Here is a 127,436-nt window from a genome sequence, read left to right on the forward strand (position 1 = left end):
GTCCTCTCCTCAGCAGAGGCAGAAGGGGTGCACCCACTTCTATCTCCCCACAGAAAGGACAGCAGCTGGGGCTCCCCAGTACTTCATCCCAACAGCCAGGGCATATTTATTAAGGGGTTGTCCTCTGCAGGGGTGGTGGTGGGACAGTCCCCCAAAGTAGGCTCTTGGCTTTAATGCCCCATTGGAACACAAGGGGCAGTTCATACCTCTTGTAGCTACTGCTTAGGGTTCTCAACTAACTCAGGCAAACATAAGAATGGCCATACTGGGTCAGACCAAAGGTCCATCTAGCCCAGTATCCTGTCTTCTGACAGTGGCCAATGCCAGGTGCCCCAGAGGGAATGAACAGAACAGGTAATCATCAAGTGATCCATCCCCTGTCACGCATTTCCCAGCTTCTGGCAAACAGAAGCTAGGGACACTATCCCTGCCCATCCTGGCTAATAGCTATTGATGGACCTATCCTCCATGAATTTATCTAGTTCTTTTTTGAAACTCTGTTATAGTCTTGGCCTTCACAACATCCTCTGGCAAAGAGTTCCACAGATTGACTGTACATTGTGTGAAGAGCATCACTGCATTAGTTACTCTGTTCATGTTTTCAAGGGCTATTTTGCAACCCTAAGGGCTAGAAACTTTTTCTTTTTTTATTTTAAAATGAGAGTTCTGATGCTAACAATTGCCTGACTTCTGAGGTGGGGGTCACAGGCACATGCTTATGCTTTAATCAAACCCTGCGCAGTCCTTGAGCAGTGATTTCTTTAGCCAGTTTCACCACCATTCTAAACAAAGGCTAAATTGCATATCTGTTTGGGCTAACTTGGGTATGCAGCAAATGAGTCGTTTTTGCATATTGAGCATTGTCCACTGAGCATGCTTGGTAGAAAATGTTAAATTGACATTATATGCTCAGAGATGAGTTCACTGCAGAGCCAAGTGCTCGTGTTTCAAAACTGGTAAAGGCAGCCGTTGGGTTTCGCCTCCCTGCTACGTTATAACTTGAATTTTCGCACTCACTGCCAAATGCTCCAGCCCACTTCTTCTCTGCTCCACCTTTGAGTTAAGGTAGCTCAGGCTTTTTTCCTTGGCTTCAGTTGCTTAGATCCCTTGAACTTTATGGATGCTTAGACCCTAGTGAGCTTAGGAAGCTTATAGGGGTGGAGCCATCTTAAAATTTATGCAGGAGCAAAGCTTCAGTTATACGGAGCTCCTAACCTTTGCAGAACTGGAGCGCAGACCTTGTGGGATCTGTTAAGGAGCTGGGCAGCAGGGATGCAATTTTTTTTCTTTATATAATCCCTCTCCTCCCTACAAAAAAAAAACCCTAGAAAATTAAGTGCCAAAACCAACAATGTTATAGTTGCTCATAAAAGCATTACACTCAAGAAATGCAAAAGGTTGAACACACAAACCTAATTCTTCCTCTTGTATTATGACTGAAAGCTCTCATATACTCATACGGTTTGTCAGTATAACGTTTCAACAGCAACTCTTCCGGTAGTTATATTTCACATATGTAGAACTTGGTGTTTTTGGTTAAATACAGTATGTAGTTTTAATTGCTGTTAAGTAAAAATGGTGAAACTTATGTAATGCGCAATGCCACCGAGTAAACATTACTGTGAAACCTTAACTTTTTTATGCATTTCATATTGTATTGAGAAAACATGTAACTAATGCATGGACGCAAGGGGGCAGCAGGTGGCTGCATGTTCATCCTGTACTTTGCACGTAATGTTGTAGCTATATCAGTCTTAGGATATTAGACAAAGTGGATGAGGTAATTTCTTTTATTGGACCAACTTCTGTTGTTGAGAGAGAAGCTTCCGAGCTACACAGAGCACTTCTTGGCTTGAAGAAGAGCTCTGTGTAAACTCAAAAGCTTGTGTCTTTCACCAACAGACGCTGGTCCAATAAAAGAGATTACCTCACCTGTCCTTTGTCATATGCTGACTTGCATGTTTCACTGTGCAACTTGAACAGTGCATTTATTGTTTTCTTTGATTTCCTATATGGCTGTAATTTTCAAACTGTGTGTATGGCAGGGGGTGGGGTAGGCTCTTGCAATGGAACAGCAATAGAGACAGTGTTGGTGGTAGAAAACACAATATGTGAGCGGTGTACAACCAGTACTGACCGGACTAGCAGCAAAAGAAAGGTGATAACTTATTTTATTCTGCCTTCTTCCTGGGTGAGGGAGGGGGAATCTCTGCATCTTGCTAGAATTGAGAGGTTCCCTTTCCTTAACTGCTCTACCTTACAGCCCTCACATCCTAACCACAAGCTCTCTGACAATCCCCAGAAAGGCTGCAGCCATCACTATTGAGTCTTCCCTCTTCCAACACCTGTTTCTTCCCCACCCACCTTTTGCTAGCCTGTGGAGCCAGGGAGTGGGGCATCAAACCTAGGTCTCCTACAGAACACTATGCCGATGCTGTGATTACCCCGTCTTTATGTTTGAGTCCAGCCACCATCTCCCGCCAAGGTGTTCCCACCAGAGCTTGTTGCTTAATAATATTAATAACTGTGGAAGGCTCACAAGGAATGTGAGGTACTTCCCTTTCCCGAGGGGCTAAGTTTGCTGCCTCCACAGCATTTCTCAGTCCCTTGCTAGCCTGAATATGCAGTTTCATGTACTTTATATGTGGCTGCAGGCTTAGTACACCCTACAGTATAAACCACTTCTCTTCTTAAGGAACTGTACGGTTCCTGCACACACAAGACTTCTTGCATGCACTATGACTTCTGTAGAGCCCAAAGGTGTTAAGAACATAAGCGTGGCCATACTGTGTCATCTAGCGCAGTATTCTGTCTTCTGATAGTGGCCAATACCAGGTGCTTCAGAGGGAATGAATAGAACATGTAATCAAATGATCCATCCCCTGTCATCTATTCCCAGCTTCTGGCAATCAGGTCACCTACTTTCATAGTATTACAATTACTATTGTACCCTGCCTATTTCAATAATTTATTTGAGAAATTCTGGAGAGTAGGAAACCATCCAAAAGTCTTAGCCATAGACTGAGCTAAATAACATGTTTGAATACACTTCACAAATGTTCAATGCAAACCATACAAAAATACACAGCTGACTGGAGGATTCATTCCCTGCCTTGGAAGTTAATAAGCGTTCTAAACCAGGAAATGAATAATTGTGTGATGAAGATGAATTTCCTCATTTTTCCCTGTCATTAAATCAGCAGGTTCTTCTGCTAACTTTCCGAAATTGTTGGTTGCATTGTACAAGTGCAACTTGAACTTTATAACAGCCATTTATCAGTAATAGTAAACCAGGCACCATCAATGAATTTGTTGGCAGCGTATTAAGAATTTATTTAAAAACTGTAAAACAGCATAAACTCATACGTCACGTTTTCCAAAAAGGATCTTAATACAGTCAGACTTAGACCAAAAGACAAAAAAAGTTTTGTTTCCAGTTCAAAAAATACAAACTTTTGCTACAGGTACAAAATTATAAAAAGTTTATTTTTTTCTCTTGATCTGGTGATGTACATATACAGAAGTGATGTATATTCCACCAGCTCCAATTGATGGAAACTATGGGAAATTATAAAAGTAAAAATGTCACGGCTAGGAAGAAAACAGGAAACAAGTTTTGTCTTTTATTTAACCAGATGTGAACACTGTTATTTTGTTCCTTTGTACTTTTTTTTGCCAACATTTAAATTAATGTCTTTCATGCTTCATATCACAATTGGAGAAAAAACAGCAGTCCTACCTCATGCATTAATTCTAACATTTCATCACATTGTGTCTCCTGGCTGTGCTTCATTTATTAGTTAGAAAGCTTTATATTTTTATTGACAGCATTTATGCAATGGTGTATTGGGTTAACATCATGATTGCTGTATTGAGAGAGTGCAGTCTGGACCCATAAATGTTTACATACAGATCCACTATATAAAATTGGAGATTCTCCAAGTGGCATGGAATTTAGTTTTGCATCTTGTTTTACTTGGATTTGCTTGCAGTAGCATAGCTGTCAGATGAGCTCATTTGACCCAGAAATGCTACTGAACACCTGTTTCAGTAAAAAACACATCCATTTTCTATATTGTGCAAGGATGCAGAAGCCCTGGGACATCTATTCTCTGTGGTTTGCATGGGCTTCTGCACCTAAGAAGTCTGTATGTATTTTAAACAGATTTGTGCTTGAAGTTCCCCTTCTGTTTCATGTGGATAACCAGCATTACTGGCAGAGGAATTCCAAACAAGTGCTGTCAATAAAAATGAGAAACAGCTCATTTCCTTTAAAACAAAACAAAAAGACAGAGAATCTTATTTTCAGTGACCAGTGAGGTCTTTTACATGTGAACATACCATTTTGTAATGCTTGATATATTACTTTAACCTGCTGAAGGACTCACTGAGTTTGTAATCTCTCTTCCATCAATGAGCTGGCCAAGATGTTTTATCACTACTCTACAGCAAGGTTAATGCTTTGCTTTGCTATTAAAAAGGACACTGCAAAGGTGGCAAAGCCTGAGATTAGGCCTAACAGTTTTGCTTTATTAACTATCTGTTTTGGAATGCAGAATTCCAGTACTTTTCAGCATCTTACCTTCTCATGGGACCAGGTAGGCATAGCAGAGCTGTAGTCTAGTAAACACCCCTAGATCATAATCTCAGACACAGTGCCTTGCATTTGTTTGTGGTGGATTAGCCTTGATCTTATCTCTTTAACCTTGTTTATTCAATATTATCCTTATTAAAGTAAGAAGGCAAAAAAACTGTATATCACATTTCTTCTTGCTCTATAACATCTAAGAAACTAGGGTATCCGGTGCTCTTTTCTATCTTTTTTAATTACACTTAAAAAAAAAAAACCCCCACCAAACAAACCCCACAACACCTACAGTACTACAACAGATTACCAGCCAAAAACCAACTACAGCAATACATTACAATGTTCTTATTTACAATATGATGGAATATTATGTATATGATAAATTACATTAATACTTTTCCTCTTAAACTCTGATATACGTAATCATGAATTTTTTCCTTCATTCCAATATAAGTACATTTGTCCTCTATAGCTCTCTCTAATTATATAGGCTATAATGGGAGACGACACTGGTTTCACCTGTCTTTTCTAAATTTAAGAAGCCAAATTGCACTACGAATTCTGGATAAATCACAGCTCTCTTCACTAACATTTACATTTTAAAGATATATATTATGTGCTTTCTATGTACCTTTTATAATGAGAAATAACAAGGGATTGTCTGACAGGCCCACATCCAAACTCATCAGGTTGTAGTAACACTTTTGTGTGAGCTTCTTTTGAACTGATCTGATTAAAAGAAGCCAATAGTGGGTGCATAGGTCTACAACAGTGACAATGGTGTGTGGCCCTGTAGAGCTGGAACCCAAAGAGGTTCTGGGAGTAGTGGAGGGGAAAAGAGTATGGTCCTGAGGTGAAATTCCCCTTTCTCCTCTCCCTCCACTTTCTACAGCCGTACAAGTTTTCTAATCTGTTTTACTGAACATACTGGGGAAATCTGTAGAGAAAAGAACTGAGAAGAAGGTTTACAAGGGGTAATGTTCTGGATCACACAGCAGTGTGATGGAAATCAAGGAAGCCTCATCATTCTCCAAACAGTAGTGTTTTTCTTTCACAGTGGTAGAGACAATCCAGGTGTGTGGATTCAGGAGTCAATGCCTTAATTTTTTTAATTTAAACAGAATTTAAACTCTGAGAGGTCAAGATTTTTTTTTTAACTCTGTAAATCAGTTTACCCCTGTCTTGTGGGATCTCCACCCAGGCAGGCAAACTGTAATAGGTAAGATTTATTCCAATGCCTAAGGCCTTGCTCACCCTCACCTGGGATAATCTGTCCCAGGGGAGTAGAGGAAACTCCATGAGAGAACTTTTATGCTTGTCCAGCTGGCCAGGAGGCAGAGTTTCACATACACACAAGAAGCTGGAAGCTCGATCTCCAGAGATCTACACAGCTCTCAAGGAAGCAAGGGGCATCCCAAATGGACTCCCTTGTCCCTGCTCTACCATCCAGCCCCATTGGTCCTTCCTGGCCCATCAACAGCCCAACTTCTGCGAGAACCATACTCCCATGGGCTTCCTGCTAAAGAAGGGGTTGGGGGTAGTGGCAATATGAGTTAATTCAGCGAAAGACTGTTTTACTTTTCAATTGTAGGCCCCACAGCTTGTGTGAGGAGAAGCTGGAGGAGCCCCTGAAGGCCTGCAGAGCTGCAGCCCCAAGGAGGTGCTTGGGGGAAGTGGAAGGGAAAGGAATATGCACCTGAGGTGAGACTGCTCTTCCTCCCCCGACTTTCTACAGACACAGGCTCCCCTCTGTGCACAGATGTTGAGTAGAGGAACACGGAGCCAGCAGGCCTTTGTGGATGGAAGGGCCTTGTGTTAGTGATCTACAGTGGAGTGAATTACTTCTAGCCTAAACAGAGGAGTGAATTGCTTTCATTCCTCATGCAGTGCTGGTATTAAAGGGACAAATTTTGCCCTCACATACACACATGAGATTCCCACTAAAGCCATGGGAGCTCTACATGTGTATTCAAATGCAGAACTAGTCTCATAGTCTGTTTCTAATTATTTTTTCATTACCCCGTTAGACAAGCTACCAAAATGCATGCAGCTTAAGTCATTAAAATTTTCTTCATAAGGGCAACTTGGTCTAGTTTCAAATATAAGTCCTTAAAATAAACACATACGCAACCAAAAATAGACTCATCCTCTATAGACTTAGTCTAATTCAAATTGACAATGTTAATACAGGATATATATTTCTAACTGCTCCATTCTGCAGTTTCTCTAGGTTGGAAGGGGACTACAGTTTAAACTAGTCTGCATCACACTTTTACCAGTGCTGGAATGTGCAGAGAACAGCAATGGAGAGATCCATGTGTTTCTGCACAAATTTGGAGCCTGTCCCACCACATTTCATTAGCTCTTTGAAACCTGTAACAGTCTGTATTTTTCATTAATAAAAAGAAAAATAAACTTCAACTGCACCCTGAGGAGTGACACACAAGGAATGATACAGAAGCACTTATGAAAAACAAAAACAACATAGATATCAAAAGCAATTCCAAAACCCTTTCAGAATTCACTTTAAACATCTGGCAGTGGTTGTGGATTGGAAGGATTTAAATTCATGTGAATTTTACTTCACAGATATTCGGAGTAAAGATAAAAGTTCAGTCCTTATGTCCTATACAAGCAGTGCTCTTGTTTTTAATAAGAAAAGTAAAAGTGGAGTGCTTTCTCGTATCAAAAATTGTCACCGGATGTTACGTAGTATAAAAATCCATATGCAACTTAAAACACAACATTCCCATGTGCTGCTCTGTAAAGCTGTACTCAAAGCCAAGGCTATTGTTACAACTTCTGTGTTAGCAGAAGACAACTTTACAGCGAGCACACACAAGAGGAAATTCAGGGTCCTGTAGCATTCTAGCTGAGGTAGGCTTAAAACAGACCCACTGAATTAAAAAATCCTGCACAGGATCAGATGGTATTTAAAAGCAACAGACAAAAAAAAAAACACAGTTGGTCTCTGCTAAACGTTTAACAAACTGAAATTAGCACACCACAGTTATTTCTGTGTCTGAAAATGCACTAATAGAACATATCGCTGTCTTGGAGGAAAGTATATCTGCTCTTCCACTTAACAGTTTGAGGGGTGGGTTTTTTTTTCTGTTATGCTTTCTAGTTCAGTTGTGATATAAAAGAAGCTACATTTCTGTTCTGTAAGGGGAAGCTGGGTAAAGCGAATGGGTGGCAATAAGCATCCTGCACAGATGGTTATAGATTACTTTTAACTTACTACTTCATTCTGGCTTGCTCTAATACCCCATTTTTCATCCCTCCCCAATGGCTGTTCATTATGATGGCGTCTTTCCTGTAACCAGAAGTGCAAGACCCTCTGTCACATTGGAATCTGCCATCACTTGGTATTACCTGTAGTGGGGAATGCACTTAAGCTGGAGATCATACATGCGCCTGCAGCAATGTGCCTTATTTCCAGCATCCCATCCATGAAGAGCTCCTTGGATAGACCTGTGCCTAAAGTTTTACACAAGGCAGTGAGCTGGTTTAAAAATTACTTTTCAGGTTTACTGACCACACAACATATTAAAATCTGTGTGCCATTATATATATATAAAGGGCATGGTCATACACATGTGTATGTGTACAGATATGTGTGTGTAGGAAGCATGATTACAAAGGAAATAGTATAACAATAGTATGCAGCAGACTCTGGTGTTTCTGTCTATTAGCACCATGTTTAGGCTGTATCATGAGGGCAGAGTTCTAGGTGCAGTGTCATGATGCAATCTGTTGGGGCTGGCTACTATAAATTAGCTCAGTTAACCACTCTTCCCTCAGCAAAATACACACATGCACACATTATTTTGTTGAGAGAGACAAAGAAATTGAAAATCAAAATATTTACTGCTGACTGCATGCTGGCAAAGGTGCTGCCTAGTTTTGCCATGGATTGAAACTGTCAGTAGCCAATCAGTCACTTACTTTTGTGGACGCCATTTGACAAGGCATCTCATTTTCATATGTTTCAGGTGACCACAAAATTCCTGAGGTGCAAGACAAAGTCAAAACCTACCAGATTCTTAGGCCCCAGTTCAGCAAAGCATTTGAGCATGTGCTTAAGTGCTTTGCTGGATCAGGGCCTTAATTCGTTCATCCCAGCTGAGTAGAAAATTAAGACCTTTGATCCCAAGAGATGTTGCCCATCCACAACTCCCAGTGAAATCTATGGGCACTGCAGGTGCTCAGCACCTATCAGGATCAAGGCTATAAAGTATCACTCCTCTTCCCAACACAGTCTATTTTGTGTATACCATTTTCAAAGAAACATCTGTGATTTCACTGGACTCTCCTCTGCTCCCTTTTCAGAAGACGATTGTTGCAGGTAACTGAAATGAGTTCTCCCATTTGTGAGACCAAAAGCCACTGCAGTCACACTGAAATGAGAAGCACTAAGGTTTACTGAGCAGTTTTAACCCTCACTAGGTATATATCCTAGTGCTAAACTAAAATGAGCACTAATTTTGTATAAAAGTACCTAGGGCCTAATCTTGTTGCCACTGAAGTCAGTGGGAGCATAATTCATAAATGCATTTGAGGTCAGAAGGGACCATTATGATCACATAGTCTGACCTCCTGCATAACACAGGGCAATGAACCTCCCCCAATAATTTCTGCTTCAAGCCCTTACCTTCTGTTTGAACTATAGCATAGCTATTAAAAGATAACCAGTCTTGATTTAAAGAACTCAAGTGATGGAGAATCCATCACCTCCCTAGATAAATTGTTCTAATGGTTAATTGCCCTCACTGTTAATCATCCATTCACAATAATCATGTGAAGCGCAGATCCAATTATGAAAGGGAAAATGTGCTCATTTTAGCTGTCACTATGTGTCTGTAGTGTGCTGTATATATGTGCTTTTGTACTAAAATGCAGGAATGCACACCCATTGTAATAAAACACCCCATTCTAGAAGCATTCTTGTTACCAGTGTAAAACTAAAAATGGATGTGGATTAATATTAATTATCAGATCACACAGTGCTAATTAGCAATGTTCTGCATAAGTGTTAGTCTAATTTGGGGATGACACTGCTTTTCTACTGACAGCGAATAATGACAAATTGTATTTAGAAAGATTACAAAATCCAGCATAGGGTTAGGCAGCAGGAGCTCAGTTAGTTACTGGGCAGCTTTGGCTGTCTTACGCTCTGTGGTACTTCCAGTCCTGTGTGCAGAGTCACCTGTTCAGAAAAGAAATAACTGCTTAGTTAAAATACAAAGTGGGACATCCTTAGTACAGAGAGTTTGTGAAGGCCAAGAATATGTGGTTAATGGTGAAAAGCTAATGTCACCAGGGGAGGGCCAACGTACAAATGATTCTTCCCCTGAGGTCAGGTCTACACTACAAACTTACATTGGTATAACTACGTCGCTCGGGGGGTGAACAATCCACGAAGTAAACAGAGCGTCTCCCACCAACATAGCTACTGCCTCTCGCAGAGGTGGATTAACTACGCTGAGAGGAGAAGCTCTCCCGTCAGTGTAGTAGCGTGGTATCTTCACTAAAGCAATACAGTGGCGCAGCTGCACTGGTAAGCGTAGAGCTGCCCTGAGTCTAGCTGCCAGGTGTTTGTGACTCTTCCCAAGGCTAGCAACCGTTTATCAGCCACCGCTGAGCCAGCTGCTTCTTGTCAGCAGGAAGGTGACCCCAGATGGAATGGGTGCCCAAGGGGTTATGAGGCAGGTGGAAAGTGGACTGGGGAGAGGGTCTGCTCAAGTATACAAAGCAGAGTCTTGTAGACCTTTCCCTGCGACCCTGTCAGTGTAGGACACAGGAGGTTTTACAGGTCTCACCATAGCCTGACACCGCTGTCATCTACCAGGGTTCTGACAATGGCATCCATCACTGTAGGATCTGAGCACCTCCCAGGAGCTCTCACAAGCTTAAACTCACAAAAGGGTTCTCCTCCACCCCCTCGTCTGCATCTAGTTCCCTGGGGAGGGCAGAGGGGATGGAGGGCATGTTGTGACAGCAGGGGTGTAGCAGACTGGCTGGGGCACCTGGGCAATGGGGGGAATTGGACTGCAGCCCTAGAACTACCAGAAAGGCCCTAACAAGCCATGTAACGTCAGTGTCATTTTCCTAGTACCCTGTGTCTGTCTGGTCTATTTAGTTTGTATCATCTGTGGGGGAAGAACTATGGGTTAGATTTTTAAAGGAATTTAGATGCCTAAAGACACAGATAGGTGCCTAGTGGGATTTTCATGTGGAAAATGGGAGTTAGGCACTTTTGAAAATACCAATAGGTGCCTATCTGCATCTTGAGGTGTCTAAGAACCTTTGAAAATCTGACCTGTGTCTTTCTGTGTTTTAGTATACCACCTAGTACACAGATTCATAGATTCCAAGGCCAGAAGGGACCATTGTGATCATTTAGCCCGATCTCCTGTATAACACAGGCCACAGAAGTTCCCCGCAATAATTCCTGCTTGAACTAGATCATATCTTTAAAAAAAAATCCAGTGGAACCTCGATCTTGACTGGCATATTTGGGCACCATTAATAACAAATTATTAAAATGTTATTAATATAATAAGCAGCACATGCAGAGTCATTGTGATAGTTTGGAGTATTTTGAATTATTATTAATAAAGTCTGGGTGTCTAATCTCTTTGTTAACTTGGTGTGACTGGCTGTAAATACCTACCTACTCTGCAACATGCCATACGGAGTCCCTTGCAGTTATTTCTGAAAGGCTGTGTAATTCTTAGAATTTTGTATTACCTTTATTACAGTCGTGCCTGGAGCCCCTAATCAGGGATCAGGGCCCCACTGTACTGGGTGCTCTACTCCACTCCACTCACAGAACACCTGCTGGGTGCCTGAGTCCATATTTAGGCACTTAGAAAGTGACCCAATTTTCAAAAAAGCTGAGCACCTGCAGCTCCGAATGGGAAATTCAACCCAGGCCCAGGGTGTAAAGCTGCTGCACAGACTCCAGAAGTTACTACTACCCCATCTATGGGCTGGACTAGCAGCCACAGCCCCTCCATGCCAGTTGCGCAGGGTATTGGGGCCAATGGATTCACATCACCTGGATCTGCAGCCTCACCCCAGCCCCGCTCCAATGTAATCTTCCAAGCCTACATATAGCCTGTTCAGAGACCTTTCCTGTGGCACGTAGGGCATGCACAAGAACTTCTGTACAGCCAGTGGACTCACAGAGTAGCTCCTCTGAAGGGAGTAAGTGATGTGGAGGGTCTTGCACTAGCTCTTCCCACCACAGGTGAATTTCACCCTGTCTGAACAAACTGCAGTGCAGTCCAGGGCCCTCCAGCTCACTACCAGTGGGAGGTCCAGTACACGGGGATCCTAGTGCACCCCATAGGAGGTGGCCACTGGGAAGAAGAAAAGGCTATTGCTCCTTTGTACAAGGGCCTTTGTGGAAGGGGGAGACACAAGGACTTCAGAGGGAACAGCCAAGAGAGGCTACCAGCTTCAAGGAACAACGATGAACTGAGACACTGCTAATAAACAGATTATAAGAATACAGCTACCAGTCATTGACCTTTTTAACTTCAATTCCCAGACCACTATTAGTGCAACTTCTAAGTCCTTCCTTCCTTCCTCCCTCCCTTCCTTCAGTGAACAGTACCTAGTATAAATGTAGCTGTAATTGGGCCTGGACAGTGGGAGTTTATTGCTGTCATGCGACATCCCTTGAATGAAGGATTCTCTACCCTTGCAGAAAAAGAGGAACAAACTGGGGTTAAGCCAACATGCAGGCAACTCAAGTCAGAGGAAAGAGACTTATGGGGTGCAGCAGTCTCTACCCACACAGGTACCACACTTGGTTATTGTGGATTCAGGCTGGTGTAATATGAACCCTCCAGCCTTTCAGGTGATAGGGCACATATAGGATCTAATTCTCAGTTACATTAAAGCCCCATTCTAGTAGTACAAAGGAGCCTTAACTTGGGTTATCATAAATTACATTTACACCATTAATCCCAGAGAATATATAAGTGTTTCCAAATGTCATGAATTAAAGAGTGTGAATGAATTGCTTACTGGGTCTTCTCTTTCGAACTAGACATTCTTTGACCTACATTTTCTTAGCTTTATTTACCATCATGCTGCTGAAATTGTACTTACTCAGCAGTTAATTATCTCCAAACATAAGAGGTCTAAGAGTATTTAGATATCAATACTTTTACTAGAGGCTGGCCTTAGAACATTGCTGCTTCCTGGATGGTGGAGCAGCAACAAAGCAACCCTAGGGTTGTGTGTGCGCGTGTGTGCGCATGTACCTATTTATTATTTCTAAAGCATCATTTCCCTATATCTGGGATGTGATACAAAAAAGTTAAATCCAACTATTTTCTTTTAAAAAGTGGCACTAGCCCAGATACAATCAGCAAACAAAACTAGACAAAGTGGGGAAAAAAATCCATATTTACACCTAAGAACTGCATCTCAATCTCTTCTCTCTGGCAATCATGCAATAACTTTTGACAGGCAGTAGAATTTCTCTTTTGGTTGACATGCAGAACGAGTTAGACGGAACTGAAAAGGATTTACCTGTACATTTCGGTTGAGGCTTAATGCAGGCATGAAGACACCCTCCACATTTTCAAATGCTGGAGGTCCTTGCTGCTGCCCATTTATGTAAAAGGCCAGGCTGTGCTTGTTTAGGTCCAGGAGAACGCCCACAGTGGCACCTTTAGAAACACCCCCTTCTGTCCTAAGAAACAAAGTGACCATATTGTCCATCTTAGAGGAGGCAGATTGTTACATTCCAGCCTCTCTCTATTTCAGCCAGTCTTACTAAAGTGAAAGGAAAGTGGAGCAGCATGGTAAAATCAGTATTAGTTGGAGGACATCTGCTAAAGGCCTTTTCTCCATGTGTAGTTCCCATTTTCCACTAAATGCAGGCAGCCCTGAGAAATGAGGCCCCATAAGGTCATATCCACCCAGTGGGTACATTTTGGCACAGCTGTAAAAGCTCAAAGGGCTTGACAGAGAAAGGGGGAGTTCAATTAACAGGATAGAGCAGAGACGTTGGGGACGGAAAAGTTATGGTTTGAAACCAGTACTCTTCATACCTCACATTCTGGAGGGAATATGTTAATATTAATAAAGAACTGATCCTAAGAGCTTTCTATCAGCTTCATTGAAATCCACAGGATTGTTCACATAAGTAAAGGCTGCAGGAGCTAGCCTAAATGTTAATGTGCATTTAAGGTCTCAGATAGGGCGGCACATTAAACTCTTTATAAGATAGACTGTAAGAACAGACAGTCGCTTATAACTGATGAAATCCCTTTTGCCTGAACCAAATAGACAACATTCATTCTATTTTAATTTGGTTATCACAGCTAGCAATTGGGATCTACTCTGCTCTAGTCAGAGGCGCCGAGTTTCTGATTTCTCCAGGGGTGCTGGACACCCACTTCACCCCAGGCCGCACCCGCACTCCACTCCTTCCCCCAAGGGCCCACCTGCACCCTACCTCTTCCCACCCCCGCTCTGCCCCTGAGTGTGCCCCATCCTCGCTCCTCCCCCTACTTCCTCCCCCCCCGGCGCCTCCTGCATGCCACTGAACAGCTGATCACCGGTGGGCCGGAGGCACTGGGGAGAAGTGGGAGGAGCTGATCAGCGGGGCTGCTGGCGGGTGAGCACCCACTATTTTTTTCCCCATAGGTGCCTATGGCTCTAATTGCAGGGAAGGACGCAAAAATTATGTCCAAAAATAGCAAGACACCTTAGGCTGCCCCCAGATTGGGGTGGGGGGGTTGTTTTGGTGGTGGTGGTGATAGTCAGTTGTGTCAGGAGTAGCTGTTGAGAGCTACTGTAGCATCAGAGTCCTACCATGATGACAGATTCAGCCAACTCTTATACGCAAGAATAATCTGACATTCATGCACTTGTCCTTTAAGGACTAGGCTAGCTCAATACCATACTACTTGAAAGAGCACTGAGCTAGAAAACCACTAGATACGTGGATTGGCCCTAGGCACTGATGCTTTTAATGTCACTGGAATTCTGCAAGGGAATTATAGCCTGACGTGCGTGGATTCAGTGTTTATAATATTTTTTAAAATTTACAACAGAAGAGAAAACAACCCCCCCACAATTCACAGTATAAACACAATTTTAATGTAATATTCATCAGAATGTCTAGTGATCAACAATAACATGCATGCCAACCAGAAAAACACGATTAAGGCCAAATATGTGGAGCAGGGAATTTGATATTATTGGTAATGGCTGGTTTAGTTTTAAGAAAAGAAGTACTTGTGGCACCTTAGAGACTAACAAATTTATTTGAGCAAAGCTTTTGTGAGCTACAGCTCACTTCATCAGATGCATTCAGTGGAAAATACAGTGGGGAGATTTATATACATAGAGAACATGAAACAATGGGTGTTACCATACACACTGTAACCACAGTGATCACTTAAGGTGAGCTATTACCAGCAGGAGAGCTGGGGGGAAGGGTACCTTTTGTAGTGATAATCAAGGTGGGCCATTTCCAGCAGTTGACAAGAACGTCTGAGGAACAGTGGGGGGGAGGGGATAGTTTTACTTTGTGTAATGTCCCATCCACTCCCAGTCTCTATTCAAGCCTAAGTTAATTGTATCCAGTTTGTAAATTAATTCCAATTCAGCAGTCTCTTGTTGGAGTCTGTTTTTGAAGTTTTTTTGTTGAATTATTGCCACTTTTAGGCCCGTAATCGAGTGACCAGAGAGATTGAAGTATTCTCCAACTGGTTTTTGGAATGTTATAATTCTTGACGTCTGATTTGTGTCCATTTATTCTTTTACGTAGAGACTGTCCAGTTTGACCAATGTACATGGTAGAGGGGCATTGCTGGCACATGGTGGCATATATCACATTGGTAGATGTGCAGGTGAATGCGCCTCTGATATTGTGGCTGATGTGATTAGGCCCTATGACTGGGAGTGGATGGGTCATTACACAAAGTAAAACTATTTCCCCATAAAAAGAAAAGGAGTACTTGTGGCACCTTAGAGACTAACCAATTTATTTGAGCATAAGCTTTCGTGAGCTACAGCTCACTTCATCGGAACTGTAGCTCACGAAAGCTTATGCTCAAATAAATTGGTTAGTCTCTAAGGTGCCACAAGTACTCCTTTTCTTTTTGCGAATACAGACTAACACAGCTGCTACTCTGAAACCTGTTTTAGTTTTGTCCACTAGGTGGCACAAGATGGTTTTCTTTAGATTAGACCAGTGGTTTAAAACCTTTTTTCATTTGCGGACCCCTACAAAATTTCAACTGGAGGTGCAGAACCCTTTGGAAATCTTAGATATATTCTGTGGCCCCTCCTCGGTCCACGGACCACAGGCTGAAAACCATGGTTCTGTGGCAATGACAACCTTTCATGGACCCACTTAAGCACAGTGTGTGGACCCCCAGGAGTTCTCAGACCACAGGTTGAAAACCACATGATTAGACCATTGCGTGGCTCAGCCCAGCTCCCCATGAACTCAAAAAGAGTTTTCCTACTGACTTCAGTTGAAATAGGATTGTATCCTTTACTGGGCTGATAATGAGAACATGGCAGATTCTTTCCCCAATGAAATCTCTTCAGACAATACCAGTATTCCACTCAAAACTTATGAGTTGGGTCCCCCACCTAATCATGAGATCTGTTTTAAAAAACCCCACAAGATAATAACTATGGGATTCTTTTTTTTGCCTCCCAGTGTAACAGTCACTCGGGATCGTGTTTTCAAGATTTGCTCTATAACCGTGAGGGTAGGAACCTAAATTTTTTTAAAATGAAAGATGAAATTCTCATAACCTAATTACATGAATCCAGGATCTGGGGCTTAAAAAAAAAAACAACACACACACACGCCAAATATCACAAGATTCATAATAAAAATTGCAAGAACTGGCAACACTGAGATAAGAGATATTTTTCTGATGGACTTTATTTTTTCCCCTCTTAGTACCTGATTTGATTACAAATTTTGTCCTGCTTTACATGCTGCAGCATACGGCTGAGTTTTTAAATATACTTTTTCATCTTTTAAAATGTCACTTAGCAGAAACATTGATCCTCTCCAAAAGCAGAAATTTAAGCTTCACCCTTTTTTATGGTATTATGCTCCTACCTATCTAAGAAGTTAGTTAATTCTCTGAAGCTAATGAATTGTGTGGTAAACCAGTGGTTCTCAACCAGGGGTCTGGGGTCCTCTGGGGCTCCACGAGCAGGTTTCAGGGGGGCTGCCAACAAGGGCCAGCATTAGACTTGCTGGGGCCCAGGCCAGAAAGCTGAAGCCCCACCGCATGGGGCTGAAGCCCAGGGCCCTGTGCCCCACTACCTTGGGCTGAAGCCTGAGCAACTTAGCTTCACAGGGCCCCCTATAGTGTGGGGCCCTGGGCAGTTGCCCGGCTTGCTACCCACTAACGCTAGTCCTGGCTTTTATATGCAGAAAAACAGTTGTTGGGGCACTGGTGGACCGTGGCGTTTTTAAAGCATGCTGGGGTGGTCTTAGAAAGAAAAAGGCTAAGAACCCTTGTGCTAACCAATGGCACAGAGCCATAGGTCCCTGCCCCTCCACAGGCTGAGGGTATGAGAGCCCAGCAAAGCCCTGCTTGCCGGCTGGAAACGAGGAGTGCTGCCTCTGCAGTAGTGTTCCCCCAGCCCATACCTGAACGGAAACCCCTCCCTGAGATCTATCATATGGAAAGGGGCAGAGTTGGAGGTATACCCACTTTCCAGCATCATCCTCCCACCAAACCCACAGGTCTTGAGCAGGTAAGTTACTAATACTCTGTCAGCATTAACCACTTCCAAATTACAGTGGGGAACAATTTCTCTAGGGGTGTTACAGGGGCAAAGGCAGAGAGGGGATTCTCTAACACCGTGGCTGAGGGCTGCAGGAAAGAGGGAGCCACTGCAAAGGCAAAGGGTCTCAGTGCAGATTGCCCTGTGTTTCTGATGGTTCCCACAAAAGCTACACACCTCTTGGTGGTCCACTGCTTTTGGGACCAATCTCCCAGTCACTCTAATGATGGGGAACAGTGGGAAAGTGAAAGCTGCATGGACAAACTTTACCAAGGCATTTCCTGACTTCTGAGTGCTTTATTTTGCAGCTTTAACATTTAGCTTTTTTCTGATTGAATGCTTTGGATATAACTTAGAAACCAATTGGCTGAACAGACTTTGCACTCATGTAATTATGGTCTTAAATAATACACACCACAGAACTACCATGCCTTTTCATTAATCAGATCACCATGCCACATCCAAAATATTTCTTGTTAAGCAGCATCCACATACAAAACACAGTTACATAGGTTCTCCCGTCGGCATAGTTAATCCACTTCCCCAAGAGGTGGTAGCTAGTTCAACTACACCAGGGGTTAGGTCGTCTTAAGTACATCGCTCAGTGGTGTGGCTTTTTCACATCCCTGAGTGACATAGCTGGGTTGATCTAATTTTCAAGAAGACCAGCTAATAATTCTAGTGTAATTCCTTTTTATAACTCCATACTTGTTTTAAATATTATATATAAGATAATGCATGTTACATTTTATGTGAAGCCACTTAGTGTCTTAACAATCTGCATGACCACTTAAATGGAAACAGCAGCAATTTGTTATAATACTTTAGGCAGTTAAATAAATATTTACTTGATGAGAATCTTTCTTTGTAGAGATATCCACCAATTTTTCAGTATTTCCATATAAGTCCCAATTCCGCCACCCTTACTCACATTGACTCTGGTCCTGTTGGATTATTTCATCACATGTGTAAAGTTAAGTATCTGTATGAGTGTTTGCAGATTTAGGACCACTGAGTAGTACCTTACTCCATGAGAAACCCCAGAAGGTACTACTGCTTGTGAGTAAAGATGGAGGAATCTGGCCCTCCATGAATAATGCTGTTGTCTCTCAATACAGCCTGCCACTTTAGAATATTTCCCAGCAGGGGATTGACCAAATTGATGATGCAAAATAGGTCTGAAAGAATTGGCTATATCATTAGAAAATGGCAGAAAGTTTCAAAGTTCCTGTAACACAGGTCCTAAATTTTAAAAACACCTTTTAGTTAATGTAAAAATTGGTTTAACAGTTAAGTTGATATTTGTCTTATAAACCTACCCTACAATAATTTGAATACTTTCTGATTTCTAATGGCAAGGCTGATTCCTTTCACTCCTACTTTGCTTCTTCAACAGCCTGATAAAAGCCCATTGAAATCAATGAAGAGACTCCTACTGATTTCTGTCCCAAGTTCTCAAGATGCGGCTTTTCCCATCTGATGGTTAATTATTCATTTTTAGGATGCTCCAGACACAAACTCTTCTTAGTGGTTTTTTTCTTCTTCTTTGCGATTTGTTGCAGTGGTTGGAATTTTATATACATTGCAATGTATACATTCCTCGCCAGAGAACAGCTCCACTACCATGAACTCCAGTGGCTCTAGACAAGGGACACATTGCACACCTGGTGTGTCTGTGCACCTATTCCCAGCAGTTAACAAATGTGAATTGATACTTGCTAGCCTAAGTTTTTTGTGCCTCTTTTTCTGCACTTCTTTTGCTTCATGAAAGACTGATTCCCTGCTCTGCTACGGCTACTAACATTAATCAGCCATCTTCTGTTGTTTTTTTAAAAAATGTTTTAGGGCCCAGTTATGCAAGATGCTGAATCAATGAGAGCTGAGGGTGCTGCCAACTTGCAAAAGGAATTTAGCAATTTCCATGATTAGGACTTTTGACTATGTTTATTTTCAGACTCACACATTCCTATAAAATGTGTGAAAGCTGAAACAATTGGTCTCTAGATATCTATAATTATAATGGCCCCCATTACCATAGCATCTGCAACCCTCATAGGCTTTAATAGATTTGTTAAATATATGATCACTCAGAGGTATATTTCTATTTCCACTAGGGAGTGATAGTTAAGCAGATTCTACTGTTTTTAAAAGACTAATGAAACTAGTGGGTTAACCAAGTGACCTAACTGGTTGCCGTGGTTAAAAATATAATGCCTAGCACTAATACCATTAAAGCGCATGTACATTAAAAAAAGTGTGCACTCCACAGTTACGCTTCACTCTAGTGAATACTCCATCAGTCTGTCCCTTTTTAAGCTATCCCTGTAACAGCTGGCAATTCACCATCCATGGAAGCGGTTTTGTTCTCCCGTTTAGGCAGAGTGATCAGAAAGCCAAAATGTGTCTATTGTTTGCTGTCCATGGAAAAAAAGCTTTTGCTAAGCTCTTGAGCGGCCAAGCAATACAGAGTGCTTGCCCGTAACAACACTCCAAGGCTTGAATCCATTAAATAGGTTTCTAGGACAGTGTCACACAGACTATTTGCCAGCATTTTTTTCAGAAAGCATCAGCTATTTCATGGACCACTAATTTATTTACTGCTTAAAATTACTTCTGCCCTAAATCCAAAGGCACTAAAGGGACAGAGACAAATATCTTTTCATATAATTTATCACATTTTGTTATTTTATTCTATGTTGGTTTAGGCCCTGAGCCAAAACCCACTGAAGTCAATGGAAAAATTTCTACTGACTTCAGTACACTTTGGCTCAGCCCTTAAATTCTTTTGCCAATCTATAATGGCCCAGAAGCCAAGATGGCTTTTTAAAAAATACTTCTTTGTTGTTGTCATGCATGTCGTTTGTGATGCTGCCTATAACATGGTGATGGCTGCATTATAAATTAGAACAGAGACAAATATACAGATTTCAGAGTAGCAGCCGTGTTAGTCTGTATTCACAAAAAGAAAAGGAGTACTTGTGGCACCTTAGAGACTAACAAATTTATTTGAGCATAAGCTTTCATGAGCTACAGCTCACTTCACTGAATGCATCCGATGAAGTGAGCTGTAACTCATGAAAGCTTATGCTCAAATAAATTTGTTAGTCTCTAAGGTGCCACAAGTACTCCTTTTCTTTTTGTAAATATACAGATGATATTCACAACAGAAATGGTCAAGAATTTTTTGACAAATCACTTTGTTGGAAAATGATGATTCATCAAAACTGAAACTTTTTGCAGGAACATATCTGTTTCAACAAAACTTTCTCAGGTCGTGGATAGAACACCTGGGATGTGAGAGACCCAGGCTCAAGTCCCTGCTTCACCTGATTTGTCTCAGGAATTGAATCTACGTCTTCCACATCCCGGGTGAGCACCCTAACCACTGGGCCACTGGCTATTTTTGGAGGAGGAGGGGGTCCTCTTACCCCCAATTCTTTTTTTAAATGTCCAGTATTCATTCCAATGGGTAACAAAACCAAATGTTGAAAATTCAAAAATTTTCACAGAAAAATAAAAATAAAAATCTAACTCTTGTTTTCTGGCCAGCCCTAATCCACAGTTTTCAGAACAGGGTTTGCTGGATAACTTTGCAGCAGTTTTGCTAGGTCATGTTCTGGCAGTGGCCTTCGCTTTAAAAAATTTTCAGCAACTGTGGTATATTTTAAAACACAAATACATATTAGAATATACAGTACGTGCTACAGGAGATATAGAAACCAACTTTAAGGTAATGTGACTATGAGGTAAATATCCCTTTAATATCTAAAAAAAAGGGAACATTATAAACAAGCCTTTTCAAGATCACTGCAAGACTCTCTTCATTATTGGTTTTAAGGAACAAATATTCAAGATAGTGGGGTAAGGAGGGGCAGTGTGGTCCAGAAAATAGGATACCGAACCAGATTCTATTCCTGGTTCTGCCATAGACCTGCTATGTGACCTTGGGCAAGTCACATAATCTCTCTGTGTGTCCATTTCCCATACCTGTAAAATAGGGTTAATAATACTTAGGTAAGCTTTTCAAAAGCAACAAAGTGCCGTAGGCACCGCCTACATCCCATTGACACCTTTTGGCACCCCCGATTGACTTTCATGACCCCCATATGGGTCATGACCCACTCGTTGAGAAACACTGGTATAGACAGAATGGCCCAAATTCACTCCACTACATGCTGTTGTAATATTGTGGGAATAATATGTCAGTTTAGAGAAGAAGGTCCTGGCTGTGTAGTTAGAATATAACGTTATAAATCAAAGATGTGGGCAACCAAATAAAAATCATCAAAAGACTCAAAATAACATATGATGATGAAGATGAAGAAGAAGAAAATTACTTTTCTTAGTCTTACAAATGTTATAACTAAATAAAATTCTCGATAATACTTAGTCCTGCCTTGAATGCAGGGGACTGGACTAGAAGACCTCTCGAGGTACCTTCCAGTCCTTCAATTCTATGGTTCTACGAAAAACAGCATTATCCAGTGATTCAATCAAGTCAAACATCATGACATGAATGGCGAACCCTAATCATGCCACTTGGTTAGAAATATTTCTTGTGACCCATGACTGAGCAGTCGTGTCTGCAATTTACCCTAACAACACTTACATGAACCATCATAGCATTCCTGAGAGTTACCTGATACTCCTAGACCCAAATTCAACTCTCATGTAAAACTCTACTGACTGCAATTGTAAATCTTTTAATTATTATTATTTGGTTGCTCACACTTTTGATTACTAACTCAATTCCAACTACACAACATTCTTCCCAGCCATGCCTCCATTTCTGAAGGCACATATTATTTCCAGAAATTACAGTATTGTGATATTGGCTGTTACACGCTGGCTGATGCTGGGAAAATCTTCCTGATAAAACCAGGGTGCAGAATACATAAATGCCGACCTCCACAGTGATAGGAAAGGGAGTTAAGTATTTCAGCCTTAGCCTGTCTCCAGCCCCCAACTGCCCAATTCCCAGATAAGGACCCCCAAATTTTCTCCACTTTGTGCCTTCAATCCTAGCAAGCTTCCATTACAACCACTAGTCTTCCTGCTGAAGAAGACTGACAGGCTTTGCAAAGAATCCCATTCAATACCTCTGTTTAATACGGCAGATTGGTCACTGTTCATCAGTGTAAGGCATTCCCTCCTCTGTCCTTGTCCTCAAATCACCCCTGGCCGTAGCCTATCACTAGGTTTAATCAGCTTTCAGTACTGACAGTAAATATCTTCGTTTTGAACAAATTGCTGTTGGTGCTAGCGTTTGCCTAATTGCTATACTGCCCTGGGACCACAAAGAATCCTAGGGAATGGAATGAAATCACCTTTCCCACTGATTCAATGAAAAGGAATGCATAATATTTAAAATGTGTCGTACTTAAAGGGGGGGGAAAAAATCAAGCCACGAGAAAAGTCCATGATCAGAGCTTACCGACTTGTATGAGAATTGCAATGCATGAACCAGCTGCGGTTGTTGTCAACATACATGGCCCATGCCTTGTCGTCCTTTCCTAGCATCATGTCCTTGATCACATTAATTCTGGCAATTCCAAAAGCCGGATCTGGATGGTTATCATAACGATCCACATGTAGTTCCCAGTAATGTACACCCTTGGAGAAGGCTGCCGTGCCCAGAACGACACGATCGTCGTAACTACTACAAGTGGCAGTCTGGTTGTCATTCGATAGGACTATGTCCCGATGGGCTGAAGAGGGGTCGAAGGTAAACCAGGCCACTGTGCAGGAAGAATAAAGGCAGCTTAACAGCAGGAAAGGATGCAATAAAATTTAATTGTGCTTTATTTTAAGTAAGTTTTTTCCCTCCTAAATTCCCACCATACTTTCGAGTGGAGAAGATATTCTTTCCTTGTTATGCTAGACTACAGCACTATGCACTGTTTCACCTCAGAGATGATTGCATTTCAGTCAGGGGAGAAAATAAGAATGCTTTATGTCATTTACATCATCAGTAAAATTTGCAATGCATTTTTCAATCTATTTGGATTAAAGGTGCTATATAACTGTAAACCAGGCAATGTGTTTTGTCCTATTTGGGCCTGCCTTTCAGGATGTAAGCTCCCTGGAGAAGTGAGTATCTCTGCTTGGGTCAGGTACATTCTTGTGCAAATTACTGCTGCACAAATAAGAGAAAAATAATTTGGCTCTGGACTTCCCCAAAGTCTGGGGCTGTTCAGATATGGGATTTGGTTCAGGCCTGTGTCTACTGGAATTACTGTTTCATTGTGTGTCCAAGTTCATCACAACTGGGTTTCACTCGCTTATTTTAAAAAATTCTTTACACCTAAATATTTTATTCTGCCATATTTTGAAAACACTATATAAATACGGAGCACGATTATGATATTTGCTTCAGGATTAATTTACAGTATTTTTAATCAAGATGAACTTCTTGTGGTGCCCATATGGATGTCAAGTGTAATTACACGGGAACACAGCATGAATTACCACCCAGGTCTTATCAAACACTCTTGTGAAATTAGTATCAGTAGTGAAGAAAACACTGAAACACCAAAGACACAGAGAGAGAGGTGGAGACAAGGAGTAGCATATAGATATTCACAGTGTGTGGTGTAAGTGACTACGTACTCTAGAGCAAACACCATTTTAATTAAACCCAAAGCCTCGACAGGCAAATGCGCTTGTATCATTTGAAACCTGGAGAGCTGCCAATAACTAAAACATGCCAAAAGTCTAAAGAGCTGGATTTTATTTTTCTTTTATCATTTTTGAGTATTTGGGGCAGGGGAAAGTGCTGGATTGACAACCTCAGAGACTGCAGGCTTGATTTTCAATGAGGGCACAACATAGTTGCACAATTACTTTCCCAGCACTAAATCCTGTGCATGTACCCAACTGATCCTAACGCTGTGTGCAAGTGTTAGACTCCACAAATGTGCACACACATACTACTGCTGGAAAGTATGCACATGGAAATCACATGTACACTCACCAAGGCCAAGGTCTGCTAAAGGGGATCTTATATCTTCTATTTAGCCACAGAAGGAGCAGCAGGAGTGTGGGCATCCCCATCCTGCCCCACTAACCTACATCAGTCCTGACCTGGAGTCACAGCATAGAGGGCTGAGAGCAAAGCTCAGTCTATAGGCACGTTCAGTCCTGGGGCCCCTTTCTGAAGGTTATCAAAACTCATAATGCCAAGTATATTGGTGGATGTGATGGAACGTCAATACCTGGCCGCTAGAAACTGGGGCTCTTTATTTTTTAATGATCTAAAACAAACTCACCATCAGATGTCTGTAAAACAACTGTCTTGCTATAAGGGCCAACTCCTGATGAATTAAAAGCTTTGACTCTTGCATTGTAGGTACTGTTGAAATGAAGGCCATCAATTGTGCATAGGGTCTCCTTGCCAACATACACTTCCTGAGCATTCAAAAAGACAGGAACACAGCTCACCACCTTCTTCCCAACGGAGGGTCTCACAGTCAGACTTTTAAACATAAGCTACAAGTAAATATTGTTCAATGTTTAGGTGAATTTAGAATTTACATTATTATAGTAGGGATACTTACGTCCAGTGAGGCTCAACGTGGAGAAGAGAAGTCAAGAAAGAAAGGTGAAGGCAGCAAGAGTGAGACAAAGATTAAAAAGGGAAGTCTAAAATGTATAGTTTTGTTATTTCAAGAGGGCTGTCTCAATCCTCCTATGGGTACTGTTAATATACAGCAATGTAGTTTTGGAACCTAGATCCAAACCATGAATACAGAGTCTGAAGAGGCTTATTTCTGAAGATAAAAAGAACTTTGTATGTATCATTTGGGTATACAACAACTAAGGGGGTGGAAGGAATGTGATAAATGGCTGCAAGGATCTGACTGGTGCAAACACCAAGCAGGATGAGTCGTCATTTGGGCACAAAGGGGATGGCTAGGAGTAATGGCATGAAATTATGAAAGAGAAAAATCTAAGCAAAATATAAGTGAGATCTGTCAGGCAATGGAAGAGTCTACAGGGATGAGGAAGAAACCACATTTTTAATTGGAGACTAGAAAAAGCATTAGATAATCTCCAATAGGTGAAATTCTTTAATTTTTTGTTTTATTTTTTGGAAATTTTGCATTATTTCATGTCATCCAGCCCCAGGAAAAGTGGAAGCCCTGGGGTGGGATGGGGTCCGGCTTAGAGGGCAGTAATGGAGAATGAGCCTGCCCCACACTCACCCCTCAGTGGTAATTCTTGTCCCATAAGGCTGGGCCCGGCTCCAGGTGTTGTGACCTGTCCCATGGGATTGCAGCACTGCTCAGCCTTGACCCAGCAGCACCCCCATCATCATGATGGAAGGGTGGCTGGGCCAAACATGAGCAGTACTGCAACCCTGTAGGTCAGGTCGCAATGCCTGGAGTAGGGAGCCAGGCCCAGACCTGTGGGACAGGCAATCCCACTTTTCCTTTTATAACTTTTTATACCATCTTTTTTGTTTTATTTCGTGTTATTTCACATTTGCAAAAAACGCAGGGCTCTAGAAATAATCCCGCATTGGCAGGACGATGGAATACATGACTTCTGGAACATTCCACATCCAATGTCTATGATACTGTGAACTACTTAGATTTATAGTAGCTAATGCCCTAACACAGAGCGTATGGCCCAGATTCAGCGCAGCACTTGTGCCCCAATTCTGTGAAGCACTTAAGAACCTGAGTAGTCCCACTGAAGTCAGCGAGCCTTAAGTATACATTTAAGTCCACTGCTGAATAGAGAAGGGATTACTTGTGCTTTCAGTAACACAATAAAGAGTCTAAGGCCTTGACTTCTCCTCCAGTCTTTTGATCAGAGACGCAAAGGTTATTGTGAAGTGGTTTAATTTAGCCCCATATTATAAAATACATTTTGTGCGAGCTAGATTGTGATTTTTGGACAATTCTTGCTTTCTTGTATGTTTTCACCATTGTTCACTGACTGTTTGTGCTCATTCAGAGTATGGCACTTTGCAGTGAGATGAACTAAAGCTTCTTGTTAAATCCACAGGCCAGATGCGGATAAAGTCTTGGAGGAAATCCAGTTGGTATTATTGATTTAGACATCAAATATCCCATACAAAATGTAGGCATATTTTTATTGGAATGGCCTTTCCTGAGAAGCAGGCACTTTGTTTTAAAACAGCTAAAGCAGATGGTATTTATATCACAGCAGTGCAGGCAATATTATCCTTTTAGAGGCATGTCAAAAATTGGGATCTTGCTTGTTATATTCTAAATCCACAACTTTGAAATTTTGGGATTCACAAAATCAATCAGAAAGATAGATCTGAATGTGTCCCTGCTTTGGGTATAAGTAAAGGCTGTACTGAACTGAGATCTTATAAATTTTTTATACTGGGGATGACATTTGTTTTTAGTTATTTAGATTTAAATGCTAATTTTAAACATGTCTATCAAAGACTCTAGGAGCCCTAACACATCATTAATACTACAATAAACTCCAAGAATCATTAAAGTATTAGATAAGTTAAAAAAAGAACTAGGTAAGTTCATGGAGAATAGGTCCATCAATGGCTATTAGCCAGGATGGGCAGGGATGGTGTCCTTAGCCTCTGTTCGCCAGAAGCTGGGAATGGGTGACAGGGGATGGATCACTTGCTGATTACCTGTTCTGTTCATTCCCTCTGGGGCATCTGGTATTGGCCACAGTCAGAAGACTGGATACTGAGCTAGATGGACCTTTGGTCTGACCCAGTATGGCTGTTCTTAAAGTAATCATTTCAACAGGCACTCAGCCATACACCTTCCTTCCACCCTTTCTTTGTTGTGGAAGCACACCCTCAGCCCTCTCCAAAACCCTAGCAAACAGATGGCTTTTACAGCATGCCCAGAAGGCCACCTATTTTGGGATATTTCAGATCAAGGAGGTGGGGGAGCAAGTTCCCAAAGTCCTGTAGCCTGCACAGAGAACCACCCTGCCAGCCACTCTCTCTATTTTATAATCAGCGGGTTCCTACTCAAGTTCCTATCCTTGCTGGCCACAGCTGCGGCAGTACGGCACAGGGAAAGAGAATATCCCTCAGGTAGGCCAGTCTCAGGTCAGAGCCATCACCTAAACTCCACCCAGTGACCAATGGCCAGTCAGTGCAGATCCCAGAGCACTGGTGTCATGCGCTCCCAGCATGATGACCTGCTCAGTAAGCGATTTGATGTGTTCTGCACAAGCATTAAGTCACTGAATGGTTTTAAGGTGCAGCCCCAGGTAGAGCACATTGCAACTGTCTAATCTTGAGATAACAAAAGCCTAGATAACGGTGGCACAGTCCACACCTGAGAGGAAACACTTCAGCCTCCACACCAGATCCAGATGATAAAAAGCTGGTCGGGTCACTCCTATAATATGACTGTCAAGCAGAAGCAGGGGTTCTAGATCACCTCTACACTGCAAAAATTTGTAACTAATGGCAGACATACTCCTTCAAAGGGACTCACATAACCTCTGCCATCTACTGCTGCTTCCCCCAGCCCACCACCACCACTTCAGTCTTGTCCGAGTTGAGCTTCAGCCACTCACCCTCTTCCATGACCATAGAAAGGATTTTGAGAACCTCAGATAAAGGCCAAAATTTACCCACAAAACCAGGCATAATAGAATTGTTCCATGACTGCATTTCTTGACCTGGGTCATTGTTTGCTGGGTGCAGCTGACAGTGAAATCTTCAAAGGAACCTCCCCAATTCCTGGGCCATTTATACAATGGCTTCAACCCCAGCATACATTAGAGCAACCTTGGGGCGTCTCTATTCCACTCCAGTTGACTATATCCTGCAACGGGTTATCATCCAGCTGTGTACTGCTGTAGTGCCCTTAAATCCCACCTTCCACCCTCACAAGCCCAGAGAGAACCCAAATAAATACTGAATGAAGTCCTCACTCGGAATTGGCCACCATCTCCATCATCAAGTTCCAAGATATACCCTTCCACTGGATTGTGGGTAAAGGGTGGCATCCTCCAGGCCAATGTCACACTGTTGTTTCGGGTACAACACTTCTCCAGCTGCAGTAACGGGACTGGTGGCACTGTAATGGGAACTGAGTACAGATTAGTGTAATTCTGTCCTTACCCATCAGACTCTGTTGTCAGCAATATGATGAGCCATCACTTCCCTCACCTCGCTTTTAATCTCCCCCATCCTGCAAAGTAGCCAAAGTTACTTGGGGATAGAGCTGGTCAGAAAATGTGTTTTCCCCACGGAAAATTTCAATTTTTCACCAAAAATTCTGTACCAAAAATTTTATCTGAAAACTGAAAAAAAATCAGCTGATACCAAAATATTTAGGCCAAAAAATAAAATTTTGATTTAGAAAATGCTGCCACAGTGCCTCATGGAAATTGCAGTTCAGGTATCACAGACTTCCATTCTCCTCAATAGGCCAGACTCCCTGCCAGACTACATCTCCCATGATGCATAACGGTCTCCCCCCCTTACAGAGGGGAAGTGGTGCCTGGGATTGGGTGCGGGGGGGTGAGGGTGTCTCATGCCATTATGCATCATGGGACTTGTAGTGTGGCCAGGGAGCTCAGCCCATAGAGAAGACTGGAGACATGAAACAACCCTACTTCAACACCCATGAGGCACTGTGGCAGCCTATCCAAACTGAAATATTTCTGTATGGGGTTATTTTGTTTTTCAATGAAAAATTGAAATTTCTCACAGAAAGCAAATTTCACAACATTTTCTGTGTAGTCAAAAACCCCATTTTTTGTTTAAAAAAAGTTTCAGGAGAAACGTAGGGATACTATTAAAGAAAAAAAATTTCATTTGAATCTTATCTGAATCACTGTGTTCAGGTAGAAAAAAAAGGTCATTTTTAGGTTACAGGAGTCTGATGTTGGCTTCATCCATTTGGAAACTATAACAATGAGGGTGAGGCTGTGGATGAGGGTATTGTCTGTACTGACTGGGCCAGGAAAATGTTACTGTGCCATTGACCGGGCTGATATTTCAATAATAAAAATAAGCAAAGTGGAACATTCAGCCATGCTTCTGTGAGGAGGGATCATGTATGTTATCTGTCTATGCCACTAAACCCAACTTACCTCTCTTGTCTAGCATCACAGCATCTTTCCGTTCTCCCTTCACTAGAATTAGTCAGCAAGAATCCTAATTTAGAGTGAATTTCACCCTTGTACAGAAGACTAGTACAAGGTTTATGCACCACTTAAATCCCAGGGCTTTAGTGGGGTATAGTGGCATGGAGGCCTTGGACTGGCCTTCTGCATGGTTCTGAATTTTACTATTAGGGCTCAGTTCTGCAAAGTGCTGGGTGCTTCCTGCAAGATGCTGAGCACTTTCAGCAGGGGTGGATGTAGCCTCCCAGTTCAACGGGTTCACTATACTAAACTGCTGAGGGGGTAGCGACTGCTAGCAGTTGTACTCTCCTCCCTAGCACTGCAACCCTAATCCTGGCCTGGAGAGGAGGAGAGGCCCAGGGAGGGGGGGTGCTGAAGAGCAAGCCTGCCCCACACTCATATCACAGTGGCAGCTCTGGTCCTGTGGGTGTGGGTCCAGCTCCATACTCAGGGTGTTGTGACCTGGAGCATGGAATCACAGAACCACTCAGATTTGGCCCAGCCGCTCCTCTGCCATGATGGCTGGGCCAAACCTGAGTGGTGGTGCAACCCTGCAAGCCAGGTTGCAAGGCCACTCAATGAAATTTGGCACAGCCACCCTCCAACCCTGAGTGGCGCTGAGACCCCATGTGATAGGTCACTACACTGAGAGTGGGGATCTAGGACAGGAGCTGCTAGTGCGGGGTGATTTCTGTGGGTGCAAATGACCCCATAAGCTCATGCTAAAGCCACCCCTGGCTCTCAGCTCCCATGGACTTAGCTGTTAAAAATGTCAATTTGCTCTTCTTTTGTAGTTTGTTTTCCTCATTTGCCTGTGTGAGAGCCAGCCCTTTGTACTGTTCTTTCTATTCTCTCTCTCGCTGGTATACTGTGCAAAGAACACTGTGTAAAAATTACTGGGATTGTGTTACGTAGCCACGCACGAGCTGACAAAATATCAATATTGCACTTGCAATAAACAATACAAAAGTTATAGTGGCCTTCTGATGGCATCAGCAAGTGTTGAGGTGAATGCTGGTACTACGGAGCCTGGAAGAATGTGTGGCTGACAGCTTTTAAAACAAACTATTAAAGGTGACCCCTCCCCCAAGTTGTGACCTTTTTTGCTTCTTTATGATATTCAGTGAAGACTTTAATGATAATAAATAAAAATCTGCTTTTTTTTTTTTTTTTTTTACATTCGAGCTTGGATCTGGTCTTCCCTAGAAGATGATATGGTAACTGGAGTACTAGTGAAATTGTGATATCACAACAGTCAAGAAACTAAGTGCTTTGTAACTAGGAGGTGAAGGGAGTTTTAGTTGGACTGTTTAAAACTTCTGGGGTTTTTTTGTTTGTTCTTGTTAACACAGATGTAATGTCAGTAACTAATGAACGCGTTGGAGAAAAGATGTTTTTGTTAAAAAGTCACACTCCTACCACTATAGTTAAAATGTAAAGTTCACAATACACATCCAATGAGACCCTCTCCAAGATCCCCTTCACAAAACAAGGGGAAGATCAGATTCCTGACATTTCTAAGGTTTAAATCTAAGCAAAAAAATCCCAAAACTTTAAAAGAAAGTTTTCAGATTTTGTCCATCATAAAGAAGTGAAAAAAGCCACAAGCCCAATTTAAAAAAAATCCTTTGAAGATCACCTTTAAGAAGCAGTAATGTCATGTAGTTTTGCTATGTACTTGTAAATATGTGAGACAATTCTCACTCCTTCCCCTCATCCCCCAACACTTTTCGCCCAGGACACCTAGACTTCAATGTATGTAACTCATATCTTTTGAGGCAAAGAATTGGGGATCTGCTGTGTTACATCCCAGAAGTGGATGCACTTCAGAATTTGTGAAGTGATCCTTGTGCACCTCCGACCTACAACACATGGATATTGTGAAACTTAGGGCCACAGTGTTCTGGAGGACTGCATGGTCACACAGTACTGCAAGGGGGAGTAAGACCCACAACCTACCTCTCTACCCCTAACTAGGCCCCTGCACAGCCTCCCTGGATTTTGGGTCCACGCATATAAGAGTAAGCAGTTGCTGCATGCCTGCTGCTAATCTCCTCCTCCCACTACATGTAGGTAGGTGGGGAGTAAGTAGGAATGGGCAGAGCTTTGGCTCCACCCCCAACCCTAGCTGGCCTGGGTGGAGGGGGCAATCTGCTACTGATAAGAGCCAGTAGCAGACTGCCAGTCTCCTGGGGCAAAGGGAGGGGGGAAGGAATTGTGCCTCTCAGTCTACAAATACATGAAAGGGAGATGAATTGTTTAGGGCAGTACACTGGGCTGTACCTAGGAGCAATAACACACACTTCAAAAAAAGGTAAATGTAGGCTAAGTATCAGGTGGGGGGGAGAGGATGGAATAGAACACTTAGCTGGTAAATTACAGAACTATCCCATTGTTCGTGCCCTTTAAAACTATACTGTAGAAAGCACTAAAAAAATGCTATACGGAACAATGCTGCGTTGGCAGGGAGATGGAGCTGATAACCAAACCCGTTTTTTCCATCTGTAAATGCTGTGCTGTGCTTCTACAAATGATGCAGGCAGGACATCCTTTGGGTACTAGATCAACACTGTGTCACTGATGTCTCATGTCAAGTTAGAAGCTTAATCACACACAATTCAACTCATCCCATTGCCCCTCCCTCTGTAGGGACAGAGCTGGATGTTCAAAGGTTCTGTTCTGTCGTTTGTCAACCTGACCGGCGAGTTGTACAATGACTTTTCCCCTAGGCTAGACAGTCGGGGGGGATTATATTCAGCAAGACAACAGTCCAATGAGAAATTCTGTAAGCTTTAGGTCCCCCTAAATTAAATAAATAGAGATAAAACTAGGGATGAAGCCACACCTTTGGATTTTCCAAATACCAAATAATTTCTCTGTGATGAGTCTGAGTTGTGAGAGACTTGTCAAGTTGTGGGGGGGGGGGGGGGGGGGGGGAGGGGGTCAGGAGGGAGTCCCCATAGCAAGATGTGAGTGGGGTGATCATGGGGGCTGGGTAGGGATGACAGGAGGGAGGTATACTCCTCAGAGAGAACCAGACAGGTTGATATTTGGAGCCATCAGGGTGGAAAGAGGTGATTGGTTTTTAAAGCTGTGTCAGGCTGGCAGAGAAGACCGCAGTGGGTGTGAGTCTTTCGAAAGCAGGACTGGATATGGGACAGGAACTACAGCAGAGGCAGTGAAAGTATGGGCGTTATCTCTGGATCATGCCACATGGCAGGAAGCAGCTGGAGTGGGTGAAAGGGAATGGGGAAAAAGGTGGGCCACCACATGCCAAAAGTGATTTTAAGCATTTGTATCCATTCTCCATAGTGCAACAAACAAACACACACTAATCCCATCAATATTCCAGCATTCAAGAACAAATCAAACCTGGATTAGATCTCTGTCCATGTCTTTAGTGAAAACAGAGAGAATGTGATGTACAGACACAGCTAGTCATGGAGAAGGGTAGGGATTTCAGACCATGGCAATCAGAAAATATAATGGAGGGAAGAGGACGGAGGTGAAGGGAAGAGGTGTGAGCTAGATCAAAATGCCACCACATATTAGACACTGCGCAGGTCTTTCAGTGGATCAACCTATCCCCTGGAGTACTGAGCTATTGCTAACAGGCTAGCAAAGAGTCACTCCTGTCACTCATCATTACAGTACTACCCTTGTGCTTTCTGTGAAACTGATTACATTTCTCAATGTTAAAGAAACTCTGCCTGATCATTATTTACTGAGATTAGTTTGGGATCTGAGGCTTATCCTTAAACCATGAGTAAGATATATGCACAAGTCATCACTAAGGCTAATTTAATACAATCCGATCTCATTTTCATTATGCTTTGTCTAACGCAGTGAATCAGTGTTTGTTTATGAGCTGCCATTCACCTCCCACTGACCTGTGCAAACTCAGTGATGTTGAATGAGGCGAGGCCAGAGATTTGAAAAAAGATTTCAGAAATTCAGGCATCAACAAGGGCTGATGACAATATTCCATTCCTCTGGGGTGAAGTTACCCCTTGCAGTTCTCCCCTTCCTCTCTACCCCACCTCTCATCTTCCTTATTTAACCATGGACAGCTTCCTCCAGTTTCCAATCTTCAGGCAACAGGGTGAAAATAAACATATAGGAAAAAACAACTTGCCGTTAAAAGGGTCGGTCTGGTACTTTTCCCCTTGGGACTGTACTGGATCTCCCATTGTGGTTTAGCTCTGACTGTCATTAAAGCTCATTCTGAATCTGCTGTTTCCAGACCAAACACAGAGAGTTGGTAAAATTTCCATATTACACCAAAACACTTGGCAAAGATTGATTGCTCTCTGGGGCAATGTGGTGAATGAGACTGGAAAAAGAGGAGCTGGTTTCAGGAGGGGCATATATTTTTGTGAGACTACTGGTTCAGGAATGCAAGCTTAGGGGTTGCTCTGTATTTAGTTTATGGATAAATAAAGCCTCAACATGTTATGCTAGCTTGCCAGTTATTTATAAAGCTCTGTTTCTTACCACTCTGATTTTTGGCTAGTGAAACATGGCCACTTATTTTGAAATAATTCCTTCCATTTCTATATGCAGGGCCATCTAGATAGGGGGTACTTCAGATTCTCAATATGTGAATGAGATGATATTGTAAAGTTGGTTTTAAATTTTTTAGGTACTAAGGAATTAGTGGGGAAGGGGGAGACTTTACAGAAGGAACGGGAGTCCACGTTAGCACAAGCTTGCTGACACAGAAAAGTTTTTTGGGGCAAGCCAACACATACTGGGGCAGGTGGACACAGACAGATGTCAGGAATACAAAGGTACCTTTCCGTCTGGTATGGAATGGAAATGAACTGGGGGAGAAAAGGGTTGAGATCACAAAAATAAAGTCCAGTAAATACCAACACGTCTATACCTCAATCACAGAGTGTGGCTGCAGCTCAAGTGCACTTGAACTAGCTTTAATCTAGTTATCCTGGGACCTGGAAAGCCTGCAGTAGGGTGCATTTCTGTGCTGGCTAGCACTGAGAGTAATTATCCAGGGTGCAGTGTGGGCCTGTTCAGCCCATGTTGAAGTGCACACTGCAAAGATTCACTGCTCAGAACCCGAGGTAGCTAGATTATAGCTAGTTTGGGTATGTCTACTTGAGCTGAGTCACACCCCGTGACTGCAATATATACATACCCTATAAGATTAAATAGAAATAGGCACACAGACAAAAATTTTATTTTAGTCTTTCTATGTCAAGCAATTCCTACCTTCCTGTGATTGTATATTTATTTAGAACTAGAATATGGCTTGTACTACTTGATCAAACAGCATAAGGGGAAGTAAGAGCCTTCCCTATGCCCCTGAAAGGGCTACCTGGTCCTTGGGTACATTTCCCCAGGAGAAAGCAGGTACTACATGCCCACTACTCCCCACCAAGGCAGGTGTGCAGAGAATGGGCACAGCCTTGGTCCTACCCTCCAAATGCACAAGTGAGTGGAGGTGACATGGCCTAGGGCGGGAGGGGAGGGAGAGTGATTTTCTGCAGGTTGTAAATTAAAAAATTATGATTGTCTGGAAGCGAAAAATCTAAGGTGTTCCCATCTCAGGTACTCTGTGGGTTGCTTAGCTATTTGGAATGCATGAGTGGCTTAGTTAAATTCATTATTAGCTGTTCAGGAGGGACTATAATCCACTATTACATTTAGATTGATTAAAACACCAGTCTAAGTTGACAACTGACTCCTTGGCAGATAACACTCAGAGAGGCTCTCTCAGTTACATGTTAAATCTCATGCCTTGTGCTCTCGCTTCTATTTTTCTCTGTTACGTTTTTAAAGGGGTAATTTACTGATGTTTTTAGAGTGGCTTCATTAATATATCCCATTTATGCTGAGATGCAATCCCCTCTCAATGATCTTATTTTGGCCTTTAACTATTTATCTGAATTCAACAATTTCCATTGTTTCTCCAAGAATTTATCTGTCAAATTAGCCACTCTGTTTCGGTTCAGGACTAAGCCTACAGAGAACAGATAAATTATAAACATGAGGATTCATGTTCATCTATGGAATGGTCTTGTGGAATCAGAGAAAAACAAAATTATCTTCAGCCCATCCAATACTTTCTGGTAGACTCTTCCGTGTCTTCCACATGTATCCGTAGGTCTGGATTCAAAGCCTATTGAACTCAATCAAAATACTCCCACTGATCTAGAAGGACTTTAGATCAGGCCCCTACAGAACGTCTATCTGTCCATACATCCAGTTTGGATGTGCCCATCTCCCTAGTATCTAAGTTCCAAGGACAACAACATTTAAAACTGCATTACATTTTTTTTTTTTTTTTTTGCAAATGGCACCCTATTCCCTACCAACTCCTACTTCCAGGCATTTTTAGCTTAACTTCCCCCCGCCCTTCCTTTTGTTCTCCCCTTCCCTGACCACAGGAAACATCACTAGGCTACTCTTCTGTCATTTGTATTGAAGGAGGCCTTGTACAAAACGATTGGTTTTGCAATTTGTCCTATAGACAAGCAGGGCTTATCCTGATCTTTGGTGTTAAGGAATTCCATAGCCAATGACATTCCATGGTAATTTCTTGCCCATACCTCCAAAACTTTATCTTGGGCTCTGGCAACTGCAGTATCCCCACTGAGCATAACTATCATGGTGGTTCTGCCTTACTGAGGGTTTGTCTTTATTACCACATTAAATCAGTGCCAGTAGCGCATCTGATGACGACACATTATGCTGACAGGAGAGCGCTCTCCCCTCGACATAATTACGTCACCTCAACAAGAAGCAAAAGCTATGACACCACTGTAAGTCGATTTAAGTTATATTACTCAGGGGAGTGGTTTTTTCACGCCCCTGAGCAATGTAACTTACATTGACTTAAGCGGTAACACAGACAAGCCCTGAGCATAAGAAGTGACTCATTTGCCACTGATGATACTCTTGCTGACACACTGAAAAATTTTCAAGCAACTCTAATTACCAATGAAACTGTTTTCTGTCAAAAAAAAATGCTGTTTTGTCAAAACCTAAAACGTTTTGTGGAAACGGATCAGGTTTGACAAAAGTTTGAGGGCGGGAGGAAGAGAGAGAGCACATGAGCAAGTTCACTTACAGTAGCCAATAGCATGATGGTTAGGGCACTCATCTAGGATATGGGAGACTGGGGTTCAAGTCAATGTCCTAATCACTGAGCTATATAGTCAGTCTTGTGCTTTCTCTCCTATTGAAATTGTTCCACCTTGTATGAATCATTCAATATCAATTGCTCCAAAGTGATACTGACTATATAGCCCCGTGGGTGGGGCACTGACCCAGTTGTGACTCAGACAGAGCAGGGATTTGAACCTGAGTCTCCCAAATGCCAGCTGAGTGACCTAACCACCAGCCTATTGGCTCTTCAGGGCTGACTTCTTGCCCATGTTTTCACAATAAAATTTTGAAACCTCAACATTTTCCATAAAAGGCAATTGTGGTTTTTCATCCAGCCCTATCGACAACTCATTTTTAATTAATTGTATTAAACTTGTTAATGCTACACAAAGGAGATAAGTTATTTTCAAGTTCACATTGACACCAATGTCTTCACCACCTTCAAAACAGACAGATGGTCTTTGTTTGAAACTTTTATCTTTTCAAATCTTTAACTTCACCTAATTCCACTGTCTGAGCTTGTCCGGTCACTTGAGGTGAGGTGAAAGCACTCCTTGGTAAATTCATGTTTGATTAAGAGAAGACAAAAATAACTATCCATAAATTGCAAGTAGTTTCTCTTTCTCCCCACCTTCCTTCACCTCTCCCTCTACAGCACTGTTTCAAAACAGACACACACAAAATAAAAATCAAATCACAAAAGCTCACCCCTACATTTCATTTGAATAAAATCCAGCTGGTGAATTGACTGTAGTAAAGGTTCACTATCCAGAGTCAGGTCAAATTCAGCTGATACTTTTGGTTCCAAGGCTCCTTTGACCCACTGTTCCTGAGACACCTGAACACGTTTGATTAAAGCATCTGAAATCTTAAAAAGAACATTAGGCTTTTAGTGAAACTGCAAATGCAAAAATAGATCAGAATAAATTAGAAGTGACAGACATGAATGACTATGCTATATCGTACAAGGTGACTGAGAGCCTCATGGTCTAACTGAAGCAGGGCACGTGGCAATTTTGCTATGAGTTCCCATGTGTGTTGGATCTTCCCATGTTGTCTTTTCAAAGCAAATTCCCTGTGAGAGTTGGAAAAGTTAGTTTTCTTTGAAAAGAAGCTTTGTGGAACAGGGCTAGGGAGCTATCTTAACTGCCTGAGAGCCACACAGAAAGCGGACTTTCCTCTCTGATCTGCACAGCAGCTGTCTTGATGTCTCATTTCATCTCCATGAATAGAAGGGAGAAGATATCTGACACTAGAAAGCTTTATAATTTAGCAAAGTCTAGCAGACAGAAATTGGAGCTAGAACAATTCAAACTGGAAAGAAGGTGCCCATTTATAATAGTTAGGGGAATTAACCATTGGTAACAGATCTCCCCAAAGGATGATGTTGATTCCCCATTAAATTAAGATTGGATGCCATTCTTAAAGCTTTGCTCTAGTTCAACCACAAGCTATTAGGACTTGACGAATACTGCCAAGATAAGTATTCACCCCCTTCTGTTGGGTTTGAAATGGTAACCATGAAAAGATCTTAGAATTTTCAGAAACAACTTAATAAATCCATATTAAATGGCAAACTAGAGAAAGTCAGAAGAAAGAATGTCAGTATGGGGATTTCATTGTAATAGCTGAGCCTAAATGATCAGATAGTAAGTCTTTACACTTGGTAAAGGGAGGAAGAAGACACCTGCTGGTCACCATGTTTTCTTTTGTAATTGACTCAGGATCATCCCCAAAATCCTTATTCAGCTATTATTAGTTCTTGCAGAGGCAAAACTCCAATAGGCCAAATCCTGAGACAAGGGAACTGCAGATGTTCAGAGCCTCTCAGAGTTTGGTACATAGCTTCAGTGAAGACTGAGTAAGGACTTCAGATTTAGCTCTATTAAAATACCATGGTAAATGGCAGTTTGGATCAAAGAAACTATTTAGACTTTGCCATGTGTTAATTTGGAGTTAGACTGTGCTTTGGACTAATTGCCCATGTGGGGGTACCTGTAGCCCCCCTCCCTTATATCCCAGCACAGGTTTTCTGGCAGCAGAACTAAGAATAAAACTGAGGTTTCTGATACTGGAGACAAAAATATTAGCCACTCAATCATACTGCCTTTCAAGCAGAATGCACCAACTAGGTGCTTTGGTTTTCCTGTCTCCAAACGTTACATTGTGTTTCTCTCCCAGAGTAAGGAATAGAACCAAGCATCCTCATCTCCAATATTAACTGCTATCTAGCGAAGAGTTGTGTAACCTACTGTCAAGGCCACCTTTAGAGGCTAGTCGACAGAGATAACAGTAATTCCATCTGTAGTTCAAGTGGTAAAGGTCTGTGCCGAGGATCTAGAACTCCAGGGTTCAATCCCGATAATGCCTCACATTAGGGGACTTTTTTCAGAGTAACAGCCGTGTTAGTCTGTATTTGCAAAAAGAAAAGGAGTACTTGTGGCACCTTAGAGACTAACCAATTTATTTGAGCATAAGCTTTCGTGAGCTACAGCTCACTTCATCGGATGCATACTGTGGAAAGTATAGAAGATCTTTTTATACACACAAAGCATGAAAAAATGGGTGTTTACCACTACAAAAGGTTTTCTCTCCCCCCACCCCATTCTCCTGCTGGTAATAGCTTATCGAAAGTGATCACTCTCCTTACAATGTGTATGATAATCAAGGTGGGCCATTTCCAGCACAAATCCAGGGTTTAACAAGAACGTCTGAGGAGGGTGGGAGGGGGGAGGAAAAAACAAGGGGAAATAGGCTTGAATAGAGACTGGGAGTGGCTAAGTCATTATGCAAGGTAACCTAAGTTAATTGTATCCAATTTGCAAATGAATTCCAATTCAACAGTTTCTTGCTGGAGTCTGGGTTTGAAGTTTTTTTGTTGTAATATCGCAACTTTCATGTCTGTAATCGTGTGACCAGAGAGATTGAAGTGTTCTCCAACTGGTTTATGAATGTTATAATTCTTGACATCTGATTTGTGTCCATTTATTCTTTTACGTAGAGACTGTCCAGTTTGACCAATGTACATGGCAGAGGAGCATTGCTGGCACATGATGGCATATATCACACTGGTGGATGTGCAGGTGAACGACTCCCTCCTCAGGCCCTACGCTACCAGCACTCCCAGCTACCTTCGAGACACCACTGACTTCCTGAGGAAACTACAATCCATCGGTGATCTTCCTGATAACACCATCCTGGCCACTATGGATGTAGAAGCCCTCTACACCAACATTCCACACAAAGATGGACTACAAGCCATCAAGAACACTATCCCCGATAATGTCACGGCTAACCTGGTGGCTGAACTTTGTCACTTTGTCCTTACTCATAACTATTTTACATTTGGGGACAATGTATACCTTCAAATCAGCGGCACTGCTATGGGTACCCGCATGGCCCCACAGTATGCCAACATTTTTATGGCTGACTTAGAACAACGCTTCCTCAGCTCTCGTCCCCTAACGCCCCTACTCTAATTGCTCTATATTGATGACATCATCTGGACCCATGGAAAAGAAGCCCTTGAGGAATTCCACCATGATTTCAACAATTTCCATCCCACCATCAACCTCAGCCTGGTCCAGTCCACACAAGAGATCCACTTCCTGGACACTACAGTGCTAATAAACGATGGTCACATAAACACCACCCTATACCGGAAACCTACTGACCGCTATTCCTACCTACATGCCTCCAGCTTTCACCCTTACCACACCACACGATCCATTGTCTACAGCCAAGCTCTGCGATACAACCGCATTTGCTCCAACCCCTCAGACAGAGACAAACACCTACAAGATCTCTATCAAGCATTCTTACAACTACAATACCCACCTGTGGAAGTGAAGAAACAGATTGATAGAGCCAGAAGAGTTCCCAGAAGTCACCTACTACAGGACAGGCCTAACAAAGAAAATAACAGAACGCCACTAGCCGTCACCTTCAGCCCCCAACTAAAACCCCTCCAACGCATTATTAAGGATCTACAACCTATCCTGAAGGATGACCCAACACTCTCACAAATCTTGGGAGACAGGTCAGTCCTTGCCTACAGACAGCCCCCCAACCTGAAGCAAATACTCACCAGCAACCACATACCACACAACAGAACCACTAACCCAGGAACCTATCCTTGCAACAAAGCCCGTTGCCAGCTGTGCCCACATATCTATTCAGGGGACACCATCGTAGGGCCTAATAACATCAGCCACACTATCAGAGGCTCGTTCACCTGCACATCCACCAATGTGATATATGCCATCATGTGCCAGCAATGCCCCTCTGCCATGTACATTGGTCAAACTGGACAGCCTCTACGTAAAAGAATAAATGGACACAAATCAGATGTCAAGAATTATAACATTCATAAACCAGTTGGAGAACACTTCAATCTCTCTGGTCACACGATTACAGACATGAAAGTTGCGATATTACAACAAAAAAACTTCAAAACCAGACTCCAGCGAGAGACTGTTGAATTGGAATTCATTTGCAAATTGGATACAATTAACTTAGGCTTGAATAGAGACTGGGAGTGGCTAAGTCATTATGCAAGGTAACCTATTTCCCCTTGTTTTTTCCTATTCCCCCCCCCCCCAGATGTTCTTGTTAAACCCTGGATTTGTGCTGGAAATGGCCCACCTTGATTATCATACACATTGTAAGGAGAGTGATCACTTTCGATAAGCTATTACCAGCAGGAGAGTTGGGTGGGGGGAGAGAAAACCTTTTGTAGTGGTAAACACCCATTTTTTCATGCTTTGTGTGTATAAAAAGATCTTCTATACTTTCCACAGTATGCATCCAATGAAGTGAGCTGTAGCTCACGAAAGCTTATGCTCAAATAAATTGGTTAGTCTCTAAGGTGCCACAAGTACTCCTTTTCTTTTTAGGGGACTTTATGGCTGCATGTGACAAGAATTTGATTTCCCAGTTTGCATTTTAAGAAGTGGTTTAATTAATTCACATATTGAGAAAATAATCCTTTAAACCAGTGGTTCTCAAACTTTAGCAACCGGAGGACCCCCATTTTGATTTAAAATTTTTCACAAAACCTGAGTCCCCCACTCAACCCCTTCCCCTAAGGCCCCCTCTTCTTCCCTCACCCTCTCCCAAGCTCGCCCCGACTCCGCTCCTCCCCCTCCCTCCCAGCGCCTTCTGCATGCCGCTGAACAGCTATTCCCCTGCGTGCAGGAAGCACTGGGAGGGAGGGGGAAGAGTTGAACAGCAGGGCTGGAGGACCCCCTGGAATACCCTCACAGACCCCAGTTTGAGAAACACTGCTTTAAACGAAGTCTCACTCTAGAAAACATTATCATCTGTAAATTAGGTTTGACACGCAACAAGATAGGTGTTCCATATCTGCATCAAAATTGGCACTCATTTTACACTCACACACTGGCAGGTATGAAGGTTGAGAGGTATGGTGCCAGGAAGGGAACATATCAGAAGCAAGCTGGAGACTTGGTGGTATCAGTGGAGTAAGGTCTCTAGGCTGCTCTAACCAACCACCACTGGGACTGGGTTGGTGCAAAAATCAGGAAGCCATAACCAGTTCCCTGATGGTCTCTTACCCCATTCCCCTGCAAATAGAGCAGGCTGGGCAAAGGGGAGAATTGAGTCTTCTAGACCATTCAAATCTTGGCCTCTACTTAGACTACCAACAAGAGTACCAATTATGTTGGAGGCTTTTTTGGTGATGCAGACCCTTGTCTATTGGTAAACGCATAGATGCCACCAAAATCATTTAATATTAGCTACCAAACTGTAATAATTTCTAGGTATTATTGACAAGGACAGAATGTGAAACTGCAGCTGAAAGACTCCATAGCCCATTTCCAAGCCATTAAGCCAAACACTCCACCATAGCAAGTTTTACATTCCAGTATAATCTTTTTGTTTCTTCACAAGAGTAGAAAAGAAAATACCTGTAAAAAACCAGAGGGATCATTTTCTTTGATTACTTCAAGACAGTATTCCATAAGCCCTGTTGACTGACGTAGCTTCAACGTACAGTGATTTATCTGGTCCCAAACAACCTGCAAATGAAGACCTCAGTACATTTCTCATAATCCTCTCAGTTTTCACTGAATCAAGTAAATTATTTCAGAAGCAGCAGCAGTGAATGGAAGAGAGTGTTAAACCTATGTTTGTTTTAGCTGCCATATGGGTATTACCCCATCTGCATCAGCTACACTTCTTTACTCTGTATTGTAAATACTGATAATTAGTTTGGCAAAATGTCATGTACAGGGAATCTCAATTATCAGAGCAGATAAAGTGTTGAATACCCAGGTCTGCTCATGGCTGAAGGAGTCAGGATCTAATAAGTGTAGAATTTGTTCACTGCACATGCAACCACACTTCCATTAAAATTTGAGCTTTTAATAACAAAATAACTGAAACCTAATATATTAAAAGAATAACTATGAGGACTACTGGGCAGTTTATATTCTATCATTCCCTTCACAATTTACAGTAGACCCTTGTTCATCCAGAGGAAAAGAATAAGAAAAGCACATCTCTCGTTTTTCCCCAACTTTGGACTTGTTTCTGCTCTCATACTGCTGTAAATCAGGAGTAAGTCCACTGCAGTCTATGGAGTTATTCAAGGTAAAAATGGTGTGAGAGGAGAATCAGGCCTTTTAGTGGGACATCACAAATTTAGGAAGTTGTGAGAATGGGGTTCCCAGAACATTGAGCTGAAGCAGTTTGTCCATTCCCTCTACATTGTGTTAATCAGACAATAGAAAAAAAATCTAAAATATTTATAATGCACCCAGAACTTGTAATATTTTCAAATACAGAGCTATGAGTTGCATGAAATTTCACCACAAAGAACCCTACTGATCACCACTCCAATCAGCCAGTTACATTTTCTCTTTCCTTCCCCTTTCTCTTATTTCTCTTGAGAAGAGAGTAAAAGAGGATCCCAGGATGTGTCTCACTGACACTTGAGATTCTGAAGGTTTAAAGAATGGACTAAATCCTGAAGTTTTTATTCAGTCCTTTCTCAAACAAGATTGCTTCTACAAGGTCAAAACCAGAGATGTAATAAGTGCTTGAACTGCCCATTGATTTCAGTGGGAGTTGTGATTACTTAGCACCTGTCAGGATTTGACCCATAAACTTCAATAAGAGTATTGCCTAAAGACTGAAGCACCAATTCAGCAAGTTACTTAAGCACATGCCTAACTTTAAACACAAGAATAATTCCATTGCAGTTATGCTTATGTACCTTGTTAAACTGGGGCCTGAATAAGGACTTCAAGATTTGGTCAATGGGAATTTTAACTGAGTAAGGACTTCAGGACTTGGCGTCATGTGCATTAACTCTAGGCTAAAGAGTCACTTCAATAGAAATATTTGTAGCCACACTCTCTAGAATGCTTACAACTCATAATAGTTGTACTCACCTTTAATTTGTGCTCACGGTCTTTGGTAACTTTTGTGAGCAGTTTTGCCTTTTGACGAGTTAATGCATCAACCAGGGCATCACACTGAGCAACCAGACAAGCTTCATAGTCCAACCCATTCTCCTAGAAGAAGGTGACAACCATATTCATCTACGAAAATGAATTTTTTACAGTAAAAGCTGTTATTTACCCAAACCAGTATACATGTTTTACATTAAGAAAATGTTTCCTTTCAAGAGTTTGGCACATCATGTTTCCTTTGTGATTCCATTACATATTGCACTGTTAACAACTGCTAGCTATAATATGCCTTAAGGGACACTGTCAAGATGATCATGCTACAAAATTAATTTATTGTAACCCCTTAATATACTAGCATTTTCCAGACAAATGAATGCTTAGGAGTCTCTATGTATTATTAAAATATTGTTCCAAATTCTGCTCTCAGTTACCTCACTGAAATGCCTCTGAAATCAGGGGGGTCGAACCATAGTAACTAAAGCAGAATGTACTCCACAGACTGATCCCAAGGGGAATAAACCAAGAATAAATATAATTCTTGAGATTGTGGTATATTGCCTCAAGCTGAGGGCAATATGCACAATCAAAGGAACAATTTTAACCTAAGCACTTTTTTTTGAGCTTCTTGTAGTTAGCACATGCTTACATCTTCCCTGGAAACATGAATTTGGTTAGCCTTTTAAAAATAATACACTGTAGATTTTAGTCCCGTAGCAGTGGAATTCACCTCTATACAGAGTACCAGCAGAAGGCATATGCAGCACTTTAGTCAGAGCTTAAGTGGGATTTAAATAGTACTAGGCTTTGGTCTGGCCCTCTGCACACAGGTGAATTTCACTCCTATGGAATTCACAACATAAAACTGGTTTAAATGGAAGTCATCATACAAGCTAAGCAGCTGCTCTTGAGGAGGGAAGGAAGCCTTCATGCACCTGCTTCCAGGAGACACTGGACTGACTAACTGCTTCTCCCCAAACCCCAGTTCAGCACTTAAGCTTTAGTGTGCTTAACTTTAAGCATGTGTTTAAATCCTATTTAAGTCAATGTCTCTCTCTGTTTCCCCCTTGGATTATATATTACTAATCTGATTTATCCACTTTGCCAAAATTAGATTTGTCCTATTGCCTTCCTAAAGGTTGGAGAACAATTCTTTACATTTGATATAGCCACTGATATCCACTTCTAACAGGCTGGCCACTGTGGTAGTCAGTTTTCCCAGGACAAGTATAGGTGGCAAAGTTCTCCATTGTCTTCTGCTTAGAACCCGAATTCAGAAAAACACTTAAGCATGTGCTTAACTTTAAGATTAAATCCCACTGAATCAACAGAGAGTCTCAGAGAAGAACTCATCTGTCAACAGATATAAACACTGATTCACCTCATGTGGGCATTTACACCTGTGCAAAGTGGGTGTGAAATACTACCAGTCTGATGGGAAGAGTTTTACATGCACTTTGCATTGGAGTAAATGATTCTAAAGTGAAAAGCAGTGGAAAATTAGGCCCAGTGATGATAAAGAGATAAAGTTACCAAAGGGTTTACAGTATTTTTAGACCGTTAACCTATCCATTTCTCTGACAAGGGTCTCTTTCAAATCAGTTATTAAAATCACAAGTGTTACTTTACAGGAATTAATTCTTGAATGCTTTTAGGTTTTAAATATAAATTAATCTATGAATATCCACAATTTGGTGCCCCAGTATGTATGGGTTATAAACACTGCTTTGTTTACGTTAGGACTACATATATGTCTTTTTATCTCTGGAAAAAAAATCAGTTTTAGAAAAAAACGGTTTGCCAATTTTACTTCAGTATTCTGGATCCATTGCCAAGCTAAATTAGGTTTAAATGGGCATCTTGTCTTAAGATGCAAGTGCCATCTCTTCTACAAAGTATCCCTACTTTGGGATATCAATAAACATTGGTACCAAATTCCTCTATTCTTGATCTTCCCTGTTGAATTGATTCAAGTGATAGAAAGGACATCTAGACAGGAAAGGAAAATGAAATTTAGTTCTATAGTCAATGGACCCAATTCTCTTCTTTCTTATATCACTTTTGCGCCAGTGTAACTCCCTTGACTTTGACAGTTTCTTCTGATTTACACCAACATTAGAGCAGCATCAAGCCTATGCTCTCATTTACACTGCCACAAATCAGGAATATCTCTACTGAAGTCATTGGAGTTACCTTACAGTAAAAACAGTGTGAGAGGAGAATCAGGCTTTGCGTAGCTATCCCTTACACACGCGTTACTTATTCCCGTCTTTTTCCCTTTGTTTCGGCTTTTCTCTTCCCCACTATTTATTTCAATCTACCTCCGGTTTTAGATTAAATTTTTTTACCCTCATCCTTATACCCTAAGCCATGATTCATGCAGCCCTTTCTCTGATTAAGGAGAGAAAGAACATTCTTCCCCTTGGAGCTGAATGCTCTGCCTCTTTGGCTATGTCTATACTGCAGGCACAGGCTCAGTGTAGCTCAAGCTGACATACCCAAGAGAGCTATGTCCCAGAACAGTGAAGTTTCAGTGGCGTATGCTTCAGTGCATATTAGGCCTGTGAATAGTCACCCATGGTTCTCTGCTAGCATGGGGAGCAAGGGACCAAGCTTGGCCTGAACTTAGATGAGCTACAACGAGACCACGGGTTAGCCCCAGCCCCTTTCCGCTTGTATCTGTCCCTCCTCTACTTGGGTTACACCTCCTGTATCTTCACTTTGTCTCTCACAAGATGATAGGGAAATGTAAGTTTCTGCACAGAGCTCGAGTCAGAATGAGTGCTCTTGTGGGTGACCCTGTCATGGGGACTACAACCCCCCCCCCCCCACACACACACACAAACACAGTACTTGTTGCAGCAGATGGGAGAAGACTGAGGATCTTATAGTAAGAGCAACAAGGCCCCTTAGAGAATCAGGGAAGAGGTAGTGAGGGCAATCGGGCAGGTTGTGAAGAGTGTGAGAAGAATAGTGTAAGGGACTTGAAAGTGACCTAAGAAGAGCAAAAGGAGAGAAGAAAAGCAGAAATCCACAGTCAGGGAAAAAAATAAAGAGCAGAGAAAGAAAAAGGAGGCTGTGAACCCAAGAGTAAGCCCTGGTCTACATTATGAGTTTAGGTCGAATTTAGCAGCGTTAGATCAATTTAACCCTGCACCCGTCCACAAGACGGAGCCATTTTTGTCGACTTAAAGGGCTCTTAAACTCAATTTCTGTACCCCTCCCAGACGAGGGGATTAGCGCTGAAATCGACATCGCCGGGTAGAATTTGGGGTCGTGTGGACGCAATTCGACGGTATTGGCCTCCAGGAGCTATCCCAGAGTGCTCTATTGTGACCGCTCTGGACAGTACTTTCAACTCAGATGCACTAGCCAGGTACACAGGAAAAGCACCGGGAACTTTTGAATTTCATTTCCTGTTTGGCCACGTGGCATGACCATACAGAGCTCATCAGCAGAGGTGACCATGCAGTCCCAGAATCGCAAAAGAGCTCCAGCATCGACTGAACGGGAGGTACTGGATCTGATCGCTGTATGGGGAGATGAATCCGTGCTATCAGAACTCCATTCCAAAAGATGAAATGTCAAAATATTTGAAAAAAAATCTCCAAGGGCATGAAGGACAGAAGCTATATCAGGGACACACAGCAGTGCCGTGTGAAACTTAAGGAGCTCAGGCAAGGCTACCAAAAAACCAGAGAGGCAAACAGCCACTCTAGATCAGAACCCCAGACATGCTGCTTCTATGAGGAGCTGCATGCAATTCTAGGTGATGCCCCTACCACTACCCCATCCCTGTACGTGGAGTCTCACACAAAAGGGATGAGGATTTTGGGGATGAGGCTGATGAGGTGGAGGATGAAACCATTCTCCCTGACAGCCAGGAACTGTTTATCACCCTGGAGACCCTCCCAACCCGGGCTCCCAGACTTTGAAGGCGGAGAAGGCACCTCTGGTGAGTGTACCTTTGTAAATATAATACATGGTTTAAAGCAAGCATGTTTAATGATTAATTTTCCCGGAAGACTTGGGATGCATTCGCGGCCAGTACAGCTACTGGAAAAGTCTGTTAATGTGCCTGGGGATGGAGCGGAAATCCTCCAGGGAAATCTCAATGAATGTACTCCCAAAGCCTTTGCAAAAGGTTTCTGGGGAGGGCAGCCTTATTCCATCCTCCATGGTAGGACAATTTACCACGCCAGGCCAGTAGCACGTAGTCTGGAATCACTGCATAACAAAGCATGGCAGCGTATGGTCCTGGTGTTTGCTGGCATTCAAACAACATCTGTTCTTTATCTCTCTGTGTTATCCTCAGGAGAGTGATATCATTCATGGTCACCTGGTTGAAATAGGGGAATTTTATTAAGGGGACATTCAGAGGTGGCCATTCCTGTTGGGCTGTTTGCCTGGGGCTGAAAAGAAATCATCCCCGCTTTTAGCTACGCGGCGGGGGGGAGCATTCATGCTGAGCTGTTCACGTTTGGCTGGCAGGGATCTTCCCTGATACTAGTCATGCAGTGGGAGGAGGGGTGAAGCGATCATCCCAGAGAATTGGGGGAGGGGTTTAGTTGGATTTGTGCTGCACGTTAACCCGAAAACTGCAGCCCCTCCTTTTAAATGGCCAACCTAATGAGTGCTTGAAATGGGAAAGGAGGGCGCTGCTGTTTGAAACCATTCACCGTGAAAGAGTCTACCCATTGTTCTCTAAAATGTGTCTTTTTAAATACTACTCTCCCTTTTTTTCCTCCCGCAGCTGCAAATGTTTCAATGCTCCCCCTATCATCTCCATCCCAGAGGCTAGCGCAGATAAGAAGGCAAAAAAAGGCACTCACGATGAAATGTTCTCTGAGCTCATGCAGTCCTCCTGCACTGAAAGAGTTCAGCAGAATGCGTGGAGGCAGACAATTGCAGAGTCCAGGAAAGCAGAAAATGAATGCGAGGAGCGGTGGCGGGAGCAAGATGATAGGTGGCGGCAGCAGCATGGTGAGAGGAGGCAGGAGGCAATGCTGAGGCTACTGGAGGATCAAACTGATATGCTCCGGCGTATGGTTGAGCTGCAGGAAAGGCAGCATGAGCACAGACCGCCGCTGCAGCAGCTGTGTAACCGCCCGCCCTCCTCCCCAAGTTCCATAGCCTCCTCACCCAGACGCCCAAGAACGTGGGGGGGGGCGCCTCCAGGCACCCAACCACTCCACCCCAGAGGACTGCCCAAGCAACAGAAGGCTGGCATTCAATAAGTTTTGAAGTGCAGTGTGGCCTTGTCCTGTCCTCCTCCCCCACCCCACCCGGTGCTTCCCTCTTCCCCCACCCCTCCTGGGCTACCTTGGTAGTTATCTCCCTATTTGTGTGATGAATTAATAAAGAATGTATGAATTTGAAACAACGACTTTATTGCCTCTGCAAGCGGTGACCGAAGGGAGGAGGGCAGTTGGCTTACAGGGAAGTAGAGTGAACCAAGGGGGCGGGTTTTCATCAAGGAGAAACAAACAGAACTCTCACACCGTAGCCTGGCCAGTCATGAAACTGGTTTTCAAAGCTTCTCTGATGCGCAGCATGCCCTGCTGTGCTCTTCTAACTGCCCTAGTGTCTGGCTATGCGTAATCAGTGGCCAGGCGATTTGCCTCAACCTCCCGCCCCAACATAAACGTCTCCCCCTTACTCTCACAGATGTTGTGGAGCACACAGCAAGCAGTAATAACAATGGGAATATTGGTTTTGCTGAGGTCTAACCAAGTCAGTAAACTGTGCCAGCATGCTTTTAAACGTCCAAATGCACACTCTACCACCATTCTGCACTTGCTCAGCCTATAGTTGAACAGCTCCTGACTACTGTCCAGGGTGCCTGTGTATGGCTTCAAAAGCCATGGCATAAAGGGGTAGGCTGGGTCCCCAAGGATAACTATAGGCATTTCAACATCCCCAACAGTTATTTTCTGGTCTGGGAATAAAGTCCCTTCCTGCAGCTGTTCAAACAGACCAGAGTTCCTGAAGATGTGAGCATCATGTACCTTTCCCAGCCATCCCACACTGATGTCCCTTGTGATCCACCAGTGCTTGCAGCATCCTTGAAAAGTACCACTTTCGGTTTATGTACTGGCTGCCAAGGTGCTCCGGTGCCAAGATAGGGATATGGGTTCCGTCTATCGCCCCACCAAAGTTAGGGAAATCCATTGCAGCAAAGCCATCCACTATGACCTGCGCATTTCCCAGAGTCACTACCCTTGATAGCAGCAGCTCAGTGATTGTGTTGGCTACTTGGATCACAGCCGCCCCCACAGTCGATTTGCCCACTCCAAATTGATTCCCAACTGACCAGTAGCTGTCTGGCGTTGCAAGCTTCCCGAGGGCTATCACCACTCGCTTGTGAACTGTGAGGGCTGTTCTCATCTTGGTATTCTTGTGCTTCAAGACAGGGGAAAGCAAGTCACAAAGTTCCATGAAAGTGCCCTTACACACACGAAAGTTTCGCAGCCACTGGGAGTCATCCCAGACCTGCAACACTATGCGGTCCCACCAGTCTGTGCTTGTTTCCTGGGCCCAGAATTGGCGTTCCACTCCATGAGCCTGCCCCACTGCCACCAGGATGTCCAAATTGTCAGGGCCCGTACTTTGAGAGAAGACTGTGTCCATGTCCGCATCAATCTCATCACCGTGCTGCCATTGCCTCCTCGCCTGGTTTTGCAGATTCTGGTTCTGAACATACTGCAGAATAATGCGCGGGGTGTTTACAATGCTCATAACTGCCGCGATGATCCGAGCGGGCTCCATGCTTGCTGTGGTATGGCGTCTGAGGAGAGCAGAGTTGCAGCGGAAGTGGTGGATGACGACGGTTAGCAGGCCTCCTGCACCGTCTGCTGAAAGCAATATGGCATCCACACGGAAAAAAGGCGCGAAATGATTGTCTGCCGTTGCTTTCACGGAGGGAGGGGAGACTGACGACATGTACTCAAAACCACCAGTGACAATGTTTTTGCCCCATCAGGCATTGGGAGCTTAACCCAGAATTCCAATGGGCAGCGGAGACTGCAGGGATAGCTACCCACAGTGCAACGCTCCGAAAGTCGACACTAGCCACTGTACTGTGGACGCGCTCCGCCGACTTAATGTGTTTAGTGGGGACACACACAATCGACTGTATAAAATCGCTTCTATAAAAATCGACTTCTATAAATTTGACGTAATTTTGTAGTGTAGACATATCCTAAGAGCACAGCTCTCTCTCACTCAGCAAGGGAGTAAAGGGTTTAACTTGCTGTCTGACTTGTATGGTGTTTAAATACAATGATAAAAACTACACATCTTTTATTCCACTGAGCAAATGTTTGTGTGTAAGACAGTTCTGCTGAGGGGTGAAAGTGGGAGGCTGTCAGTACTGAGGTATTTATTGGAGACAACCAGAATCATGCTTCTCAGTTCAAGCCATGGATCTGAATCCAAATATTACCAGTGTTCTGACTTGGTCAGATTTTGTGTTCCGGTTCAGACCCATTATAGAGATGGGCCCATGAAGTGGAGTTCAGTCCAACTCCAGATTCAAATTTTCTCAAAACTCAGAGGGTGGGGTGTCATAACCATAGGGCTAGCCTAAATTCCTCCTTACCTGTAAGGGGTTAAGAAGCTCAAGTAACCTGGTTGGCACCTGACCAAAGGAACCAATGGGGACAAAAGATACTTTCAAATCTGGGAGGGGAGAGGTTTTGTTTTGGGTTCTTTGTTTGTGTGGCTGTTCGCTCCTGGGACTAAGAGGGACCGGACATCAATCCATGTTCTCCAAATCTTCCTCAAGAAGTCTCTCAAATTTCAAACTTGTAAGTAACAGCCAGGCAAGGTGTATTAGTTTACCTTTGTTTTCTCAATTTGTAAATTTTCCCTTTGCTAGAGGGAGGTTTATCCCTGTTTTGTTATAACTTTGAAACTAAGGCCAGAGGGGGTTCCTCTGTGCTCTTTGAATTTTCTGATACTCTGTAAGGCTAACTACCAGCCTAAGTTTACAGAGGTGATTCTTTTACCTTTTTCTCTTTAAATAAAATTCTTCTTTTTAAGAATCTGACTGATTTTTCCATTGTTCTAAGACCCAGGGGTTTGGGTCTGTAGTCCCTTTGTAACCAATTGGTGAGGATATATGCTCAAGCCTTCCCCAGGAAAGAGGGTGTAGGCTCAGGGGAATATTTTGGGGGGAATAAGAGTCCAAGTGGTCCTTTCCCTGATTGTTTGTTAAATCATTTGGTGGTGGCAGCAATCCCAAGGCAAGAAAGAAATCTGTGCCTTGGGGAAGTTTTAACCTAAGCTGGTAAGAATAAGCTTAGGGGGTCTTTCATGCGGGTCCCCACATCTGTACCCCAGAGTTCAGAGTGGGGAAGAAACCCTGACATGGGGATTAGCTGCAGGTTTCTACTTTGGGTTCACCTCTAGGATTTTAGTAACATGGGGTGGAGATTCAGGGGGTCACAGTCAAGAATACCAGAACAGACAATTCCTGGTCATTCAACTCTAACTACAACAGTACCATTATGCATAACAATTTTCCACTGTTTCTGTTCATATGCATTAAGGGATTTTACAGCACAGTTTTAAATATCTTTAGGTTTCAAGAGGGCAAAAGTAGCTACTGACGGGGGCTAGGTGACCCAGTGGATCAGTGATGGACTATGGAGTCCTTCACCTGCAGCTCACTGCTTCAAAGCTGTCCAATGTGTATAGTGAGTGGCTAAAGTTCATTACCACCTGAAAGTTGTTTGGTGGCCTAAGGGACATGGGTTGGTGGTTCAGGCCAGTTCCTATCAGTCAGTTATACATATCACCTAAAAAAAAAAAAAAGTTAATCTCCCTTATTGGCACTTCTAGCAGAGCAAAAAAGGAACACAAAAGGTGGGGGATACAACATCCTGTGGCACTTCACATATGTTGGCAGCATTTGTGGTATAAACTCAATTTGGGGTTTTTTAAATAATTTAATTTTAGATCAAATTTTTATTTCTCAAACTCCTGCCTTCCCTTTCTGTGCAAAGCAGGAACTGGGGATTGCTCACTGATGACAAAAGGGCCAGAAGTAAAGCAGAAAGCACACAGTGGGTATACCATAGAAGCTATGCTAGAAAAGATCACTAGTTAGAATAATAATAATCCTCCCCTAGCGCCCTGGTAAATCAGTATAGGGAAGCAGGCACTGCTGCTGCATGTCCCAGACCTGTTCTATGGGTAGAGAGAGAGATGAAAATTCCCCAATATCCAGCAACTTTCATAAGCCTACATTCACTTGAAAAAAAATTGAGTTTCCCACTAGTTTTGTGCTCTTGTCGTGCAAATATAAATTTATGTTTTAAAAGACATTAATTAGCCTTTTGCCCGATGTAATGAGTCAAAATCCAATTATCAGAGCTGAACAGAAACATACACAACAATAATTTCCACTCAATCCGCCCCGAATTCATTTTGGCAGTGTTTGGGCCCTTTTTGTATTTTGACTTTCCACAAATATCCGAACTATTAAAATATAAGAATGTTCTCAGAAACAGCATAATTTAAGCAAATGTTGAACTATTCACGGGTAGTAAGTTTTGAATTTGTAAAAATTAGTATTTGTACCAAAACCCTGACTCTAAGAATTACATTCATCCAGTCAGTGAACAGAAGCACACCATACAACCAATGAGTCCAATCAGAAATTAAACAACACAGTTCAAACTTCCAATTTTGAATATCAACTTCTTGCAACAAATGGCATACAATCTACAGGCCAACAAATATTTGTAGACATTAGCTGATGAATAATTTTGCCTAACAAATACATTCAAGAAAAGAGTATGTTATTCCAGACAATTTTTGAACAGCAAGAGACTAAAGTCATCAAATAAATTATGCACTCAGCTCTAATGATTACTGTATTATCAAAACAACAAGTAGTATACAATTACCTGTATCTGCTGTAATATATTTTTCAGCTGAACCAAAAATTCTTTAGCTTCCTTTGCTTTATCTGAAACACCATTTAAAGCCTGAGACAGCTGTGTCTGTAAGAAACAGAATTTAAAATGAAAAATTAGAGATAAAATGCAAATGAATTCTTACTAATCCTTACTTCTTACAATTAAATGTTAAAAGGCTTACTTGGCATCACATGTATTCTTACTTGCGTAGAGGATCTGTGCTAGAAAAGAGCAAGCTAGAATTTCAATTGTAATAGATTTAGTAAGGGTGTGGGTAGAATCTCTGTGTGGGTAGTCAGTTATTGTCTCCATTTTCCAATTAAATGTAATGACTAGTTAAGTCACAACACTTACAAAAGCCTAAAACTGCTCACATATGCATGGAAATGATAGTATCTTATATTTACATAGTGTCGGTCATGCTGAAAAATCCCCAAATGATCTCAACTAGCAATTTCTTAACTCTAAGCCTGAAATTTTTACCAACTTTGTAGTGTCAGCTACAATTAAAATATATTAGAACTTTCATTACAAACCCTGTTTGTATAGTCTTGTAATATTGTATAAAAATTTCTTTTGGGGCTGAAAGCATCCATTCTTCAACTTAACCCAGAGGTGAATATTTCTGGAAAGATTGAGAAAAATTCCTTTACCCATTTTGAGTTATGAGAGGGTGAAAAAAATATATGAACTTTCACCATTGTTCGACAACTTTAAGCTAATGTTTTGTTTATGAATAATTTAAATGGCAGAATTTTACAACATGATATTTGAACTACAATTCTAGCCACAAGACTAAGCAACTTTAACTCCACCCCTTTGTGCATATGAACTACAATTATCTTCACATGACCACATATTAGTGCTCAAAGTATAAAACATGGCATTTGATAACTTTGTATTTAGCTGTGATACTCTGAACACATTTCCCAGAGCTGAAGAAGAGCTCTGTGTGAGGTCAAAAGCTTGTCTCTTTCACCAACAGAAGCTGGTCCAATAATAGATATTATCTCAGCCACCTTGTTTACTTGATAATAACCTTAGACACGTGCAGTATCTTGCACAACCATATTCATGTAACACACACAAAAATGCATTAAATTATTTCTCTGAAAAGTACACGTGAAGGCCCTGCTCCTGTAATTGCATCCATGGAAGCAGACCCTTGCCCCTGCATAGAGCTTCAATTACCTTTTCCCCCTCACAGATGAGATTGCAAGATCAGACTCTAGAGTATATTTAAACAACATACTACAGATGCAGAATAGCAAAACTGTCTAATTGTCAACTGCACTATGTTTTGTGTTATGTTATCGCAGATGTAACTTCAGGAACTCTTTCAATACTATATCAACCAGCAGTGCTTCATTAAAATAACTTGTGGAAAATATACTATGAGCCATATCCTCTGCTGCTGTTAATTGATGTAGCTGCATTGAAGCACATGGAGCTATGCCAATTTACACTAGCTGAGGATCTTGCCATTGATCTCTTACTACAATGTTAGCTCTTAGGCCCAGCGCCACAAAGGTACTTAGGTATTCTCTCTCTCTCTCTCTTTCTACCTCAATAACTGTTTAAATATTTATCTACAGTAAAATGTTAGATTACTCTGAAATCTTAGGTGCCAAGTGAGTTCAGGGACCTACAGAGTTCGGCAGGAGTTTTGTGGCTCGCAGTGGAGCGAAAACTGGGACTTAGATACCTAACTTTGTTGTTTAGGCACTTATGTACCTTTGTAGATGTGGGCCAAAGTCACCATTTATTCTCTGCTTGCTCCTTGGGGGAAGTGATTTACAGCTACCCTGACAAGAGCACAGCTCACTTCCCCCTTGTGCCAGCTCAGCTCTACCCAACCCCTCCCCTGCTCTACCCGTCCTTCACCCCTTCCTCCCTATGCACCTGCTCAACTGGGAGAGGGAAGACATTGGGTGCGCTGCTCCTCCTGCTCTATTTCCTATGCTTTGACCAATGCGGTAGGAAGCTCTAACACAACCACAGGAGGGTCTTACCTTATGTAGCCACATTAGGGGTAGGCACAAATTGGCCCTTAATGGGACATAGCATTGAAGGCTTAAGGAAGAATCAACCCTAATGTTTACCCTTCTGTTCATGGGAATGTTCCATATTAAGCCCAGTTATATGTATTGTACTGGTACCAAATTTGAAAATAGAATATCCTCTACTACAATTAACTTAAAAAGAAAAGGAGGACTTGTGGCACCTTAGAGACTAACCAATTTATTTGAGCATGAGCTTTCGTGAGCGTGAGCTGTAGCTCACGAAAGCTCATGCTCAAATAAATTGGTTAGTCTCTAAGGTGCCACAAGTCCTCCTTTTCTTTTTGCGAATACAGACTAACACGGCTGTTACTCTGAAACCTACAATTAACTTGTAACTAATCTAATAGGAAGAGCTATAATAATTATATTATTGCTGTCAGTACCTATGTATGTGTTTTTACAACTTCCTACTAAAATTCTTGGCATCTCACAAAATTTGAAGTAACAATGTCTGGTACAAAAGTTTACCAGGCTCATTGGGCCAAATTCTTATCCCTTGATAAGGTCCCTATATGCTACCAGAGCACCACAAAGGGGCTGGTGAAGATTCCCCCAGTTTTACATGCCTTTTGGTCACATGCCTGTACCCCACCACAGGACATATTTTTGCCAGCACCAGGTGGGAATGTGATGGAATGGTGTGACAAAGTATGGAGAGAGCGGGGCTGGACTGTGATGTGCTCTGCCAATCAGTGGCTAGTGGAATGGTCCCAACCGGACAAGTGTGCCTCAGCCACAAAACAAAGACAACTATAATTAGTCCATGACAAAAATATCATTGCCACCACTCCAACATCTAATCCCATCCCCAACATCAGAGCACAATGCATCCCACAGTATGGATGGGGCCAAAAACTAGGGTTTGTCCCACAGGTATCATGGCAGCCATTAAATTCTGAGTCAATCCAGATCAATCATCAACTACATGGATATTAATGTAACTGACCACATCCAGTCTCAGCTCCTCATATATAGCCACCATGAAGACCCTGTATATAAACTTGACAAAGACTGATCAAATAACTTGACCAAACTTTTCCACTCATTAAACAATTGCAGTTGTGCTACTGCAAGTAGAATATGAAAGCCAGTTCTCTGAGCACTAAACCCATTTAGAGATAATAGCCTTGTTTATTAAAACATTTATAGGGTAGTTTTTAAAGCAAATGGATTTAGGCATGTACTTTCCATTAAAACAAAATGGATTCAGATGCCTAAAACCTCCATAAGCCACTATAAAAAGCACCCTGTACATTCAGAGCTTTCTTTCAAACAGTGGAAGGATTTGCTTGAAGCTGAACAGCAAGTTACAAGCTCTATTAATTATGACAATTAATAATTCCTGACGAATGTTGTTCTATCCACATTGATCTTAATTTTAATATCTGAGTCCAGCAATGAAATAAGGATTCTGTAGATGGGTAAAAAGGTTATACTCTTATCAAATATAGTAACAGACAGATAACGAGGAGGACAAGTAATCAAATCTAGCTAGGCATAGAAGACTGATGTTTTCCCTGATTTTAGAAAATGAGACAGATAATTCTATCATTCTTTTTCAAAAGAAGAGTTCATTGCTCATTTATCTTTCTTTTTCTCCATCTATCATCATAGCAAATTAACTACTGATTACATCATATGATCCAGGCACTGAATTCTTAAAGAGCTTCCAAGTTTCTGGGAATGGAGGGTAGGGGTTTGGGGGCAATTCTGGTCTACCTTCTAAAGGGGCATCCATACTCCAATATTTGCCCTCAACTACTTGCTCATCTCCCTATGCATCAGTGTCCTAAACAGACCCCTGTCCAACTAAAGTTCCGATGCCATCTCTACTACAAGATCACACATACACAATAGTTATATTTTTGATGTACATGGCGGGACTCAACAGAAGTTGCAGAGCTGAGACTTGTTCACCATGCTTCCCCATACCTGCGAGTCAAAGGGCCCACAAGTTGAAATCTATCATTAGTAATATTATTAATATTTTTGTATTATAGTAGAGCCTAGAGATCCCAAATGTGATCATAGCTCCATCATACTAGGTGCTGTCCAAACACAAAGTACAATATCCTTCCCTCCGACAATAGGAGCACACAATTTTGATCAATCCCTTTAAAGCCTTCCTACCAGAACCTCAGCTGATATAAATCAATGATCCTCCACTGATTTATACCAAGGGAGGATCTAGCTCTGTGTCTGTATATTACATAATTTCTAACTTCTCCAAAATAATTTACTTATGGCAGATTCCTACATATATTTCTAGGGGAAAGTATCTTTATTAAAGTAATATGACTACAAAATGCTCATGGCGGATGAGCTAGATTATCTAGCAATAACATGTACAAACAATTAAATGTGTCATATAATTCTAAATACAATACTTTAATTTATGGTTGGCCAAAGTTACAGGACCCAGGAGGCAGTAAGTGTAAATTACTGCATCTGAAAACTTACTAAGGTCCAACTACAAATATCCAATTCCAAAATCCAACTATCTGAAAATAAACATGAAATGAGGGGTTAGACTGGCTCCTGTTGGCAGTTTCAATATTTTTATTTCCTGCCAAGTATATTGTTCTAGGATAATTAACACTTACAAGACATGAAAAGATTACTATCACAAAAATTAGTTAATTTTAGGTTATTTTACTGTTCTCTTTAGAACCTTTATCATAACATTCAAGCTACATATAACAAGAGAAAATCACATTCTGTGAGAACAAACTCTCAGGAGGAAAAGTGCAGTGAAAACACAAAACAACAGAATTTAGTTCATTCCTCTGACAAAGTCTGTAAGAAGAATGAGAAATGATTTAAAATGTATCTTGATCAGCACCACAGTTTATCACATCATTTCAAAAGGCGTTAATCAGTTGTAGCACAAGTAGACTCTAGTAGAATAAAAACTGGCTTCACAATCTACAAAACACTAAACACTTATGCATACTGAAGTCAATCATTGTTCATCAGGGGTTCGGCAGGCTCCTTGATGAAGACTTGCCACCAAAAAATCAGATTCTGCAATTAGCATAAATGGCAAAAGCTGTGAATTCATGACCTGAGGCTTATAAGTCAAGTGAATTTAATTCCTGAACACAAAAAAATCAAGTTATTCAGGAGATGGTTTAATGGTCTAAGTAAGTCCTTAGCTGGAAGTACTTTGACTCTGTTGAAACACAGATTGAAGTACTGCCAGGGCTGATTCACCCATTCATTCTTCTGATCAATAAACAAAGTTCTGTGCAGTGGATGCCATGTGGGATCTTTTCATGAGTCTTTACAAATTGAAGCCCAGTGTGTTCTGCATCAGCACTACTGTGTGGGGGAGCCAGGGATCAGGGCACAAGAAGTGATCCATTTTCTACCCCTATGCAGTAGCCAGAAATTATCACAGACCCTCTCATTACCTCCACAGGTGCTAATCATACCAAAGAGAACAGGGAGGGGGTGAGCCTTTCCTCTGCAGTAACCAACAGAAGGAAGCAAGCTGCCCCACCTGAAGGGTTGTAGCAGTTGGGTGCTCACCCTCCATGAGGGAGGGACCCGCCTCAGTGCTGCTGTATGGATAGTTGTAATGTGCTGAGGATGACAAGCACTCTATAAATGTAAAATATCAATCATTAATTCTTAATCGAGTCAGTGTCCAGGCTTCCTGGCGAGTCTGACAAGCTTCAAATCAATTTTAAGACAATCATCTCTTGGTCTCTATCCAAAAAATATATGAAACAACCTCAGCTCCATCTTGCACACAAATATCAGCAAACTTATGTGAAAGTACTATCTCCCACAACCCCCAGACAGGTTCAAATTATAATGAGTATTAATACTAGGGATGAGTGAACCAGACTGGAACAATCTGTGAACTGGCCAAGCCTTCATCTGTCCCATAACCAAACACTACCATCACTAGTTTTTGGATCAATGTGGATAAGAGCCTCACCTCCTCCATCCTTAACTGCCATCATGACTGTGGATCACAGCCACCATACAACCCTCTAAAAGACCCTAGCACGACTTGCAAATAAACATCTACACACCTTCCCTCTCTGCAGCCCTCCAGCGGGTCCCGGCAACCTTCTGTCACTGATACATTTATAGCAAAGTGACAGATAAAGATGCTATCGAAGGCCCAACAACTGTCTGCCTCTCTAATTTAATTTGGATTGGGAAGAAAGCAGATTTGGTTTGAGATTTGGAAGTTGAGATGTTATGGCCTAATGCAACATCACAAAGAGGGAGCGTTTGGGTTACTAGAAGGTCATGAGAAGGGAATATGCTGCCCAGGGTCTAATGGAGGGTCAATAAGAAGGGAGGAAGGACCAGGGGCCTATTGGAGAGTTGCGTGAAGGGAAAAGAAAGCGGAAGGCTATCAGAGAATTATGGAAATGAGGTAGCCTCAATGTTCAGATAAACATCAAGACACTAGGGTGAGTCACCCAGAATCGCCCTCTTATCTCACCCGCCTCAACAAGAACTGTCACTGACATAGAATACTTCTTTCTCATTGTGGGGCTAGATCCTTGGCCCCATTAAAGATACATTGTGTTACTCTGGTGGCATAAAGTGTACCGCTGCCCTGAAGGGGTAACAGGATTCCGCCAATACAGGGGAATCTTGGGTGGGGTATATCTGGTGTAGCCAGGTTTATATCAGCCCCCTTTCACAGAAGGTGTATTGGGGCTGGCTGGAGTTGGGAGGGGACATTCTGAGAATGTCCCTGTTGGATCATATTAAAGAAGTTCTGTACTAAAATCACAAATGAGTTTGATTCCCCATAGTTTAAATTCCAGGGTATTACTAATAAAGAGGTCTCTTGGCTTTTGGTCTCTTGTTTTTACTGTTTCTCTCCCTCTCTGTGTGAAACTTGCAAGGTGCTAATTGTGTTAGTACATCCTAAGACAGAGTCTGTTCTCAAAGCAATACTTTGTAACAACAACTACTCACACAGAGAGAGACTCAAAGCAATACTTTGTAACAACAGAAACAGCACCCAGAGACTCCCCGCCCTTTTGTTGTATTCATCTCGCTTTGTTAACAATTGTGATTAAAATAGAGATAGAGGATGTATGTGGATGGATGCTTGGTGTGGATAATAACTGAATGATCAGGGAGGTGCCAGCCTAAGAATCCAGTGTCCATTGGCCAAAGAAGGCATCAAGTGGAAACAACGAGAGGACCCCCTGAGGGCAGACTGGAATCCACCCAACAGCCTCAAGGATGGGAGAACCAAAGAACAACACGGAGCCATCAGGAACGTGCCATCTGCTGATTGATTCAGCAACAGCATGATAAAGCAATTCCCATAGACTAGCATAGGAATAAATCCCTATAAAAATGGACTCTAGAAACTGAGAACTTTGGGGTCTGATTCTGCAAACCAACTTCCAGGAGCATCAGATGTGCATCTAACAAGGCCCTGCTCCCTCCCCGTGTCCAGGCCACCTGGCCAGTGGCTTGGCATGAGCAACTCTAAGGCTGGTAACTATGATAACAACGTTGCAGAACCTGTGTGTGTGTGTGTGTATGAATGAATGTGTGAATAAATATGAAACTGAATGGAATGTTATAGCTATAACTAACTGCTTACTTTCTGTATTTCTTTCTGTATTCACAATAAATGTGGCATTTTGCCTTTTCTCCTCTAGTAAGATCCTGCTGGTTTTTATTTTATTTGCATAACATCCCAGTGGTGTGCTGGGGGAATTCCAGGACTAACCTTGTCTAGGGGACTCTTATAGACAGCATAAATTGCAGCAGTCCTGGGGCTGCTCTAATTTGAGCGAAGGGCCAGTTTAACCCCCTGCCTGCTACAGGAGTAGGGGAGGAGTAAAGGTAACTGAGAGCCACCTTTATCTCCTCCCACCTCAGCATGATCTTGGGCAGAGGAGGATTGCAGAAGCCAAAACAGAGCCCCAGTCTGGGGAAAGTGCTTGGAGGTCTGGAGCTGGAGGGTGTTGGAGAAGAGGCCAGTGGAGCTAATGATCAGAGACCTTCCCCCCCGGCCATGAAGGCAGGGCCGTGCTGCTTGGGTTGGGGTGGGCACCCCCACGCCCCCGAGCTTACCTTGTGCTGTTTCCACATAGCCCCCAGGGCTTTCACCTCGTGCTGGCCATGCTTGCCCTCCTCCAGGCACTGGTAGCAGACGGGGGTGCCGCAGCTCACGCAGTACATGCTGTAGTTCTCCAGCTCGTGATCGGCGCAGGTGGGCAACTTGCGGGCGCCCCCCGCCGCCTTGCCGCCGCCGGGCCCGCCCGGGAGGCTGGGCGGGGGCAGCAGACGGTGCTTGGCGAAGGGCCCCCGGGTCGGGTGGCACTTGAGCTGGCAGGCGGCGCAGTACAGCACCTCGCACTGCTCGCACGCCACGGCGGCCGCCTCGGGCGGGCTGCGGTCGCAGAGCTGGCACTTGGCGGCGGCCCGGCCTTCCTGGTAGCGCTGCACGATGGCCTCCAGCAGCCGGTTGCGCGGGAAGCCGCGGAGGCCGCGCGGGTCCAGGGAGGCGCTGCGGTGGCATTGCGGGCAGGTGAGGGACGAGCTGGGGCCCGCCCCGCGGGGAGCCGCCGCCGAGGAGGAGCCGGCCGGGGCCGGCCCCAGCGGCAGCACCCGCACCCCGTTGGGGGACTTGAGGCTGGGGGTGTAGGAGCCGTAGCCGCTGTCGCTCTCGCTGTGCAGGCTCAGCTTGTCCGCGTGCTCCCCGCCGCCGCCGCCGCCGCCGCCCCCCGCGGCGCCCTCAGCCTCCGAGCCCGCCGCCGGCCCGGCTGCCGCGGCCCCTGGGGCCCGGGGCTGCAGCAAGGCGGGCAGGTGCTGCTCGCGCTCGGGCGTCTGCACGGCGATGGTGCGGGCGCAGGGCAGGCAGACGTTGTGCGAGCAGGGCAGGATGATGGGCTCCCGGAACAGCGAGCCGCACACCGGGCACTTCAGCTCCTCTTCCATGGCCGCGGCGCCGGGCCGGCCGGGTCAGCAGACAGGCCCGCCGAGGCGGCGATCGCTGCCGCCTTCCCTGCCCATGCCCCAGCCTGGCCCCCGGCGCTCGGGCTCAGCACCCCGGGGGAGGGACAGCGGCTGGCTGGGCGGAGGCGGCGGAGCTCCGCACGCCGGGCTGCACAGAGAGCCGCTGCTCCAGTGGCGCGCGCCCGGCGGGGCTGGACAGCTCCTGAGGCGCTGACCTGGAGAGGAGGCGCTGGCGCTGCAGCGGCAGGAGGCTATTGTTTATTGCCAGGCAATTTCCTCGCCCGTGGTGTGTGTGCAGCGCGCGGAGCGGAGCGGGCTGGGTCTCCACCGCAGCGAGTAGTACGGGGGGGGGGGGGGGGGGGGGGGAGGAACAAAGGGCGGGAGTAGGCTGTGCCGCAAATAAGGGATGGCTCGCTGGCTGGCCGAGTCTGGAGCCAGCGATTCCTTCAAAGGGACTGTGCTGTCATGGCTTTATCGGTTTAAAAATTCCATTATTAATGGGAATAGACAGAGAAAAGGAGGAAGCTTGAAAGCGAATAACAAACCAAAAAAATATGTTTCTTTCGATACATTTCTTATCATGCTCCAACCCAAAGGCGAGCCACAAAACGTTCAGGCATTGTTAGAGAGAATGCAAGGGGGGAAGGGGTTGTTGCTATTATAGGCATGAATCTTGGTTGGCTGCTCCATGCACAAGCAATGGGAGTGGGAATCATGAGTAAAGAAATGCACCAGAGCTAGTAGCAATGTAACCCAAACCGAAATTTGCTGAGAAAATAAATCAGAGATGCCAGCTGAGAGTTTTGTGAATTGAAAATAAGCATCATTATAAGAAAGGAACCAGTGGTGGGAAATCCCCCATCTGTTTTGTTTGTGCTCCATATGTTTAGAGGGGATGTAAGGGTGGTTTATTAACAGAATGAAGAGATTATAAATAGAAATGATTTCACTACTTTGGGTAGATTATACGGTTTTGTGAGTCCCATCATGATTTAATATATAGTTTGGTTAAAAGCCACATTCATATTAAATTCCATCCCACCAGCAGACTTATTGTTTTTGTATTTAAATGTTTGTGGGTTGTCTTAAAAGAGAAGGTTACACATCCTGTGCAGTAACTGAGGTTTGTTTGATATGTGTGTCCCTGGGGGTGTTCCACGTCAGGTGTTGGTGCATCCCGGTGCCATTAATCGGAGATCTTCAGTAGCAGGGCCCGGTCGGGACACACGTGCACAGTTGGTGTCTCGCAGCATCATTGGAGTCTTTGGCACATGTATGCGTTCCGACCCCCTCAGTTCCTTCTCCACCATAGAATCCTTGAAGTCGAATTCCAAAGCATAGGGGAGGAGGGTGGGTAGTGGAGCACCCACAGGGACACATACATCTTGAAGAACCTCAGTTACTGCACAGGGTGAGTAACCTTCTCTACTTCTTCGAGTGGTCTCCCTGTGGGTGCTCCACTTCAGGTGAATGTACAGCAGTACCTGCTATGATTGGGGGGACTTTGGAGTTGCGGATTTGGCAGTGGCAGACAGTACTGTATGTACTGCACTGTAGTGGCAGACAGTACTATAATGTCCGCTCTGGCATCTTGTGTGATGGTGTAGTGTTTGGCAAACATATGGTCTGACAACCATGTAGCGGCTTTGCATATGTCAATAATGGGTACGTTGTGTAGGAACTCTACCGATGTTGACGTAGCTCGAGTGGAATGAGTTCTGATGCCATCAGGAGGTTCAATGTCATGGATCTGGTAGCAGGACCTAATAGAGTCGGAGATCCACTTGGAGAGCGTTGTTGTGAAATAGCAGCTCCTTTCAGCAGTAGATACAAAGAGTCTAGGTGATTTACGAAATGATTTTGTTCTGTCCAAGTAGAAGGCAATCGCCCTTCTAACGTCCAGGGTATGAAGTGCTGCTTCCTGTGGGTTTTTGTGGGGTTTGGGGTAAAAAGTGGGGAAGTGTATCAGCTGGTTAAGATGGAAAGAGGACACCGCCTTTGGCAGAAATTTAGGGTGGGGTTGCATCGTGATCTTGTCCTTAAATAAATTAGTGTATGGGGAGGGGGCCATCAGTGCACTTATTTCCCTGCCCCATCTGGCTGACGTGATGGCCACCTTCATGGACATGTGGAGTAAGGAGGAGGTGGCTATTGGTTCAGAGGGAGGTCTCATTAGGCCTCTGAGGATGAGGTTCAAATTTCAGGTGGGTGTGGGGTGGGGTGGACTTGAGGGTAGAGGTTTTGGAATCCAGTAAGGAAGCATTTTGTAGTAGGGTGTGTGAAGACAGAGGAGCTGTCCAGTTTCTCATGGAAGGCATTGACTGCCACGAGATGAACTCTGATGGAACTGAGTGATAGACCTTTGTTTTTGAGTTCTAAAATTTAGTCTAGGATATCAGGAAGGGATACGGTGCAGGATGTGAGGGTTTTCTGTAAGCACCACATCAAGAATTGTTTCCACTTTTGGAGGTAACTATTGTGAGTGGAGTCGCATCTACTGTGTAATAACACGTGTCTGACTTACTCTGAACAGGCTAGTTCATGCAATTGGAACCAAGGAGGAGCCAGGCTGTCAGATGAAGTTTCTCCAGTTGTGGATGGAAGATGCAACTGTCGCTCTGGGAGAGGAGGTCCGGTCTCATCAGGAGAGTTCTTGGAGGGCAGATCAACATGCGAAGCAGGTAAGGATACCAGGTCTGTCTGGCCCGTGCCAAGGCAATAAGCATGACCTTGGCCTTGTCGTCCCTGATCTTGTGGAGAACTCTGTGTATTAGAGGAATTGGAGGGAATGCATACGTAAGTGTCCAGTTCCATGAGAGTAGGGATGCGTCTCTCAGGGAGCCTTTCCCGAGTCCCACTCTGGAGCAAAATAATTGGCATTTGCAGTTCTTTGCTGTGCCAAATAGATCTATCGAAGGAGAGCCCCAAAGGGAGACTAGGTGGGATGCGATCATAGAAATTAGTTCCCATTCATGTTCTTGTGAAAAGTGTCTGCTACAGGTGTTGGTGGTGGTGTTCTGACACCCCAGCAGGAATGAGGCCGTGATGTCTATGCGATGTAGTATGCACCAGTTCCAAAGTTTGATGACTTCTATGCACAGGGAGTGTGATCTTGCTCCCCCTTGTCTGTTGATGTAGAACATACATGCAATGTTGTCTGTGAGTACTCAAAGAGATTTGTTTCGAATGAGTGGGAGGAAGTGAAAGCAGGCGTACCTGCCTGCTCTGAGTTCTAGGAGGTTTATATGCAGATGGGCCTCCAGTGCAGACCACCTGCCTTGTGTCATCAGGGAGGCGTCTGTGGTGAGCATAAGCGCCGGGGGATTTTGGCAAAAGGGAACTCCTGCGCATATATTCTCCCTTTCCATCCACCAGTGCAGTGAGTTCAGCACATTTGTGGGTGGAGTTACCATCATGTGGAGGCTGTGCTTGGCGGGTTTGTACTCAGCCAGCCCTGTAAGACCTCATGTGTAGTCTGGTGTGTTTCACCACGAACATGATAGCTGCCACGTGGCCCAGAAGTTGCAGGCACTTTCTGGCTTCGACCCTTGGGCAGATGGACACCGTATGTATGAGGTGTTTGATGGTGAGGAACCTGGCCTGCCGGAGGAAGGCTCTGACAAGGGTCGAGTCCAGGTAAGCCCCATTGAACTCTATTTTCTCTATTTGGACTTTTGGAAGTTTATTTGCAATCCAAGCCTTTGGAAAAGAGCGATGGTCAACTGGGTGGCCGTATGCATTTCTTCATACGATCGGCCGTTGATGAGGCAGATGTCCAGGTATGGGAAAAATATGATCCCTTGTTTACGTAGGTAGGCTGCCACCACCACGAGAGTCTTGGAAAACATACGTGGTGCAGTGGAGAGACCAAATGGGAGCACTCTGTATTGGAAGTGGTCGTGTCCCACTGTGAACCATAGGAATAGTCTGTGTGCTGGGTGTATTGAGGTATGCGTCTTGGAGGTCAAGGGCTGAGAACCAGTTCCCTCATTCCAGCACCGGTATTATTATGCCCAACATGACCATTCTGAATTTTTGGGAGCGGACGAATTTGTTGAGTCATTGCAGGTCTAGAATGGGTCATATCCTCCGCTTTTCTTCTGGGTCAAGAAATAGTGGGAGTAAAATCCCTTTCCTCTGTGCTGTGTTGGAACTCATTCCACTGCACTTAAGAGGAGTAGGTGAGTTACTTCTTCCCGAAGTAGATGTTTGTGAAAGGGGTCCCTGAAGAGGGACGGGGAAGGGGTAGGGGGGATGAAATAAAAGGGATGGAAAGTCCCAACTGCACTATTTTCAGGACTCAGTGATCCTGTGTGATGTTTCGCCAAGCGTGGTGAAAGCATTGGAGGCAATGGTCAAAAGGGCAAGTAGGCACTGGTGGTAAGGAGTGGTCACTCAGACCCTCGACCAAGACTTCAAAATTGCGGTTTGTTGCCCGATGGGTGGGACGCAGGTTGTTCTGACTGGGTTTGTCAATGTCTGTTAGGCCTGCCGCGGGACCTCCCAGTGTCATAGAATCATAGAATATCAGGTTGGAAGGGACCTCAGGAGGTCATCTAGTCCAACCCCCTGCTCAAAGCAGGACCAATCCCCAATTTTTGCCCCAGATTCCCTAAATGGCCCCCTCAAGGATTGAACTCACAACCCTGGGTTTAGCAGGCCAATGCTCAAACCACAGAGCTATCCCTTCCCATACTGCTTGGACTGTGGGCAGTTGTATTGCTGCAGGTGAGACCTCTGGTAAGGCTGGTATCTCTTTCTCTTGGAAGGAGGGGTGTAGATCCCTAGTGTTTGGAGGGTACTGGAATCTTTCATTGTGTGAAGGACTTCATTGGTTTTCCTGGAAAAAAGTTTATCTTTGTTGAACGGTAAATCCTTCACTTTGGTCTGCAACTCTTTAGGGATGCCAGATGAGGAGTGCTAGGAGGCCCCACGCATCACCACCATAGTAGCTGTGGTGCGAGCTGCCGTGTCGGCCATGTCCAGAGATGCTTGAAGCGCTGTTCTGGATACTAGCTGTCCCTCTACCAGGAACAATTTAAAATCTGCTTTTTGGTCCTCTGGGATGTGGGAAGTAAATTCAGAAAGTTTGTTGTAATTATCAAAGTCATAGCTGGCAAGAAGAGCGGTATAGTTGGCAATTCTAAATTGGAGAGTAGAGATGTGTAAATCTTGCGACCTAAGAGGTCAAGGTGTTTGAGGTCTGTTTCTGGGGTGTGGACCGCTAATGAGGTTGTTTAGCCCTATGATTAGTAGCTTCAATCACAAGGGAGTTGGGCTGCAGGTTTGAGAATAAAAAGTCCACGCCCTTAGCTGGAACATAATATTTCCGGCCAGCCCTTTTGCAGGTTGACGGGACGGAAGCTGGTGTCTGCCAGATAGTGTCGGCCAGTTCCAATATGTCATTGTTTATGGGGCATGTAATCTTTGAGGATGCCAAGGGTTGGAGGATCTTCAAGAGTTTATGTTGATTCTCCTGTACTTCCTCCAATGGAATGTCCTGGCTGACTGCAACCCTCTTAAATAATTCCTGAAATTGCTTAAAGTCATCTGCTATAGTTGCTGGGGATAGCATGACGGCTTCATCAGGTGAAGAAGAGGAGTTGTGTTAGGGCAATTCCATGTCAGGTGCGGGCTCTTCCTTCACTTCCTCATGTAGATCCTCAAAGGCTCTAGACACAGATGGTGTTGGGGATCCAGGTGGAGGGTGGATCTGCACTCTGTGAAGCAAGGAGGTGCAGGAGTAGTGGGCCTTATAGGGTGCCCATGAGTCTCAAGATGCCCATTGCATGGGGTATGGTAGTTGAGGTCCCATCCATGGTGGAGCAAACCATGGGAATTGGGGTTGGTCCTTGTGATGCACGTTCCTGTCAGGTGGTCTTTGCTGTGGTGGAGGAGAGTCAGGTGGAGAAAAGACTGCGTCTCCGTGGTCATCATCATTGCTGTCTGTGAAGACAGAGCGTTCAGTAGAGCATTCCTCAATTATTGGGAGTAGACCATATCCACCCTGACTGAACTGGCCTTGTCAACACTGGTTCTCCACTTGTAAGGTAACTCTCTTGTCTTCATGTGCCAGTATATTTATGCTTGTATCTCTAATTTTCACTCCATGCATCTGAAGAAGTGGGTTTTTTACTCACAAAAGCTTATACCCAAATAAATCTGTTAGTCTTTAAGGTGCCACCGGATTCCTCATTGTTTCAGTAAGAGAGGGTGCCTGGATCACAGTTGAGCCCTTGGTACCAAGTGGCGGTGAATCCAGCACCAGTGCCACTGAGATGTCTCGAGGCATTAGAAATTGCATCTGCGCTGGAGCGTGCGACACCGTGGATCTAGAGTCAGAAGCCATTGGTTTAAGCAGTTTGCCTTTGGTCTTGGCTGGTGCAGTAGCCCCATGGCGGCACTGTCAGCCGCTGCTGGATGGTGTGTCGGTGGAGTCGCCGGTGCCAACGGCATTGTCGGTGCCAGGGCTATGTGCACAGATGGCGCCAACTCCGGCACAGGTGTCAGCGCCTTCGGTGCCGAGGAGGAGACCTGGCCATGACGCAGTCTTGACTCCTTACTTTTCTGCACCATATGCCCGGTGCCAGAGGTGCTGGGATCACAGGTGCTGACCCTTGAGGCAGTTGGCACCGCTGGCAAGGACCTCACTGGGAAACATTTCTTTTTGCCCGGTTCCCTGTGTGGGGAGGTCAAGGCTCTCTTCCTCTTCTCATGAGAGGGTGGAGCCCTGCTCTTGGTCAGTTCTGACCTGGTCGGAGAGCACCTAGCAGAGGGTTTTGTTCCTCCCGTCTCCAAATCAGGTTGGAGGGATTTCTCCACAAGAATATCTTTAAACCCCAGTCTCTGTCTTGGCTAGCTCTGGCTTTTAGATTATTGCAGTGGACGCACTTATTTGGGACATGAGTCTCACTGAGGCATTTGACACACCAGCAATATCCTTCCGAGTGTGGTATGGGGTCCTTGCAAGAGTTGCATTTTGTAAAACCGGGAGACCCCAGCATCTTGAATGTGGTCCACTCCAGAAAGTCTAAGAATGAGACCTTAGCGGGGTTCACTCCCGAAGTGGGAAAAGGGGTTAAGAAAAAACTAGGGTTTTTTTGTTTGTTTTTAAAACGAACTATATGCAACTATCTAAAGGTAGGGTAGTAACTGGGGAGTTTTTATCTAACTAAAACTAATTTTCTTCTCAAAATAGAGGAAGAGGTTCAGCAATGCCCTGAGTTCTGTCTTCAGCCAAGGAGGGTTCAGAAGGAACTGAGGGGGGTCAGAACGCACGTGCGCCAAACAGACTCCAACAACAATTTGAGACACCAACTGCGCACACACGTCCCGACCAGGCACTGCTACCGAAGATCTCTCATCAATGGCGCCGGGATGCACCGACACCTGAAGTGAAGCACCCACAGAGATACCACTTGAAGAAGAACTTTTGTTTTCAAACAAAAGGCTAGCATTAACTTTTGGTAGCTGAAAAGCATAGTGAGTAGAAAAGCTTAATCCTCTTTCATGATTCATTACAAGGATTTTAGCATTTTATTTGTGTCACTGGAAAGGAGGGCATACATTGGTTTTGGCCTTTGCCTTTGTCCTACTTGTAACATTATAGCTGTACATTAAGTGGGAAGTTTTAGTACCAGTTATGCAGAAATGGACTAAATTGATAATGAGATAGCATTTGACAGAGCTAGACCTGAGTAGGCTGACCATCTATGTGGCATCGTAAGGATATTAAAAACTCCCACTATTTTCATTCTATTCACTTGCTCCATGTCTCAGGTCTGGCCAATGCAGGCCCCAAGAGGAAGGGACAAAGTGGCTTTATATCTTTGTAGCTTCCCAACTCTGGGCTGAACAGGGCTGTTTTGGGCCCCTGTTACAATTTAGGAAAGCCTCAGAGCTGCTATAAATCACATGTGGCTGCCTTGGCCATCAGGTGGTAGGGTGATTAGATGTCCCTATTTTATAGAGACCGTTGCGGTTTTGGGGTGTTTTTCTTATATAGGCTCCTAATACCCCCCACCCCCTGCCCTGATTTTTCACACTTCCTGTCTGGTCATCCTATCTGGTGGGGAACAGGATATGGATGGTGTAGATCTGCTGTGCTCAATCAGAGATACCATTAATACAAGGGGATTTCCCAGGTAGCAGGTCACACTGATTTTTCCAGAAGTTTTATGCCATCAGATCTTAGGGAAAAACTGTGACCAGTATCCAGAGGTGAAAGTAAGCCAGCACGGTCCGGTCTGGCATACCGGCAAGAGCTGGTACGCCGTGCCGGACCAGACCAGCTTCCCCAGGCTGGCGATTTAAAGGGCCCAGGGCTCCCCGCAGCGGCCGGAGCCCCAGGCCCTTTAAATTACAACCAGAGTCCCGCTGCCAGAGCCCCTGTGTAGCGGAGGCAGCTTGGGCTGTGATTTAAAGAGCCCTTTAAATCACTACCAAAGTCCCTGGCTCCCGCTGCTACCCCAGGGACTCTGACAGCAGGGTTCAGATGGCGATTTAAAGGGCCTGTGGCAGTAGCGGTAGTTGGAGCCCTGGGCCCTTTAAAATGCCACCCGAGCCCCACTGCTGGAGCCCTGGGGTGGCGGTGGCCTGGGGCTCCGGAAGTGATTTAAAGGGCCAGGGGCTCCCAGCCGCCGCAACCACAGTGTAGCCCCAGGCCCTTTAAATCTCTGCCAGAGCCCCGAGCCCTGGAGTAGCGGCGGCAGCCGGGAGGCCCCGGGGCTCCGTCGGCAATTTAAACGGCCTGGGGCTCTGCTGCAGTAGCGGCGGCTGGAGCCCCGGGCCCTTTAAATCTCCACCGAGCCCCGGGACTCCCAGCCACCTCTGCAGCTGGTAGCTCAGGGGGTGATTTAAAGGGCCCTGGGCTCCCAGCCACTGCTACTGCAGCCAGGGATTTAAAGGCCCCACCTCTTCCGGTTGAGGACACGCCCTGCTCAGGACTCCGGCGTACCGGTAAATCCTTTAAGTTACTTACACCCCTACCAGTATCTCTTATATGGTGGTTAAAATATTTGTATCATCTAGATAGTCTAAAGTGGACCTCCCCAACTATGGGACTAGATGTACAATGAATATTTCTGGTATGGATATATGTCACACATGTTATGATATATATAATTTCCTAGAAGCAACAATTCTTATGGAGGTCTTTTGGGTTCTTTTTGGCCTTTTGCTAGATTGCTGTCACTTTTAGTGATCATGTGGGGTGTAATGGCATATCTTCTCTGAGAGATTATTGGTACGGTGTAGTAAAGTAAATACGGTGTAGAAGTACGGTGTAGAAGTAAAGAGATTGGTCAAAGTGTGCACAAAGTTTGACTACTACAGTGTCATGCTGGTTGCCAGATTTGGCAGGAGCTGATGGTACTTGAAAGTAGGCAATGGGCTTTGCAATATTTCCTTGAAGCAGGAGCACTGGTCAAATACATCTGGTGAAGAGATACAGCATTCTGTTTTAGACTGAGCTTTACCTGTGTCATGCACAAATCTGGTTTTGCCTCACTATTTATTTTTGTAATGTATTATTAACCTTGAAACGGAGATTATAGAACAAGTAATAGATGTTTAAAAAAAATCAATCCACATCATTTCAAGATTCTTTTTCTACTATTTTGTGTCATGTCTTTTATTCAAGGTCTTTGCCATCCAGTTTAAAAGGTCATTGTCATACATTTAGGTCTTGGGAGGGTGACAGCTAAGCCTCAGAGGAGTAGTAATTTAATATGATGCACTTGTTCACATATGCTAGTCGCCTCAAAGGGTCTTGTTTCAAAATAATTCTAGAGGCTGATTGCATGCTCAGTCAACAAAGTGACATTATGGGCTAGTGCTGGAAGAGTCAATGCTGTGATGGGGAGCAGAACTAGTTTTTACCTTATGTCAAATGTACACATAATTGTAATTGCATTAGAGATGTGGATGTGAAGGATTATAATGAGACTGTCATTTTTGCTGCTCTGAGGGCAGAAGAGAAACTAATATAGACAGTGAAAAATGACACTTAGATTACATAAGAAAATACAGCCTGTAATCCCTATGGACCAGATTCTGACACCTTACTCCTATTAAGTAACAACTTACTCTGAAAAGTCCCACTGATTTCCCATTGATACTTGTGTAGTAAGGTGCTATTCAATGTGAGCAAGGGTTCAGAATCTGGCTTTAACATGTTTTGTATCTACATTATTCTTATAAAAGCTGAAGATTCTTATATTTCCTCCTCTTTTCTGTCTTCAGAAGAATCTGAGAGAAATGGGACTGGACATGGATAACCTGGAGATCCCTATTCTGGCAGTTATGGCTTTGATTCTGAATGTCTTTGCCTTGTTATGTAAATACCTCAGTTTTATAACTAATATCCCCTTAAATCATTTACCTTCTATCGGTACTCACTCATTCATATCTTATAATTGAGTATTTATGCACTGGAGCAAAATGAATAGGTTTTATTTTTATATTTAAAAAAGATAAGTCAGATAGTAATTCAAACCATGAAAAGAGAGAGAGAACAACAACCAGGAGCTCATTTATTTTGTTGGGTGGATTTTTGTGTGAGTATATTCTTTCTGTATTCCTACTTTCTCCATGTGTCAGGTGGTTTCCTCTTTTGTTCTCTTCCTTTCCCTAACTCTTTTCTTTTATGTCTTACACTATTTTCCTCTCACACTTTACCCTCTTTCCTATTAATTTTTCCCTCACTTTTTCCTCAGGTTCTTTTCTTCAAAAAGCTGCTGCTGAGATCACTGTAGGTAGTTTTCTTCTTTTTTACATTTTCCTGATCCAATTGCCTTCTCCTAGCCTTTATGGAAAGCTGGGGTTCCAATAGTCCATCCCTTTTCCAATTAAAGGGACATCACTCAAAACATACTGCTTGCTGTTCGAATGGCAGCAGAGAAGAAAAGGATATCACGCCAGAGGTCATCACTCCATTGCAGAAGCAGCTACAAGAAAGGGTTCATAAGTTAAAAAAGACAAAGTGCACCTGGACCAATTCTAGAGGCCTACACTGCAATGTGATTTTTTTTTTTTTTTTTGCACCATTGAAAATGTGTAGCCTGACTATCAGAGCTGCTGAGCACTCACAGGTGCCTGCTACTGAAGTCAATGGGATCTGCAAATGCTCAGCACCTCAATATCAGGTTACTAGTCTAAACTAGTGTATGTTTGTCACCCCCCCCCCCATATACAACAGATTGCATTCACACTACAACCTTAACTCTGCCCTCTCATCACTTCCTGCACACAGCCTTTAAACCAAACTGTCCCTCCAAACACTACTATGGATGTTTGGTTTGTTTGAACAGGATGGTTTGGCTAACAGGGTGCTGAAAATGTGGTATCCATAGTGGGGCAGAGTTAAAGTTGTTGTGTATGATCTGTGACGTATGGTAGCTGTGGTGATGGTAAGGTGTGTACCTGTGGCTGGAGGAGTAGATGACAGGTACTGTTAAGTGGCTTGACTCTTCATTTCCTTTCTTTTATGGGTGTGTGTCATGTATGTTGTACAACCAAGTTTTTGTGTGTATTAAGTTATGTGTTCAATGAAGCAATGGGGACAGAGATAGGGAGGATACCAGAGCTGTGCCGCAGAAAAATAGTTGCTGATAAAGATTTTACCTGCCTGCTGACAGAGAAGATTGTATCTGTCAGAGAAATGCAGCTGTGCATAAAATCTTCTCCATGAGAGGATAAAATCTGCCAGAAGAACGTAAGTGCTGACAGAGAAGATTTCTATCCAGTAGAGAAGATTTTATTTATTGACTACTTGTTGAACACAAGGTTTCATTATCATTAATAATGGCAAAAAATGATCCTTATCCAAACATTTATTTTCAAGAACTACCTAATCTACTTCTGATTCACCTGTGTGCCGATTTTGGTGTAAACATACAATGTTGTTTTAAAAATACATGCCAACCAAAGAGGCTGGCAGACAAATTTCAAACAAGAAGCCAGCTTCAAATATTTCCTATCAAAAATTTATGCAAAGCCAAATTACTTTGAAAACACAAAGCGCACAACAATGAATGCTGTGTGAAGTTTCACTCTGACAAACCACCTACATAAAGAGAAGAACAAGAATTCAGGCCCCATTTTAAGATTATTTCAGAATGCACCATCACTATGATGTCATAATCAGCACCTCCATAATATCAGAAGCTCTCTTAACATCTGCCACTCTTTCAAAGGATGCAGCATGTATTTCCTTTGAAGCTGACCCAGCTTCGCTAATTGGTATAGCAGGGATGGGGCGATGATAGCTCTTCACTTTCTCCTCCCTATCTCCAGCAATGGCACTAGACTCAATCAGTCTTTATGCTCAGTGAGCACAAGGACTGGGATTGTGATTGGTTGCTGAATAGGAGGGAGGAATGCTCCTTGCACCTCATTCTCCATGTCTGCCATTCATCCTCCCTTCCCCACAGCTGCACAGGGCTAAACATAATCTGGCCTTTATTATACCAAGTCAATATAATTTTCTTTTAAGGCAGAACCATTGAGAAGAGACACCGAAAAAGTAAGGAAAATGTAAGCAGTGGGGGAAAAAATAAAATTTCTGAACAGAAGGAAAGACACAGGAGATAATATGTCTGTAACACTGAAAAACTGCTTCCATCTAAGCAAGAGTGCCTGAAACAACAGACAACTAGAAACACTAGAAAAGAAGCTTGGTTCACTACTGCCTTGCACCTTGTATAATTATTTACACAAGGTGGGTGTGAACTGCTACCACTTTAATCTGGTTGCATTTTATACTCCCTTGGCATTCACTGTGCCTGAGTATAAATGATTAAACCCTGGTCTACACTTAAAATTTTGGTCCCTCTACCTGCATTACTTAGAAGAACAACACATACCCCATAGTGCCGTAGTTAAGATGACCCACCACCTGCTGTTGATATGGCCAGGTTGACACAGGAATTCTTCCGTCAACCTAGCAACCACCACTCTGGGAGGTGCATTAACTACAGCAACACAAAAACCCCTTCCATTGATATAGGAAGTGTCTATACTGTGGCACTACAGAGTGAAAACAATTGTTTATTTGGCCCCTGAAGTTTAGGACGTCTGAAAGGGGAAGTAATATTCAGTGAACTGAGCCATACAATTGATCTGTCTGTGACTCCCAGAAAACAGGTCTTACCAAGCAGGGAGCAAAAGGAAGGGAATTCAGCTGAACCAAAAAGGATTGATAAATACCCTAGATGTGGGCTTTGCTTGTCTATTCCTAAGGAAGCTAGAGATCAGTTCCTGTCACAAGGGCTCACAAAGCCATTATCGGAGATGCTCTATTTGAAAAACCTGCCAGACCTATGAAGCAAGTAAGCATTTGAAGCAGACAAGCCTGACCTGGCTACAAGGACTTGGACAAAACCAGAGGGAGGACACAGTGGATTTCACTGACCACTCATTCAATCAATCACAAGCTCTCTCATGGTTGGCCATGCAAAGTCACCATAATGTAGAGCAGTCATAAGTTGTGCTGCAAGCTCCTGGACAAGTCCAGAATCCAGAGGGCACAAAGATGATTGTGTCTCCTGTGAGGCCCAGCATAGAATCTGGCCCTGATTCTTTTCTTACTTACACCAGTTTTACCCTCTTGTAACTCTACTGATTTCAATACAGTTATCTTCTAATTTATAATGGTATGAGTGAAGAGTCAGATATATGGAGGGGCCAGTTCCTTCTCACGCTGCTGCTACTGCCTTCTAAGGATAAGCAAGATGAATAATGAACAGGCTAACATAATAAAAACTCAATAGTTAGTCTACTGTAATCCAGAGTTTCCATTTCTTCATAAAAAACCATGAGCAATTTGAGTTTCAAGTTTGGGTATTTGGTACCCACACATAAACAAAGCAGGAAGATTCTAGTGAAATAAGGAATCAAGTGTACTTGTGACTTTAAGAAGAAAAAAAATATGATAGTATATTAGACCAGATGCTGGTCAAGCTTCTCCAGTGTAAATCTTTTGTTACTTCATTGAAATCAATGGATTTAGTTCAGCTTTACACTGTATTGTCTGAAATCAGAATCTTGCCCCCTAATGTTTCCTTCTTAGGTTTCTTGCTGGGTCCCTGCCAATAAGTCTGTACCACTTTTAATTTTATGCTTACTATGAATAACAGAGAACTAAAACATCTGAAGGGGACAGATAAGAGACTTAACCCAGAGTAACCACTGTCCCAGTCCAAATTGGATTGACTGGTTTGGTGCCCAGAAATCCCCCCAAATCTCTATGGATATGCAATTTAATAGAATGGAAAACATCTTTCACAGAAAAAAATAAGAATAATAAGGCACTCTTTGTGGAATAGAATATCATCAGTAATGTGTGTATATATGTATGTATACACATATGGCAATAATAATGTATATATGTATGTACACACATAATACAAACATATTATATATCACACACATGCACTTACATTACCCTACCCTGAAAACAGCTAGTCATCTGTGACATTGATGAACACTTATTCGTGCAAGTAGTCCCACTGTGAAGACAAGGGCAGTGCTTATATGTGTAAGTGCTCACCAGTGCACATGAGGGTTCCACAATTTGGCTCTCTGGGCCTGATATAAGCAGTAACTATTGCAGTGACAGAGCACTGGATGCCTGCACAACAGTTAACACATTTTTTTTAAATATCTGAAAATATTTCCCACAAGATTATATCAGTTCTGAAGGCAAGTCAAATGCTGGAGTCCTCAAAATATTTGTCTCTCTCTTCTTAACAACTCAATAGATTTAGAAGGTTAAGATTAAAATTCTGCTAAATTCCTTTCCCACAATACAGGCAGATCCCTGCCCTGGATGTATGCTGTATTGCTGTAATCTCTCTCTCTCCTTCCTGTTCCCTCTCTATTTAATCTATTCCACTTTACTTCACAAAGTGTCTTCCTTTGCTCCCACAATAGGATAGCAACCGGGTGATTTAATTCTCATTTGACCCTTTGATCCCTTTTTGGTATTTCTGCCTGCAACATAACCTTTTCTCTGTCAAACTTTGATTTTCTCCTCATTTTCCTCCCCCTCTGCCACCACTTCCATCTTTCTCTACATCTTGATCCCTTGGTTTCGTTATTCTTTTCTGCCTGGAAAATGCAGTTTAACCTGCTCGCTGCTGATCCACCACTGCAACTGCTGTGAACAACGAAGTCAGTGGAATGTTACAATGGAGCTGGCTCATTCAGCATCACAGCAGGTGTTTCCTACCAAGAAAGGTAGAGAGATGGACAGAAAGCTTTTCAAGTCGTGGCGGCATTCAGTCACCATATTTGGCCTGTGTTAAACTGAGGACAGCAAGTGGGAGTGGAGGAATCTAGAGATTACTGCCCTTACAATGATATAAATGGCTGGGAGCCAGGTTTGCATTAGAGACAGGAATGGGACAACAGAGGCAGCAAGAGTATAGTGGGGATAAGAGGAGTTAAGATTCAAGAGGGCAATTCTATCGTGTGGCCAAGGAAGAGCAACACAGTTGACAATTCCATACTCTGGTCACCAGAGAATCAGGGTACTTCTGGCCTCACTTGCAGTCATTTTTGTATTTAGGATGATAATGCCATCTCTGAGATTCAGCATAAATCAACCCACATCCCGCATGGTAAACAAAAGAAAATACACAACAAATAAATTAAATAGGACAAACTACCTTGTGTGGAGGGTCTTCATCTCTCAGTAGGTCATCTTGACCCATCATTGCCATCCTCCTCTAACTCTAGGTTTCTAATGCATATCCCTCTTGCTCTTTGGTCTATTCATCCTTACCAGAAATTGTTTGTAACTGTGACATACCAGGGTACAATCCAGAATAATGAGCAGCTGTGTCACCCCTGCAACCTTGGCTGCCTTACAATGCCTTGTTGAAGTAGCTCCCACATGCGCCGCTCACAAACAGCCTTTCATCGTGCAAGCCACACTCTGAGTATAACTGCAGCCTGCCAGCCACCTTTGGGTTATACTTTTCCTCTCACCAGGCTTGGTTATACTGCAAGGTGACCCCAACACACCCCCAGTCCCATATTTTCCCCCAGAAATGTATCTCCTGTACTGCCCAGCCTGCTTGTTATCTGGTTTCAAGGTTTGGTAGTCTACAGGATCGAAAACTGCTGCCTTTTTTCTTGACAAAGACGATTGGCCCACCAGCCAGCAAGGGTGGATGATGAATCCTCTGGCTGGTTTTCCTGGAAGTATTCATGCAGCACAGGCAGATTGGGTTCTGACATGGCATAAATCCATCTGAACTGTATTTTTGCTCCCGGCTGCAGCTCTACAGGGTAGTCCCAGTGCAGAGGGAGGTTTTCCCCCATGTTCTTCTTTTCAGACCCTTCAGCATATTCATGATATTTAAGGGGGATTCTGATGTAGGTTCAGAGGGTGTCCCTGCCTGGGTGATCACCTCCCCGTGAGCCCTCCAGGACCTGGGTATCGGGCCATCATCAGTTTGCTCCTGACAATATTGTTGACAGAATTCTGAAGGGAAACTGACCTCCTGTTCTTGCCAATGAATGAGGGGATTTTCAAGGGTGATCTAGGAGATGCTCAGAATCAGAGGGAAGTGTGGGGATTGAACTGCATTGAATCATAGTATTTCTCAGTGCCCCTGAATAACTGTTTCCTGGGGGACTGTCTCCTTGATCACTGGACCCGAAGACAGAGGGGAGCAGTCCACAGTTTTTATTAGGTGCTGAGTGGCCTTGCATTGCAAAGTAAGTTGCCAGGCCTGGACTGCCACTGCATCTATGAAATTGTTGGCTGCTCCTTAATTGATGAGAGCCAGCTGTGTGGAAATCCATGGGGGCCTCTCAGGGATGCACAGCCAGATATGCACCTGCAAGTATAAAGCTCCCAAACAGAGCAGGGTGCATGTCCCAGTCAGGACTAAGGTGTGGGGAAATTCTCAGAGCCCAGGCCGGTCCCCCTTACCAAACCTGAGTCAACTTGTTTCCCAGGTCCCATGGGGCTCGTGCAGGACAGGCAGAAATGGCATGACGAGGTTTGCTTCAATAGAAGCATTGGTGGTGCAACAGCATTGTTTGCTTTGGCGGTGAGCTGTCAATGAGCCAGATTCACCTGCATCAGTTGAGTGGATGGAATGGGCACCCATGCAATGGTGGTCAGACACAGGGGCTGCAGGGAACTTCTCTTTTCCTTCCTCTGTTCCTGTAACTGATTATCTATGTGGATGGCAAGGTCGATGAAGACATCCAGACCCATGGGTGTCTCTACACAGGCCAGTTCATCTTTGATTTCCTCCTACAGACCCCACCAGAACAGATACCACTGCATCACCTTGTTCCTTGCTGTGTCTGCAGGGAGATGGCAGAAAAGCACTGCCTAGGAAGCAATGATACCCTGCCCCTGCCAGAGTTTCCTTACAGCAGCCTCGGCCAAGCAGGCACAATGCAGGTCATCAAAGATCGTGGATATAGATTGGAGGAAGGCATTCAAATTTGAAGGCACTAGGCTGTTAATATACAGCAAGAGGGAGGTCCAGTGCAACACCTCTCCCATCAGCAGGCTGATTATCAAACCCACCATGGCTGGGTCAGAAGCCTAAATTTGGGCATGCAACATGAATAGGAGGCAGAATTGGTTCATGAAGCCCCAGAACCACTAGCAACTCCCACTGAATGGTTCTGGCAGAGGTGTTGCAGATCCCCGTTCAGGACAGGGCACGGTGGGTTGTATCTGGAATACAGCATTCTCCACACAATGCTGGTTTACTCGATCCAACAGCAAACGGTTCTCTGAGGTTAGCTGCATGACTTGGGCCTGCAGTGCTTGGTTATCGGCCTGGAGGCGGACAGTCCATTTGGGCAAATCCAGTATCTCTGGAGGCAGCAGTTGGGCTGCTAGTACCATACCTCTCACCCTGGGCCCACCCTCTTGAGGATTACTGTGTGGTCCGTACAAACTGTCAGGGTCAGGATGCAGGTGGCCATGCCTAGAGGTTAGTGTTAGGATAGGGGGCCGGGTCCTCACGCCAGGCAGGGTTCTGAACCAGGAGGTCAGAAGTCGAGGTCAGGGACCTAGAGTCAGATTGCAGGAATCAGGCCAAGTCAGGACACCAGGGAGGCTGGGGCAGGAGACAAGAGCAGGTAGCGCTGAGTGAGCAGTCCGAAGCAGTGTGGAGCCCAGTTATATAGACAAATTCCTATGCCTCCCTGTGGCTTAAGTAAGGGGAGCAGACCAACCAGGAACTCTGGTGTTCCACCAATCAGGGCCCAGGGTGGAGCCTACTGTCTGAGCTGGGCTTCAAGGAGCCCTGGTTCTATGTGATACCAGGAAGCTGTTGGGTGGAGGATTAGAGTTTGATGCCCCCACCTTCCTCCAGGAAGCCTGTAGACCCAGGTTTGAGACTCCTGGGGTCATGACAGGTAGGTTTCCATAAACAATGACACTCTCTAAATAAGAGGATTCATTGACTAGGGCCGCCAGGAATAAGAAGTGCAAACAATCCTAGGCATGCTCACTTTACACTTACAGCAAATGAACAAAACAACAGTTCCTAATCCAGCCCCTCGGGCGAGACCACTACAGGGGTGAGTCTAAAGGTAACTGTAGTTGTAACCTCACCCCAGCATTCTGCTGCCTTCTCTCTGCAACTACTGCTGGCCACATGTCAGCAACAGGGGGAGTGTCTGTCCACCTCTCAGGTTGCCTGATATCAGGGTACTATAAAGAGAATTGGAAAATATCTTTATCCTTGAAAATTGTTCATTCTACATCTGTATTCAAAAAGTAAAGATGCATGTGTCTGGAATCTGGAATGTGCAGAAGAGCAAAGAAGCTGCTGGTCACACTCAAACAATACAATTAGTGTGACATACCATTAGACAGAAGCTGTCATGAACAGATGTCAATAAACATATTTTACATTAAACCAGTAACACAATTAGGAAGGTTAGGGACGAGTTAAATCACCTTGATTAAGAGGCAATGCATTCCCTATATCAAAAGGAACTCCTTTGATCACAAAAGAGACAGTGGTGATTAAAGCAAGCAAATGTCCTGTGGAAGTGTTTGAAGCAAACTGCAGACTCTTGATCAAAGCCTAGGTAATTTAATTATTTGTCTTCCTGACTGAAGTCCTTTGATGTGACACTGACTAACAGTATATGGGGATGTTTTATGTTCCTGATCAGCCTAATCTGAAAACCCAATGCCCAAAAGGGATTGTCCTATTACCAAAATAGAGCTCCTTAAGAGAAAAGTGAAAGCAGAAGCTTAAAGAAGAGCCTTGTCTACAGAGCAACAGTCTTTTGGTATAACCATGCCAGATAATCACGTTCTAACTTGGCCAAATGGGTCTGTAGAGCAACACTGTTTGATACTATCCTGTTTCAAAAGTGTTGTATCTCTGTCTGTCAACCCTATGTGTACTGCATTATGGCAATTCTTAACAGCTATCCTAGAGTTCTTCATCCACTGATGCTCAGAGCAGGGGATCCTGGCAATTTTCCAATATGGTTCCTCCCCGCGATGCATTGCACTCTGGAGATTTTGCACCAGTTTGAGAATCCCCTGGGTGATGTTGCACGCTGATAGGCATTGTGAGAATTTTCTAGGTAGAGGCCTCTAAACTAGGAGTTTTCGCCTCTTCCTTCATAAAACACATAGAACAAAGTATTTGGAGGAACAGATGTGCACAAATGCTGGTGATAATTGGATAAATATGAGAAAAGTACAAATCCATAGACCCATCTAGTCTCTGGCTTTGAAGACCTTTTAGTCAGATTCTGGCTTTCCAGTTCTGTCTCCTGCTCTCTTGGCTGTACTCTGCCATGTCTGGCTGCCTCACTGCCAAATTAAAAAACAAAAACAACAAATCTGTGCCTCATACCTACACAAGGGTTCTGCTCTTCCAAGCGCTGCAAGGCAGGCAAGAGGCCCATCTGAGATCAAAAAGAAACAAGGAAAGCCCCATGCCTTTAGGGGTCTCTCTGCCTGCCAGCTCCTCCCCATCACTGTGGAGCTGGTGTGGCAGAGCAGCAGCTGGAAAACTCTGCACAGCACGGCCTGGCCAGCAGCGGCCCCTCCTCTCCCTGACGAGCTGTGATCTCAGAATGAAAGGAGGCCAGGCTGTTGTGCAGAGGAGCCTGATCCCCATGTGGTACCAGATGGCACTGTGATTCTATGTATTATGGAGATGGGAGAGGACGGATTGATTTTTGTAAGAGTGGAATAAATTTTGAAAAGGGGAATTGATTTGGAGGAGGCACTGAATTTTGGGTGGGCTAAGAAACTTGAATTTATGTTCTGAGGTGTGTGATGGGCAGCGCTTACTGGCACTGCCACTTAGTGGTCAGAGGGCGAAGGGAGACCTAGTACCATCACCAGTGTCCATCACTGGCCCCGGTCACATCCGTGGCAGTCTGCCTTTCGGTGCGTGTGTGTTGACCCAACCTCCAATCTGTTCTCCAAGTAGCTGTATCCCCCTCTGGGATAACAGTCTGAAGGAAGATATCAGGCCCCATGCTCTCCCAAAGGTGGGCAGGAGGAGGACCTTCCCTCTGTTTACCAACCCCTGCAGGTGTTCAGCCCCATCCATGGGCTTTGCAAAGTCTTTACCCTCTCTGTATTTCCTCGGGGTGAGTTTGGAAGAGAGGGTTTTTATGCCCTCCATATGAAGATGATTGGTATGAGAGTCCAGGTCCTCTCACTCCACTGGGTTCCAGCCCAGAGCTCTGTAAGAAGCAACAATGTCCAGCACCTGGAAGTGCCTAAAGGATCCCCCCCATGTCACATCTTACCACTTGCTACCCCACCAAAGTCTTATATTTTGACACAGTAGCAAAGTGTAACGGGGTGGCACCCACCTCTCGTGAGTGCCCCGGTCGAGTGTGTGTGCCTGCAGCTCTCTCAGTTTGTGGTGACCCCTGTTCGTGGTTTCTCAGGCAGGTTTTCAATGATTCAGCCGTCCAGCTGAGTCTCACACACAGCCTGTATTTGAAACTGTACAGACCCCTTCCAGGGTATATAGTCCAACAGGAGCCAATCCCAATACTCCTCTGTTGGTATCTCTGTAGCCCTCCCCAGCCTCAGTCTTTAAATAGTCCTGGCCCTAGTATGGGGCTGTATCTCCAGGGCTTCCTCCCTGGAGACACTGTCTTCCTGCAGACCTCCATGGGCTCAGTCCTTAATCAGTCCCACAGCCCGTTCTGGGCAAGCCATCAAATAGTCTCTGATCCTGGTATGGGGGCCATACCCCCAGGACTTCCTCCCTGGAGATTCTTCACCGTTTCTGGACCCACCTCTCCAGCTGGCCACTTAACAGTTCAGTTTCTCTTCCAGGGGTGTATCTCAGTTCAATATTCAGGCCAATTCTGTAGTGGCAGGGGAGGGACTGGGCGCGCTCACTACTCCGGGTCCCAGACCAGGGACCCTATGAATAGCAGCCGCCTACTGCATCTCTTTAATTAAACTGTGTTTCTGTTCCCTGGGCCACTTCCCTGCAGCTCCAGCACCTTCTCAAATGCCTCACCCTTACCATAGGGCTGAAGTCTTGTACTCAGTCCCAGCAGCTCCCTCTTGCTCCTCCAATCCCTGCCAGCAACTGATCTGTCCATGGTCCTGCTGCTCCTTCAGCCAGCCAGCCAGCCAGCCAGCCAGCCAGCCAGGAACACAGTCCTCACTCCTCCAGCTCCAGGCAACAACTAACTCTCTCTAGTACTGCAGCTCATTTTATATGGCCCTGTTGGGTCCTGATTGGCTACTCCCTGCAGCTTCTTTCTAATTGACTGCTTCCCCCACAGCCACTCCAGGCACCCTGGAGGACTTCTATACTGCTCCTTTCTGGGACAGGGTGTAGTGGGACTCTGAGACCTCCAGCAGGGGGTCTTTGGGCCTATTCCACCCCATCACAAAAGGAAAAGGAGAATAACTGAATCTTCAGCCCCTCTGGGCTCAGCAGGCAGGCTCTTTCCCCTGGGAAAGGTTTCTATAGCATCCTTCTTCAGAAGCTCCCAGAGTAGGTCTCACTACCTTCCCTGTCTGGCTCTCTTTTAAACTTCATCTCCAGCTGCACACTGCAGGTGGGGATAGGTGGGGCTGCCTGGGCCCAGAGCTGCTCCTTAACTGGTTCCATTCTGGTGTGGAGTTTATTCACCCCACCACAAGGTGGCATATTGATTTTTATGAGGTGGCAAAGAATTGATATGTGGGAGGAAATTTGTTTTGCTGGAGGAGAAGAGATCTGACTCTGTGTGTGGTGGTGGCAGGGGGAGGTTGAACACTTGATGGATTGTGGGAAGGGGGATTTGCAGAGAGGAAGAGAAGGAATTGTGTAAGGACAGTGTCTTACTTGTGAGGAGCTAATCTCAACTTGTCTCTCCCTTGTAGTGGCACACCAAAGGGTTCATTTCAACAGAGGGAGGAAGGACAGACACCACGAGGGAAGGAGTGAAGCAGAGGAGGAAAGAGCAAGGGCCAGAGTTGTGATGGTAGAGCTAATAAATGGTATGCAATATTAATGTAAATGTTTTTCAAATTTATCCTCCATCTTTGATGGGCCGGTGTTGGTAGATGTGGGAGGATCCCGTTGCAGAAATCCCTTTGGTGCTACATCTCCCAAATATCCTGTGAAGAGATGAAAATTTGCACCAGAGTCTATTGTACTCCCTGGTGAACTGGGAATATTCTGCAAAGAAGAATCACACTGAACGGCTGACTAACTTGCAGATGACTAGGGCTGCCTTTAACTTTCTCTGTCTAGCCCAACATTTCATCAGCAGTCTGTCCATTTGTGAGCTGCAGGCCTGTAGAGAAGGGAATTATTATTACTTAATGGATTCTGCCTCTAAACTTTGAATACCACTCCCTGACAGGTTCTGAAGTCCTGTCACAAAGAAATCTCTGAGGAATGTATCTTCATCTGTTTCTTTGGCAAGTACTTTCTTCCATTTGCATAGTATTTTATAAAAAGCAAGTGGAGACTCCTGTGCATGTGTCAGCTGCACTTTCCTTCTCTGTGCAGAGTTGAGCTCTCATTACACACACTGGGGTTTTAGAGTGTCATTACATGTACTGCATTACATTTATTTTTAGAATGATAAAATGCACCCTATCCAAGTTGCCTCAGAAAGCATGTGCATAATGTAGTAAGAATACGTGTACAAATGTATCTCTTATGAAAGGCAAAAAGCAAGAAGGACAAGCTCTCAGACCAAGTACTTCCCCTTCGCAACCAGCTTACCCAACCTCCCTGAGGCAAATGCCTGAAAAAAGAGAGGGGCCTTGAGCTGTATCCTAACTGTCAAAACCATCGCCGCTGCCTGATCAGCTAAAGGAACAAATTTCAGAGTTCCAGGCTGTCTACTAAGAATGCCCTTCCTCTGTCCCTGATATTTAAATGTGGGGATGGGCATGCGCACCCCAGTTCATCTCTACTTCCATGGTGGTTCACAAGGAGAAAGGTGATCTCTGAGTTAGCCAAAAATTGATACTTGAAATACACCCAGAATTAATAGGAAGCTACTGCAACCGTTGAAAAGACTGGTGTAATATATGCCCATCAACTACCATAACCTAAGAGGCTGGTGTGACATAACAGAGAGTCAATCCAGACTAATGAGCAGCTGTGTCACCCCTGCAACCTTCATAGAATCATTGAATATCAGGGTTGGAAGGGACCTCAGGAGGTCATCTAGTCTAACGCCCTGCTCAACCTTGGCTGCCTTACAATGCCTTGCTGAAGTAGCTCCCACCAGGCACATTCATAAACAGCCTTCCACCATGCAAGACACACACACACACACACTCAGGGTGTGACTTGCAACTGCCAGCCACAAATGGGTTATACTCTGGATCTCTCCAGGCTTGGTTATACTGCAGGGCGACCCCAACACTGCTCCCCAATCCCAGATTTTCACCCAGAAACATATCTCCTGTATTGCCCTGGACAGTACAGATTATATTAAGTCTGTTATTCCTTTAAGATAATAATATGCACACAACTTGTCACAGAGTTACTCAAACACTTCAATTTAAACACACTGGATTAGATAAAACAAGTTTATTGACTACAAAGAGATAGATTTTAAGTGAGTACAGGTAATGAGGCATAAAAGTCAGAAATGGTTACAAGAAAAATATAGACAAGACATTTATTATTACCTAACTTAAACTATATCAGATTCAAGCAAAGTTTTTCACCACTTGCTTTCAGCAACCTTACTGACCAAAGCCTATAGGTCAGGACCCATTCTCCCTGAATGCTTCCTTTGTTGCTTCAGGTGTAGCGAATATGATGGGCAGGAAGAGGGGCGGTGTACCTTGGGGATGTTTGTCCCTCCTTTTAATAGTTTCAGTCCCCCGCTTGAAAAACATTTCCAGCTGGGCACCAGGAGACAGTCTATGGGGAAGGATGTTCCCTGCTGCTTTTTTCTGACCTCTTTGAGCTTTCTTTGTTTCCCTCTCTGCTTGATTACTGTGCTTACTGCTTAAATGATAATTAAGTGAAGCACACATTCCTTTGTTTAGGACTGACCTGTCTGCCAAATTCTGTTTGGGCAGAGCTGTGGGGTTTGAAACATGTGTTAATAACACCATACAGTGGAATCTTATAGCTTTGCATACAATGTTGCCACACAAATTTTACCAGGACAATACTGACCAGCAAATTATGAGTTTTCAAATGATACCTTACAAGGCATACTGTGTACAAAGATAATTACAGTCGTGTGTAGGGGGTTTGGATACAGGGGTGTATTCTGTCACAGTAATATGTGCCCATCAACTACCATGACCTAAGAGGTTGGACAGCCATATTCTGCATCAGCAGTAGTTCCTGAGTGGTGTTAAGGTGTAGCCTAAAGTAGAGTGCAAAGCAGTAACCTGGTCTAGAAGTCACATATTCATGGGTCACTGTGGAGAGGCCAAATCCAAAAGAATAGGATGCAAATGACTAACCAGATGTTGATGGGGAAAAAAAGCTCTTGGTCTCTGATGCTAGTTGGAATCCAAGAAGCAATCAGAGATCCAAGAGTACCCTTGAGTAAATTGCAAACCTCTTAGACAAAGAATGCACAAGCACATTCAATAATAGCAGCAAAAATCTGTCACATCTTCAGAATCATCCCTCAGGACACTAGCATCAGAGTTGGGTGAGAAATGGTTTTTCTGTCCCATAAAAATTTTCACGATTTCAAAAAATGTCCTGTTCTGCATGGGGATGAAACCAAGACTGTTTGAAATTTTTAATGAAAAGCCAGAAAGAGAGAGAGAGTTAGAGACAGCTTCAGTCAGTCTCTGGCTTCCTTTCTCAATCTCTCCTGTTGGAGCTAGCCCACTTTGTATAATCATGAAATATTCACTGAGCTAGATTAGGAGACACTGACTTGATAGCCTGGTGGTTAGAGCACTCAGCTGAAATGTAGAAGACATGGGTTCAAGAGGGCCTGTGTCTCAGGCTTCTTGGCCATATTCATTATGGCCCATTGGGTGAGGGTAGGGTCTCCGATAAGTATGGCATGCAGCTCTTTGTAAAAGCAGCAAATCTGCAGATCAGCACCAGATTGACTGCTTGCCTCTCTGGCCTTATGGTATGCCTGACACAGTTCCCTCGCTTTCATGTGGCATATACACATTCCCCAGCATTCCTCTGGTCATAAATGTCCATATTTCAATGGCTGGTCCGTAGCTGTGCTTGCACAGCTTCTTCTCCCCCCAGGCATAGGAGATCCAATATCTCTGGATATCTCTAGCCCACAAAAGCTTACACCCAAATAAATTTGTTAGTCTCTAAGGTGCCACAAGGACTCCTTGTTGTTTTTGCTGATACAGACTAACACAGCTACCACTCTCAAATTTCTCAATTTATGAGTTGTAAGAATTTATTTTTAACATGGGCAAAGCATATTTTCCCCCTAACTTTGTTCTAGGAAACAGATAACTGCCTTTGCTGAAATTCAAAGGGAAAAAAAAAGCCTGAGGCAGACATTTGGCATGGAAAATTTCAGCCCAACTGGTTAAAGTTTAGCAAAATTATAAGCCACTAGAAACAGGATCTTCTAATGGCAAGTTTTAGCTAACCTTAACTAGAGGCATTGCAACGAGCACTGCTCATAACAACAGAGATTCATTGTGAAGGGTGCTTTTTAAATGAAGGTGCAGTTGCACTCTGGCTAGGAAAGATTATAATGTACTAAACTATTTGTGTTTTTAAGGGGACCTACAAATACAAAAATAATAATTTTCTCCCATTGTTTCTTTATGATGCAAACAGAAGGCATGAAAGGTTCAGATTTAATTTTTTCCCATTTATTTTGAGTCTTAGAAATATTGGGAATGTTGAGTCTAGTCTTCCCCAGTGAGTCCATTAACAACAATAGTGATCTCATGTGTGTATTGGGAGCTTTTCATAGAATCACAGAATATCAGGGTTGGAAGGGATCTCAGGAGATCATCTAGTCAAACCCCCTGCTCAAAGCAGGACCAATCCCCGACTAAATCATCCCAACCAGGGCTTTGTCAAGCCTGATCTTAAAAACTTCTAGGGAAGGAGATTCCACCACCTCCCTAGGTAACGCATTCCAGTGCTTCACCACCCTCCTAGTGAAAAAGTTTTTCCTAATATCCAACCTAAATCTCCCCCACTGCAACTTGAGACCATTACTCCTTGTTCTGTCATCTGCTACCACTGAGAACAGTCTAGAGCCATCCTCTTTGGAACCCGCTTTCAGGTAGTTGAAAGCAGCTATCAAATCCCCCCTCATTCTTCTCTTCTGAAGACTAAACATCCCCAGTTCCCTCAGCCTCTCCTCATAAGTCATGTGTTCCAGTCCCCTAATCATTTTTGTTGCCCTCCGCTGGACTCTTTCCAATTTTTCCACATCCTTCTTGTAGTGTGGGGCCCAAAACTGGACACAGTACTCCAGATGAGGCCTCACCAATGTCGAATAGAGGGGAACGATCACGTCCCTCGATCTGCTGGCAATGCCCCTACTTATACATCCCAAAATGTCATTGCCCTTCTTGGCAACAAGGGCACACTGTTGACTCATATCCAGCTTCTCGTCCACTGTAACCCCTCGGTCCTTTTCTGCAGAACTGCTGCCGAGACCTTAACTTTCTCAGACCTTAACTAAAAGTGGGAGGTAGTAAATCTTTAAGGAACAGATCTTTTCTTCCAACTGTTTACTGAACATTTGAATTAAATAGATTACTCACAGCAATGCAAAACAGAGTTTCAAACAGTTTGAATAAGTCACTTTCCCTTTCAATAATCAGATTTCATTTCTTGATATCTGATGTAATGATTTCACTAATTCTCCAGATGCATAGAATCTTCTAGCAAAAACATTATCAATAGCTCCTAGATTCTAATGTAAAATTCATGTATGCAAAAAAAAAAAAAAATACAGATTAAAAAAAAACTATTCAGGCCTTCATACAGCATAAAAAAGCAAAACAAAAAAGTTGGGGGGACACAAATATTTAGGGAGAGAAAGGGAAAAGAGAAAATATGTGGGGAGATGGGATGAACCTAAGTACAGCCATACTGCATCAGACCAATGGTCTATCTAGCCAAGTATCTTGTTTTCCAACAGTGGCCAATGCCAAGTGCTTCATATGGAATGAACAGAACAGGGCAATCATTGAGTGATCCATCCTTTGTCAAACACTCCCCGCTTCTGTCCGTCAGAGACTCGGGATACTCTCAGCATGGGGTTGCACCCCTGACCATCTACACTAATAGCCATTGATGGACCTATTCTCCATGAATTTATCTAGTACTTTGTTGAATCTTGTTATAGTTTTGGCCTTTACAATATCCCCTAGTAACAAGTTCCACAGGTTGACTATGCGTTGTGTGAAGAAATACTTCCTTTTGTTTGTTTTAAACCTGCTGCCTATTAATTTGATTGGGTGATCCCTAGTTCTTATGTTACGTGATGGATAATGGGGAGGGAGGATTGCGATCGTGTCAGACAAGGGAGTAGGTGTAAAAGGAAAACGGGTGTGGGAGAGTAGGTTAAATTTAGGGGGTAAAGAGTAGAATTCTGTATGTGTGTGAGAAGAGACAGCAAAGGGTGGCATATTGCAGTCAATAATCACATGCATGTGTCCTTTCATTTTGTTCATGTCAACTATACAAACCAGGCCTCCTTTCTTCCTCTCTTGGAGCATGACCTCTTGGTGGCAGTGAGCATGATATGATGGAGGGTTCAACACAGGAGTTATATCATCTTTCTCCATTTTGTGACTCGTAATTTATGCCTGAGGAAATGTAGCAGGTTGATTTCCACACTGCCTATGAGCACAGTATATAATAAATAGCCAGGTATATTTCTGCAATGATTATGGACCTGATTTTCCTTTTGCTTACACTGGTTTTCAGTTGGAATTGATGGCATTATTCCTATTTTATACTGCTGAGAGAAGAGAATCAGGCCCTATGCCTTCTTACCAGCTCTGCTGGTGTAGGATTGTAGTCAGAGTCATGACCAGAACCAACAGAGATTTGGTCTGGAAAACTTGGTAAAATTTATGGTTATTGATGAATGTTGTGAACTGTAACAGGGTTCATTCATCACAGGAGCTCCTCCTTGTGGCCAGGCATAGCATAGCAGCTGTCTCCTCTGCTGATGGTCCCTCCATTGCTGCAGTGGTCTCTTTCCCTGCAACTTGGCCCTCTAACCCCTTACACATTAGTCCACCCCTTCCCAGGTAACAGGGAGTCTGACCCAGCTACAGTCCAATGACCTTACAGCAGATCTTCCATCTGTCTCTAGGCTCCGTGGTCCTTACACCCCTTTCCTTAGGGGATTTCAACCCACCTTCCTACGTAGCTGGCAGGGGAGCCCAGTCCCATCCTCTACTCTGAGATCCAGTCCAGAGACCCTATAGCTGACTATCAAGGTCTACACCCTCAGACTCCTTGTTGCCTCCCTAGACTGCTTCCTACCTTTTCTACCCCCAGAAAGTGACCACAGACCCTCTCCCTCTAGCCCTTTCTGCTGCAAAGTTCCTGGCTTTATTATTGCCACCTAGCCCCTCCCCAGCTGGGCTTCATTATCAATTACACCTGGAGCTTGTGTGTATATGTGTGTGCTCTCTTTCTCTCTCTCAGGTGCTGCCAGATATGTTAATTCACCTCTCAGGCTCACATTCGCTCCTTCAGGGCCTGTGTGGGGAACACACCCCATCACAATGACCAATTGCTTATTTTATTATTGGTGCCAAACTCTAGTTTGCCCATGTCTGGATTAACCAAAGACAGGTGCAGTTCACCTCAGAGAAAAGCATAAATCCCCCCTATAGTGCATCTCACTGCACTATTGAAATTTTAGGTTGAAATTCACCTATTCTGTTTTTGTATCTTATTTAAAAGGATATAATAGTGCCCCTCACCTCTCTCCACCTACCCATTCCCATAGATTCTCCCTCATTTCATGAGCTCTGGGAAAGAGTCTGTCAAGCAGAACAGACCAAATTCATAACTGGTGCAGTACTGTAGTCACAGTTATGCCAGTGATGAACCAGGCTCATCTGTGTCAGCCTTGCATGCCAGCTGGTAAAAATAAATCACCCAATTACGGGAGAGTGTGCAGTGTAGGAATGAATAATTTCAGTAATACACAAAAATTAATGGGCCTGAAAGAAATAGACATAATTTTGTGAGAGGATTTAAAATAAAGTATTGTCACACACATACACCCAGTTCTTAGTAGCTTTGTCAGTCTTCACTTAGACTTCTTTTGTTGCCTCACAAAAAAAGAAAATAGCACTTCAAAGTGCTAATGGAATTTTTTCCCACCTACTAAGTGTCTGATAAAGCCTTGAGTGAGAACTGTTTGCCTCTTCAAAATGACAGTTGAAGGGGGCAGTTAGCACTGCTTCTCTGCAATTCAATTCTATGTTTGTTAGTCTTGCAACAACCAGCTTCTGACTCTTAGCAGTGCAAGCTCAATTTACAGTAGCAGCCTTGCAGAATCTGATTACTGAAAGCTAACTGGTGAAATTAGAGCTATAGGCTTTAAAGGTATTTGTCTTATTATCCCAGTGACACTGAACCAGGGCTGGCTCTACAGTTTTTGCTGCCCCAAGCAGTGAAAAAAACTGCCGCTCTGGACGGCAAAGGGGAGAAGCTGCCGCCGAATTGCCGCCGTGGCAGAAACACTGCCGCCCCTTTCTAACTGCCACCCTAAGCACTTGCTTGGAACGCTGGTGCCTGGAGCCGGCCCTGCACTGAACAGACCTTTCTCTTTGGAGAGATCTGTGGTGGGGTCAGCTCTTACGGGGGTGCTCTCCTGGTTGTGCTGAGGTCATCTGAGGTGGAATTTATGAAAGTTCTTACTCTGCACATAAATTAAATGGCAGAAATGAAATGCTACCGAAATGTAACAGACAGGAGAAGTGAGGATGATTGGTGCTCACAATATGTGCAGTAAGAAAAGGAGTACTTGTGGCACCTTAGAGACTAACCAATTTATTTGAGCATAAACTTTCGTGAGCTACAGCTCACTTCATCGGATGCATACTCTTTCCACAGTATGCATCCGATGAAGTGAGCTGTAGCTCATGAAAGCTTATGCTCAAATAAATTGGTTAGTCTCTAAGGTGCCACAAGTACTCCTTTTCTTTTTGCAAATACAGACTAACACGGCTGTTACTCTGAAATATGTGCAGTGTTTCAGATTCTCCAGCCATCTGATCTCTGCCTTGATGCGCTTCAGAGGGGGAGCAAATGATATTTTAAAACAAAACTAATTCTCTATTTATTTTATGTGACATGTGTATAAAGCACATTTTAAGCATATACAGCAGTTTCTACATAGCATTATATTCAATTTATTAAAACGGATAATTTTTCTCTCTTCCTCCTCCGGCCCCCAAAATAAGTTATGCATAATTTTTTTTATTTTACAAAAGCAAGTCTACATACCAGGCAAAGCTTTAAAATAGTAGTATTACAAATATTTAAAGTTTCAACATGCATCATACAGCAAGCATAATTGTTGAAAATAATGTTTTGGCATGAGTGCATATAACATCAGATTCTGACCTGAAATGAACCTGAGACAGAAATGTAACCAAGGCCATTTAAATTATAGTCTCTCAGTCATAGAAGAAAATGCAAATTCCTTTCTCTTCTTCCTCTGTCAGAAAGACATGACAAGACCCTTCTGAAGCCTAGTCTAAACTACAAAGTTAAGTCTATGGAAGCTGCCTTATGTCAACATAGTTATACATGTGTCTACACTTAAATTTGTCTCCCACTGATGTGAGTGCCCCATTAGAGTGACACAATAACACCACCTCCCCAAGCAGCGTTGAGCCATGGTCAATGTACTGAGGTCAATGCATTGTGAATATAGACACTGTGTTACCTATGTCAACTCTTCTCCAGCAGCTCTCCCACAATGCTCAACAATGACTGCTCTGGTCACAACTGAGAACTCCAGTGCCCACGGGTCACAGAGACTGGCCAAACCGGACAGTCTCTAAGCAAAAGAATAAATGGACACAAATCAGATGTCAAGAATTATAACATTCAAAAACCAGTAAGAGAACACTTCAATCTTCCTGGTCACTCAATAACAGATGTAGAAGTGGCAATTCTTCAACAAAAAAACTTCAAAAACAGACTCCAACCTGAAACTGCAGAATTGGAATTAATTTGCAAACTAAACACCATCACATTAGCCCTGAATAAAGACCAGGAGTGGTTGGGTCATTACAAAACCTAAACCTAATTTCCTCCTACTGTTACTCACACCTTCCTGTCAACTGTTTGAAATGGGCCTCTCTCATTACCACTACAAAAGTTATTTTCCCTCCCTTGGTATCCTACTGGTAATTGAATTGTTTCGTTAGACTGACCTCACACTCGGTAAGGTAACGCCCATCTTTTTATGAATTTATACCTGCTCCTGTATTTTCCACTCCATGCATCTGATGAAGTGGGTTCTAGCCCACGAAAGCTTATGCCCAAATAAATTTGTTAGTCTCTCAGGTGCCACAAGGACTCCTCACTGTTTTTGAGAAATTTTAGTGTCTCCATTTTGGAGCAGGGACTTGAAACACCAAGGTGACCTCCTGCCAAATTTCAGGGATGCTCCTTTTGCCATTCCCATGGAAACCTGCTCAAATTTGCCCAAGTTATAAGTCTCTGAAAAACTACAGTTTGCACATGCTCACTAGAGTTTTGTTAAAGGTTGGCAGCATTATTTTCTGAAGATTTCATTTACACTGAGCATGCTCCATCCCCACACAGTTCCTATGTGCTTACTGGATTGTGCATGCAACATCTCAACTCAGTGACCAAGCATATTCAAGACTGGTCAGGGGCTGAGCAGGAATTTTCCTGGATCTACTTCTCCAGGCTGCCACGGGCTGCTGTGGCATGAGGTTCCGGAAGTGAAAGGACCTTAATCTCTCTGTGTCCTAGGCCATGTCTATGCTACAGTGGCACAGCTATGATACTGCAACTGTGCAGCTGTAGTGTAAATGCTTGCTGCAGCAGAGGAAGGGAGTTTTCCATTGATGTAGGTAATCCATCTCTCCGACAGGCGGTAGCTAGATCAACAGAAGAATTCTAGCTGTACCTACAGTGGGACTTAGGTCCAGCTAACATAGCTCAGAGCTCTGAGTGATGGAGCTAGGTCAACGTAAGTTTTAGGTGTACATCAGGCCCTAGTTTTAGGTGTACATAATTCCACTCTGTAAAACAGGGATAATAATGCCATCTTATATCACAGGAGTGTTGTAAAGAGAAATTAAAAAATGTTGTGAACCAGTCAGACACTACAGTGTAGAACATCATAGAAAAGCCTGTTACGAAATCAATACATTAATTCAGTGAAGGGTTCACATGATATGTAGTAATTAAGGCATAGTGCTATATACTGACTGATGACGGGAAAAAGAAATATTGAATGACTACCTGTCAGTGACCACTGTCCATCCCATGCACTGAACAGGGCAGTGTTTTGTGGAAAAAACAGTATGTGATCATGTAATTAAAGACTGTATCAGAATGCATATGCACAAGGAGGCCAAATTAAGATTATATAGGCAACCTCGATTCTGTCATTTCCCAGCTTGTGAAAACTTAATATTTTAATGTATTTTTTTCTGTGTATTTTCTATCTAGAAGCATTAATTAAAGAAAAGTTAGCAGCAGCAACACCTGTCTCTAGTCTAGTTCTAAAAACCAAAAAAGGCTGAGGGCTAGACCCACAAGGGACGTAGGCCTGGCATACACTACACATGCTTTGCCAGTCTAGCTCTTCTAGTATAGCTGTACTGACAGAGCCCTCTAGTGTAGATGCAGCATATGCTGTCAAGTTTTTCTGCTGGCATAGTACCACCTTCTATAACAGCATCACAGCTGTGCTGACAGAAGCCCTCTTCTGTTAGCATAGCAACACTGGGTGTTTTGCTGGCACAGCTATGTCAGCAGAGGGCAGGGGTTCACATCCCTGACTACCATAGCTATGCAGACAAAACTTTTTTTGTGGAGTACCAGCCTTTGGGGTTGCAAAGCTCAAGGTTGCAATGCCTACCTTCCAGGCACCTGGCCACCTCGTGGAATCCACAGCCCTGAGTTAGGTCCCCTAAATAAGCGCTTCTCAAGCTATCTGATGTGGGGGACTGGCATTTTTTTTTCCCCAATGTACACGCAGACCAGCAACCGATGGCTCGCGGGCGAGCACCAGTCCGCGGACCACCACTTTGTGTATCACTGCCCTAAACAATGCATGGGGAGATCTAGGCACCTAAGAATGTGATCTACAGAAGCCAACAGGCTGAGTGGGGAATTGCCCAAACTAGCCAATAGGAAATGCCAAGGAGAGGGGTGTGGCCTAAGCCCAGCACTTCTCAGGCAGTTAGGCACCCAAAATCTGGGCCAGAGGGAGACACCTATCTTTGCTTGGGATTCTCAGCTGTGAACCCTCTCCTAGAGTTGGGTGTCTAACCTGTTTTTTGCAAGAAACGTGGGAGGGAAAAGAGGCTTCCCTTATAACCTTTAGCCCAGTGGTTAGAGCACTCACCCAAGATGTGAGAATCAGTTCCCCCCACTGCCTGATGTAGAGCTGAACATGGCTTCCCTACCTTTCAGATGTGTGTCCTAATGACTGGACTATAGACCCATTCACATGTTCTATCTGGCCCAATGCACATTTAGTAATTTATACACAGCAGAACAGCGTTAACACAAGAGATGGAGAGAGATTCACACCAGACTACATCATAATCCAGTGGATAGGGCACCTCTCCTGAGAGTCGAGTATCCAGGTCCTGCTCCACATCAGACAAAGAGCAGACTGGAACCTGGCTGAGTGTAAAGGTTAAAACCCCAACTGTTCTGTGTGGGTTTAGGCATGCTCTGAGAATGCCCAATGGGTCAGGTCCCGCTGGCAAGGTAGGTGGGGAAACACCTCGTCTGAGGATCCCACTGGGCCTTGGGCATGAGATGTGCCCTGATGCCTAGACTCAGAGGCGCCGACTTACAGATTTCCCCAGAGGTGCTCAACCCCCACTCTGCCCCCCCCAGCCTCTTTCTGCCCCCTTCCAAGCACGCCCCATCCCCCCTCTGCCTCTTTCTGCCACACTCCTCCACCACCCCCCAGTGCCTCCTGCGTGCCACTGAACAGCTGACCACCGGTGGGCAGGAGACACTGGCGGGGAGGAGCTGATCAGCTATTTTTTTCCCGTGAGTGCTCCAGCCCCAGAGCACCCACGGCGTTGGCGACTATGCCTAGACTGAGGCAACAGTGTACATGCTGACTGGCAGAAATGTAGGTGCTTAGGGCAACTTTAACAGTGGAAACTCAGGTGCCCAGGCATGTTAGGCACCTTCAGGATTAGGTGGCAGGTGAGCGGAAATTTGAGGACCTCAGGGGCACCTAAATGTTGGACTTAAGTGCCTAAAATGGCAGTTAGGCACCTAAGTCCTTTTGTGGATCTAGCCCTGAGTGTGTTATATAATTAAAGGAATTACATTCATAACAGAGAGGCATAATTGCGGAAGACTCCAGCTTCCATTATCACCATGTTACAACTGGGTCAGAGTAGATAAACAGCTAATTTAGACTTAAAATAATAGGTTAACTTTGCATGAGTAGAGCCATTTAGAGCCTGAAAGTCAACAGACAAACTTCACAATTGATATGAACCTGTACTGTAAGCCAGTGTAAAATTTTTTTTGTTAAATAGAAGTAAAGCTATTAGTGCAGGATGCCTAGAAGATAAAATGAGAATATTCAAAAGAGGTTCCAAATGGCTTTCATTTAGCAAAAATGATCTTTGGTAACAGAGCAAAGAAATAAGTCCATTAATAAACTGAAGGATAACACAATACCTAGATCCTAATACTTGAAGAGTCAATAGTACTGTCATCAAACATACTTGACATAGAGGGAACATGGCTCTGTTGATGCATTTAGCCTACATTAAGAATGGTTTTAGTTGGATTTAATTTCATAAAATAATGTGATAGCCACTATGTGACTCACCATTGGTGCCAACAAGCAAAAGGTTCATGGTTCTTTACAAGCAACTCCTGTCTCAGAGCTGACAAACTCACTGCACCTAATATACCACTTTCAGGTATTTATCCATGAAGAGTAGCATGTGAGTTTTCTACTGAAAGCTTGTAACTTATCAATACTTGTAATCATTGTAAGATGTATGTAAGGGTAATATTTAAGGAATAATGTAACTATATTGAAAACTATACCTTATGGTCATAGAATAAAAGTTAGTCACCTGAGAATCATATTTCTCAGTAATGGCTCATTGAAGCGGGAGGGAGTTGTTATCCCGCCCTGGTCACATGGTGATGTAATGCAGTTGTCTACCCTTGCTCCATTCCAGAGCAGTCAATGGAAAACCATCAATGGCAATTGCAAACAATCTAAACCACTTAGAGATAAAAAGGAACATTATAACAGACAGGGGATAATCCTTTCTGTGAATAAAGACAAAAGATTAATTCAGTAGATCCAAGGTGTAGAAAGACACTCTACATTCATTCATTGAGGAGACATCTTGTTGAGGGGAAGTGTTTTATGAAAGATTGGATCCTGGCTTTTGGGAAGCCAGCCAACTCTGCCACAGATTGAACTGGGGGGGAGAGGGGAACCTACTTTATTAGATAGGAAAGGTAACTATTAAGTGTAGGCCCTCCTTTGTATTTTGTTTTATACTGTTGTTGCCCTGGAATGGAGGGGTGTGTTACCCCAGAAGTTGATCAAGCAAATTGCAACCATATTGTGTGCATTTAGCCACCATGAATTAATAAAATAGAACACCACATAGTTAAGGGTTAATTTGAACAAGCAGAGCTTCTGGAGGCCAGGTCAAATGCTAGCTGCATGTTTGCAGTTTCTGCTAATCAGAATGAGAAGAGGGGAGAAAGGAGTCAAGACAAAAATTGAGACTGAAATAAACTAAGAGGATGGAGATCTTGAGTTTGGGTGTCTTTGCTATGGAAGCTTATTAGACTAAGATTGTTAGGAATGTTATGTTGATAAGTAGTTGACTGAAGTTAGGAGAAGTGATGACCCAGTAGGGGTCACTATGAGTTATGTGTTTTGTAAAAATTAGTTATAAAAAGACTAGATAATAGAGTGTACTTTGGAGCAGTTCTCTAATGCTATCCTGAGAGACTGTTTCATGACACCATACTCCCTGGCGCGGAAGTGATCAGCTATCGCTGACCTGCTGCTATTTATTCAATACCATCTCAGATTCTAGGTAATTGTTTGGGATGTTTTAAACCTATAGCTTATGCCTGTCTGTGCTCAAATATAAAAAATTGTAGTTTTAGATACGAGCATGCTTGCATCAATCTGTCATCAGCCGCAAGTACTGTGTTCCTATTGTTTATACCTGACACTGCCTGGAGTGAAACAGTTAAGTTATGACTGCTTTGAGTTCTGAAAACCATGAGTAAGATTGTAATAATTGTTTATCAATTATTCTCTTTTGCTTCTAGTGGACCCAGTATTCTTTTTTAACATTATTTTATTATAAGTGCTGTGTTATACAGAAGTGGGGTCTTAAAGTAAAACTGGGGTACAAACAGCACCTTTGGGTGCAGAGGATCTGAGGTTTCTGTGAGTTGCCAGTGTGAGGGGCTGGATATCACAGGGGAACACTTCAAGGGACTTAGGGAATGGGGTGCACCTCCTGTTAACCTCCAAGGCAAAGACAGGGCTGGCATAGCCCAGAAGAGAGTGTTTGAGTGGCTGAAAGGCTGGTGGTGTTAGTGAGCTATTTTATCTTTCACAATTAGTTAGGAATGAAGTTGCACCATGACAAATGGAAAGGATAACTCTTCTTGACTATGATCTGCATTATAATCTGCTTATAACTGATCTCTGAAGAAGCACATAGATAGAAAACATAGATTGGTAAAAAAATCCGTATTAAATTGGTTTAATGAAACTATTGTCAAAGACAGCAATGATATTTAAACCATGTAAAAGCCATACGACTCAGAAAGAAAACTGGGTGAAGTTCATGCCACCTTTCGTCAGGGGAAAATGGGAAATCACTTAGAGGCTTAAGTCACACACTAAGAAGGAAATGATCTGGTCAGTTCTTGAACAGGAAACATTGAAAGACAATCTACGGTTGCTGCTGTGAGTGATGTTGGTGATTCAGCAGATGGCAACCTTCCTGCTGAACCAATGTCATAGCATGGTATGGGGGGCTACTGTAATACTGAACGTTTTCAAATGAGACAGACGAGCAAGGTCCTGACCATTTGTGTCATTCTAGATCATAAAGTAACTTTTGCAGGTGTAGTAATAATAGCACTGATGTCCTGGACAAATGCCAATTTTGTAAAAGTACATAGTGTCTCCTTAAATTTCTCTGCATGGTTACAATGAGCTACCCTGTTATAGAGAATCCAACATACCAAAATCTGTAGTAGGTCCATCAAGGCCAGTATCCTGCCTCTTGCTATAGCCTGTCAGATTTGATGCCACAGAAGGTGCAGAGCCCCTTAGTAAAGTACCTAGCCAATTACACAATGCGTATTCGGGGAGGAAAGAAATTCCTTCTTAACTCCCTAGCTAATTAGTTTACATCCTGATGCATAAGATATGAAATGCTCTTAAGGGTGCAGAACTCCAATGTTATTGGTAATATATTACCCTGTTGTTCTAGACTGTTGTGCAGTGGTATTGTGAGCTCTTAAACAGCCGCAGAGTTCTATAGTATAAGTGGCTGCATTTCAGTGAATGGTGAAGTGGTTCATCCACATGTTTCTTATGTGTCCATCTACATATGTAGTGATTTCATTCCTGTCAACTGGTGGAAAGACATTGAGAACTGGTGGTGCAATAATCTATTATATAACCTTGCATCAGATAAACAGGTACGAGTTGGTGTACACGCAGTCCCAATGATCATTGTCTTCTAAGTGGTTCCGAGGATTGTACCGCTAAACTGCATGCTCCCAAGAGTCTGGATCTGCAGTGGCAATGTGTTCTGACAACTCCAGTTTTGTACCCTTCCTTGATTTTTATTTTTCAGTCTCTCAGCTCTGTTGCTTAGCACAAAGAACTCTATGAGTATCAAAAGAAGAACTTCAAAGTTCTGTTTTTTTCTAGAGAGTGACAGAGACTATGGAGATCCAAGATATAGAATGATTGAGTGTGTTTGTGTGTGCATGCATGGGTGTAGACTTAAAGAATGAGGAAACATTACAGTTGGTTCATGTTTTTCTTTTGTTGCTGTTTGGAGAAAATAAGAGGTCCTGGTAATAAATCTGATGGATGTCATTAACTTGTCACAATTTGCTATCATCACTAGTTCTCATTCCTGGCATAACAGGCAGCAAATTCTGATGAGTAACTCTCACTCCTAAAATTTTGCTATCCAGGATAGAAGTATACAGGTTTAACAAGCTTTTTGTGGTAGCAATTTTTTATGGGGTAGCCTAAATTGATGGATTAAAACCAGTGATGTCTGTGAGAGAGGAATCCACGCAAAAACCTCCAAGCTGAAGACTGAGGTAAATAGTGGTCATAATATATGCAACAAATGGGCAAGGATATTCCAGGAAGATATACAGAGCAGCTATACATTATTTGGCTAGGAAGGTATTAAGTGTTTTGGGATTTCTCTAGTTTCAATCCCTACAAATTAAATATTGGATAAGAATATGAAATTTTACCATTGGATATTTTGATACATTTTGTGACATTCCAACTGGAAATGGAAATTTTCTTTTAAGTGAGATGCATGGCAGTTGTACAGACTTACAGATCAGACAAATAAGATAATGCTACACATTTTCAAAGAGGCAGAATTTAGCCCTTCTCTTTCTCAGTTCCTAAGACTTGTATAGCTTTTAATAGTCTCTTGTGTGTGTTGTCACTTCATTTGACCAAGGATGTAAAATATTTTGACGATACTAGCCATACCCGTCCACAATCTATTTTGTCCTTAAGAACAACCCCCGGGCTAGAAAAAAATCCTATTCTCAGACTGCCTAAGACAACCAAAAATCTCATCCTAACCTAAGACAGAAAATATCATATTGCCGCTATATAAATCCATCGTATGCCTACATCTTGAATACTATGTGCAGATGTGGTTGCCTAATCTCAAAAGAGATATATTGGAATTTGTAAAGGTACAGAAAAGGGCAACAAAAACAATTAGGGGTGTGGAACAACTTCCATATGAGGAGAGAGATTAATAAGACTGGAACTTTTCAGCTTGGAAAAGAGACGACTAAGGGGGGGGGGGAATACGATAGAGGTCTATAAAATCATGACTGGTGTGGAGAAAGTAAATAAGGAAGTGTTATTTACTCCTTCTCATAACACAAGAACTAGGGGTCACCAAATGAAATTAATAGGCAGCAGATTTAAAACAAATAAAAAGAAGTATTTCTTCACAAAACACGCAGTCAATCTGTGGAACTGGTAGCCAGGGGATGTTGTGAAGGCCAAGACTATAAAAGGGTTCAAAAAAGAAATAGAGAAATTCATGGAGGATAGTTCCACCAATGGCTATTAGCCAGGATAGGCAGGGATGGTGTCCCTAGCTTCTGTTTACCAGAAGCTGGGAATGGGTGACAGGGGATGGATCACTTGATGATTCCTGTTCTGTTCATTCCCTCTGGGGCACCGGCATGGGCCGCTGTTGGAAGACCGGATACTGGGCTAGATGGACCAGGCAGCTCATTTTCATTTCTACATCCCTTTTGCTGTCTCCACTCTATGCCCCCGTCTCCCTTATACACACTCATGTTTCAGAGTAACAGCCGTGTTAGTCTGTATTCGCAAAAAGAAAAGAAGGACTTGTGGCACCTTAGAGACTAACACATTTATTTGAGCATAAGCTTTCGTGAGCTACATGCATCCGATGAAGTGAGCTGTAGCTCATGAAAGCTTATGCTCAAATAAATGTGTTAGTCTGTAAGGTGCCACAAGTACTCCTTTTTCTTTATACACACTCAGACTCCCTTCTTCTGTCTCACACCTATGTCACATACTCCGTTCTGCTCTCATAAGCTACCCTTCTTCTCACTTACCCTCTTCTCACTCACGTATACCCGTATCGCTTTCTTCCCATTCACACACACAAATACCCCCAATTATGTATATCTAGATCTTTACAAAGGCTCCATTGCCTTATTAGCTGAGGTCTCACAAGGATTTAAAAAAAAAAAATCACAAAAGCAGTCTCACTATTCTCCCACCTATAGGGGAAACAGTTTGATTAATGTATAGACTTGTACATGTCTTGTGTGTCAATATGGGTGTAGTGTGAAAGAAGAACCTATTGTAGAAAAGCTAAGTTAAAGTTTTGCATCCAGTCCTAAATACAATGAGGTGCCAGGTCATTCTTATCTTTGCTGGGATGAGGCCCAGAGTAGGGTGACCAGATAACAAGTGTGAAAAATCAGGACACTTTTTTTGTTCGGGGGAAGGGAGAGGGATAGGTGCATATATAAGACAAAGCCCGTATTGTCTTTGTCCCGATATTACTGGGATGCCTGGTCACCCTAGGCCCAGCTCTCCCAGAGGTTCTGTCCCTTACCCGTGCGCTCCTGGGCCTCCTCAACGCTGGGAAGCTGCACAGGCCCAGTGGAGTGGAGCTGTGCGGAAAGGAATCGCTGGCCAGGGAGAACTGAGCTCTCAGGTAGCCGGGGAGGCCTTTCAACGTCAGTGCAGCAAACGTGCATTGTGCTGGCACCCCGTGCAGCAAAAGGAGGGGGTGGGCCCGGCGCTGCTTACTGCCCGGCGGCTAAACTTGCTCCCAGGCGGAGCTTCCGCCCACTCGCCCCAGCCCCCTTCTCCTCCCACGGTTCCCCCCGATCACCCCCCGCCCCCTTTCCTCTCTGGTCGCAGGCACCCCGCCTCTGTCTGTCTGACTCTCCGCTCCAGCCCGGAGGCGGGGCCGGGCCGCAGGGGCGGGCTCCGGCGCTGGGACTGGGAGCCGCTCGGAACCGAAGGGGGCGGCGGCTCCTTCTCGGCAGCGGCAGCATGAGCGGGCCGGGAAGTGGCGGGGAATCGGGGCTGCCGCCGCTGCCCAAGAGCCTGAGCGGGCTGCTGAACTCCTCCTCGGGCGGCGGCGGCGGGCGCTGGCGGGACCTGGAGCGGCTGTACGCGCAGAAATCCCGCATCCAGGACGAGCTGAGCCGGGGACGGGCGAGCGGCGTCGGCCGAGGCTCCCCCCGGCCGCCCAACCTGGACGCGGCGCTGGCCCTGCTCCGCAAAGAGATGGTGAGTGGTGGCGGGTTCAGGGCTGCAGGGGCTTGTCCCCCAGCGCAGAGCCGCGGGCGCCCCCCGGGGGAGCTGGCACCGCGGCGCTGCCCCGTGACACCCGGCGCCCCACGCAGCTGCCGCCCTGGCTGGAGCCGGCCCGCTCGGGAAGGAAACCACGCGCCGCCGGCTAGAAAGCGCCACCCTCGGAACTGCGAGTGAGGCGCCCCGCTGGTCTCGCCGCGGCCGTGTTGGGGTGGGGCTGGGGTTTGTTTGCACGAAGGAGGCAGGGATGGGGGAGCGCCTGATCTGAGGCTCGCACTAGAGGGAAGGTTTGGGGATGAGATTTGAGAGCTGAGACCATGGGTGCTGGGGTTGTTGCCGCACCCACGGATTGAAGTGGTTTCCATCATAGCCGGGCTTTGATGCTTCGATGGCTCTCAGCGCCCCCGATACGAGTTCCAGCACCTCTGGCCGGCACAACTGCTGGTTGGATCAGACCCTTCCCCTGCTCGGAGGCGGCCACGTCCAGAGTCATCCTCGCCCCTTCCCTCTCCCCCTCCCCGCATAGATGGTGTTTTAAAAGCCGTAGCACGAAAAAGAGGAATTACAGGGAAGCTGTTCAACAGGGCCCAAGCAGCTCAAGCTTTTAAGGCTCGTGTGGCTAAAGTACCCAGATCAGTTTTGAAAAGGAGAGGTCGGCTTCTAAATCACTGATAGTCTTCTGAAAATATTACCGTGTGCTCTCCAAGTAGCATAAGTAAAGTGTAAATCAAGCAACTTAAGTAGTTTTTACAGAGGCATAATAGTAATACTAAAAAAAAGTTATGAACACCCATAATAGTTACTTGGTGGGATAAATTAAGGCTGTAAATATTTAACATCTCCATCCCTAGGACAGACCAAGGGATTGTGAGGAAAGTATGCTTTTTGTGGTGTATCACAATTAAAGGGTTAATATACTTTTGCCTGAATGAAAATGACCCACCAAGCCAAAGAAATTACTAGGCTTCCTTTAGCTACAGATAAAATACACCCCTAGTTCAGTCTTTTTTTTCCAGTTTAGGCCCCTTTACATGCCCCTCTCCTTCCTCCTGCTCTATTGAAAATATTAATATTTTTAAAATACTTTTTTTTTTCCTGTGCTTAAAGTTGATTTAGGAAACACTCTTGCTGAAATTCTTTTCTTCTCCAGTTAAGTAAGATTTATTTTTGAAAATGCTTGATACAGTGATCAAAGCTTTAAAAAAAAAATTGTCTTTGAGTATTTGAATGATAAAAGTTTCTTGTGCTGTGTCAGTAGGGGGAAATCTGTTTATGTAGCGGATAGAGGTGTACTAAGCCTGCTCAAGCTGCCTTGCTAACAATAGCATCATCACTGAGGGTAGTATGGGTGATGGCTTGGGCTAGCTGCCTGAGTATGTTCCCTGGAGCGTCTGGGTGGATTTGTATTTGGGTGGCTAGGCCGAGCTCCATCCATGCTACCCTGGCTATGCTGATGTTTTTAGTGTGATAGCTTGAGCAGAGTTAGCACACATCTGTCTACTGGAGCTGGGAAGCATGCTCCCAAGTGCTGAGTATACATATTCTTAATATGACTTTCTTCTCTGAGAATGGGTTATGTTAAGAGTGTTATGAGCTCTTGCTACTTTGCAAAGGGCTGTAGATAGGGCAAAATCCATGACTGATCATTGGTTTAAACGGAGTTGCACCAGTGTTAGAATTATTAATATTTGAAATTATTAATATTAATAATGATGTGGGAAACCACCAAACATGAACTTTACCATAAATTCCTTTATTAAATCCAAAGGCCAAATAGTATTTATACAATTGCTCTAAACATGCCTAAAAAGCCTAACTAATAAGCAATTTACTACATCCAAACAGTAACAAACCACTTATAAGCATTTGATCAAGATACTTACAAACGGGCTAAACCCAGGGGTGCTTAGACCCATATTGGTCAGCTCTACTGTGGCCCAGCAAGAATTAGCAATGAATCCTTTAAGAGTTTATACCTTTTTGACAAACAAGTGATGTCATTGCCAAATTACTGACTTCAGCTAAAAATCAATTTGAGACAATTTGCTTTTATTTCCAGTCTTAATCCAAAAAAGGTTTACAGCGTCCTCTCTTCCCAAGGCCTTTCCTTTCTTATCTTCTCCCCCCACTCTTTGTTTACCAGCAGAACAGTGGGAAGATTTGAGCTTGTTTCTTTTAAGACAGTTTTTCTTTGTCTTGTTACTGCAGGTCTTTAGTTATTTTGGAACCATACGTCCTTTCTACACTACAAGTAATACTACTTAATTCTATTGGCCTTCTTTTATTTGCTGATTGGGGCCTTCTCCGTACTAGCCACAAACTATAAAGCAAATACCAAACTTAAGCTAACTCTAATTCTTTAATTTTATAAAAAGAATAGGAGTACTTGTGGCACCTTAGAGACTAACAAATTTATTAGAGCATAAGCTTTTGTGGGCTACAGCCCACTTCATTGGTTGCATAGAATGGAACATATAGTAAGAATATATATATATATACACACACACACACACAGAAGTTGTATGTATATACAACTTCCAACTTCTCTGTATGTGTGTGTGTATATATATATATTCTATATATAGCACACATACATACAACTTCTCTCTGTGTGTGTATATATATATTCTTACTATATGTTCCATTCTATGCAACCGATGAAGTGGGCTGTAGCCCTCGAAAGCATATGCTCTAATAAATTTGTTAGTCTCTAAGGTGCCACAAGTACTCCTGTTCTTTTTGCGGATACAGACTAACATGGCTGCTACTCTGAAACCTTTAATTTTATACTTATCCTACAATCAGTGTTGTGTTTGTTTTGTCTGATAAGGTGTTGCTGCCAGCCTGTAGAATGCTCCTCCTCAGTATACTAAGAAGACATTTTAAATGCTAAAATCTTATTCTGTCACAACAAAAGTGTTTCAACAACTAGACAGTTTTATTAGTGTCTTCAATTTCATGTTGGAGATATCAATTTGCATTGACTTCGAGCAATCGTTTTTAGGTGGTTGTCAGATGCAGTGTAGCTCTATGGACTGCAAACTCTGATTCAGCAATGTTCTAAAGGGCAACAGGAAAAAAATCTCAGTTTTTCATAATATGTATCATCACTGATTTCAGGAAGTGATAGAAATTTGAATGTCTTTGGATGGAAAAACAAGTGAGAAATGCACATCAAATGGCTTAAATTAGAATATCTCTTTGATGCTATAGATAGAATATCCTTAGTGATAATCTGGTTAAATAAATCTTTTGAGGAGTAAATATTTTACCCACTGGAACATATCTCCAATTTAGGTGCAGTTGTTAACAGACAAATGCAGGAGTCTCTAACGTTTTAGTAATAGGTCACCTATTTTCTCTTGGACAGGTAGTACTATAATATAACTAATATACTGCAAACTTAATTTTTTTACACTATACGAAATTAAAATAATATTGAGCATGTTTTTGATGCTTAAACAGTAGAAAACACCTTGTGATAAGATTCTAATGTCAATATGGGGGGGAAAATATGTACCAGCATTCTTCCCTCCATACCCAAATGAAGTTCTCTGCATTGATTTTGAAGGGGACAGTAGTAGATTTAGAAAGGAGTAAGGTTTTTGTCTTTTGCGGGGGAGGGAACCCTCTCTGAACTGTCATTCGTGTAAGGAGTAGGTACAGTGACAACTTATACTATGCCTTTTGCGGTGTCTACAGTGAACACTTTGAGCGAGCGAACTTTTTCACCATACAAGATCAATTCGCTAAAGTCTGAAAAAATGCAGTACCAGTAGTCTCATTAGCAACATGCCAAGAGCCAGAGACTGTATTTTTATCTTTCTTGATAGATCTGTTTCCTTTGTTTGTCTGAGATATGGAACAAATACAGAAAAACAAGATATTAACAATTGTTAGTACATATTAGTAAAGACATGTTAGCCCTTTGTGTTTAAGACGTTCTCTCTGTCTATAGTGGTTCTAGAAAATATAGCACAAAATCAAGGACTACATACTGGCCTTGTCTCTGTACATAGGTTCTACTGAACATGAAAGATGCTGAGTGTCTGGGTCTGAGCCATAACTTGAAAATAAGATACTGATTATATCAGATTGTACTACATTAAAATTAAACCTGCCTTTACCTTGTTGAACAAAACAAACAGTGAAAAACAATAATTATTAGAATGTCTATTCTAGTCCATTTCCCAGCTAGTGCAGAATTTGTCTTCACAGAATGTTCTCAAATGTGTTTAGCTGAAATTCTTCTTCCATTGGTAAGAACTCCATTACTTCCAACAAGACATAGACCTGAGTGTCTAGAATCTTTTTCTGTTCTCCAGCCTAAAGGTTTTCTTGCTCAACTTCAACTCACTACCTCTAATTATTCTTCCCTGAACAATTCTTAACCTCAATATTGATGCCCTCTAAATATTTGTAGATACTATTCACCTCTGAGGTAAGATTGCCTAATCTTTCCTCTGTATGTGTGTGTGTACATGTAGCCTCACAACATGCTGCTCGCATGCTTGCTTGGGGTGAGTAATTTGTTTTGATCGCTAGTTGCCATCTTAAGGATGTAGACTTTGCCTGGGCTGCTAAATATTCATTAGCCCTTACAAGGCTGAATAAGATCTTATCCTGTGATTTGAGCGGAGTAGGGGTTTAAATTCAGCAACGGGTATCCCATTCTTCTTTTCTCTGTCACGCTCATTCCCTGGAGGGGAGTTGCATTAGTGCTGCTTTGCCAAGGCTGAGAGAAACAGAGGAGAGAGAGCAAATGATGTGCTCCTGATCCTGCTTCACTTTTTGATGGGAGAAAAGTTTGGTGCTGGGGTAGCAGCACATGGACAGCACTGGGGAGAGGAGAAGGAGGAGGGGGCAGCAGCTAGAGGAAATCATGAAGATGGAAAGAAAAACAACAGATGTGAGGGTTATGAGGGAGTTGTGGCAGTGGTCTAGTGACATCTAACTTGACAACTGATGTCCAGCTTTCTTTAACTAGAGGGAGGCAGTTTGTGGGACATTAATGTATCCCTTCCTTCACCTCAGAAATGGAGGACCCCAAACAAAGAGCTAAGTGTGTGTTGCTTTTATCTTGTTTACCCATGTGTTGTATCTACCTGTCCTCTCTTCAGGTATTTGAATCCTAAGATCTCTGGGGCAGGCACTGTCTTTTTGTTTAGTGTGGTCTTGATTTCTGATTTGGGCCTCTATGTGCTACCACAGTACAAATAATAAAAATAATAAATATTTTTTCCCTTTCTCCAATTGTTGGTTATGGTAAATTTCTTCCCTGGGACTAACCCTGATTAGGCACTATGTGTCAAACTAATTTTTGTTCTCAGAAATTGGTAGGTATGGCAGTTCACTTAAGTTTTAGCTGTGCAGCATTTTTAACATATCTCAGATAAAGGAGATGTTTGGTTTGAGCATTTCCTTTGGTCAGTTGAATACTCTTAAAGGTATATTGGACCTTCAATGCTAGAGTGAGGAAATTCTTTCATATTAAATGGCTAGCTCTGTTTTTCTCCCCTCTGGTCTCTGCCTGCTTTGTACCTGACTGGGGCATGTGTACGCTTGCCCACACACGGATTCATGTAATTCTGGTGCCCTAGCTACATGGAGAAAGGTCAGCTCCTCCCACTGCTCAAGTCTAATCTGTCCAGGTTGTCTAGGGTAAAATTTTCAAAAGTACATAAATCACTCGTTTAAATGGAACTTCAACTCCTAAACCACTTAAATGCTTTTGAAAATTTTACCCTTAGTCCTGGACTCAAGAAGTTGGGACATGAGGCAGCTGACTTGATTTGTTTGCCCCGACACAGGGCTACAACATAATGTAACACAGTCCAGCAGGCTACTTGAAGGCAACTAATAGCTACAATCTCCTGAACAGTGGGATAAAGGTATACACCATAGCTTCCAGTCCTGCAGATTTCTAGAATGCTTTGATGTGGGCACTCAGTAGCTTGATCTTTATGCTCCCTTAGTTATACAGATTTGATAACTTTTTAGTTACACTCTAACCTCATTGTTCCTGGATTTCTGAAACAGAATAGCATCTTGCACACAGTCTGTATAAGGAAGATGAGTAAATGGGACAGATGTGGTCGCACCTGTAAATCTATCTTGGGCATCACAGGGCGTACAAAGTGTTTGAGTTCTCTTACATTGCAGCACACCGGCCTAGGATTGCACAGCTTTTTGCCCAGTAAACAGGGCATGGTAACATGACTGAATCACGAGGAACGTTTTGCCACATTTTATACCATGGAACACTGCTTTCTCCACAGCTGTTTCATCTGGCTTATCAGTGGGGTGGATATGGCCTTTCTTTCAAAGTGACACACAACTCATCCTCTGAACCTGAGTAGCTGTGGGGAAAAGTGTGCAAGTGCCACCATACTACAATCAAATCACATTTGAAATACCAACGTGTCTTTATTTTTTTTTCCCCCCAATAGGTTGGCCTTCGGCAGCTGGATATGTCATTGCTATGTCAACTATACTCTCTTTATGAATCAATACAAGAATACAAAGGGGCATGCCAAGCTGTATCTAATGCAGACTGCACATATGCTTTGGAAAATGGCTTTTTTGATGAAGAGGAGGAATATTTCTAGGAACAACACAGCAGGGACAAAAGTGCATGGATCAGTCTTTCACCCTGCGTAACTCCCATTTCCAAGAAAGATTCCAGTCTATCTAGATGTCTCTTCTTGGGGTGGTACACCCCTGCTACCTTACCTGTTGTTAAATTCATTTATTTCTGGCAGACTGTCAATACAAGTTACACATGCATAAGCTACGTCAGGAAAGTGATGTGCTACACGTGTTTTGAAAAGTCCTCCAGCATGTTTGACAGGTGGTATCATTCTTAATTTGCAGGCTGGGTGTTTCCAACTTACTAATTTTTGGCAAGTAACTTACAGCTATAATTTTGATGATACAAGAGGGCGAGAACATCCTGAGTGTTCTCATAAATCTTTTATAATTGTGGTGTGAATAACTATGGATGGTATGCGTTTGTCAACAGTACAGATAGATACTGTTTGAAGAAATGATTTGATACACACATTCCAAGCTGTACTAAGCTAGTCTGCTCTTATTAGCCATTTCACTTAACTCCAGTTCTGCACTGGGTGGATTGTTTACACAATTTCTCAGATATTTGTCTTTCTCCCTCTCTCTATATAAAACCATATTTTGCCATGTTCTTTTCCTCCTAGCCCAAAAGCTACATGTATGCCAGTGAATGTTATCAATACCTTTTTTTATTTTTTCCTGCTGATCTAATTCACTTTGTTAGTGCTACCAAGGGGCTATAACTTTTACATTGACTTCTAGAGATGTCTTGCATAAACATAGTTCTGTGAGTGCTAACATCTGTTTCAGAATGGTTTACTCAGCTTTTACTGTATTGAATAGTAAAAGCACAGGTTTAATCAGTCTGTCAGCCACTGTGTGGCTTGTAATAAGCCAAACTCTTATGCAAGTGTTTTCAATCACATGAAAATGAAGTATCAGGAGACCTTTAATACAAGATACTGGGACAACTGCAATATTTTGTACTGGGTGAACTTTGTTTTTGGAAGGTAACCTTCAACTTTTTAAAAAAACCTACAAAATAAGTACGTTGGGAGTATAGTTTGCATATGTTAACGCTTTTGAGACTACCATATTTGCTTAGAACTAAGCTTGAAGTATAATTTTTTGTTTTCAGAGCTTTTTAAAGCCTTAAACTAAGTTTATTATGATTTAGTAGTGCAAGTGTGTATGTGTGCACATGTGTGTAATATTGAGTGTGTTCAAAATGTATCTGGGAGTAGCCAGCTCTTTGCACCATTTTAAAGTAAAATGGCAGTGTTCAACGTGGCTAATTCCCTTTAAATTTAGAAATTTAAAAACTGCTGTAAAATTCTGACATCAGACTTTGATACAAGCTAATAATTTGGGCTGCCTTGAGAAGAAAGGGAGAGAACAACTAATTAGTTTATATATTATAAACTTTCTAGTTTCCATCCGTGAAAGGACTAACATGCAGGAATCAGTGGTTTATTAAGGTGTTCACTTGGCTATCTCAAATTAACTTTTAGAGAAGCTGTCCTGAATTTAGGATTTGTAAAATGCTTACCTTGGAGTATCACGCTTCACTAGCTATGCTGAAGGCTGGTCGTAAAGGAAAATGGCGTTGTACACTTAGGCAGCATACAGTGTCTTTAAAGCAATTATTGTAGATGTAGTATTTGCGAACCTTCATAAGACAAATACCCACATTGTAGCTACATTTTTGATCTCTGAACTAAGTCTTGTGTTGCGTCAGTATAGCGATGCCTTAATTGGCCACAGTTTCTGTTTTAAAAACAGAGCGACCTTAAGGGCTTATTCTTCAAAGGATGTTTGCCTGGTTCATGTGTCTGGCACACATTCAGTTTACACCCAGGATCACATCCAGTTCTGCAGGTAGTTCCCTCCTTAACTGTCAACAAAAGCTAGTAGTATACAATGTGTTGCATTGACATAAGTGAAGATAGTTTGGGTTGTTGTTTGTGTGTATTCTCCTTTAAACTGTGATAGCAATGGAATCTAAACTCAACAAAAGTAAAGCTTCTGGATAGGAAAAAGCTATTTCATGTGAAGTAATTTGTGTTTTTACCTCTTTAAATGTGTACTACAGAGTGCTGACGTTTAAAAAAATAATAATTTCTGACCTAATTCACTCAGTAAGGCATAAGTGAAAAATGAAACAATGGAGTTCGATAAGTTTCATATAGCAAATGTAGTAATCAAAAAGACAACTTCTGTATTTAGGCAGTTCTCATGTTTTGTGTGTATATTCAGCAATTGTACCCTTGTCACCATGGTTAGTCTTTCAAATGTATTAAATGTAATCATTTGGATACAACTTGCTATACTCCTGGCATTAAAAAGGCAAGTCCTATTCTATTTACATCCCCCTCTTTTCCTGACCCATCCCCAAAATAAAAATGTGTGTGGCATAAAATGTAAAGTTGCATGAATGTTAGTTCATTGTACTGAATTTCAGAAATACTCAGTTCTAGGAACAGTGTTTTCCTCCTATGTACTGAAGAAAAGCCATGTTTTGGTCATAATGGAAAGGAAATTATATGAAAATAGAATATCTGTATTTATTTGCAATAGGAATGCCCCAGTATTCTGGTTAAGTTGTTTTTGTGTTTTCAAATTAAAACAGACATAGATTTTTTTACTTGTAATTTAAGGGTCCAATCCTGCAAATACATGTAAACAGTTTACTGATGGATGAAGTCCTAATGACTTCACTGGGACTGTGCTCGTGAGCAAGATCACTCCTGCATGTATTTGCGTGACTTGCCCTAATAGAGCAACTTCCTCCACAGGAGCAATTTGGCTTATGAGCAAATGATGGCTTGATGATGGTTTTTAAATCCCCGATGGTCTTTCTACCTCTCAAAGCATAACAAGTTTTCAGTAGAGCCCTGCAGCAGGACTGGGATCCTGTGGGTCCCAGATGGACCCGCTGCCATAATACAGTAGTGGGAGTGGGATAAAAAAAATCAAGAAACAATGTGTGAGCAGATACGAGTGAGTATTGCAGGGCCAGACAGGAGCGGGATTAAAAAAAATAGTTCCACGTAGGGCTCTAGTTTTGAGTACAAATGAATTTTTGGACTGTATTCTTCTTGTCTCTCAAAGTTCACTTCAGAAAAAATTTGAAACTATTAGATAAGTCTTAGAGCACCTTCAATTCTAAAGGATCCAAAAGTGTTTTACAAATTGGAGTAGTATAGCTAAACACAACTGAAATGCAGTCAAGCTGGAGCAGAAGTCAGTAGCCAGCTAGTGCACTGCACAATAACAGGAAGAGCGGAATTTGGCCATATCTTTTGAAAAGTGCCATATGATCTCTGATGTCTACCCAGAGCAGCCGGGACCTTGTTTTTAAGGTTCCACTGGAATGGCACCACTTCATGATATAATTTTATCTACATTGGAAGGCACTTTTGAACTTAGAAAGCAGGGTCCTTTATAGAGATTTCAGAACAGTTGTGGTCCCTGCTCCTAAGGCTTTCAAATGCAGAACTGTAAGCTAGACAAAAACGGATAGAGAGCAGGTTGAAGGTTAAAACCAAATATTTGTATTTATATAGTGAGCATACAGTGTTCCAGGGATTTCTACACCTGATATATTTAGATCACTAAGTCATATCTCTCTCCCAAGTTCTCTGACTAGATAAACTCAGCTTGTGGAGTAACTTGTGTGAGAGATGCTGCCAGCTCAAACCACACAACAAAGCTTTTCCCATTCATCTCCCTATTTCCAGCTTTAATTATATATTCCCTTTTTAAGGACATTCTTGAGGAAACTCATAAATTCTCTGTAATACCCTCACATATCTCTTTCAGGCTTTTAGCAGATGGATTTGTTGCAGCCCTCAATTTTTTCTCCCTACATACCAAAAAATAAAGCTGAGATGAACATAGCTGACTTGCAGCTACTTGTAGAATGTCTTCTTATGGCAAAATACTTTAAAGTCAACAGGTGGAGGACTGAGTCTCTGACTTGTAGGGCCAGCAAAACTTAAGCTAGTGGTTAAAAAGAAAAACAGCAGCGACTGGTTGCAGCTAAACAAATATTTACTAGGTCAGTATAGACATGACTAACTTGTACAGTATCTTTGTGAAATAGTAGAGGTTGTTACACTCAACATATTTGACTCTAAAGTAAGGAAATTAAAAGTTTCCTACTACATACTCTCTTCTGCTCCACAAATACTGTAAATCCCTACTAAACAATAAAACAGGGTGTGGTGGAAAGTCAGCATCCCTATGGAGCAAATTTAAGAGTGGCATATGATATTTGGAATACTTAAGTCACAAAGGAGAATTTTTCAGAAACTCATGAATGACTGAGAGGAAGGATTATAGTTGAAACACTTTACAACCTTATTAACAGTGTTTCCTACTGAGTGAACACTAAAGTTATAACTATTTGTCCTGTCCAATTAGTGCTGTGGTGTTAGCTGGTAACCTGGTAATGTCAAAAGGGCCAAGTTCTTTTTACTAACTTATTCTGGCATATGCCTTCTGATAGTACAAGCAGTGAGTTGGATGTTGAGTAAATGATCTAGCCCCTATCATGGCTGTGTCATCCAGAGCTGTTAAGCACATCCATTCACCATCAAGAGGATAAAAAGGGCAGTTCATAAGTATAACTTGAACTCCACAGGGGCAGGGTGGGGAGCTCAAGAAGCCTCAGCAGTAGTTAATACCCCCCTGCAGCGCCCCCCCCCCCCAACCCGGTGACCACAATAGAGCCTGTTGTAACAAAGAAGGATCTTTTGGTTCATATAGTTGTTCTCTGGAGGCATGCAAGAGCCAAGCCAGAGAGATGAGGGGACTCAGACCTGAGTTGTCTATCTGCCAAGAAATTCACCACTGATCCAAAATATAATCCGGCACCACTTGTTGCTGCTGTTCTGATGTACTGTCAGAAAGGCTCAACTTTTCCAGAAAAGGAGTATCTTGACTTTAACTGGGATTTTGACGTGACTTTGAGATGAAATTATGAAGTAAGCTGTCTTGATAGTTTACCACATATAATAATGTAGCCAGGGCCCTGCCTTCACACCTGACTTCCAGGGGAGCATGGTAGTCAGGACCAGAAGGTTGGAAATGAGTTGTCTGGGTTGCACCGATGATGATATGAAGGGCAGAGTTGATCACTGAGTCCAGCTTTCCACAATGATGTCTGGAGCCCCATGCGGCTGCACAGTATTTGGCAGGTGCAATAATTAGGGCATTGGTAGATGTCTATAAGGTTGCAGCACTTCCACCCCATGAGTTGCCAGCAAGAGGAGTGTGACACTCAGCTGGATTTTAGGGAGTGTCTTCTTTGAAAAGTACTTAGCCAAGATGTCAAGATCAGGTAACAGACAGGACTCCAGTGCCTCAAGCTCCTTCTGACTCTTGCCAGGTAGATGCCTTTAGTGTATGCAAACTTAGCTGCCGACGTGGGCGGCAGGTCAGTTGTATATATATTAAAGAGCATCAGCATTAGTACAGATCCCTTGGGAAGTCTGTTGTTCATACAATATGGGTTCCTTGAAGCATCTCCACACTTGGTGATCACTGTTCTGTTATAAATGAGCTGCATAATAAAATCTACACATTTCTTGTCCAGGACAATAAAGTATAATTTTAGCTTATTAGCAGCTTGTTTTACTAACTGAATAAGGTAAAAGCAATTTATATTTCCAAGACTTCAAGAAAGGGAAAAGTATAAATGTTTAACCTCTTACTACCCAGAGGTGGACAGTTTTTCCTGCATTAGTAAAATATCTTGAGGGTAATATTCCATTGCCGAATCTCCACCTTTAAAAGAAAAAAGATCCCCTCCGCTTAGCAGCTTTACAGATTCATCAGCTATATTTACACTGGTTAAAAATGAAAAGAGAGTACGTAAGGCTTCTGTTACTAAGGCCATGTCTACACTTACAAGCTTACAGCAGCACAGCTGTACCAATACAGCTGTTCTGCTGTAACGGTGCTCATGTAGCCTCGTTATGCCGATGGGAGAGAGCTCTCCCATCAACATAAAACCAGCTCAGTGAGCGCCGGTAGCTGTGTTGGCGGGAAAGCGTCTCTTGCCGACATAACACTGTGCACACAAGCACTTATGCCAGCAAGACTTACGTCGTTCACACCCCTGTGCGACAAAAGTTTTGCTGATATAAGTGCTAATGTAGACATGGCCTAAGTTACTTTTTGATTTTATGAAGTGTACAAAAATAACAGCAGAAGCCAGAAATGTCACATTGTTAATTTACTATTTAGTTGCTTTGAAATGTTCTCCGCCTCCAAAAGGAGAAAAAAATCACTCTTATGGGCATTCTGCTGCTATCTCCCCTCCCTCCATGAATCAAAGTCAAAATTCCCAGGAGCCAATGGCTCATCAGGCTGAGGTGGGTAAGGCACAAGGTGTCATACCTAATGGAACAGAAAGGGAGCAATGTGGCCAACATCACAACCAACTGCCTTTGACTGCCCTAACCTGCTGGATCAGGTACCCAGGTTGGCCTTTCAGTGTGAGATCAAGCAAGACTCAAACCCACACCTTTCAGGATTGTGGTCAAGCACTGTAACCACCCAGCTATCCATGGCAGCCCTATAAAGAGATGGATGGCTGCAGGTCTTACAGCTATGGTGGATGGGTTTTTAGGACCAGATCCAGCTTCTATTGAAGTCAATGGAAGTTTTACCATGGGTTTTAATGGAGCTGGATCAAACCCTTAGTAAAGGAGCTCAAAACTAAAGCTAAATCAAGTTAGATTGTCTCCAGGGCTATGAATGATTAACATGAAATGACATTTTAACACTACCACATAGAAGGTGCTTAGTTAAAACCTTAAAATCCTCACTGTACATACTATTTACTGTGTAACAATGAAATCTGTCTTAAACCATTCAAATGACTAATGAAACGTGGTTGCTTAACAGAAGTAGCTTTCTAACAAAGGTGGAGTAGAATTGTACTCTATATGTTTGGGATACTTTGGGCCAGTCTCTTAAGACAAGAGGTTGCCTAATAAGGGTGGTGTCTCTTACAAGTTTCACTGTAGACATTGTAAAGTGGAAAGACCAGGTGTCCTAGGACTGTGTCCTTGGATATCTACTGGGAAACAGATGTACAAGGGTCAACACTTGAGCAACAGTGACAGGCATGCTCTTGTCAAGAGTCTAGCCATGCCTTATAGCTGCAGATTACTTTGAACTGCACGTGGTATAGATTACACATCCTACCCCATGCTTAATTACAAATTACTAGTCAAGATTCCGAATAATGGACACTCATATTCTTCCACACTTTGGAGGGGAAAAGCCATGTCATGCTTAACAGCAGTGCACATTTTTGTCTGTCAAGTAAAACAGAACAGATTCAGTTTTTTCTCTATGAAATGGAGAGCCATCTGTTTTCAGTTCACCAGAGCTAATATATTTGTCATTTCATACTTGACAAATCATTTACAGCCCTGACCTGCTTTCAGTGAACACCATGGGAGACTCTTCAGGGCCTGTAGTGCGTGTTAGATTGGGCTTTTATCAGTATGATAACAAATAAAAGATAATGCAACTCTGAATTGTAATCGAGAATTACTTAGATATAATGTTAATTCTGAGGCCATAGAAAAAAGATTAATGCTGATATCTGTATTTAAAGCCATTGAGATTAAAGCTTTCTTTCCCACCAAACTGTGACATTTGTTGATGAGAAGAAATTCATACTGAGATTTTGACATTGCCAAAGCTTTTCGAACAGGTTAATTAGGTGATAGGAATGTTTGAGTGCAGAAGAACTGGATAATTTTGATCATGGCCCTGATCCTGCAACTTGTTCCATGTGAGTGCCCCTTGAGCCTGCACAAATCTATATTGACAGGAGTCTGTCCATATGGAAAAAGTTGCAGGATTGAGGACTGGATGGGTAACGTTACTGGTTCCCGAATAGTCTTTTAATATGTTGGTGGCATTGCTTTTTATAAGCAACAAAATGTATCTATAAGCTGCTGAGTTTTTAATTCCTATTTGCTTTATTCCTGGCTCTGGTTTTTGGGGAATGGATGTTTGTTTGAATTGCTCAAGTTGTTTTTCAGGACTTACAACTTTATTTTTCAGGACTTTTTGAATCATCTTTTTGTTTTTATTAAGATAGCCTCCAATGAATTAAGTCTGCAAAATTATAAATAAAATGGAGAAGGGGAGTGAAAGTTCCAAAATCCTTATAGTAATAGCTCTGCTGCTTACTGCCCACTTTTTAATGTGGATCCCAACCCCTTTTCTTTTTCCGTGTTCTTTTTCACTGTGGTTTAAAGGCTAGATAACTATACTTTGCTGGTTGTCATATTAATGAAAAGGTGAGTTACATACAGTTGTTGCAGGGATGCCACTTTGCTTAATTGGCACATACATGCTGTATTTATCTTGTTACGTAGCAAAACCAATACAATTTTATTTAAAAAATTAGGTAATACTAAGATTAATGTAGCCCCTTCAGTGAACTAATTCCCCCCAGCCCCTGGAATTCAGCTAATTGTAAGGTGAGAAACCTGAAACAGGTGGACTAACAGATATGTGTTATAGCCTCAACTGTTTGTCAAAACATGTCTGTTTTCATATTTGGCATTTATTGTTGTCTGCAAGCTATTACCAAATCATTTACATATAGTTTCTTGGTGCCTGCCATTTGAGGTCACATTGAGAAACCTGTTTAAGGCTCATATTCCTTGTCATATCCTGCATGCATTTTCTAAAAAGATGATTAATTTAATTTGAATGCTAGATAATGCAAGACTAAAGAGACTCATTTAAAAAGATTTCATGTGTCAGTTGACTCTTACAGTAACGTACATAGAAGTAATTTCTGAGCCAAACCATTGCCTTACTCACCAGATATTTGGTTTTCTGGTGTGCTTAAATCCCACAAGGCTCCACGATGGGTGGGCCGACAAGGACAATCTATTCTGGGACCAGATCGCCTGGAAAAACAGCCATAGCCTACAGTTTGTGGAGGTGCTCAAGTGTAGATATAATAGATTAAACTGTGTAGCTAGGCTTGATTTGTGCTCTGTTTGGGCCTATAGCTTGTAGGCAAATAAAATTGATCTAAGAGTACTCAGTGTTCTGTGATCTTATTGATTCACCCTACAAAGATACAGATTCAGTAACAGCACACTGGACTGAGGTACACAGAAAATACCCTTTGAGAATAAGCTAATAATTTTGGACCAAGTTCTCAGCTGGTGTAACTCAGTTGACCAGCAGAGAATTTGGCTCTTTGGTTTTTTTTAAATGACAAAATTCAATATTTTTGGATGACACTGTCATATCCACAGCAGGAGCCCATTTCCCCTGCTTCCTTGGCTTCCTATTGTCCCTGCTAATCAGGAAACTGCACCAGAGAATGTGGAAATAGCAAGCATTGCACAATCTGAAACTGATCTAATTTCAGAGGAATGTGCTTTTAGCAAAAGAATTTGTATTTTATAGATAAAGTTGGTAAGTAATTTAAAGAGATTAATCCATTTGTTTTTTAAACACAGCACTATTTCAGTAGTCAACTGAACTTCATTATTACTATTATTGAAAATTAATCACTATTGTGTTTAGACTTTAAAAAAAAAAAAACTTTTCCTGGACCCCTCAATTTAAAATCAGCACAGGAAGTTTCCCCAAATACTGTATTATACACAGTCTGGAAGCATGGCAGCCACTGACTACAGTCTGCTGTTCATTATTGTATTGTGGCATATTGTGGTGAAGTTTAGCTGTCAAACTACAGTCTTAAATTCATAGTGGAAAAGCGTTTTCTTCATTCTTGCAGCACTGTGTGTGCTCCTCTTTCAGAAACCAGGAACATTTCTCGCATGGGTCATAAATCTCTCTTTGTGATTATCTGGGTAGACAGGAGTAATAATTCTAGAGCTCATTTTGGCTCTTGGAACTCAACCCTGTCACAAACAATAATTATGCCTGTCTGAGTCCTAGCCATTATCGCTTAAACTGTTCTGACTGGTCAAACAGCAATGCCATTTGAATCATTTAAAAAAAAAAGCCAGTGTGTTAAGGTCATTATTTCTTCTGTAAAAGTACCAGTACAATACAGGGTTCTTTTTACAAGCTTCCAGGGGGAGGTTGGTATTTTGTTAATTTTCATCTAATCTTGACCTTTTATAGTGCCTTCAACATAAATTAATCAACATGTCATTTTAACCAAAGCCTCGATCACTAATCATTTAGATTAAAAAATAACATATTCAGATTTTTATTGTGAAGAGTTTTGGTACTGGAATGGTTAGAGGGTAAAAATAAGAAATGATCCAAAGATTTGAATGAGAAGAAAAAGCTCAAATCAGACCCATTTTAGTAAAAGATGCCAATTATAAGTTGTTAAGCTTTTAACATCATCACTGTATGTTGTCCATGTGATGGAATGAACCCCATTTTATAGACACTATGTTATACTGAATATAAACCATTTCTCTGAATCCAAGTGATAACATACTTGTTTGAAATAAGATGAAGTACTACTGTCTTATCAGAATCAGCTCATGATGAAAAATTTACTTCAAATGTGGCAGACAACTATATTTTCTCACACACAGTTTGAATTTCAAAAACTCTTTTGTCCTTCAGCTACAGCTATTTTGTCTTTTAACCACAGCACTTCTATATTTCCTTTAAGGTCTGATTTTAAAAGTCCTGGAGTGCTTTCTTTCTTCTGTGTGATATTCATCATGGAGTCTCAGATCTCTTCATATCATAAGGGGGCTTTACCAGTATCTGCAGATTCTTTGTTCTTTCCATACATTTAATCACATCTTTCAGCTTGGAAAAGTTTATTTCTTCCTCTTGCAAGGCCATTATAGCACATCATTTACTTGTGGTGAGAAAGAAAATATAATATCCATTCAGAATATTATTATTACCATCTCTATACATTTATAAAGGAGAAGAGACATTCATGGCAAAGATCTAATGTATTATGGGAACTGTAATTGGACTAATAAAGGATTAAATTTTAATGATTAACAATTTGGGGTAGAATAGGATACAGCACAACTGAGAGGAAAGGTCAGCTTCCCCATTTGTTTCCTTTATTGCTTCTCTCATATCCTCTTTCATGTCCAGTGAGGTTTTCTTTAGATCTAGGCTGATTACATATAGATCTAAGATAATAGCAAAATATTGACTCTTGCCCTGGCACAAATGCTGTTTTGTGATTATGCAATTAGACATTTTCTCTCATGCTTTGTCGCTAGCCATTCATGCAAAAAGTCCTTTTTATTTATGCTTTACATGCATACCTTTTCCACAACTTTAAATATTATACATTCCTATGGCTATACAGTCCTCCTCCGTATCATTACATTCTTGTGTATATATACAAAACTAGTCCATCAGCCAGTCCTACAGAGGTCAAGGGTATATCACCATTCCTATAGACACACTAATTTGGTAGTGCATTACTCGAAGTAGGCTAAGTGCAACAATATAGGCTGCAAAATATTTCTGTTATAAGCAAAAAGAGAGATCATGCACAGCTGTGTTTATTATCCTAGAACAGGGGTTACAACTAATGGGTCATCCCCATCCACCTTTTCTTCCATTTTAAAATCATTTAAAAAAAACGTCCCTAGCTCTTAGGGTTGCAGCGATCACATTTGTTGTTGTTGTTTGTTGGTTTGCCATGGGTATCCTAACACAGGGGTGCCTTCCAGGATCTGAAGAAAGCCTGAAATAATAGTTCTAAGAGGTGTGAGCTGCCCTAGTCAAGTGCATATGGACTCTGAAATTCTGCAGGCTTGGAATTTGACATTTTTCCAATATGCCACAGATTGCAGCAGTAGCTGGCAAAGGATTATGGGGCATGAATATGCTCACTAAAAGGACGGGGTACTGACCAATTTGTAGACCACACCTCTATCTTTACACAAAACACTTCACTTTAAAGCTTATACATTTATAAACTCAGCAGACTGTTTAATTAAATGGCAATACTGTAAACATGAGACCCTCTGAGTGTCATATTAAGTGTCACTACACATAGCCAAAGCTGCCATGCCTCATAACAGGGAAAACTCTGATTGGGAGCCTGTAGTTTGGGTGCTGGGATTTGTTGCTGCCAATCAAGTCAAAACAAAACAATTCCCCTCTCCAAGAGAACAGGCAGCTAACAAATTCATGATCTAGCTCCAGGTGTTCAGGAACAGCTGTTTAGAAGAGTTCAGGAGAGCCAGTATTTCTTAATACAGTACAACTGAATGAAATTACAGCTGTGTCATCATCTGCCCACCTTTTATTATTTTCCATGCTGAGAGGGAAGGCTTCCTACATAATGACTTCCTGTTTTGCTGTGCTCTGACATGATGCATTAGAGAAAAAAAAGTATTTGAAGCTTTCTACAAATCAGCTCCTGCAGCTGAGTTGGATTGGTTTCACTGTGTTAGTATTTGCAATGACAGAGACCAAGCAATGAGATGAAAGCCTGGTCTACACCCATTTTTGTACCGTTTATGTTGGTACAGTCCCCCGTGTAGATGCATTTATACCAGTGTAAAGATACCTTATACCCGTATAGCTTATTTGCCTTTCTGTGCAGGCCTAGCTATACCGGAATGAGCATCTTTCAACTGATATAATTGTGTCCACACTGTGGGGAAGAGGTTATACAATTTTTATTGTAGATGAGCCTGAAACTACAGAGGCTGATCGACTAGGCTTATACCCCAAGCTATTTGGGCACATTGTTCAATTCACCAGGAAGCTTTCGCAGAAAAGAGGCTGCCAGTGGAAACTAGACGTACTTGACAAGGCTGCTAAAGATGTGAACTTTAATAGATCCAAGCCTCTTCCCTATTTTATGTGAAGAATGGGGCACCCAACATTGGCAGCTCCTCTGCCACAATGAAGTTTGTTAGTTTTCACATGGTGAAAATTTGAAGCTCTTGCTTGAGTAGAGAGACATACCAAGGGTTTTCTTTACTGAATGTGGCTCTGCCCCTGCTGAATACTTCACTGATCAGCAGTGGCTTACATTGAATGCTTCTCTTGAGGGGCAGAAAGTGACATGGGTTTTGAGCCTGGGGGTTGTAAGTCACCTGCCCTTCCCATATTGTTAAGTGGAAGGGAGGCCCCCTCAGGGAAAAGGTTGAGACCCATTGTCCTAGAAATTATTATATTCACTTCTCACACTCTCAATCCTGCACATCCCCAGACATTTTTCCTAATATAGATACAGTGTTGGTACTGGGTCTTTGCTATTTTCAGTCCCTTCTGTACCTCATTCAACATTAGTATAAATTTCCACTCTAGTTAGCTGTGATCATTTTATTTTAGCGTAGGATTTTATACTGCCATTTGTATTATTTGAGCACAGTCCTGATTTAAAAAATTAGCAAAGGCCATAGTGGGCTTCATGGAGTCTCTGCCCTCCCCTCTACCCCCCCCCCTTTTTTTTTTTTTAAGGATAGAAAGCTCTGCTTGGGATAGGATTTTTTTTGTTAGGTTTTTTTTTTGAGGTGGGGGGCAACAGGGAGCCAGGGTTGACTTGACAGGGGAATGGCTGATATTGTGAATGTTTTTCTGGTTATGTAGAAAAGCTTTAACAAAGCAAGAATGTTGCGCAGAATTTCCTAAAGGTTGGTGAGATTCTGGATTAGTCTGTTCTGCGGCAGTTCATTGCACCTGTGATCACCTCAGTTGATAATATTTTGCCGTCAGTTTAAATGTGCATGATTCTGGACTTTGTGAATGGTATTGTTCCAGCAGAGTACAGCAGACCCGGTAATGTGTAGAGAAAAATGCTCTCTCTAAGGTAGCTGGGGTTTGAGCCATTATTTGTTTTGAAGATTAGGACCAATGCCGTAAAGAACATAGGCTTGATGAATTTATGGCAGCCTAATCTGAGAAGGAGGCAGGCAACTAATAGGCAAGAATAGCACAGGTAGAAACAGCAATATGAAAGTGATAACCATCGTGGCTTAGAACTAAAGTGAAATACTAACTCTGGGAAAAGGGCTGAAGGTGATTAGAAGCACTGCTGAGTTGTTTTTTTTTAAATGCAGACTACAGCATAGATCAGATATTGGATTAATTGTTCATCAGAAGACTATTTGTTCTCCTTAAGATCAGTTAACTTTCACCCACCATTTCCCAAACTAATTTCACGCTTATTTGGTACAGGGCAAGTGGGATAACATCTAGAACTTCACATTAAGGAAAGCAGAGCTTTCTGTATGCATTGTGAAGAGTCTGCAGCTACTTCTGCTATGGAACTGTATGTTAGGAAGAGTCAAAATCAATGCTTCACTTAACATAACTAAGGAGGATTCTTTAAACATGCCATCTTGAATAATTTCATATTCTCAGGTTCTTGGCTTGTCAGTTTTAATATCAGAGTTCAGAGTATTTACTGACTTCTAACCTGCAGCTAGGAGAAAAAAACCTCTTATCCTTCTCATCTTCAGACAGACATTAGCCATTTAATCCTCTCATTACTGTTGTAAGGCAGGTATTGTTACCCTCATGTTACACATGGAGGAACAGCAGTAAATGACTTGGCCAAGGCCACAGAAGACATCAGCCTTGGAGCTGGAAGAGAATTCAGAGTATCTTGTTTCCGATTCGTTTGTTCAATTAAACCAGGACCCTCTTGCTCTAGTTTATGCACAACAATCCTATCAGCTAAAAATGGTTTCAGAGTTCTAGCCCTGTGTGATTAAGGTTCTGTGGGTCATCTAGATTTAGGAATTTCAGCTAAATCGTACCCAGAAAAAAACAAAACAAACATTATCCTTTCATAAATAACAATGAAACCTGTATTAAGACTATACCTGGTCATTGCACCCTTTTCCCAAATTTGCTGCTTTTTTATATAGTACCCAAACATGTGCTAGGGCTTTAGAAATTTAAGCCAACAGGTCATGTTTTTGAACTTTTTTTTAAAATGCTACCCTTCTCGGTTCCTCCTCCTAGCCAGCCCCAAAAATGCAGTATCACTAGAAATGCTGAAAAAGTCAGTTCAGCACTTTAAAAGCATGAGTGAAAAACACAAGTCACGTTAGTGACCTTCTTGCAAAATCCTCATGACTGTATCTGGGAGTGATCCTATTCCCAATTAACTCAATGACAAAACTCCTGTTGATCTCCCTTGTAAAGGAGCAGCCTCATACAGCTAGCATGTGTAGGCTCACTGAAAGTAATGGTACTACTTGTGATAATCAGAGTTTGCACCATTTTGTAATCTTATAAAATAGATGTCCACTGCAAAGTAACTAGCATTAAACAGGTTTCATTGGTGACTGTATAATGTTATGTGCCTTTATCTTTCAAGTAATCACAAAACCAGTTATTTTATGTACGCTACCATGAGCATTATCACCACTTATTTTTAACACTTCTACAAAGTAGAAAAAAACTTTTAATTTTAAAAAAATTGAATTTGTAAAGTTTACAAAAATTTAAAGCGTTAGGCCAAAATATTTAGTTTCTACAGAACTGTAATGAAATTTAAAAGGAAAAAAGCATATATCAACTTCAGAACACACTTTCCCATTGGACAGTTTTGAAAGCAAAACTAAGTCCCTTTCATTTTGGACTCCAGGTGGCACTGTAGGCACTAGTATTGCTTGGTTGGGAGAGCAGAGATTCAGCACTCAGAAAACACATGGCTTTCTTGACAGACAATTGCTTTCTTTTTTTGAAAAGAAGCTGGGAAATAACTTTTCAATTAAGATTAGTTATTTTATTCCCTGTTCCAGCCACAGTCTATTAAGACTATGCTAACAAATTTTAGTGTATATGTCTCTAGCTTGGCTAATGGGTTGACAGAATACTAGTCAATGAGAAAGGAAAGGAAGGCCGAGCTGACTTCCTTGTGTTTAGTCTGCTAATCAGGACATCTTCATGACAATACATTCTCAAGGGATGGGGCTATCAGTATCATATTCTCTAGGGAGATTTCCAGTTTAGGAGACCTCGCCCTCAATGTTACAAAATGTTTCTTGGCATCTCTTTGTACCACGTTGGCCCACTCAGATACCACCGGTTTCTTTAATGTTTGTCCTTTTAATATTTAGAGACATATGATATCCATATACACAATCATATAATAATTCCTCATAAGGTAATCCCTTCAGACTCCCGCATCCCCTTTAAG

The 127,436-nt window shown here is 42.9% G+C and overlaps 2 protein-coding genes and 1 long non-coding RNA gene across 10 annotated transcripts; 1 reads left to right on the top strand and 2 right to left on the bottom strand.

Moving 5' to 3' along the window:
• Positions 1-5,826: 5,826 nt before the first annotated feature.
• On the bottom strand, positions 5,827-63,270 carry TRIM67 (tripartite motif containing 67). Of its 6 annotated transcripts, none has more exons than XM_027833279.3 (11): positions 62,105-63,270; positions 53,961-54,056; positions 44,029-44,151; positions 42,541-42,651; positions 37,325-37,478; positions 28,283-28,428; positions 24,652-24,790; positions 22,818-23,121; positions 13,139-13,301; positions 9,762-9,797; positions 5,827-8,988 (listed from the first exon to the last, which is right to left on the bottom strand). In XM_027833279.3, exons 1-11 carry the CDS (start codon positions 62,969-62,971, stop codon positions 8,917-8,919), a joined length of 2,211 nt encoding a protein of 736 aa, XP_027689080.2. In that variant the 5' UTR covers positions 62,972-63,270; the 3' UTR covers positions 5,827-8,916. The 6 variants fall into 6 exon arrangements, with proteins under 6 accessions (XP_027689080.2, XP_043399199.1, XP_043399200.1 ...); XM_043543264.1 differs by having other exon boundaries at positions 28,283-28,440; XM_043543265.1 differs by having other exon boundaries at positions 37,319-37,478.
• Positions 63,271-64,564: 1,294 nt separating this feature from the next.
• FAM89A (family with sequence similarity 89 member A) lies at positions 64,565-113,729 on the top strand. Of its 3 annotated transcripts, XM_043543273.1 has the most exons (4): positions 64,565-64,831; positions 65,523-65,670; positions 85,350-85,466; positions 111,184-111,311. In XM_043543273.1, the coding sequence occupies exons 1-3, from the start codon at positions 64,701-64,703 to the stop codon at positions 85,446-85,448; spliced, it is 378 nt and encodes a 125-aa protein (XP_043399208.1). In that variant the 5' UTR covers positions 64,565-64,700; the 3' UTR covers positions 85,449-85,466; positions 111,184-111,311. The 3 variants fall into 3 exon arrangements, with proteins under 3 accessions (XP_043399208.1, XP_043399209.1, XP_037751138.1); XM_043543274.1 differs by lacking the exons at positions 85,350-85,466; positions 111,184-111,311 and adding an exon at positions 70,188-71,304 and having other exon boundaries at positions 64,572-64,831; XM_037895210.2 differs by lacking the exons at positions 64,565-64,831; positions 65,523-65,670; positions 85,350-85,466 and adding an exon at positions 104,307-104,710 and having other exon boundaries at positions 111,184-113,729.
• Positions 73,426-84,765, bottom strand: LOC122465113. Its single transcript, XR_006289685.1, has 2 exons — positions 84,499-84,765; positions 73,426-73,935 (listed from the first exon to the last, which is right to left on the bottom strand). It is a non-coding gene; the product is annotated as an uncharacterized LOC122465113 (long non-coding RNA).
• Positions 113,730-127,436: the final 13,707 nt, after the last annotated feature.

The sequence above is a fragment of the Chelonia mydas genome, chromosome 3 (assembly GCF_015237465.2).
Source record: "Chelonia mydas isolate rCheMyd1 chromosome 3, rCheMyd1.pri.v2, whole genome shotgun sequence".
Lineage (NCBI taxonomy): Eukaryota > Metazoa > Chordata > Testudines > Cheloniidae > Chelonia > Chelonia mydas.

Bases quoted from the DNA above. Each gene is read 5' to 3' on its own strand.
- TRIM67 (XM_043543263.1), bottom strand. From the start codon at position 62,971: ATGGAAGAGGAGCTGAAGTGCCCGGTGTGCGGCTCGCTGTTCCGGGAG. The intron at 37,479-42,540 runs GTATTTTCTTTT...GTTCTTTTTAAG, and splicing joins ATCCCTCTGGTTTTTTACAG to ATTTCAGATGCTTTAATCAA. The intron at 13,302-22,817 runs GTAAGCTCTGAT...TTTGTTTCTTAG, and splicing joins TGCAATTCTCATACAAGTCG to GACAGAAGGGGGTGTTTCTA.
- FAM89A (XM_037895210.2), top strand. From the start codon at position 104,471: ATGAGCGGGCCGGGAAGTGGCGGGGAATCGGGGCTGCCGCCGCTGCCC. The intron at 104,711-111,183 runs GTGAGTGGTGGC...TCCCCCCAATAG, and splicing joins CCCTGCTCCGCAAAGAGATG to GTTGGCCTTCGGCAGCTGGA.